The following is a 105,267-nucleotide window of genomic DNA, read 5'->3' as shown; positions in this document are numbered from 1 at the left end:
CTCACCATAGGTATAATAACACAATAGATTAGGCCAGGTCCGAAAAATAGCGTAACGCGGAGCAGTTCGGGTCGGTGGTCTATCTATCTCTCTTTACCGGCGCTTAGCTTTCTCTCTCTAGCATATGATGGCTGCCGCCTCTGTGTCACTCAAGGTTCATAGATAGTATGCAATAATCCACCTTGTGTGTCACTATCGTTCCATTACTCCCACCTCTTGGTAGATACGCTCACACTGGCACGACAGACAAAGATAGCTAGACCACTGTACTTAACCCGCGAGTAGTCACGCCGTTAGATAGAATCTCACATTTTATCCTTTTTCGCGATAACTTGATGAAAAATTTTGAAATTTTGAAAAAATTTCGTAAGTGCCTCGAGGAAGGGTGTAGTAATACGTAGGATTTTTTTATTTATTTATTTCTTCTTCTTCTTCTTTTTGTGGAATTTATGGCTATGGGGACAGCCAATTAGCTTTAATAATTGTTAGAAATAATATAAAATAAAAATTTGTTGTAAATCCGTATTTAAATTCCAATTTTGAGATAGAATCTAACACGCGACTATTCACGTTACAGAAGTGAGCGCGACTACTTCCGGGTTAATATTGGCGTTACACCCAGAGATATGTCAAGAATAGATCTGGCTAGGGATATGCTAAATAATGCATCGGGGTGTAACGTCAATATCAAGTACGGTGGTCTAGCTATCTTTGTCTGTCGTGCGAGTGTGAGCGTATCTACCAAGAGGTGGGAGTAATGGAACGACAGTTAAGGCCGCGTCCCACCATCAAATAATTTGATCAAACTGGTTTGAGCAAACTGAAAGTGACAATTAGTGACGTCACATCCTGAGTGTTCATTGTGGATAATAATGAAAAATTTTAATTTTAAATAAAGTACAAACAAGTTAGACAACTCAATACACAAAATTTGATCAAACTAGACTGATAGTGAGAGCACAGATTTTTAGAATTTCAAAAAAACTGCAATTGTGACGTCACTTTGACGTACTTCCGGAGTTTGCTCAAACTGTTTGATCAAATTATTTGATGGTGAGACGCGGCCTTTACACAGAGGCGGCAGCCATCATATGCTAGAGAGAGAAAGCTAAGCGCCAGTAGATAGAGATAGATAGACCACCGACCCGAACTGCTCCGCGTTACGCTATTTTTCGGAGTTGACCAAATCTATGTGTATAATATCTTTGGTTACCCCCCGATGCCACAGTATAGGAGGCCGATGCATTGAGTAGCATATCCCTAGCCAGATCTATTGTTGACATATCTCTGGTTCTCACTATCAAATATGAACCGTGATAGTGCGACGTCAAAAGGTCCAAAAAGTTTCCAAACAAAGCAAAGGTTTGACGTCTGTGAATTGTTTATACACGTGATTTGTGTAATCCATTTTAATTTTATTTTATTTTAACAATAATCTGCACATTTTTTCTTAAGACACAATCCTTGTTAGTCATATCAATCATATTGCTTTTAATTTTATAAATGTCCTTACACAAAATCAAGGATTTACACACTACATAGTACTTACTGCTCTTCAGGTTCTTAACCAGTCCTATATGGAAATATGGTGGGAAATATACTATGAGCATTGATTACAATCACGGGTACCCACCACCCAACACATTACCATTTTGTAAAAATTAAACATCTTACAATAAGCAATATATTCCAATTATAAAAACCAAAACAAACACCACGTGTGAATTTTTTTTAAACTTTTCAGAGTAGCCAACATTGATTTGACGTCACGACTATCAAGGCCGCGTCTCACCATCAAATAATTTGATCAAACAGTTTGAGCAAACTTGACGTACTTGAGGAAGTACGTCAAAGTGACGTCACAATTGCAGTTTTTTTGAAATTCTAAAAATCTGTGCTCTCACTATCAGTCTAGTTTGATCAAATTTTTTGTATTGAGTTGTCTAACTTGTTTGTACTTTATTTAAAATTAAAATTTTTCATTATTATCCACAATGAACACTCAGGATGTGACGTCACTAACTGTCACTTTCAGTTTGCTCAAACCAGTTTGATCAAATTATTTGATGGTGGGACGCGGTCTTTACGGTCCACTTGATCAAACTGGTTTGAGCAAACTGAAAGTTAGTGACGTCACATTCTGAGTTTTCATTGTGGATAATAAGGATAATAATGAAAAGTTTTAATTTTAAGTAAAGTACAAACAAGTTAGACAACTCAATAAAAAAAATTTGATCAAACTAGACTGATAGTGAAAACACAGATTTTAAAAATTTTAACAAACTGCAATTGTGACGCCACTTTGACGTACTTCCGGAGTTCGCTCAAACTGTTTAATCAAATTATTTAATAGTGAGAACACGACTTAACGCTCGGTTTCATAATCAGATAAAGTGAACTTTAAATTTTAAGTTGGTGCCTTTATCAATAGCTAAGGCCATGATACTATAAATAAAGGCTAAGGCTAATAAATAAATGGCTAAGGCTACGCCGAGGCCGGCGTAGCTAAGCGGTAGTGTGCTTGGCTCGCGTGCCGGTGGTCCGGAGTTCAAATCCTACCGCCGGCAAGAACAACTAGACATTTTTAAAATTTTTATAGGCCCCAGGTCGACTCAGCCTGAATAAAATGAGTACCTTGGGTAAAACCAGGGGTAATAATAGGCGGTTGAAGCGTGGCACGCTGTTGAAGGTGGTTGAAGATGTTACCTTCCTTGTATACCGTAGGCCCTAGATATTCGCTCTGAGCGTTAACAAAGTGTCAAAACAAAATCGACCGACCTGCTCATGGTGGCGGTTTTTTGAAATTTTATCAGGACGCTTTGTGTATGTTTAAATGATACATTTAAAAAAAATTCCTTGTCACGCTAGTGATATTATGTATTAATATAAACAGAAAATAAAAACGCACTTAATCTGAAATAAATTCTTATATTTCCAATATTGATTATCAGTTTGATTTTGTATACATAACCTCACTATCGCAGTTTATGTCAATAAATCTTTATTAACAAAAAAGAAAATATTTTTGTTGCACTATAAATTACAGTATAAATTAATAACTAATGAATTCTAACAATTGTATTCGGTTATTATCACTACAAAATAAAATATTCAAGTTTAACAAAATAATCCCATAAGACTCAATGTTAAAACGTCCTGACAAAATCTGACAGTGTGTCACGTGACTGTAAGTAGAGGGGAGACGCACGGAGCCAATAGCAGACTACCCTGCTATACTCCCAAAGCCACGTGAGCGGTATAAAACGGGAGACTATTCATATTACCTTTATCAATGCAATAATTCATATGGGTAAATGTCAACGTTAAAGTGAACTTTAGTTGATGTTTAACACTTTAAAATTGACATTTACCCATAGGGCTTTTCATCGATTGGCATTTGTTTCGAGCTTCTGTCAGATGTTGTATAATCTGTGTACAATATTAATATACACGGATTATACAACATAAGACAGAAGCTCGAAACAAATGACTGTGAATGAAAAGCCCCATATGATAAGGTTACCAACTTAAAATTTAAAGTCCACTTTAACTGATTATGAAACCGCACGTAAGGAGGAAGATCTCTATACCTACTCTATACATTGAATCTCATCAGATATCAAATGCGTTATTAGTTGTATAGAAAGTGTCTAAATAATGTGCTCCTTGTTCAAGAATATCTCTATTTTTGACAATATCGAAAATTAATATACGGAAAATATGTTTATAAATAAAAATAAGTTTAAAATATTGTTTATTTATTAGGTATAATAAAAAGTGTTTTTCAACATTTACTCTGCGATAAAGTTTAAAATTCAAAACCCTCCAATGATTGACATACGCCTAAAAAGACTTTGGCCAGAAGCAGAAGACCAAGCTGCTAGGTCAATTCCAGAGAGTCGTCAATGGACGACACCTGCCACAAGCCAAGAATTTATAAAATATTCAGTGATGAGCGCGCTAATAACGGGCAAAATAACGTAAAAGAGAGAAAAGATAACACGTTGTGAAATAAAAAGAGATGACACTAGTAGAGATGTAAAATTATCAATAGGAAGCTATACTTAAATTTATATTACATAGTTTCTCACCTTTAGACGTCTGTGACAGGAGAATTTTATAAAATTGTGTAACAGTGGCACTTGTCATACTCCTTTCATACTAAAATTGTCTAAAGATGGTGAAGTATGTAATGTAATGTAAATTTATAGGTTCCTATCGATAGTTTAACACCTCTGCTAGTTTCAACTCTTTTTATTACACAACGTGTTATGTTTTCAATCTTTTGCGTTATCATGCGTAAGCAAGGTTTGATAATTGAATTGAGTTGAAGCTAGTTTCTATAATAAGAACATTCTTGCTGAATAGGTATACAGTATGATGAGTGCACTAAGAACAGGCAAAATAACGCAAAATACGGAAAACATAATACGTTGAGAGGTAAAAAGAGATGAAACTAGTAGAGGTGGAAAATTATCAATAGACATCTATAAATTTACATTATATTCATAGTTTCTCACCTTAAGACGTATCGGATGAGTTTGGCGACGTATAGGAGTCAAACTGTGGCAGGAAAATTTTATAAATTCTGTCATAATTTGACTCCGATACGTAGCCAAACTATCAATATAAGGTAAATTTCTAGGTTTTTATATATAATTTCCCACCTCTACTGGTTTCATATCTATTTATTTCACAACGTAATATGTTTTCCGTTATTTTGCCAGTTATTAATGTACTCATCACCGTATATTTTTACCACCAAACTCTGAACAATGTTATCTCGTTCAAATATTTTAATCTGTTTGTCCTTTGTCCAGTGTATGTTATTTGTATCGTTAATTTTAAGTAAATGTCTTCATTCTGGGAAGGTATACTTAGATCGAAAGTATGCTTGGGCAAGATAATATTAATAAATAACTATGCTCAATATTTGCATTTTATTTTTAAAAATAAAAAAATATACCTATATATAGGTGCATATTTGCCTTTAATCGGTTTAATAAATACATATATTATATATTCGATAGTTAATTTGTAAGTAAGGGGCTTATTGTTAAAATGTTAATAAATGGTGAACTTATATCTAATATGGAAAAAACATTAATCGAAGCCATCGAGATAAACTTCTAAATATTTACATTTATATGTAATATTTCAACCAAGTTCGTTGATTTAAATAAATATTGAAACTCAGGCAACACTGCTGATGGTAACAACAATTTGCATTAGAAGTAATTTTTTTCTCTCTCTGTTAATAGTTCTATCCCTTCTACTGGAGTATTATGAATGTACAAGTTGGCTAACTTGATAGACAGCTGATTATACAGTGTTGCCTTGTTGCCTAAGTTTCAGTATATATCGTTAAACCAATTATAATTTACTATTTTATTTGGCTATCAGCCACAATTTAAGTGTGAAATTAAATTTATTTGGCGTTTTATCCTAAGTTGCCATAAGAAAATAGCTTCAGAACAATACAGTATAAAATTGTTTGAAATAAGTTACGTTTTTAAGTAAATATTTATAAATAATATGTAATAATTCATCTCGATGGCTTCCATTAACGTTTTATTCACTTAGTAGGTATAACTTTCAGCATTTATTAACATTGTAATAATAAGCAGCTTACTTTGAAATTAACTATTGAACTTGTTATTTGAAAATTATCAATACAATTCTGATTGAAAACAAACATATTCTGTAACAAGTTGCTTATTTTGGAAGCTAGCTTATTTTCTGGGTTGCAAATTGCAATGCAATTATCAAACCTCGCTACCGTATCCGTATCAGCGATTTAAAGGACGAATCCTGCTTTGTTTTATTTCTTATATTCAATCTTTTATATTTTGAAACAAGGTGGATAACAGAAAACAAACGTAATTTTTAAAATGTGGTTGCATTAAAAAACAACGTGTACTACTTATATAGGTATTTATGGACAAACTAGGGATTCCAAAAAGGTAATTTGCATGATAATAATGACGATTGGGTACGTAGATCTTATCAAACAAGAAAATACAGAACGATATTAAATATATAGATCAGGGGTTCTCAATCTTTTTGAGTCATGTACCATCAAATACTTTTTATTACTTTTGGTACCACCTAACTGAAATACCTATCTAGCTAGGTGATCTAATTAACTATAATAGTGGTGATGATTTTGGCTGTTTCTGCGTTTTGCTGTACCACCTCAAATAATGATATGTACCACCAGTGGTACATGTACCTACCACAGATTGAGAACCGCTGATATAGATAGAGTGAGATCGTCAGACAGAATAAGTCTTCTTAACCAGTGTTCTCAGACCTCCTGAAATTTCAGGAGACCTACTGATGGCGACCCTCGCCTACTGATCTACTGATGGCGTCCTTAAACCTCCTGATGAAGTGATAAAATTCTGAAAATCATCTGGTTTTGTTCCAACTCGATACAAAACCGTTCTTGAATGATTACGAGGATGCGCAGTAACGAAAAATGTGTTACTGCGCAGCATTATTCGTCATTGCGCATGCGCGTAACGATTCAAGAACGGTTTTGTATGGAGTTTGAATTTTTCAGAATTTTATCCTATTTCATTTTTTTTTATTTTTATGCTTTAGCCGCCATCTAGCGTTGCCACAGCCGTCCCTTACAGATTTTATAGAGTTGCATGCCTACCTATAAACGTAAAAATACTCCACCAACTGATTCTACTGATTTTTCGTGGCGACATCTAGTTGCCTATCTATAAACGTAAAGACTGAAACTACAGAATTCTACCAATTTTTGAGGCGAGCGAGTCTCCTGAAATCTCCTGATCGTTCGTGGCGACACCTCCTGATCCTCAAAAAAGTCATCTGGGAACACTGTTCTTAACAGACCTTAAGCTGCGACAGAAACATCCTGTTATGGCTGTTACTCATCTCATACTAATGGCACCAGTGGCGCACCCAGGGGGTGGTTTGGGTGTTAAAACCCCTCCCACCGGCCACCAGTACATACAAAGAATAGTAGGAAAATGTAACTTGTCTTTAACAAACATACAAAAAAATTGCTGTGTAATATGTAAAAAAAGTAGAAAGAGGCTTTTCATCGATTGTCATTTGTTTCGAGCTTCTGTCATGTGTCACATAATATTAATATATCTACGTCATACGTCTTTGGTTTGTATCATTGGCAATACCAATAACGTATGACGTAGATATATTAATATTATGTGACACATGACAGAAGCTCGAAACAAATGACTGAATGAAAATCCCCATGAACGATCACATCAATCACTTATTTTGTATTTGCTGTCTTTTTCTATAAATAACAAACTTTTGTTATAGAAAAAGACAGCAAATACAAAATAAGTATTTAAGGTCAAATGTCTTCTTCTTTTTTTTTCTCAAAATGTCATTTTATGCGATTTTACATGATTTGGTGTTTATTTAAACAAATTTGCATTTTACATCGTAAAGTATCAATGAAAAAAAATATATTTTAGTAGAAGGGACTCAAAAATATCATTATATGGCATTATAACAAGTTATTTTGATGGAAAATCAGTTTTTGATCAAATTTTATAGTGTATAAAACGTTTAAATATCGTTTTTCTACAACCGTGTTAAAAATGCAATTTTTAGCACTCCATACGATCGTTATGCCACTTTAAGGCACTAGTGCTTTAAAATTTGTATGGCACTGCAGTTCGTATTGACCGTATAGGCAATTTTGATGTAATGTCAGAAAAATATAAAAATGGAATGTCAGTCAAGTTCAAGTAAAAGTTTTTGTGGATATTGCCCTGTAATTACGTTTGTAGAAAAAATATTGTATGATATGCGTGTTAAAAAGTACATTTTTAAGGCACTCATGTGAATTGCAGAACTCGCTTCGCTCATTCTGAAAACTTTCACATGCGTGCCTTAAACGTGTACTTTTAACACTGATATCATAAATAACTATTTTTACATTTTCCTCCATTCCCAAAATACATTATAATCGATTTGGCTGAAAATATGCCCACAGATAGACTTTAAGTGGTTAGAATGATTTGAATTAGAAAAGAAAGTAATCGTTTTCGTTTTGATTCAATTCGAGTCTCTTGCCATCCTCTGACACCGTGTTTCGGGGTCTCTACCCCTTATCAAAGAGGCTATGCAAGTAGACTGAACTGAATCAACTCGAAACGAAGAAGAACTGCATATATTAAAATATCTGCAGCAGAGTGTGGTTAGACTATCCTCTAACGGGGAATGACAAAATGAATAAAAATAAATTTCGACCAAGAGTCAGGATTCTGTTAACCGAGATACGATAGTACACTTCGCGTCAAAAAAAAACTGGTACAACTCTTATAACCGAAAATCGTGTTTTTCAAGTTGTGTAAGTTGATCTTGTCACAAGTGTCATTCCAATTTCTAGGGCAAAGTTGCCAGTTCAACGAAAATCTAGGTAAAAACGGGGCTGTGCAACAGACCGCATTTTTTAATACACTAAAAACTAAAACAATTGTAATTTTCCGTCATCTAAATTAAGTATCCATACATTGATTCGGTTTTTATTATAATTTATAAAAATATTTCAATTCAAAAATAATGATAGATAATAAATCTTGGCATGACTTTAAATTATTATGTTTAATGTCAAATCGAGAGGTGTGATTGGTTTCTCGTAAATTGTAGGACAAAACTGCATTAAGTTGTGTAGAATACATAAAACACACTGGAAAAATGAAAAATTTAATTTGAAATTAATACAAAATGAATAACTTTTACAGTGAACAAGTGTGTAATTTAAATATATGTATTACAATTATTCGAAATATACATTTTAAACGTTATTTTTTTGTATTTAGATTTAGTGCAATTGCGTTATCTGTGATGGCAACAACGAAGTGATTCACGAACAATAATTGTCAGTTTGAACACAGGTTTACATTGGGAAAAAAAGTGTACCAGTTTTATATGACGCGAAGTGTACCAAGCGGCGCCGCTAGGAGGAGCATTGAATTACATTACAATACAAAGTCAAAATACTCAAAAGTATAATTAGTCCAGTCGGGATAGCATTTGACCTTGCATTCCGAGCTGCTCAAAATTTTATTTTTCTTATCTTTAGGGGGGTCAAAAGTAGTCTAAATTTAAAATCGCGAATGAATTCCTCCGTTACGTTAGCCACCATCTTGATTTTAAAGGAGAACCGTTTTTGTACAATATCTCCGCCATTTTTAACTTTCCACAAAAATGGTAGAAACTGAAATTGTTAAAAATAAATCATATTTACAATTATTACAATTTCTTTTTAAAAATTTTTGTCGTGAGGTCGATATTTTCTGAGTTAATTATACTTACAGTAACCGCCTATATTTTTGACCATGATATTGCATGTAACTTTTTTATTATTGTAATATAATTCAAATCCTTCTAACCACTTAAAGTCCTATGTTTTGGCTATCTGTGGGCAAATTTTCAGCCAAATCGATTATGATGTACAGTCGAACCCGCTTATTAGAATACCTCTTAAAGGAATATCCCGGTTTAAGGAATAGAAATTTGAGGTCCCGAAACATTTATAGTAGCAACCAATGATCGGTTATTAGAATATCCCGGTTATAGGAATACTTTTACTTGGCACAAAGGCTATTCCAATAAGCGGGTTTGACTGTATTTTGGAAATGAAGGAAAATGACGGTATTTTAACGTTTTCTACACTATAAAATTTGATCAAAAACCTGTTTTGAATCCAAATAACTTGTTACCTATACCTATAATGCCATATAAATGACATTTTTGAGTCCCTTGTATTAAAATAGTATGTTTTCCATTGATACTTTACGATAGAAAATGCAAATTTGTTTAAATAAATACAAAATCACTATAAAATCGCTTAAAATAACAATTTGAGAAAAGAAGAAGAAGACAATTCGACCTTAAATGTTTTATTTCTACATCTCTCAGATGCTATATATATACAAATTTTCAGACAAATCGGAGATCCAAAAGTTTTTTTGATCCAAAATTGAGTGATTTGAAATGGAATCACCCGTAATTATATGGTATAAGTTCTTGGCTTGTGGCAGGTGTCGTCCATTGACGATTGACGACTCTCTGGAATTGACCTAGCAGCTTGGTCTTCTGGCCAAAGTCTTTTTAGGCTTAGGAGTCTGTCAATCACTGGAGGGTTTTGAATTTTAAACTTTATCGCAGAGTAAATGTTGAAAAATACTTTTTATTGTACCTATTATATTATATAAACCATGAAATATTATTCTGGTCCAGATAATAAAAATATTATTTATAACAATTATTAAAGCTAATTGGCTGTCCCCATAGCCATAATTTCCACAAAAAGAAGAAAAAAAATAAAAAAAGTCCTACGTATTACTACACCCTTCCTCGAGGCACTTACGAAATTTTTTCAAAATTGCAAAATTTTTCATCAAGTTAATTATCGCGAAAAAGGATATAATGTGAGATTCTATCTAACGGCGCGACTACTCGCGGGTTAAGTACAGTACATAGTCTAGCTAGTTATATTTGTCTGTCGTGCGAGTGTGAGCGTATCTACCAAGAGGTGGGTTTAATGGAACGACAGTGACACAGAGGCGGCAGCCATCATATGCTAGAGAGAGAAAGCTAAGCGCCGGTAAAGAGAGATAAATAGACCACCGACCCGAACTTCTCCGCGTTAGGCTATTTTTCGGACCTGGCCTAATCTATTGTGTTATTATATCTATGGTGAGAACACGACTTTTAAAAATATTTCAAAATCAAAATTAGCCAAATCAATCCAGTCTTTCTCATAGTTATAAAATAAAAAAAAAAGTACGAGTCAGAAAACGTTGGTTGTCAAATAAAATTAGAGGATGCCAGAAAAAAATTGAGTGCAGCGACTGTACAGGGCAATTGATTGTATCCCCCGTCGCATGGCGAAGGAAAAAATCACCAGTTTTATATAATAGTATCATTGCTTAAAAAAAGAAATTCCTTTTTAAAAAATGATAGTATAATTATTATAATATAATATAATATAATAATTATAATAGTATTATTAGGTAGGTATAAAAAACTCTACGAGAAAAAGTAACTTTTAGACCTGACAACAATGCATATAATAAGACATATGTTTTAAGATGCTCAGTTGCCAATAGTGTGATCTGACTTAGTCTCCTTGGATTATATTAGTCCTAATATCCACAACAAAGAAATATATTACAATTCTTATTATCACGAATAATCTTTACATTCTCTAGATAGCAACAAATTTAACTATAACCGCTTTGTGTGATTATAATGTAAAAATCAATTCTGAGTTTTCTAGGTCAGAACTTATAATTTATTACTTATTCAAAATCGCGCAACACTGTAAGAAAAAGATTCGTTCTAAGAGTAAAAAGCTTGCAAGAATTTTGATGAGATTGAAGAGTGACTGTCCTTGAAAATTTTTCAAATAATTAATACAAAATTATCTGCTAATGACTAAACCCTGGAAATGTGTGTCCTTTCGTGAGCAATTTGTTAACTTTCAGATGGTATAAATATATTTCAGAAATACTAGCCGTAACATAGTAATTTAGCAAAACTCGGGAAGGCACTGATTTCACAGTAGGTTTAAAATTTTTACCGCGCTAAAGAACTGGGCTCCTGTTAGATATAAAAATTTTAATGGACTGCGCGTGCGTGGTAATGTTATTGCAACTTTAATAATTATTTTCAGTGCAAAAAAAGCCTGATCAATGTTCAAAATAGGTGATCATTGCTCAGCGCTTTATTTCCTATCGAATACAGTCATTTGTTTTAAAGATTTCGATCAATGAGGTGCCAACATCTTCTTTTTCGTCCTTGAATTTTCAACCCTTAATAAAAAATAAACTACAGGTGATCAAAATCTGAAACCTAGTGATCATTGCTGTACAAACCGTGAGCAAAAGGATGGTATAATTATTTTTACGAAATTCGATCAATGAGGTGCTAACATCTCATAACCCGTGGGAGCCCCTGATCGGAAGCTCGCTCTGTCGGCCACTGCCACACGATTCGCAGAAGCGCTGACCTTGGCGCGACGTCTGTTTGTTTACGAGTTTACGTCCTGACTCACTACCATTCCCATATACCCCCTTCGTCACAGGTTTCAATTGCAATTTTCGGCAGTTCGAGTTTAAATAGGACGTTGAACACAGCTTTGGTGTTATTCTGTTGTTTACTTTCAGTTTTTAGTAGCTGTTATGTGATTAATTAAGAAGATTCTGAAGTTTTAACTATTTAGAATGGGAAATAAGCCACAATATTATAAAAAAATGATTTTTATTAACGTTTTGATGCCCAAATCGGGTGCCGTTGTCAAAATACAAAATACTATTAATATAAACAAAAATGTTGTTGCTTAGTAAAAAAAATTCTTCTAATAATTTATTTAATTTGACTCATTTATATCGGCAATTCAGATACATATGATACATTTTAAAGTAGAAGACTTTAAAATGATATTGCCAATATTTATGAGTTGCGTTCCTGGGACGACTTTACTGAAAGATAGTTCATTCGATTACATGAAATCAACCCCAACTCAAGAATATCCGTCACAAAAAAATCATAGCATGTGATCTGTCTTTAAAAAGACAACCACATGCAACGGTGACATTAAAATTCTCGCGTTAGTGACATTAAAATGTCACCGTTGCATGTGGTTGTCTTTTTAAAGACAGATCACATGCTATGATTTTTTTGTGACGGATATTCTTGAGTTGGGGTTGATTTCATGTAATCGAATGAACTATCTTTCAGTAAAGTCGTCCCAGGAACGCAACTCATAAATATTGGCAATATCATTTTAAAGTCTTCTACTTTAAAATGTATCATATGTATCTGAATTGCCGATATAAATGAGTCAAATTAAATAAATTATTAGAAGAATTTTTTTACTAAGCAACAACATTTTTGTTTATATTAATAGGAGTATTGCAGCCTTAAGTATTAAACCGCTGCAGCCATTGTGGCTCGTTAGGGGAGGAAGCAAAACATTCATTTTTGGCTTAGACATGTAGTAATTAATGAGCAAAAAATACGTACTTGGTTTTAGCCCTATAAACTGGTTATTTTCACTTTTTGTGGATTCCGGGGAATGATGATAACGGTAGGGGTTGAAGGGGGTGAGTTTGTAAATTCTTGTAAACTCAATCTTTCAGCAATTAATTAGCAATAAAATATGCCGCCGGAAGCTACCTTATATCTACTTTCGTTCCGGAAATATGAATGTTGGCTATTCTAGCTTAATATTAAGCTGAAATGGCCACCTGTTTCTCTGAAGGGGATGAAGCAATAAATTTTTGTTTTGCGTAATAAATTAGCAATTAATTAGCAATAAAATAGGCCACCGGAAGCAACTCTCTATCTACTTTCGTTCCGAATATATGAATGTTGGCCTTTCTAGCTTAATATTAAGCTGGAATGGCCACCTGTTTCTCTGAAGGGGATGAAGCAATAAATTTTTGTTTTGCGTAATAAATTAGCAATTAATTAGCAATGAAATAGGCCACCCGAAGCAACACTCTATCTACTTTCGTTCCGGATATATGAATGTTGGCCTTTCTAGCTTAATATTAAGCTGGAATGGCCACCTCTGAAGGGGATGAAGTAATAAATTTTTGTTTTGCGTAATAAATTAGCAATTAATTAGCAATAAAATAGGCCGCCGGAAGCAACTCTCTATCTACTTTCGTTCCGGATATATGAATGTTGGCCTTTCTAGCTTAATATTAAGCTGGAATGGCCACCAGTTTCTCTGAAGGGGATGAAGCAATAAATGTTTGTTTTGCGTAATAAATTAGCAATTAATTAGCAATAAAATAGACCACCGGAAGCAACTCTCTATCTACTTTCGTTCCGGATATATGAATGTTGGCCTTTCTAGCTTAATATTAAGCTGGAATGGCCACCTGTTTCTCTGAAGGGGATGAAGCAATACATTTTTGTTTTGCGTAATAAATTTGCAATTAATTAGCAATAAAATAGACCACCGGAAGCAACTCTCTATCTACTTTCGTTCCGGATATATGAATGTTGGCCTTTCTAGCTTAATATTAAGCTGGAATGGCCACCTGTTTCTCTGAAGGGGATGAAGCAATAAATTTTTAATTTGCGTAATAAATTAGCAATAAAATAGCAAAAAAATGTGGTGTGTCTCATGGCTCCCTTATGAAATGGTCTTTCTAGCTTAATAGACATTCTACATGAATTAAAAAAGTAGTCAGCTACCTGAATATTTCAGTTAGATATTATGAAAATGATGTAACAGTGTGAAGTAGCTTCAGTGAAATAACAGTTAAAAAATAACGGCTACTGCTATCGCAACACATTCCTATCTTATACTAGTGCAAATTGCAAATTATACATAATCATAATTTTTCATTTTCGGAGGTACCGCAGACGTTCGGAAACAATTAGCGTCTCTTTGCAAAGACAATGACGTCGACTTTGCAAAGTAACAAGACACTTACTCAACACACACACTACACATTACTCCCCTGACTTAGTGATAAGTTATACAATTACGTGGCTAAAGGTTCTAGTTCTAAACCAAAGCCAGAATCAGAGAGAAAAAAAAATTTTTTCATTTTTATGTAAAACATTCTGTGTTTATTTTCACCGGTCAAAAGTGAATTCATACCATACTGTGATCAGTGTGATTTTTGTTCTTCTCACTTGTGTAAAATATTATTTTTTATAAATTCTATGTTCCTCATTTTAATACATTTCCAAACAATACATTTCTTATTTAAGGGACCGTTCAAGTATTACGTAACGCAGGTTAGGGGGGGTCAAAAATCTTCAAAAATTGCGTTACGTAAGGGGGGAGGGGGGGTCAAAAATCTTCAAAAATCGCGTTACATAATGCTTGAACGCTCCCTAAATAAAAAATTCTGCTTGCATTTTTTTTTTCGCAAAAATGGTACATGTTTGAAGGGCGGCTACTAGAGAATTGCCTAGGGCGGTAATTGACCTAAACGCGGCCCTGCTAACAGTTAACAAACCTTTAAAAACAGAAAGGCACAGAACGTTAACAATTCTGGTCGATACTTTAAGAGTTATTTGTCAACCAAGTGGGCGGTATGCACAGCGCAACATAAGAGAGATGAGATTGTTTAATGGAGGCTTTGTGATGTTTGGGGGTGGAATTTCCTTGACAGTAAGTATGGCTTTGGTGTCTACGTGGAGGCTCTTTAAATAGCGAGAGGTCCATTGCACAGAGAGGTCTATTTCTTTGAACACTCTGTTCCTTTCGCACTAGATATAGGAAATAATTTCATCTTAGTGGTATGATAAGACATGCTCACGTATCGCATGTCGTCAGTTAAAACACATATTACAGAGTAAAACCGTCTAGGTTCTTTGTTATTAAAGATATCACAGAAATATAAAAAATAAAATGTTCACAAGATATATGAGACTACAACATAATTTCGATATATACCAACCTTTGTACCTTTTCCCCCCCATTTATGGTGTCTTAAACACTTAAACTTTTGTTTCAGTTAAAACACACGTTAAAGAATAAAACCTTTTTTTTGTTTTTAAAGATATCAGGGACATTCTTCTTCTTCTTCTCGTTGTCCTTATGCCCTATAAGAGCGTCGGACTTTGGTATCACCTATCCATCTTTTACCCATTTCTTCCACGCCTTCCAGTCTCCTGCCATTTCCTTCATCTATTGCACTGTTTTCCCTCTCTTTGTCCCGATTTCCTCGATCTGCTCCATCCACCCCTTTCTAGGTCTGCCCCTTCTTCTTTTCCCCTGTCTTTTGGCATCTGTCACCTTCTTTACTAGTCTGTTCTCATTCATCCTAGTTATATGTCCAAACCAATTCAGTTTTCTTTTTTTAATTTTTTTCTCTATTGGTTCCTGACTTAGCACGTTTCTGATGTTTTCGTTCCTTTCCCTGTCCATCTTCGTCTTTCCAGCTATTTTTCTCAGCTGCTTCATTTCTGCTGCATTTATGGCACTTTCATGTCTTTTATTTGTGACCCATGTCTCGCTTGCATATAGAAGAGTTGGTACTGTGATTGTATTATATACATGCATTTTTGTTTCCTGGCTGATTTCCCGTTTTCCCAGTATCGTGTATTATTAATCGCATAATATATTTTCGTAGCTTTCTTTGTCCTATTTGCAATTTCTAGATCTAGCTTCCCGTCATTAGATATTATCGTGCCCAGGTACTCGTAGGCCGTCACCCTCTCCAATTCTTGTCCTTTACAGAACACTCGTGTTTCGCCTTCAATCTCCTTCTCCTGCTGACCTATTTTCATCGTCTTGCATTTGCTGATGTTTATTTCTAAGTTCATTTTCTCTATTTCCTCAGTCCATACATCAGTTAGTCGCTGCATCTTTCTCGGGTTGTCTGCTAAAAGAACGACGTCGTCCGCATACAATAATCCTTCTATCATAACTGGTGTTAGGTGCGTGTAGCCTATTATTGTTTTTAAGTGGTTTGTTCTTCTTTTTACATTTTTAAATAATTTATCCATAATTATGACGAATAGGAGTGGGCTTAGGCTATCTCCCTGTTTTATACCCTTGTTCATCCTAAATTCTGGTGATCTGCTACCTCCCATTTGTATTTTTCCCACCACTCTGCTGTATGTACTTTTAATTATCTCTAATAGTTGTCTCGTTATTCCCAGCTCCTCCATAGTATTCCACAATACTTTCCGGTCTACTGAGTCGAACGCTGCTTTAAGGTCTGTGAAGGTCATATATATGTTTGTTCCCCGATCATTATTTTTTTCTATTATTTTTCGTAGTATGCTTATGTTGTCTACTGTTTGCCTTTTGGCTCTGAATGCTGTTTGTTCGTCTTCAAGTTTTTCTTCTACATCTGTTCTTAATCTTCTTTCTATTATTCTCGTATATAGCTTGAACACTACTGATGAGAGGCATATATCTCTATAGTTTCCACAGGTGGATTCTTCTCCTTTCTTGTGAATTGGGATCAGTAAGTTTTCTTCCCATTCTCTCGGCATTTTGTTTGTTCTCCACGCTTCTCTCAATATTTCCAGCAACCACTTCTTTCCCTATCCATTTTATCATTTCGGGATCAATTTTATCTGCTCCGCTCGCTTTTCCTATTTTTATTCTACTTATCGCTTCTTCCAATTCTTCTGTACTTATTTCTTCCATTTGGTATTCGTCTGCTGCTGTCTGTTCTATGGTTCCCTCTGTCTCTATTTCTTCACTTTCTTCGCCCATATATTTCTCTTCATAATATTCTCTCCATACCTCTAGTATCTCTGTTGTATTTGTCTGTAGTTTGTTGTGTTTGTTTTTTACTCCTCTGAGTTCTTTTCTTTTTTTTTCCTCTTAGGCTCCTTACTTTATTCCAGAAGCATCTGTTATTGTCTCTGTGATTTTGGTTTAGTGATTCACCGAACTTCTTCCAACTCTCTTTCTTTCCTTTTCTAACTAGTTCTTTCACTGTGTTTCTGTGTTTTTGGTATTCTTTTTATCTTGTTCCTCTCTTGTACTATTGTATTTTTTCCATGCCTTTTTCTTTTTCCTCACTTCTTCCTGTATATCTGCATTCCACCATTCCGTCTTTTTGTTTAATTTTTTGACTGTTAGATTTCCGCGTATCTCTTCTGCTTTCTTCATTATTATCTCTTTAAATTTTTTCCATTTTTCCTCCATATCCATTTCTATTTTCTTTCTCTCCTCCATTTTGAACCCCTTATCAGTTTCTTCTTGATATCTCCTTTTCTTTTGCTCATCTTTTAGCTTTTTTATGGCTATTCTGCTGTATTCTTTGTGTTCTGGTTGTACCGGTTTTCGCCATGTCATATCTGCCATTACCAGTCTGTGATCAGTTCCGATCTCTGCTCTCTGTTCTGTCCAGACTTGTTTTATATTTTGTTTCATTTCTTGCGTGTAGACTACGTAATCTATTATGCTTTTTTGCATCTCTGCTTTCTGCTATAAATGTATATTTATCTTGTAGTACTTGCTGTGTAAACGAGTTTCCTATTAATAGGTCATTTGTCTGGCCGAATCTGATCATTTTAATTCCATTTCTGTTTAGTATCTCTTCACCATGTCTTCCCATGCCCCCAAGTCCTTTGTTTTCATCTTTCCCTATCCTTGCGTTCCAGTCTCCCATTAACACTACTCTTTCACATTTTTCTCTTATCTCATCTTGGGTATTCTGTAGTTCATTGTAGAAATCTTCCATTTTTTCTTCTTCTGTTCTTTCCGTTGGTGCATATATTTGCACTATGTACCATTCCTCTTCCATTTCTATTTTTATATACATTATTATCGACGATATTGGTTTGAAATCTGATACTCTTTTTTCTATTGTCTCTGTGACTACTATGCCTACTCCTTCTTTCGCTCTAAGTTCTTTGTCTACCCCGGAGTAATACATCGTGTAATTTTCTGATATTTTTTCTTTTCCTCTTCCACATTTCTTTGTTTCGCTAATACCTATTATTTGCATTTTAAATTCTTTCATTTCTTGCTCTAATCAGGGATATTCAAAAACAAAATTTTTACAGAACATAAGACTATAATACGATTTTGATGCATACTCAACTCACACTTGTAACAGTTGTAACTTGTCCTCCCTACAGGGTGTCTCAAACTTAACATAAGAAAACCATTTCTTTTCTTCCACCCGGTATACCTACGTACAAAGAAGAAGTTTGAGTAAACCTTTGCCCAACTGTGTAAATACCAAAGAAATATATAAAATAATAAAAAAAATAGTGGAATCCGTTAATCTGTTCAGGAAAAAATCAACTATGAAAATGAGCATAATAGGGAACTTGCACTAAAAATTTTTTTGCATAAAATTGTTAATTTATGTTTTAAAATGGTATATTCAAAATATTACGTCTTAACAATGAATAGTGTACGTACAACATAATATGGTCAAAGTTCCGCGCCTAAAATTTCCGTTTCAAACAACTTCAAAAGCTAGACGTTTTGGGGCCTGACGTCACAGGCCACTCGTATCGTTTTCCCGTTCGGTGGGCTATTTATTGCATTTAATGCAGTTTGTTGCCCATAGATAAATAATATAGTTGAAATATCTTGTTTTACTCTCTGGCAAAAATGATTTTTTCTGTGACAGACAAAATATTAACATTTTATCTCTGTTGACATGTATCAAAAAGTTCTTTTTTATGAAATTACTTTTGTCGTTTCTTGTGTTGAAGAACAAAGAAGAAACAAGTAACTTAGAAATAAACCAAACTTTTAGTAATAAAAGTAAGAGTAACTAAAAAGTATTGGTGCTACTATAGTATGCGGTCTACAGTCGGGTTTCTACTATAGCTTGCGGTCTACCGAGGGATGCGGTGTAAGTATAAGCCGAGATGATAAATATATTAACTTGTAAAATTACAATAATGATTCTTCTTATTTATGCGTATTAATAACTTTGTAAAGAAGGATTTTGTTGGCTATGTACACGTTCTATCGGTCCGTCTGCTAATCACCATAATCTTTTCTCAGAAGGCTTTGAACACAATAATGAAAGGCTCCAGTAGGTACTAATAAACATTACAATAAAATATAATCTTTATTATAATGCAAATTACACCGTAATCTTTTCCAGGATATACGAAATCCTTCGATTAGAGGTAGGTAGATAAAACCCACGGGGTAAACCGTATACTACAATATAATGGTACCAAACTATTGTTATAAACGGTTTAAACATGCTTATTAATAACTCTTACTTATTTGCCTTGACACCTCGCATTTCTCCAATAGAATAGCTTTCACTACTTTTTATAAAAGTTGCCACCATGAAGACATCAATGGTAGGTAAGTTAGTCAGATTGACCTTTTGAAAAACCCTCGTCCGTTATATTATGCGTTTTAAACTCTTTACAAAGTAGCACTCAACTTTATCAATTTCAGTTTAAAACTAAGCTGATTGGGGAACTACTTATTACAATATATAAGATGAACATAAATAATACCTAGGAATTTTCCATTAAAGACGATTAAAATGTAATATACCCGTGATACCTACCCTAATCGCGTTGTTTCCGACTGCTAGGCCCGGTTGACCGTGGCCCGTGACGTCGAACCAATAGAAGGACGTTCAAGAGCCTCCTAAGATATTTGAATTTTACAGCATTTTCAAAGCGTCGTAATTAGCGTACGGGTTAAAAATATTTGTTTTTTTCGCATGCAAGCGTTTTAAGATCATGTTACCTTATGTTTTTTAATATCATTTTAATATTTAAAAATTTATGCAAGTTCCCTATTTTCTATATCCCTAACTTATGTCTCGCAGTAGCGCAGTACCTATACATCGTTTTATTTTGTGTCTTGTGCTTATTATTCAGAATTCTTATATGACCTTCTACTCCACTGATGTTGTTAGTCCATTGACATACCGCGAACAGGTAAGTGGAAGAAATATTCTCGAGCCGCGAGAACACCTTTAGTAGAAGTGAAAGGCCATCAGCTTTTAGATCGCAAAAGTTACCGCGGTGGTTTATTATCATTTCATTCGCGATCTACTTACCATACGGGACAGTATTTCGACGACAAAATATGTTTTCGGCTTGTGTTTCTGTGGTACTGTTTCTATTTTTCAACAACTGGATGTGTGATGCTTCTACAGGTAATATCTTTTGTGTAGTTACTAACATTAGTTTGTAACTAATGTTGTCCAGGTTACAAGTTTATATTGAAGTGAGAGTGTGCGAATTGGGTGACTTCAAGAGTTCGTCGCTATTGTCTTCTTTTTCAATCTCTTTTTTTCTAAGGCTGTTGTAGAATATTAAAAATATACTATAAGCTTGTGCAAAAACAAGATGTTACGTTTTATTGTAAATGAGCTCTAAATATTCACTTATAATATTTAACAGGACTGATTTGGGTGCTTTTGTCTACTAATATATTTCTTGTACTAACCTACTATTATACTAGGATTTAATAGGAATTAATAAGTAACTCCATTTGATGTACCTGTATTTAAAAAAAGTATTCAATAATACAGTTATATATTTATGATAGACAGTTATGTTTAAGGTGAATTCAAAGCATATCCATAATTCCACAACTTTCTAATCTATCCGCAGATAAGACGAAATTTAAACTAAGATGAGACAGGATGATTTGATAAGATAATACAGCCAAATAAAATAAGTACAAGTACATTCACATACTTATGTATAATGTTCATGTACGACATTTTTTTGTTGTTGTTTTAATAGGGAATTCCTGCTAATCATCAGAGTTCGAGCCATCATTTTTGCATCTACCTATCGTTTTTCAAGGGCATTGACGGGTTTTTTGAATTGACTATCGGTTTGCTGTCATTTTTCAGATCTCCTTTCTGTTGCTGTTTTAGTGTTGATATTTATCAAATCGCTATCTCTGCTATAGATTGCGCATTTTTGTCATATTTTGCGACTTATATTTTAACTTTTGTTGTGTTCTATCTACTCTACGTCTAGGGTTTCCAATCCCGCAGCCTGAGTTCAATCTCGGTATTTGCGGGACTAAGAATTTTCAATCCCGCGGGATCTCGGTATTTGCGGGATCCCGCATATTGAAAATAGTCATATTTATATAAGGCAAATAAATCAATAAATTAATCAACTAAGTCCACATTTATTTAAGTATTACTATTAGTATGAGATCAAAACTGTTTAAAACAGTAACAAATACAGGAAAAACAAAAAATCTAATATCAAAAACAAAAATCAAAAAATTAATATAGTTTACTAATTTAGTTGCTATATTACTTAGATATAAGTTACTATTACATTAATAAACGTCAAATACGGTTGCATCTAAAATAGCTCCAGAAAAAATTAATTTTTTAGTAGTTTAACTTAAATTAATTTTATAGTGGTTTTAATTATCATTGATAAGAAGTTTCAGTCCTATGGGTTAAACAGCCTAGGCTTCTTTTCACGGTGTTTAACTTTTGTGTGAACAGTTTAAAATTTGGCCATGGTTAAACGTACCTAAATATTGACATTCAGCTCGCAGTTTTTGTGACAATTAAAACATTTAAATTTCATCGTGGGTAAAAACATTTACATATTGTAGAATAGTGATACAAAAGTGAAAATATTCTCCCCAGATGGGGGAGAATATAAAAAAGACGCCAGTGTGCGAACTAAATACTGCTGAAGTTATTAGTGATAGTAATCAAGACATGGATACAGGAACTATCACCACAAATTCTTCTGCTACAAGGGAGGTAAAACTTTTTAATATTAATTGTAATAGTTACGACTTTCAAAATTGTTGTGTTTATGTTGAGAAGACCAATGATCAGAATATTTCCCGTTTGCATCCAATGGTTGTTGCAGATATTTTACATCAAAAATTAAAGATTAATAATATTAAGCAAATTAAAAGTATAGGAAGAAACCGTGTTAAAGTAATCCTCAAATCTATTTTGGATGCAAACAATTTAGTCAATAATAGTCACTTAAAGGACGATAATTTAAAAGCGTACATTCCAAATCACCTCTTGGAAATCAAAGGACTGATACGCGATGTTGATACCAAATATAATATTGACTATTTGAAAAAATATATGAGCTCTAGTTCACCAATTATTGATATTAAAAGAATGCACAGGAAAGTAGAAAAGGATGGAAATACAGAATACGTCCCTAGACGTAATGTTATAATTACTTTTGAAGGCAACTGTTTGCCAAACTATGTTGTGATAAATTATGTATTTTTCCAAGTGGAAAAATTGTTGGGTAAAGTGACGCAATGTTATAAATGCCTCAAATATGGACATATTTCTAGACAGTGTAAAGGTACACAGGAATACTGTATACAATGTGGACAAATTAAAAATGACATACATACATGTGATGAAACAAAAAAGTATTGCATACACTGTAAAACTGATAAGCATATATCGATCTCTAAAAACTGTCCTTTTTTCGAACATCAAAAAAAAATAAAAAATATCATGATTGAACATAAAATCTCATATTTGGAGGCAAAAAATTTGAGTGACTCATCATTTTCTGGTCTTATTTCTAATAACAGATTTGAAATATTGTCAAATTCAGACAAAGAATTTCCAAAATTAACTAACTCCTCTGAAGTTAGTACATCTCCTTATTTCAAGCCATTGAGGCCTCACCTACAGAAACCCAAAAGTTTTAGCCAACCAAGCTGTAGTACATCAAGCACTGAGTATAGTGCAAATAAAAAAAGAAAAGTATCATCTCCAACTTCCGAAGATCCTACACCATATCTCATCCCTTTCAGATTTGGACCGTCTCAACCTTTACCTCCCTTAAATAAGGAAAGTTTTCCTAATACAGACAATGATAAAAATAAGTTAGTAGATTCCTTAGTACTTCTTTTCTCAAGTTTTATTCAAAATATTAATTGTTTAGAAGAGGCAAAATCACTTGACATGAATTTGTTAGCCAAAGGTATTAATAATGTTCTAGATAATATTTTAAAAAATAACTCATCTAATGACGAACAAATCTAAACTCAAAATAATACAATGGAATGCTCGATCAGCTGTTGCTAACAAAAACAGCCTTATTAACTTTTTAATAACCGAAGATATTGACATAGCTTTAATAAGTGAAACTTGGTTTAAACGGGATGTTGTATATATTTATAGAGGTTATAATGTGATACGCGAAGATCGCGATGACGGCTATTCTGGAGTTGCTATTTTAATTAAAACTGGTATTCCTTTTGAGCGCATAACAATTAAAAAAAATTATATTCAAGACTTGCTTGCTTGTGGTATTAAAATCAACTATAAACAAAGTTATTTAAGTTTACTCTCTGTATATAGGTGCCCAAAAACTAAAACCAAAACCGAAGATTGGGATAAGTTATTTTCTCAACTAAAACACCCTTGTATCATTGGAGGAGATATGAATGCACATAATTCTTTGTGGGGCTCATATAAAAATGATAATATAGGCCATCAAATTGTGGAGACAATTCAGAATTTAGATTATGTAGTAATGAATAATGGACAACCAACTTGCCAAACGAGTCCAGGAAACTCAGATTCCATGATTGATGTCACGTTTTGCTCACCATCCCTTTTTGATAAAACTTCGTGGTCTGTAGATCTTGATACCTTGGGATCAAATCATTTCGTTATAAAGGTTGTGATCGATGTCTTGGGAACTAATGCTAATACCATTTATCCCAGTACTAAGTGGAACATTAAAAAAGCAAATTGGTCATTATACTCTCAGCTTGTTGATACCTTATTAAACGAAAAACCTCACACATCCTTAAATACCCAAGAAAAATATAATTTCCTTATTGACTGTATTAATGAAGCTTCTAAACAATCTATTTCTGAATATAAACCATTTAAATGCAAACGGACTCCCCCTCCGTGGTGGGATTCGGAATGTGATCAATCCGTTGCAGAAAGAAAGAAGGCATTAATAAACTATAAAAACAATTCTTCTCCTGAAAATTTTTGTAAATGCAAAGAAGTAAATGCTCGTGTCAAAAAATTCCTGAAATTAAAGGCCAAACAAAGTTGGGTTGCATGGTGTTCAAAATTAAATAAACAAACTCCATCTAGTCTTATTTGGAATCAAGCAAGAAAAATGAATAGGAAAAAAGTTAATTTTTCATTACCTCTAAGTAATTCATGGGTAGACGATTTTTTCGATAAAATAGCTCCACCTTACGTAAATAACCAGTTAGATGTTATTAATTCTAAAACGCTTCCATCTGATCAGAATCATTTTCTCCTTACACCTTTTTCGAGAACTGAATTAGAATTTGCCCTTGATAATCGCGTTAGTACCTCACCAGGATACGATGCAATCAAATATCCTATGATACAACATTTACCAGATAACGCAAAACAATTACTTTTAAATATATTTGACCAGATAATTATTGAAGGCAACAGCATAATAGATTTTAAGCGTATTATAGTCGTTCCTATTCCCAAACCGGGGAAAGACCCTAAATTAGCTGAAGCTTACCGACCGATATCATTATTATCATGTATATTGAAGACTCTCGAACGGATGGTTAAGATTAGGTTGGATTGGTGGCTAAGGGATCAAAATCCTTTACCCGCTAACCAACATGGTTTTAAAAAAGGTTATGGAACTTTAGATTCCTTAACAACTCTTGTTGTAGACATTCAGAACAGTTTTTCCAGGAACAGTTATGTGCCCGCTTTATTTTTAGACATCGAAGGTGCTTATGACTCTGTCTCTCTTTCAATTCTCCAAGAAAAAATGATTACATTTTTTAATATTCCATCACAGTTTGCTTCTAACATTGTAAACCTGTATAAAAATAGAATAATTTATTTAAAAAATAATCATACTCTTATAGGCCCTAGACTTAATAATAAAGGATTACCTCAGGGCTCCGTTTTGAGCCCTATTTTATTTAACATTTACACAGCAGATCTACACAACATCACTATTAACAATATTGCATTTAATGTTGTACAATATGCTGACGATTTCTGTTTGTACACAGAACACAAGAAATATCAGCAATCCATTGAAAACTTGAAGAGTGTCTATGGTCTCCATAAAAAATGGTTTATTGAAAATGGCTTTGAATTATCATGCAGTAAATCACAAGTTTGTTTATTTACCAGACATAACTTTCCTAATATTAGCACAATCACCTTAGGTGGGCATAAATTTTCTTTTAAAAATAAAATTAAATATCTTGGAATGATACTCGACCAAAAATTGACCTGGAAGTTACATATTGACGACATGTTGAACAGGTGTAATAAGGGAATAAACTTTCTTAAATCAATTAATAGAACTTGGTGGGGATCGGATGTTGAAGTAAGTTTATTATTTTATAAAGCTTACATACGATCTATTTTCGATTACGGCAGTGTTTTGTATGGATCAGCAAGTAATGCACTACTAAACAAAATCAACGTTTTACAGAATTCAGCCTTACGAATATGTCTAGGAGCTATGAGATCCACTCCAGTACAAGCTTTATATTTGGAAGCCTTGGAACCTCCTTTAAATCTAAGACGACGTTTTTTGTCCAAAAAATATTTAATGAAAGTATACTTAATTAACCCTCTTCTATACCAAAAAATAGTGACTTTAAGTTGCCATGATCTAACCAATAAATATTGGCAAAAAAAGAAATCTCCCTTACTGTGTGAAGCTTATAATCAAAATATAGTACTCTTAAAAAATATAGATAAAACGAACGACTTATTCAAAAACTACGCGTACTCTTCTTTCTTTTCTCCTACAGATATTATTGTACCAAATTATAGTGAAAACATATATTTAAATAAAAATATTCTTTTATCCATAACGAATAGTTACAATGAGTCAATAGCTCTATATACAGATGCGTCTAAATCTGCAGATGGAACTGGATGCGCCTTTTTTATACCATCGGGACATATAGAAAAGAAATTCAAACTGAAACCGGAGACTTCGATTTATACAGCAGAGGCTATTGCAATATATGAAGCTTTACTATATGTAGCTGAATTTGATTTCGCCCATATTATAAATTTGTCTGACTCCTTAGCAGTATTGAAATCTCTTGGTAAATATGGACCCCCAAACATCCAAGACTGCCCATACATTTATAAAATTAAACATATTAAACAAAATCTTTTAACCAAAGGAATCAATGTACATTTTATCTGGATTAAAGCACACGCAGGATTTGAACATAATGAGTATGTCGACTTATTAGCCAAAGAAAGCGTTTCATCCGATACCAGTATTCTACATAAAATAACACTGACTGATAGTATAATCTCTTTCAAGTCAACACTGCATCGGGAGTGGAGCTACCAGTGGACGGAATACTCTTTTGTGAATCAAAATAGATACTCGTTAATTCAGCCCGATATTCCCAAATTTCCTTGGTACAAGTCTTGTAGAGCTTCTAGAAAGTACATAACTTCTATTATTAGAGTACGATTCGGGCACGCATGTTATCCAAAGCATTTATTTAAAATACAGGTTTTGGATAATGATAAATGTGAGCATTGTGAAGAGGAAAGTGATTTAGATCATATATTTTTTGGTTGTTCTAAAAATACAATTTACTCATCTAAATTAATAAATGATTTATTAAAATGTAAAGTAGCAACTCCTTGGAATATACTATATTTATTATCACTTGGTTCTGTAGATGTATACAACTCTTTAATTAACTTTTTAAAAGACAGCAAATTATCATTATAATTCCCTTAAACATTTTTAATTAATACCTTTGGTAGTTAGTAGTTTTAGCTGTTAAGCTTAGTGTTACTTAATACCTTTTAGTTGTTATCTTTGTTTTAAACCTGTTTTGTATAACTTGATAACTTGTATTCCTTATGTGTCTGGCAGTATGACGGTAAGTCTAAGCCAAAATAAAAAATAAAAAAAAAAAAAAAAAAAAAAAAAAAAAAAAAGTTAGGTACTATTATTTAGCTTAGCTAAAGCTTTCAATTGAAAATGTTTGCAAAGGAAACGCAACATATTGGATGGTATGAATAAAAACGGAGTATAAACTCCAAGTACGTTCTCATGAGTATGAGCATAAAGTATAAGTTTATACTACATTTCATATGAATAAAAATATGTTAATGTGATGAGTTTCTACTCACCGTACATAAAAGTAGATACTACCGCGTGGAGTATGTACTCCAAAATTTGGAGTATATACTACATTTTTATTTTTATTCATACGAGCCAATATCTAAATCTAAACTGTCATCTGCCAAAATCCTGCGTATTTTAAAAACAATATAGCCAGCAGCAGGAAATGCCCATTCGGCTTCCATACGCCGACGGTATTCCTTTTTAGGCTTTATATGTAAATGTAAGATATTTTCCCACTGACTCACCAGATTCATAGAGTCATTTCTATTTTAATAATGGACTCAAGTGTATTAGCTCGAGATGGCGACGGGCAAAGTAAATACATTACATGCTGACGATATAGTTAACTCTAATTCCTGGTGCAATGTAAGATCAAGATCGGAACCCGATAATGGAACCTCTACATTGTTTCTCACGTGTTTCTTACTTGATCAGCCTCTTCGTCATCATTGCTCTCAGATGAATTTAAAGGGCTGAAGTTCATTCCCGTTACAAAATCATTAATTTCTTTTCGAAGTAAATTTTTCGGTGGGAGATGAACAGTTTCATCGTCACACGACACTTGGTAAGTACGAGTCTTTTGGAGATAAATCAGTAGTGCAGTCACATTTTTACGTCGTTGTAAAATACGGCGCAAAGACAGTTTTTTGATAATTTTGAGCGTAACTACAGCAGTAATGTACGCTTTTTTCAGTCCCGCAAATTCCGCGGATCGCACACCTGTAATCCCGCATCATGCGGGATTGGAAAATGACGCGGGATCCCGCAATACCGAGATCTCGGTATTGCGGGATTGGAAGCCCTAACGTCACCATAATAAATGAAGAATGGACCAACAACCGAGAGATAAGAGCGCGCATAGGAAAAGCTAGATCCATCTTCAACCGGATCAAGCCTTCTTTAAAAGCCACAACTTCTGTCTTGGCTTAAAAGTAAGAATACTGCGATGCTATGTCTTATCTGTGCTTTTTTATGGTGTTGAATCGTGGACCTTGAACGAAGATGTGTGCAAAAAATTTGAAGCATTTGAGATGTGGCTATACCGTAGAATTATTAAAATGCCGTGGACTGACCGGGTCACAAATGAGGAGATCCTCAGAAGAATGAAGAAGAACCGAGAGGTACTGACAACCATCAAATCTCGAAAGTTACAATACTTCGGAAACATTTTGCGAATTGACTCCAGATAGTATGAGCTCCTACAAGCCATTCTGTAAGAAAAAATATTTGGAAAGCGAGGTCCAGGAAGAAGAAGAACGTCCAGGTTAAACAACCTTCAACACAACAGCTGTGCAGCTTTCCCGCGTCGCTGCAGATAAGATAAAGATGGCCATGATGATCGCCAATATTCTTCACGGATAGGCACACCAAGAAGAAGTGTTCTATCTTTGGTAAAGCTAATCTTTGTTATGTTATAATCGCCCACAATTTTTATCAAATGGTTAACGAACATATCTACAGCCATTTCTGAGCCAAGATCTTCAATCCTACGCGAATTGGCGCCCAACCCTAGACATGAACTGGCTCCCATTCATTACGAAATTCCCAGAAATTGAATCTTCTTCTGAAACTTAGATTTTGAGCAAAACAGTTAGATATAATATAAACCAGAAATTAGAATTGTAGTCGTAAACAAATTATTAAAGAAATTGCAACTTACGACTATACAGGGTGTTTGGTAAAAAATGGGCCATAGGTTAACCGTAAATCCCTGAAGTTAAATAGGTGGATTTGAGCTAACTTACCTTTACCTTAGTACGAAAGTTGATAGTAACCAAAATACAGGGTGCCAAAGTTAAACTTTTATTTTATTTATTCTTCAATAGTTCCTGACAGGCATGGGACAACAACACGAAATTTGGTACGTGGTGCTGATACTGTACACCCTACTAAATTATGTCAAACAAACGTTTGTGGCTACTACCAGAGGCGTACGACGGGGAAACGTGAATGGTTAACCCTTCTCAAATTCTACGCCACTGGCGGAATTGCTATTATAGTGCAATTTTTGGATTCTCCAATACTTTCTAAGGAAATAACATACCCCTCATTGGTAACGATAAGACGATTAGTTTTCGAGATATTTGAAGCTAAAAACGAAGGAGCATAATACATTAATCAAAATAACTGTGCCTTTTCTTTTTAACTTCAAATATCTCGAAAACTAATGACTTTATCGTTACGAATGAGAGTATATTAATTGCATAAAAAGCATTGGAGAATCTAAAAATTATACTAAAATAGCAGTTACGTCAGTGGCGTAGGATTTGGGAAGGGCCAACCCTTCACTTTCCCCTGTAGTGCGCCTCTGGTATTAACCAGAAACGATTATTTAACATAATTTAGTAGGGTCTACAGTACCTACACTTTCTGCCAAATATGACACGTATATGTCAAATTGTTTGAAAGTATTATTTTTTTTAAATAATTTATTTTTTATTTAAACCTTTAAGAACAACTATCTGTGCCCGGTACTTTAAAACTATTTGACATATCCTTATGATACTTGGCAGAAAGTGTAGGTGCTGTACACCCTACTAAATTGTGTTAAATACTCGTTTCTGGTTAATACCAGAGGCGTACGAGAGGAGAAAGTGAAAGGTTGACCCTTCCCAAATTCTACGCCACTGACGTAACTGCTATTTTAGCATAATTTTTAGGTTCTCAAATACTTTCTATGTAATTAATACACTCTTCATTCGTAACGATAAAGTCAATAGTTTTCGAGATATTTGAAGTTAAATTTTTTTTTTGTAAGCATTTATTAACAATCAGAATTACATATTCTATGAGTTAATTTGATAACAAGTACAATAACTTATATTAATGTAGTATTGCACACTAAAATGGCGTTATGAGGTACATCACCCAGCGGTTTCACCTCAGTTTCAGCGAAGATCTATGGGCCATAATCTTCGCAATCTTCTGTTGTTTAGTGGCTGCAGTAATGGTACTATTAATTGGTTGGGGTGGCCTTCCAATTTCTCGTGGTGTCTGTTGGCTCTTTCTTGAATTACTGTGCTGACTAACGGGATGTTCAGGTCTGTATGAAGGGTTTGGTTGGAAATGTACCACGGGGCATTTGCGATGGTGCGTAGAATTTTTGATTGAGTTCTTTGGATAATTTTTGTGTTTGATTTGCTGGCACAACTCCATAGTTCTATACCGTACGTCCATATAGGTTTGATGACTGTTTTATAAATTAGCAGTTTGTTCTCAATTGAGAGTCGAGATTTTCTACCTATAAGCCAATTAATTTCTTTCACTCTCAACTCAATTTGTTTCTTCTTCTTTAAAATGTGTTGTTTCCAGTTTAATTTAAAAATTAAATAAAAGAAGTTAAAAATGAAAAAGCACAGTTATTTTGATTAATGTATTGTGCTTCTTCGTTTTTAGCTTCAAATATCTCGAAAACTAATCGCTTTATCGTTACAAATAGAGAGTATGTTATTTACATATAAAGTATTGGAGAATCCAAAAATTGCACTAAAATAGACATTCCGCAAGTGGCGTAGAATTTGGGAAGGGTAAACCATTCACTTTCCTCCGTCGTACGCCTCTGGTAGTATCCAGAAACGTTTGTTTAACATAATTTAGTAGGGTGTAAAGTACAAGCACCACGTACCAAATTTCGTGTTGTTGTTCCACGTCTGTCAGGAAATATTCAAAAATAAATAAAATAAAAGTTTAACGTTAACACCCTGTATTTCGGTTATTATCAACTTTCGTACCAAGGTAAGTTCTAACTATTTTAACTTCAGGAATTTACGGTTAACCTATGGCCCATTCTTTACCAAACACCCTGTATAAGTTGATGCCTTCTTGACATTTTTTTCCAAACGCAAAAGTAGTTACTTATATCTACGTTTTTCCTGTAAAGGACGTATTTGATGTTCAATGAAAGACATACATAATACATATATTACTTTTCGGTATACACTTTTAGGGACACTGACACTACTTCTTACTTTAGAATAGGTAGGTATATATTTGAACATTTTTCAGAACTTTCAGAAATTGGTAACTGTTCGGATGCAAGTATCAAACAAATAATTGAATGGAAGCTCTCGCATACATTCGTCGTTCTTTGTAGATACCATTCTCAGCTCACTTGGTCGGTGGAAAGGACCCCGCAGAAACCTTATGGGAAATGGCACTCTGTCAAATGCTCTGAAACTTTCGGTTCTGGTAGTCCTTGATGTGTAGAACAAAAGAGTCAATGGGAGCGTAGCTCCAAAAAATCATGGTTTTAAGATACAAGTCTCTGAAGTTATAGGTACAGTGAGGGCGTTTGAGTTGGAATAAATTCATTTTCTCGAGATTGGGCGACTCTGGAGACAAATTACGAATCAAGTCGATTTTTACATTTACATTTACATTTACATTTACGATTATTATAATTTTTTGGCATATATATCATACTAGTGACGACATCCATCTGGGTGTGATGACGTAATCGATGATTTTTTTTAAATAAGAATAGGGGTCGTGTGATAGCTCATCTGAAAGGTTATTCAATTCTCTATTCAATAATATAAACATTAACATAATTATTTATACAGAGTGCCCAAAAAAATTTTTTGAATTAAATTAGCTGAGACAAAAGAGGAATGTATATAATTTACTTAATTCGAAATACATTTTACTGTTGTCCGAAAACAGGAAAAAATGTTTCTTCTTCTTCATGTGCCGTGTTCGATTATCGAACGTTGGCTATCAAATTGGCTATAGCAATTTTGTTAACGGCAGCTCGGAAAAGGGATGCAGAGGATCTGTTATACCATTCTCTCAGGTTTTTAAGCCATGACGTTCTTTTTCGACCTGGCCCACTTCTTCCGTCTACCTTGCCTTGTATTATTAAATGGAGTATATTATATCTCTCTGGCTGTCTCATAACATGGCCAAAATATTCAAGTTTTCGATTTTTCACTGTTCTGACGACTTCCGTGACTTTTCCCATCCGGTGCAAAACAACTTCGTTACGAACCCTATCCACCCAACTTATTCGTAGGATTCTTCGGTATATCCAGAGTCCAAAGGCTTCCAATTTCTTGAGAAGAGTATATGTTAAAGTCCAACCTTCGACACCGTACAAAAGAGTAGAGAACACATAACATCTCACATCTCACTAATCTAATTTTAAGATTCAAAGTAATGGTGTTTCCACATAAAAGTTTTTTTATCTTAAAGAATGCAGCTCTGGCCTTCTCTATACGTATTCTAATTTCTTTGCTCATGTCCCAGTTCTCATTTAGATTACAACCAAGGTAGGTGATACTGTTAGTTCTCTCTAATTGTTCACCATAAGCTGTTACTACTTCCGGTTGTATTGGCGTCTTACTGACAACCATCACCTTGGTCTTTGCGGTGTTTAGCTTGAGTCCATATTCATCACACATTGTGGTAATCCTATTAATCAGATGTTGAAGTTCTTCATAATTGCTCGCAATTAACACCGTGTCATCCGCGTATCTCAAATTATTAATATTGACGCCATTCATTTTGATACCACATTGAGTATTATCCACTGCTTTATTGAAAACAAACTCAGAATATATGTTAAATATTAGTGGGGACAAAATGCAGCCCTGCCTTAATCCTCTTCGTATTTGAAGTTCTTCAGACGTGTCCCGGCCAATCCTGATGTTTGCACGTTGATGCCATTAAAGATTTTTGATAATGCGTAGGTCTTTATCATCAATACCCACTTTCTAAAGAATAGCAATCATTTCAGTATGTTTTACCCTATCAAAGGCCTTCTCAAAGTCAATGAAACACATATAAACCGGATGTTTGACATCTCTGCATCTCTGTACCATAACCTGAATACTAAACAGTGCTTCTCTGGTCCCAAGGTTATTGCGGAATCCAAACTGTGTATCACCAAGCTGTTCTATTTTTTGCTACATCCTAGAGTGCAAAATTCGTAGAAATATCTTTAAAACATGACTCATCAAGCTAATGGTTCGGTGCTTTTTTAGGTATCGTCACAAAAGTCGACAGCAGCCAATCCGTTGATATATAGCCAGTTTGATAAACTTTATTAAAAAGATGAAGGAGAGATCTTTTACCTGAACTTTCGAAGAGCTTTATTATTTCACTCGGTATTTCGTCTGGTCCCGTCGCTTTTCTGGTCTTTGCTAATCTTATTGCTTGTTCAATTTCGTCCATACTTATGCCAGGTCCTGTAACTACTTCGTTAATTTCAAGCTCGGGCCTTTCATCATTAAACAGTTCCTCAATGTAGTTTTTCCATCTGTCTTTTTTATCCAAATCAGTGATAATCAGTTTTCCGTCTCTATCAACGATGTTATTTGCATGTTTTTTGTTCTGACCGGTGATTTCTTTTATTTTTTTTATACATATTAAATGAATTATGTTTTCTCTGCAACTCTTCAATTTCTAAACATTTGTTTTCAAAGTACGTTTTTTTGCCGCTCGTATTTTAGTCCTTATCTCTTTATTAATGCGTTTATACATTTCGATGTTTTGGTTCTTAAATTTGCGTCTTTTCTCCATCAAATTCAAAATCTCATCGTTCATCCACTGTTGCTGCTTTTGATTTTTCTCTTTGAAGTTTGGAGTTGAGTTGCTTATAATCGTTTTGATTTGGTTCCAATGATCCTCGATAGATTCTTGTTGTTCGCTATTCTCAAAATTGCTCTCTAAATTGTTTGCAATCCCCTGACTGTTGTTTCTAATAAAATCGGTATCCAGTTTGTTAGAGGACCGTTGTTGTTTTATTCGTTTAAGTTTTAATTTTATTTCGGCCAACAATACATTGTGATCAGATGGCACATCGGCGCCAGGATAGGATTTTACAGACTTTACTGCATTTCTATGACGCTCACTGATGGTTATGTAGTCAATTTGGTTTCTTACGATATACGATATTATGGGGGGTATCTGCTGGAGATTTCCACGTATAAAGTATCCGTTTAGGTAATTTGAAAAAGGTATTCATTATACATAGATTATGTTCTTTGCAAAAATCTGCGAAATAGTCTCCCCTTTCATTTATATCGCCCAGTCCATAACATCCAAAAATGTTACTTTGTCTGCCTTTTCCTATCTTAGCATTAAGGTCACCCATCAGAATGGTGAGATCTCTAGTCTTGAGTTGGTCTCCACTGGCAACCACTTAAACCACTGTTTAAGTGGTTGCCACCGCACCGAGTACTATTATGTATTGACAGTTCTGGCCTACATGACTTCCGCTCAATACAGATACTGAAAAACCAACTGCCGATTTCCAGGTTCGATTTTATACAAGCCCTAAAACCTGGGGGCTGCCACCTCCGTCCTCCAGACCGCTGTGAAGACCTTCTTCTCCGCCCTGGATGCCGTTGTGGGCTTCATCCGTGACCCTGGACAGGGGACCCTTGTCCCCTGTCCAGGGTCACAGATTACTAGTGACAGGTACTAGTTTCCCGGGTCAGGAAACACCTGGAATCTTCAGAAGGCAGGGATTGATTCAATTTCCCTGATAGGACTTTCCAAAAGGAGTTCCTACCTGCTACCGGTTGTTTATATCAAATAAACATTTTGTAAAAAATGTTTTTTTGATAAATAAATAAATTTTTTTGGCTTAAATTCAATATTAAAGCTGCCACCCACCTGCCTCTTAGCAGTTTGAACATTTAATTTAAGCGAAAAGCAATATTTATTTATCAAATAAACATTTTTTCCTGTTTTCGGACAACAGTAAAATGTATTTCGAATTAAATAAATTATATACATACATTTTTCTTTTTGGCTCAGTTAATTTAATTCAAAATTTTTTTTTGGGCACCCTGTATAAATAAATATGTTAATTTTTATATTATTGAATAGGGAATTGAATAACCTTTCAAATAAGCGATCACACAACCCCTATTCTTATTTAAAAAATCATCGATTACGTCATCACGCCCAGGTGGATGAGAGACTAGTATGATATATATGATATATATGCCAAAAAATTAAAATTTAAAAATAAAAATCGACCTGATTCGTAATTTATCTCCAGAGTCGCCCATTCTCGAGAAAATGAATTAATTTCAACTCAAACGTCCCCACAGTACCTATAAATTCCGAGGCTTATAGCTTAAAAACCATGATTTTTTGGAGCTACGTGCCCATTGAGTCTTTTGTTCTACAGATCAAGGACTACTAGAACCCAAAGTTTTAGAGTATTTGACAGAGAGCCATTTTCCATAAGGTTTCTGCGGGGTCATTTGACGTCTTTTGGATGTACCTAGTTGTCCATGTCCACCAAAAAATCTGCAAATTTTCGAACTGCCAGATGTCTGGGTAAGATTGCTCCAAAAACAATGGCAAAAAACGCCTTCGTGGACCAGAAAAGAAAGACCAAACACGTATTTTAAGTAACACGAAATATCTGATTCTTTCGAATTTTCTGTTGCCAAGCCCAGTTTCTCAGTCTTTTACATATACTAAGAATCGTTTAATAAACTTATTAACCCTGTCCAGCGTGAAAACGCATCCTTTCAAATCAGAATTTGGAAAAACTTGGCGAACTGCTTTGTGAAAATGCTATCTCTAAATCCACATACATAACAGCCGGATCAAAAATTATGCTTCTACTCGTCCACTCCTCTTTCACGAACTGGAACACCTATACGTTGGAAACGGTTTCCTTGTTGGGAAGCAATCAATGAAAAATCCATAGTGACCTGTCAATGGAAGTGATATATTTAATTGATCTCACGAAAATCATAAAATGGCAAAAATCGCGCAACGATTATTTATTTAACAGTTTTATAGAAACTGGCTTGATTTGAACATATCTAATTTTTATCATGGAGTTGATACTTAAAAAATTGATACCGTGCGCGTAACTGACATTCAAAATAGCCAGTCGCTTCAAGCGTTATTTCTGAGAGAACTTTTCATTACTCAGCTACATTTCTGGTTTGAAACATTTTTCTGAAGCTATTTCTTTGTGGCATCTTATGCATAGGTATATTATCTTTTCTGCAGCGTACAAATTTTTAATAAATCGATGTTTTCCCGATGCCCGGGGGTAGAAGTAGAAAACTTTGTTGCATCTTTTTTTGGGGTCTTAAAATTGACAATCTCAGCAAAATTCAGCTTGTTCGTATGAAGTGGCATTTTCGTCTCTGATGATTTCAGTATCTTAATCTTCCTCTTGAGTTGCTTTACAACTCGGGATGAGTCTTGGTCGCATCCACTATAGCCCTCCATCTTCCATTTCTCATTGTTGTACCCGTGTACCCGAATCCTAGACAAATCGCCTTCAACATCATCCTTCCATCTATTTCTGGGACGGCCTACTGATCTTCTTTCGTCTGGTCTCTCAAAAAATACTGCCTTTAACACTCTGTCTTCCTCTGATCGTACCACATGACCTGCCCGTCTTATTCGGTTAGCTTTTATATGTCTGACGATGTTTTCAGTACCATAAAGAGTCACCAATACCAATTCAGTATTACGGCACCTTCTCCACTCTCCTGTCACTTCATATCTTTGAGGGCTATATATCATTCTGAGAACCTTCCTTTCAAATACCAGCACCTTATTATTTATTTCCCGCTGATGTAGATAATTGACACGTACAGTCTTAATTTAGATGTTCTTTTTAGCAGCTTAGATCTTAATAATGATGATAGGGAGTATAATGCTCTATTTCCCGCAGCTATTCTTGCTGAGACCTCTTTTTTATGTGGTTGTCGTCTGTGATTACCGCCCCCAGATATTTAAACTCTTTAATCACTTCGAAGTTGTGGTCGTTAATAGTTATGTTCAGCCTAACTTTTATTCTTGGATTTTTGGTTACGAGGATGTATTTTGTCTTCTCTTCATTTAATCGAAGCCCCTGAGTACCTGTTTCTTCCTCGAGTTCCGAAAACACCGATTGGAGTATGGCACATAATATTTAAAGTAAACGTTATACAGGGTGTAACAAAAATGCAGGTCATAAAGTAAATCACATATTCTGAGACCAAAAATAGTTCTATTGAACCTAACTTACGTTAGTACAAATGTGCACAGAAAAAAAGTTATAGCCCTTTGAAGTTACAAAATGAAAATTGATTTTTTCCAATACATATATCGAAAACTGTTATAGATTTTTTATTAAAAATTGGCCTTTGGCATTCTTATGGCAGCAACATCTTTAAAAAAAATTATAGTGAAATTTGTGCACCCCATAAAAATTTTATGGGGGTTTTGTTTCCTTAAACCCCCCCAAACTTTTGTGTACGTTCCAGTTAAGTTATTATTGTGGTGCCATTAATTAAACACACTCTTTTTAAAACTGTTTTGCCTCTTAGTACTTTTTCGATAAGTCAGTGTTTATCGAGATATTTTGAATATTTGTCGAATCCGCCACATATTTGTTAATGGCTAAGTACGATTATGGAGACCTGTTGTTAATAACCTGAAAGTTTATTTATAATTTACATTTTTAGGTATATTTTGAAAAATATTAAAAAATAAGCTACATCTTGATAAAAACTGACTTATCTATCAAAAAAATACTAAGAGGCAAAAAAGTTTTAGAAACCCTGTGTTTAACTAATGGTATCACAATAATGGTTTAATTGTAACGTACACAAACATTTGGGGGGTTTAAAGGAACAAAACCTCCATACAATTCTTATGTAATCATATTAAAAAAGAAGCCGCATCTTGATAAAAACTGGCTTATCGAAAAAATACTAAGAGGCAAAAAAGTTTTAAAAATTTTGTGTTTAACTAACGGTACCACAATAATAACTTAATTGGAACGTACACAAAAGTTTGGGGAGGTTTAAGAGAACAAACCCCCATAAAATTTTTATGGGGTGTACAAATTTCACTGTTATTTTTTGTTAACATGTTTCTGCCATAAGAATGCCACATGTCCATTTTCGATAAAAAATCTCCAATAGTTTTCGATATACTGAAAAAAAAAATCGATTTCAATTTTGTAACTTCGCAGCAACTTTGTACTTCCATTGCTTACTCTCTATTTGAGGCATTATTGTTTGTCATTTGTCATTCATATACAATAACATATGCTGTCTTCTAAATATAGTTGTGGTACTTCACTAATATTTTTCGTTTGCTTTTGAAAAATGCAATAAAAGAATAGAACCAGTCTTTATAAATGGCGTTGTTGAGGTCATCAACGATAACTATAGAAATACCTGTCCCATAAATGTTAGAATATTTTAGAAAATGTTTTGTTTTAATTTAAATATTATGCAAAGAGAATAATTGGAATAACAACATAACTTTGTAAGTGTAAGTAAGATTCGAAACAATTTTACTAAATATAATTGATAAAAATTTATGTAGATTAAAAATTTATGTAAATTGTTAAGAATTGTGTATTTATTTATGTACCTAACCTAACGTCTCAAAAGTGATATTTTACGGGATAAGTAGGAAGTTTCCAGAAAGATCTGAAGGCGAGTCCCCAAATCCTGCGAATCCCATAGAATTACTTTTGGATTGTCTAAAGGTGCGTACTGACTTGAGCAGTTTTCTCCAAACGAACCGAACGAGCAGGGCGCGATGTAACAAATTGCTCTAATCATTACGTGTTCGCGAGCAAAATTCTGCCGAACCGGACGAGCCAATCAGTTTCGGAGGAGTGTCGCTAACCTTCGGAAGATCAAAAGCGAGCATTGGTAGTACAGGCGTTTAGTGTATTCGTTGTGTTCGCGCAAATATTTAATTAAAAAAGAACTTTGATACGTTCTACACTTAAAAAATGGAATGGAACAGAGAAAAATGTTAAGATCTGATTGATTTATATGAACGCCCTGATGCATTGATATTGGTAACTGAAGAAGTAGGATATACCTCCGAAGAAGCAAAGAAAAAGATTGATAATAGTTATGCTTGCCAGTTTCCGAAGAGGAACGGTAAAAAGTACTAAGTACAGGAAAATGTAGTTTTTAACCTTTAGTAGAATATCGTGGCTGCGCAGCCGTCTCCAAAGTCCGAATAGCTATGATGGTTGCCGACCTCCGTCGCGCAGATGGCACTTGAAGAAGAAGAAGAAATTTAAAAACCTACTAGACGTATTAATTTTTCAAAAGTCTTCTACAGACATTCGAGTGAAATTTTTAAAATGAAAACTGTCCACATCTTTCAACAGATTTATTTTGTTACGACTTATAGTCTAGGCGCCAGAGTGGTCACCGTGTCCTTTTCAATTCTGATGGACAAACTCAACGGTTTCTTATGGATTTTTGGCTGCTGATTACGAATTTCAAGGGTGGATTTCGATCCGAGTGGTCAAAAAATTGCTATAAACAATTTAATTGTTTATAAATTGTTTATAAGGATCTGGCTCATAAACTAAAAGAGATAAAAAAGAATGTTTCAAATAATATTTGTTGGTTAATAAAAAACGAAGAAAAAAACATTTACTAAACTTAAATCCAACAATTATAACTGAAGATATTGTAAAATTAGTGCACAATGCAAATTGCAAAATAAGTATTTTTCGAAGCTTTATCGATCGTAACTCGGCTTCTACGCATGAAAATGAGCCTTGGAAGGTCTCATTTTAAAGCCTCATTAATAGGCTTCCAAACAAAGTTTGTTAAATTACATTGTCCTCATTTGTTTTAAAATTATACCCGTTTGAAGTTATAATTTTCTTTAAAAAATTGTACATTAATTTGTTTATAACGGTTTCAAGTAAATTTAAGCTATAAACATTTATACTTTAATTAACAATAATGATAGAAGAACTCAAAGGGAATAATTTGACCTTAAGAAAATGTTCGTAAGTTGATTTTTGGTCAAGATATCGATATTTTAATGGCGCGCTATGAGGCGCAACATCGGATCACAGTCAAGTATTTTTCGACGCTTTATCGATCGTAACTCGGCTTCTAGGCATGCAAATGAGCCAATATGTGATATCCATATAAAATTGGATCGAGTTATATTGCAGCATCATCATTGCATATAAAACGAGCATTTATGTTGTGGCGGCATACACACAATTGACGTGCCTTGATGATGCTGCAAAAGAACTAGATCCACTTTATATGGATACTATCCACTATCCACTGGATATCTATATGATATAGATTATATCTATAAATATATATCTATAGATCAAATAGATAATTAGACTCTGAAGCCCCAGAAAGTTTTAGTTTTACTGCGTACAATAACGGACTTAGTACCACCATGTAACTGTAAAAATTGCTCTAAGAACTTATGCAGATGTAAAAAAGCTGAGATTCCCTGTATATCTCGATTCAGATGCATGAAACAAAAAGTTTGTAAAAATAGTACTAATAAATAATATCAACTTACTTTTTAGTTCTATTTCTGAAATATTAGTTTTTAATGTTTTTTCTCATTTAGTACAAAAAATATAAGACAAAGTAAATAGAATGAAAGGTGATACGAGGTTACAGTATGATGATTTAATTATAAGAATTATAGGATACAATTTTATTAGGATCTTCAAAAATGAAAAATGAAGATAACGTATATATACATAGAAATTATAATTTGCATCGAGAAGTTAGCGCGTGAACCTTTACGCGGTGAGCCGATCTTGCGCCTCAGAGCGCACTATTAAAATATCGATATCTTGGCCAAAAATAAACTTACAAACAGTTTCGTAAGCTCAAAATGTTTCTTTTTAGTTCTTCTATCATTATTGCTAATTAAAGTATAAATGTTTATAGCTTAAATTTGCTTGAAACCCTTATAAACAAATTAATGTACAATTTTGTTAAGAAAATTATTACTTCAAATGGGTATAACTTTAAAACAAATAAATATCAAGTAATCTAACACAACTCTGTTTGGAAGCCTGTTAATGAAGCTTTAAAATGAGACCTTCTAAGGTTGATTTGCATGCGTAGAAGCCGAGTTAAGATCGATAACGCTTCGAAAAATACTTATTTTGCAATTTGCATTGTGCACTAATTTTACAATATCTTGAGTTCTAATAAGTTAAGTAAACGTTTTTTCTTCGTTTTTTATTAACGAACAAATTTTATTTGAAACATTATTTTTTATCACTTTTCGTTTATGAGCCAGAGACCTCATAAACAATTTATAAACAATTAAATTGTTTATAACAATTTTTGACCACTCGAATCGAAATCCACCCTCCAAATTTGTAATCAGCAGCCAAAAATCCATAAGAAACCGTTGAGTTTGTCCATCAGAATTGAAAAGGACACGGTGACCTCTATTTAGCGCCTAGACTATTAAAAACAACCTTCATATCCAATGTCTTCTTAAGAGGCTACATCAGCGCCTCATCAAGACGGAAAACGCGTTCCAAGATTGCAGCTTTAATTATAAATATTTTGTCGAGTTATTTGGCACACATATATTTGTGTGTAAATTACTCTATAATTAAATAAAATATTACAAAACGAGTCTGTACCGTCATTAAGAAGAACAAAAAATACAGTGTCTTCAAATAAACTTTTTTTATCCCATGCCTAGATTTTGTGTCACATTGGAACTACTAAAATCGATTATCTATAATCTATAACAAAAATCGAACTTAACTGACCGTTTTGGCAACATTTAGCGTGCCTATGAGTATATTATTATCACAATATTGTGCCTTCGTGTTTGATAGTGTCACGTCCTGCCGATGTGACGCACTATTGCCAAAAGTTCGCAGAACTTTCCAAAAATCTCTCGAATTAATATTGATGACGAGCTGATGTAGCCTCTTATGGTTTTTTAATTTTTTTTTGTTTGTAATAAATTTAATAAGAGAAAAGCTCTAATAGCAACTATAACCAGATTATTTGCTTCTATCGTAGTAAAGCAAATAGATGCTGACATTTCAGATTAAGTAGCCTAATGAGCCATTTTCTGAAAATTTTACGCAAAATTGTGCATCAACGTATATACAGAAAATGTGAGAGAAACCTAAGCGACAATCAATTTGGATTTCGTATGGGCTTTGGTACGAGGGAGGCATTACTTGGCTTTCAGATATTACTACAAATTTCACTATTTTATCGAATGCGAAAAAGCGTTTGATCGAGTAAAACACACAGAACTCATACAAACCCTAACTCAACATGGTATAGTATAAAGCAGTGTTTTTCAATCTGTGGGTCGCGACCCCTAGGGGGACGCTAAGCCTTACTCGGGGGGTCACCGACTGAAAGAAAAAGTTGAGGTTTTTACACAAAAAAAAAAATCACAATTTTAGTAGGAAGGATGTGCTTGTTAATTTTTTAAAAAATTATCAAATTGTGGTGCTATTTTTGAAACGTTAATAATCAAATAATTTTCGGATTGCAGTCTATTTCTCTTTGTAGTTTTAATATCTACCATTGAAGACCATCCCAAGTAGGACAATAAAAACATTTTAGTTTTATTTAAGGTTTATAAAGGTTTTATCGTGGTAACTAAGAAGATAATGGTTTTAAAGTTACCTTGTAGATATACTGCCAGAACTTTAAAACTGTTAAGCTTTTGTCACTAGTTTTGAAGTATCTAATAAGAGTATCAAATAAGACTAATTAACCTTAATAGATAATTTGTCTTATTGCAGTTTTAAAATGGTTTATTCTCAGTTCACTTTAAAACTAATCAGTTTTATGAAGAACTTCCGGACTGTTTGGTTTTATTAGATTCTAGTTTGTTACCTTTTAGTTTTATTGCAGTTTTAAAGATTCTCCTAATATGACTAATAAAACCTATTATTAAAACTACTTGAACTCAAGACTATTATGTCAGTAAAACATATGCCTTAAAACTATTTTTTTAGTTTTCTTTAAAGTTGCTTTCTTAAAAGCAATTAGTAGGCTATATTAAAACCAAACGCTCTTAACTGAATCAATGTAGTTATCGTAAAGACTAAACTATGCTTCTTGTTAGAAACAATAAAACTAAACTCGTTTCCTCTTCTTTTATGTCCAAAATGGTGGGTCAATTTTTGGAGAAAACAGTGGTGTAGTGTGTTGTAAAAAGTGGAAGTACATTTAGTATGGAAGAAATAAGTCGCAAGTACTTAAAATGTAAACGAACTGGTAATTTTAAAATAAAAATACAACACACACAGCACTATGACAGCACCTTGATTTTAGGTTAGATTCACGTTAAAACCGAGTGGCATTATTAACAGCAGCATTAAAACTAAACGGTTTTAATTCCAAGGCAACCTTGCTTTTATGTAGGATATAAGCTCCTGGAAAGGTATAAAATAAAACCATTTGATCTTAACAATTCTCTGTCGATAGATCAAATAGTTTTATTTGGATTTCGGCCATATTGCTTTCTGGAGATGCTGAAAGCCATGATAGGTTACAATATAAGGCTTAGGTACATAAAAATTATAAATAAGCGACTTAGAGACATAAATTCCATTTATTTTAACATTAAAACATTAAAATTGTAGATAAAATTATTTTTCTTTCAAATTAATATTTTCCGGATTTAAATTTTTTTTTATTATTTTTATTTTTTAATCGCCAAAAGTCAGAAATGTTAGGGCGCGTGAGTTATTTAGACCTATTTTTGTTAACATTATCAATAAAGTTGGGCGCGCAAGTGTTTTTCTACCTTGACAGTCCGAAATAACCAAGTACTTTTTATTATTTTATGGTTACAGATACGTATCTACCTATCATAACACATGTAAAAATTTGTTGGCCTATATGGAGTATATGGGTTTAAAGAATCATTTAATATGGTAAATTGTCTTTAAAAGTCTCCATTTGAAAAACCTTTTTAAGTTTGTTATAAAACTGCCTGCACTTAAAGTGTCTCTAAACATGGTTTTAAAAGCACCTTTACAGCAGCTTTAAAACCAGTTGCTTAACAAAACAAAGTTTTAAGAAGGTTTTTATTTGTGGTTTTATTGACCTCTTTCAGAGTGGGCCCTTTTATGCTGAAAGCGGTTTTATTGCAACCTTAATTTTTACTTAAAAACCAAATGGTTTTAATTTTAGTTTTATTCTACAGTTTTAAAGCATCCTTAAAAGATTTAATTAACCCGTTCGGTGCTACTTGGGATGTCAGTTCACACATGACAAGTATGAAGTGCAAATTGCAGTAATAATTTAAGAACTTCCCTTTCCAGCTTTGGAGATTGGTGTTTTCTTTTCATCCAAAATACGTCGACAGTTTGCAAATAAAATTCCATTTAAGCATGCCATCGGCAGCTAAATCTAGAAGACATTCTTTGATCATTGATTTCTTGTCAAATTTATTGATTTGTCCAAAAAAAGTTTTAAAATCCATCTACGCCCATTGTCAGCTTTAGAGTGCAAGTCTGGAAAGAATTTCAAAAGTTGCTCTTGTAAATAATTGTGCAAGCTCTTTAACATGCAAGGAATGTGAGACGATACTGCAAAACTTTGGTCTGTTACATTATCTTCAAAAGTCTTCTGAACATATGGAAAAGACTCAAACATTTTGTTTTGCAGAAATGTTGACCACAAACGAAGTTTGGCGTGAAATGCTTTTACTTTTTCTTTAGCTACTAAAATATTTTCTTCTCTTCCTTAAAGGTTCTTGTTCAAATTGTTAAGATCTGTTAGAAATGCTAATTTCAAGAGCCAATAGGATCAGATAAACGATCTGAATATTTAGATTTTGCATCTTGTAAGAACATTAACAATTCATCTCTCAGTTCCACAACTCTTGTCAATACCTTTCTTTTGGATAGCCACCTGACCTCTGTGTGTTCAGTAACTTCACGATTCTGAATAGCTGGGTTTGCAAAGCTTTACCTTTGATAGAATTCACAATTTTTATTACCTCCTTAAGGACGTCATTTAAATTAGAAGGTACTACCTTAGCACCTAGAGCCTGTTGATGAATAAAACAGTGTGTCCATTATCAGTGACCATTATCTTTACCAGTGTTTGGCATTAGCGATTTTATTTTGCAATGAGTCCGCTACTTTTGCCAGTCATAACTTTAGCTCCATCGATACAATTGGCGATACATTTTCTCCAATCAATATTGTAGTGGCAACTGCTTTCTAAAACATATCGTACAAACACTGGCCAGTAGGGTTTGCAGGAAGTACTTTACAAAATAAGATTTCTTCCGTGATACTGACAAACTGACATCTGCCTCGTAGCGCACATATACTACAAACTGTGTACAGTCGGAAACATCTGAAGATTCGTCAAACTGCAAAACAAAATGTTGGCTGTTTTTGTACCCCGGTTTTTTATAGCGTTCTCCGCCTTCCGGTTCCCAGTTTCCAGCTTCGTCGGTCGTTCCATTCGCCAGGGTGAAGGTTCCTTTCCGACATTGCCTTCTGAATGCCGTTTAGCCAGGATTGTTTTGGTCTTCCTTTCTTCCTTTTTTCCCTTGGCGTCCATTGTAAAATTTGTTTTGGCAGCCCATTGTCGTGCACTGTTTCTACATGACCATACTAGATCAGTTGCCTCCTTTGAATTTCGTCCTATGATGGTTGACTTTACTCCCATTATATTTGATGTACCAAAATAGTTATTTTGTTATTTGTTTGGTTCCCTATCACACCAGGGGGTCGCCAGAATATTTCAACCTGTAAAGGGGTCGCGAAATCAAAAAGATTGAAAAACACTGGTATAGAGTATTGAGTATAGATCATAACAATGTGGCCCTTATTAACCCGGGAGCAGTCGCGCTCACTTCTGTCACGTAAGTAATCGCGCGTAGAGAAAAACTCTCACAATACAAATTTAAATACGAATTTAAAACAAATTTCTATTTTATAATATTTTTATTTACTTGTTATGTTAAAAATATCTAGTATTTCTAACAATTTTAAAGCTAATTGGTTCTCACCAAAGCCATAAATTCCACAAAAAAAAAAAATAAAAAAAATTTCCACGCATTACTACGATCCTCTTCGAGGCACTTCCGAGTGGAAAACAATGTTGCAAAATTTTTCGTCGCGTTATCACGGAAAAGGATAAAATGTGAGATTTTTTCTAACGGCGCGACTGCTCCCGGGTTAAAAACCTATATTGGGATCAAATGGCGTCAATCAAAATAAATAATCGTCTAACAACAGAAATGTCAATAAAAGAGGAGTTCGTCAGGGCCAAAGAAAATAGTCCACCTCGATATTTGGCAGTAGTTATTAGATTTTAAGGAAATGCCGAAACAGGTCGATTTTTATTTTTATATTGCAATTTTTTGGCTTATATTTCATGCTAGTGACGTCATCCATCTGAGCGTAATGCAGTAAACATTAATATCATTATTTATACAGGGTGACCAAAAAATAATTTTTGAATTAAATTAATTGACGCAAAAAGAAGAATGTATGTAATTTATTTAACTCACAATACATTGTAATGCTGTCATAAAATATAGAAAAACGTTTATTTCACAAATAAACATTCCTTATCGCTTAAATTATATCACAAACAGCCCTCCCACCTACCTTCTGGTAGTTTGAACATTTAAATTACGCTGAAAGCAATGTTTATTTACCAAATAAACATATTTTTTCTATTTTCTGACAGCAATAGAATATATTTTGAGTTAAATAAATCACATACATTCTTCTTTTTGCGTGAATTAATTTAATTCAAAAATTATTTTTTTGGCCACCCTGTATAAATAAAGATATTAATGTTTATATTACTCAATAGAGAATTGAACACCCTTTCAAATGAGCTACCACACGAAACCTATTCCCATTTAAAAAAAATCATCGATTACGTCATCACGTCCAGATGGATGACGTCACTAGTATGACATATATATCAAAATATTGTAATTTAAAAATAAAAATCGACCTGTTTCGGCATTTCTGTAGACTCTTTTCGTTCGCCCACCCTGTATATTTCGAAAAGATCTTTCAAAACGCCCTCGAAAATATTGAAGAAGCAAGTAAACAACTTAAGATACGCAATACGCAGACGACACCGTTATTCTTGCGGACAGTGCTGAGGGTTTGCAACGACTTTTGAATGTCATCACCAGAGAGGGAGATAGCTTGGGGCTGAATATGAACACAAATAAAACAAAAGTAATGGCTGTTACACGTGTACCAAATGTCGACATTAATATTCGTATCTATAAAAAACAGATAGAACCCGTACAAAGATTCCAGTATCTTGGTTGCTGGATAACAAACGATCTAGAATACGAGGTCGAAATACGTGCTCGTATAGAATAAGCTAGGTCCGCTTTTCAAAGAATGAAAAAATTCCTTATAAACTGTACCTTATCGTTTGATATCCGATACCAATTTGTAAAAACATTCATTTATTCCATATTGTTATACGGAGTGGAAACATTGTCTCGCGGAATTACAAGTATGAGGAGTATAGGCCTTTGAGATGTGGGTTTTTAGAAGGATGCTGAAGATCTCTTGGACAAAGCACGTGACCAACAACGAGGTGCTGAGAAGAATAGGGACTGAGAGAGAACTCCTAAATATTGTAACAAAAACAAAAACGAGTTATTGTATCTAGGTCATATTTACAGAGGAGAAACATACAACTTTTTACGACTCATAATGGAAGGAAGAAGGGGTCCAGGAAGAAGAAAATGCTCCTGGCTGAAGAACGTAAGAGACTGGACACCTGGACAGGACAGGCATGGATACACATTCGATACTAAGAACCGTTCAAGATAGAGAGCAATTTGCTGTAGTTATAGCCAACCTTTAGTAATGGAGAAGGCACCTTAAGAAGAAGGTCGGACGAACACTGAAAAAAAAAATGAACAGAACATGGGAACGCGACGAATACAACGAACACTTCGAATAACCTTTTGCAAGCATTTGCTCGTTTGTGCGCACTCGGCTCGTTGGGTTCGGTTGGTTCGTTCGTAAGAAAATCTTCTAGTTAGTACGCACCTTTACGTACAATATTGTTCCTGCATTTTATGTTAAAAAGAATCTGAATGGATACATTACTTATGAACTTTTTGTTATAAATTACATATAACATCAATAGTAGGGGAGGCAAGTATGCTAAATTTGCAGTTACTCGAGCGTTATGGGGACCTATTGGGTTGTGAAGATTAGTTCCTAAAACTAAAAAAGGTAAGTTAAGTTTTCCATTTCAGTGGGGACTTTCCATTTTTTAAAATTTAATTTTCCATTTCAAACAAACGTTTTTTCCGATTGTAGCGCCATCTATTCATAATTCGAAAAAATGTCTCGAATAAAACTTACATATTTTTGCGCAAGGAATCCAAATCTGCAATAAAAAAATTAAGGCTTCTATTTGAGATTTTAAAGTAACCCCCTGGGGGATCGTGTTTGATGTCATTAGATAGATTTTTTGATCTGATGTTCATTTCTGGAAATATCGCCGGGTTCCTATTTAAAATTTTAAAGTTACCCCCCATCATTCTCCGCGTGAGGTCTTGTTTGGTATCATTCGATAGATTTTTGAAAAATATTGAACACGTATTTTTCAGTTTTTCGATCTGACGTTCATTTCACGAAATATTCGCTTTTTTTGTGAAACTTTGTGACTCGCCCATTTCCTTAGGCCCGGCTCAAATCGTCAGATTTTTTAAATATACACTGTTCTGCATGTATTAACTTTATCTTAATCTGACAATTTCGAGTTTTCCTAAGGATAGATATTTTTCGGACCCCTCTTAACGAACTCCTCTGTATTAAGAGTCCATATATGGTAGGGGTGCATTTACAGGGTACAAGGTTTCTCCCCATGTAATTTTCTGACGCACTCGAGTAATTGCAAAAATCCTCACTTAGGCTCCCCTACCATAACAATTATTGCTCACATTTTTGTAAGTTTTGATTGACAGCACAATTTTCGTAACTTATTTAACCGATTTTATAAATAAAATACCATTGACAAAAACAGAAATCGTTAAAATGAAATTAAAATAATTGGCGGAACAAATTGAATTCACTGTCATAATTGGTGTCTAATTTCTTAATTGGGTTTAAATTCTTTTCATCCGAAAAAATATTAGACTAAGAGCCGCTATACGTGAAATTTCTTAATCATTTTAGGCACGACAGGACCCTATAACTTAAATAGTAGAACCTAAAAGAAAACGTTTGAACACTGTGCCGTCACTTTTCAGTGGCACATGCGTCGACAGTGGCGCATCAAACTTTCCACTTACGGACGGGATAAATAAATTAAAAATTACCCTCCCTTACTAACAGAATTAAATTTTTTTTATTTTTTTAAGTTCTATGTGATTAACACATAGGATTCAGCGTAATTTTAACCCACCACCCCCTTCCCCCTGCCTCCGCCATCAAAAACTTCATTTTTGGTTTTTATTTTTTTTGGTTGGATGCAATCAATTTTAAAATTTCAAAAAATTCACACGCATAGCTGAGGCTTTTATAAAACATGCCTGTTTTTATAGACCCGTAGGTAGACTGTACATAACCTCAAAAAATTAAAAATTTTTTTTTTTCAAAAAAGCGTATAACTTTTTTTAAGGAATTTTTTCAGGTCTAATTTTTTCTTAATTTTATGTGTTTTATCAAACACTATATTCTTAATTTTTTTCAGATTTTTCCGTAAGGCTCCCCACCTTCAAAAATCCGAAAAACGGTTTTTTGGGGGGTTTTGGGGGATTTTCCCTATTTTATAGACTTCATAATATATCAAATCAATTTTGTTTTTATAGGTTATATGTAACTTGAAGTAACTGAGTCCTTTAGAATATTTAAAAATCAGAAAAACACGTTCAAACCCCCCAAAACCCCCTTAAAAAACAGTTTTTTGGATATTTGAAGGAGACCAGCGTTACAGAAAAATCTGAAAAAAATTAGAAATATAGTGTTTGATAAAATACACAAGACTAAGAAAAAATTAAATCTGCAGCTATCCCCAACAAAAAGTTATATACTTTTTTCCAAAAAAATTTTTTTTTAAATTTATTGAGGATATGTACACTCAACCTATAGGTCTATAAAAAATAGACGTGTTTTATAAAATCCTTAACTTTGCGTGTGAATTTTTTGAAATTTTAAAATTGGTTGCATCTCACCAAAAAAAAATAAAATCGAAAAATAAAGTTTTTGGTGGTGGGGGCAGGGAGAAGGGGGTGGTGGGTTAAAATTACGATGAATCTTATGTCTTAATCACATAGAACTTAAAAAAATGAAAAAAATGAAATTCTGGTAATGAAGGAGGGTATTTTTTAATTTATGTATCCCGTCCATAAGTGGAAAGTTTGATGCGCCACTGTAGACGCATGTGCCACTGAAAAGTGACGGCACAGTGCTCAAACGTTTTCTTTTAGGTTCTAATATTTAAGTTATATGGTCCCGTCGTGCCTAAAATGATTAAGAAATTTCACCTACAGCGGCTCTTAGTCTATATTGCCCGTTCAAATTAGTGGAAAATTGCATCCATCCGAGCTATTATTTTTAAAAATGAACTAAAATAAATAAAATGCAAAGAAGTAAACGGAAATCAATGATCAAAAAGTATTTTTAACAAGAATGGGACTATGTTATTTTCGTTTTGGTTTTATAAATTATACGTTTGTAATATCTATAAACGACTAGAAATAAATTCAGCAAAATTAAACTTATATGTCAAACAGGGATGACAAAGGAGTAAGAATTAAGGTGCGTCTCCACCAAAGCAACATACTTCAACTTTTGTGTTTTACAATGTTGAAGTAAGTTGAATTAGGTTTCACATTTTAGTAACAAAGTGTCTTCACACAAGCAACTTTGTTGTAGCGGAGTTTGTTGCACGTATTTACGATAGGTGCATCATTATGAATCCACTGAAACAGCAGTTGTTTATTATGTGCGACGAAAGAGGCACCTGCTCCGGATTTCTTCATAGCCTTGTATTTCTTCCTCTATCTGTAGAACTGGGCTTACAAATTTCTTATTTTTCGTTTTACCTTTTCTAAATTTTTTTACAGTTTATACATAGTCCAGGCTGTATCGTAGCCCCCGTTAGGTAAATTAATACGATTCGATTTTTTTGCACAAACTTACTCAAAAAGAGGTCCTTATAACAAATCCACAGGGTGCCAGGCGGTATCGTGGTCGGAAAATTGTTTAAACAATTTTTTTTTAACCAAATTCACAAAAACAATTTTTTCACAAAAACAAGGGGTCTTGTGATTTTTCTCTAAAATTGATTGTTGTTGAGTTATACGCGATTTAAAATTTGAAAAATGCGAAAATGATCATAAAGAAATTTTTGTCATTATTTTATTACTAAGCTGTTATTTTTAATTATCTACATTTTTAATTATCTAAGTGCATATTGAGGCGGCCGTCAATGTGCGAGTGAGATGCACCATTGGACGGCCGGAATGGTGCATCTCTTTCGCACTCACCATTGACGGCCGCCTAATACGTTAGAGCTCATTGTTGATGATTAAAAATAACCGCTTAGTAATACAATAATGACACAAATTTCTTCAGAATATTGTAGGGGGACTTTAACTTTAATTTGGTCACTTCCTGACTTTCATAATAATAATTTTTAACCGAGTTATTAAGCCTAGAAAATGGCTATTTTCGCGTTTTTCAAATTTTAAATCGCGTATAACTCGACAACAATCAATTTTAGAGAAAAATCACAAGAGACCTTATTTGCTCAGAATGAACCAAATGATCTAAAAAATTATTCGAAGTGAGAAAAATATTTTTGTGAACTTGTTTAAATTTTTCGACCACAGTACCGCCTGGCACCCTGTGGATTTGTTATAAGCACCTCTTTCTGAATAAGTTTGTGCGAAAAAATCGAATCGGAATAATTTACATAACGGGGGCGACGATACAGTCTGGACTAACTGCTACAAGTCTTGGACCGGGCATCATGTTTAGCTTTTCTGCATTTATAATTTTTGTCAGTTGCATTTCAAAGACATGCATATTGTAAAAATTGTCTATTAAATTAATGCAGGCTTCCACAATCCAATTAAATACCATATTAATAACCAAATTCAGAAAGCAATATAAACACTTCAAACCTGTCCAGTGACGTAACAAACTCCGTCTCTTACACTGAAAAAAAGTGAATCTCTTACAAAAAAATCGTGAAAATCTCCCCCTATATAGCACCCCAAATGAACTAATCATTACCGCTTTACGATTTACTTAACTTTTTTTATATGACCTGCAAGCTTCATGCTGCGGGGGCCTCTGTTACTCCCCTGAACTACAAGCCGTCCATACTAACGAACGAGTAGACCAAAATGCATATCTTGGAACCATGATTAACTCCAGAGGTGATTACTTCCAGCAAATCAAAATCAGAGTAGAAAAGGATAGAGCAAATTTTAACAAAATGAGGAAAGTGCTCTGCACAAGAGATTTGAAGTTAGAGCTAAGAGTTAGGTTGGCTAGGTACTACGTTTTCTCGACTCTGTTTTATGAAATGGTAGCTTGGACCTTGAATGCAGCATCAATGAAAAAACTAGAATCATTCGAGCTGTGGGTGTACAGAAGAATTCTGAAAATATCGTGGGCAGAACACGTCACAAACAAAGAGGTTCTGAGAAAGATTAATAAAGAAATGGAAATCTTAAATACTAGGAAAACAATAAAATTAGAATATCTCGGACATATTATTACACGTGGAGAGAGATACAATTTGCTCAAATTGATTATGCAGGGAAAGATTCAAGGAAAAAGAAGCATAAGGAGATGCAGAATATCGTGACTGCGCAACCTGAGAGAATGGTACGGATGTACATCAAATGAACTTTTCAGAGCAGCCGCCTCTAAAATCCGAATAGCTGTGATGATTGCCGAACTCCGTCGTGGATATTGCACTTGAAAAGAAGAAGAAGATGGAAATAGGGAACTATGGTGACCTCATCGAGCGGGAAAATCACGAGCGAGGCCTAAAGTTTATTGGAGTGCCGACATTAAAACATTTTCAGGACCAATATGGAAACGACTGACACACAATAGATGAATGAACTAGCAGTGGCCGATATTCGACAAAACGAATATAAAAAGGCCAAAAACGTTTTCATTGTTTTCTAAGGTTTTACAATAATCCATCATTTCCTTCATTTAGAATGAATATATTCTAAAAATCAATTATATAAATTACCAAATAATTGATAAAATTATATGTAATGCTTGAAATAAACAATTCAATTTTTTTTAATTTATGTTTTATGACTATATTTTCCGGCCCACTACGTTTATTAAACATAATAATTATCCTAATCATATTTTCTAGATTAAAAATTTATGGTACGATATAGATTAGAAAGTAATTAGTAAGGAAAGTGTGACGATGTTTATTATTAAAGTAATAGTTACCATAACCACTAAATCGGATCGTTATCATAAGGTTATAAAGCTTCGTAAATCACAGCATTCGATGTAAGAAATGTACCATTTTTTACTCTATTGATCCCAGATAAATTTTACATACCTAAATATAAAAAGTACCTACTCTGTATTTGGTGCTAATAATTATTATACTGTTAGACAGTAAATGCAGCTGACATAAATATAGGGGCTACTACTAGAAATGTACGTGATAAAGAAGTTCTATGATCAATGCAAGTAAATGAGGAGAAAACTAAGATGATGGCATCAACACCCAACAAGTGAGCCAGAAACATCGGTCACCAATTCACGGTTGATAACTCTATCTTTGAAGTGGTAGACAAATTCACATACTTACATAGGCTCCCTGATCACCTAACGGAAGAAATCAAGCAAAGGATAATCCTAGCAAACAAATGCTATTTTGGACCGAGTAAACATATGATAAGCAGAAACTTAAGCCAAAAAACAGTAATAACCATATACAAAACCATTATACAACCAGTGCAGTGTTGACATATGGATCGGAGACATGGACCATCTCCAAGGCAGATAAAAACCTTCTGCTTATATTTGAACGAAGTATCCTGAGAGGAATATTCGGTGGCATCTGTGAAAATGATATTTGGAGGAGGAGGTACAGCTACCTGATATACCAAAGATATAAACATAATATATTATATTTGGTGGTAAAGACGTAGTATATGTTATAAAAATAGGAAGACTAAGATGGGCAGGACATCTAGCAATATTACAGCAGAACAACCCTCCTAGAAGAATCCTTAGGTCACAACCTGTGGGAAGTAGAAATAGGGGTAGGCCAAAAATCAGATGGAAGGATGGTGCAGATGAGGATGGTACACAAATAGGCGCAGCAAACTGGCAACAGTTGCAATGGATAGAACTGACTGGCGTAATAGAGTTGGGAAGGTAGAGGCTCTTTTATAGGGCTGTAGCACCATTGATGATGATGACGATAAGAAATTAGGAGACATTCTGGTCTCAAGATTAGACTTTGGAACTAAATCAGAATTAGCAACAGTATTAGATTAAGAAAGAAAATCCCGGACAACTCGAATGAATCAATAACAATAATTATCCTTCATAAAAATGGCGATAGATCAGACCTGAAAAATTATCGTCTAATAATACTTCTAAATGTTCTGTACAAATTATTCGCTAAAATACTGACAACGAGACTCGCAACAAAGTTTGATGGATACCAGTCAAGAGAACAAGCGGGTTTCAGAAAAGGATTTAGCACTCCTGATCATCTACTAACGATGAAAATCTTAATCGAGAAAGCCAACGAATATCGCATACCATTATTCATGGCATTCATCGAAAAAGCGTTTGATTGTGTAGAACATTGGGCCATAATAAACTCCTTACAAAACAGCCGATTTGATTACAGATATGATGGAGAACATATAGGAATGCCTCAACTAGAATAAAAGTATATGAAGGAACAGAACCAGTTCAACTAAAACGAGGAGTTAGACGGGGAGATACAATCTCTTCAAAAATGTTTAGTCAAGAGCTGGAGGATGTCTTCAAAAAATTCACTGGGAGGAACGAGGTATTAAAATCAATGGACAATATCCGAACCATCTACGATATGCGGACAATGCGGACGATACAATCTAATGACGCGTCCGATACAATCTAATGACGCGTCCGCATTGGCAAAAATTTGCGTCGAACAAGCTTCGTCGCAAATATTTGCGTGCTTGAAGTAAATTGTGCTAGTGTGGACGTGTTCGTTGCATAAATCGGACGCAAGAATTTTCGACGCACACAACGCACACGCTCCATCGGTTATCGTTTTCGAGTGAAGATAAAATAATGATTTGAGCACCGCGTCCTCACTGGTAAAAACTTGCCACGCAAATTCTTGCGACGAACCATTAGTTCAATCAAAGAATACATATCTCTCTTGGTTCAATACGCACGAAAAATTTACCAATGCGAACGCGCCATTAATCGTGGCCTTAAAAACCATGCTAGAAGAATTAAACGATGAAGCCGAAAAATAGGACTAAGGATGAATTACAATAAAACAAAGATTATGACAAACACGGACGAAAACTCCTCGATCACGTTAAGGCGGGTATACATATGCGCTCTGCTCGGTGTGCGAGCCGCTCGCGCGCAGCATATTTGTTAGATTAGTACGTGTTTTCAAGTGGCACACAAACGGCTCGCATACGGCGCACCACGATCTAACTTCTGTCGGCTTTTTAACAAATGCTTTGATGGTTCGCAATACGTATTTGGACGGGTTTGCGAGTGGTTTGTTGGTTTTGGGGCGCCTGAGTTGAATATTTGTTATTAATGGAGTGTTAGGAAGGAAATATCAAACTTATTGATGTTTACCGTGGAAAGTGAAATTGAGATGATGACATTGAATATATTTAAACATGTTAGCTTGCAACCCTCAACTTGTAACCAACTTGCAACCATCTTGCAACCAATTTGCAACCAATTTGCAACCAACTTGCAACCAACTTGCAACCAACTTGCAACCAACTTGCAACCAACTTGCAACCAACTTGCAACCAATTTGCAACCAACTTGCAACTTGCTTTACGATTTACTTAACTTTTTTTATATGACCTGCAAGCTTCATGCTGCGGGGGCCTCTGTTACTCCCCTGAACTACAAGCCGTCCATACTAACGAACGAGTAGACCAAAATGCATATCTTGGAACCATGATTAACTCCAGAGGTGATTACTTCCAGCAAATCAAAATCAGAGTAGAAAAGGATAGAGCAAATTTTAACAAAATGAGGAAAGTGCTCTGCACAAGAGATTTGAAGTTAGAGCTAAGAGTTAGGTTGGCTAGGTACTACGTTTTCTCGACTCTGTTTTATGAAATGGTAGCTTGGACCTTGAATGCAGCATCAATGAAAAAACTAGAATCATTCGAGCTGTGGGTGTACAGAAGAATTCTGAAAATATCGTGGGCAGAACACGTCACAAACAAAGAGGTTCTGAGAAAGATTAATAAAGAAATGGAAATCTTAAATACTAGGAAAACAATAAAATTAGAATATCTCGGACATATTATTACACGTGGAGAGAGATACAATTTGCTCAAATTGATTATGCAGGGAAAGATTCAAGGAAAAAGAAGCATAAGGAGATGCAGAATATCGTGACTGCGCAACCTGAGAGAATGGTACGGATGTACATCAAATGAACTTTTCAGAGCAGCCGCCTCTAAAATCCGAATAGCTGTGATGATTGCCGAACTCCGTCGTGGATATTGCACTTGAAAAGAAGAAGAAGATGGAAATAGGGAACTATGGTGACCTCATCGAGCGGGAAAATCACGAGCGAGGCCTAAAGTTTATTGGAGTGCCGACATTAAAACATTTTCAGGACCAATATGGAAACGACTGACACACAATAGATGAATGAACTAGCAGTGGCCGATATTCGACAAAACGAATATAAAAAGGCCAAAAACGTTTTCATTGTTTTCTAAGGTTTTACAATAATCCATCATTTCCTTCATTTAGAATGAATATATTCTAAAAATCAATTATATAAATTACCAAATAATTGATAAAATTATATGTAATGCTTGAAATAAACAATTCAATTTTTTTTAATTTATGTTTTATGACTATATTTTCCGGCCCACTACGTTTATTAAACATAATAATTATCCTAATCATATTTTCTAGATTAAAAATTTATGGTACGATATAGATTAGAAAGTAATTAGTAAGGAAAGTGTGACGATGTTTATTATTAAAGTAATAGTTACCATAACCACTAAATCGGATCGTTATCATAAGGTTATAAAGCTTCGTAAATCACAGCATTCGATGTAAGAAATGTACCATTTTTTACTCTATTGATCCCAGATAAATTTTACATACCTAAATATAAAAAGTACCTACTCTGTATTTGGTGCTAATAATTATTATACTGTTAGACAGTAAATGCAGCTGACATAAATATAGGGGCTACTACTAGAAATGTACGTGATAAAGAAGTTCTATGATCAATGCAAGTAAATGAGGAGAAAACTAAGATGATGGCATCAACACCCAACAAGTGAGCCAGAAACATCGGTCACCAATTCACGGTTGATAACTCTATCTTTGAAGTGGTAGACAAATTCACATACTTACATAGGCTCCCTGATCACCTAACGGAAGAAATCAAGCAAAGGATAATCCTAGCAAACAAATGCTATTTTGGACCGAGTAAACATATGATAAGCAGAAACTTAAGCCAAAAAACAGTAATAACCATATACAAAACCATTATACAACCAGTGCAGTGTTGACATATGGATCGGAGACATGGACCATCTCCAAGGCAGATAAAAACCTTCTGCTTATATTTGAACGAAGTATCCTGAGAGGAATATTCGGTGGCATCTGTGAAAATGATATTTGGAGGAGGAGGTACAGCTACCTGATATACCAAAGATATAAACATAATATATTATATTTGGTGGTAAAGACGTAGTATATGTTATAAAAATAGGAAGACTAAGATGGGCAGGACATCTAGCAATATTACAGCAGAACAACCCTCCTAGAAGAATCCTTAGGTCACAACCTGTGGGAAGTAGAAATAGGGGTAGGCCAAAAATCAGATGGAAGGATGGTGCAGATGAGGATGGTACACAAATAGGCGCAGCAAACTGGCAACAGTTGCAATGGATAGAACTGACTGGCGTAATAGAGTTGGGAAGGTAGAGGCTCTTTTATAGGGCTGTAGCACCATTGATGATGATGACGATAAGAAATTAGGAGACATTCTGGTCTCAAGATTAGACTTTGGAACTAAATCAGAATTAGCAACAGTATTAGATTAAGAAAGAAAATCCCGGACAACTCGAATGAATCAATAACAATAATTATCCTTCATAAAAATGGCGATAGATCAGACCTGAAAAATTATCGTCTAATAATACTTCTAAATGTTCTGTACAAATTATTCGCTAAAATACTGACAACGAGACTCGCAACAAAGTTTGATGGATACCAGTCAAGAGAACAAGCGGGTTTCAGAAAAGGATTTAGCACTCCTGATCATCTACTAACGATGAAAATCTTAATCGAGAAAGCCAACGAATATCGCATACCATTATTCATGGCATTCATCGAAAAAGCGTTTGATTGTGTAGAACATTGGGCCATAATAAACTCCTTACAAAACAGCCGATTTGATTACAGATATGATGGAGAACATATAGGAATGCCTCAACTAGAATAAAAGTATATGAAGGAACAGAACCAGTTCAACTAAAACGAGGAGTTAGACGGGGAGATACAATCTCTTCAAAAATGTTTAGTCAAGAGCTGGAGGATGTCTTCAAAAAATTCACTGGGAGGAACGAGGTATTAAAATCAATGGACAATATCCGAACCATCTACGATATGCGGACAATGCGGACGATACAATCTAATGACGCGTCCGATACAATCTAATGACGCGTCCGCATTGGCAAAAATTTGCGTCGAACAAGCTTCGTCGCAAATATTTGCGTGCTTGAAGTAAATTGTGCTAGTGTGGACGTGTTCGTTGCATAAATCGGACGCAAGAATTTTCGACGCACACAACGCACACGCTCCATCGGTTATCGTTTTCGAGTGAAGATAAAATAATGATTTGAGCACCGCGTCCTCACTGGTAAAAACTTGCCACGCAAATTCTTGCGACGAACCATTAGTTCAATCAAAGAATACATATCTCTCTTGGTTCAATACGCACGAAAAATTTACCAATGCGAACGCGCCATTAATCGTGGCCTTAAAAACCATGCTAGAAGAATTAAACGATGAAGCCGAAAAATAGGACTAAGGATGAATTACAATAAAACAAAGATTATGACAAACACGGACGAAAACTCCTCGATCACGTTAAGGCGGGTATACATATGCGCTCTGCTCGGTGTGCGAGCCGCTCGCGCGCAGCATATTTGTTAGATTAGTACGTGTTTTCAAGTGGCACACAAACGGCTCGCATACGGCGCACCACGATCTAACTTCTGTCGGCTTTTTAACAAATGCTTTGATGGTTCGCAATACGTATTTGGACGGGTTTGCGAGTGGTTTGTTGGTTTTGGGGCGCCTGAGTTGAATATTTGTTATTAATGGAGTGTTAGGAAGGAAATATCAAACTTATTGATGTTTACCGTGGAAAGTGAAATTGAGATGATGACATTGAATATATTTAAACATGTTAGCTTGCAACCCTCAACTTGTAACCAACTTGCAACCATCTTGCAACCAATTTGCAACCAATTTGCAACCAACTTGCAACCAACTTGCAACCAACTTGCAACCAACTTGCAACCAACTTGCAACCAACTTGCAACCAATTTGCAACCAACTTGCAACCAACTTGCAACCAACTTGCAACCAACTTGCAACTCAACTTGCAACCAATCGGAATGAAACCAAACACTTCTCGATGAGAATCGGAGAAGCTACTCCCGACGTCGGCCGATATCGGATCTGATCTGATCGGAGAAAAACGGATCCAATAGGGTTTTTCATCGATTGTCATTTGTTTCGAGCTTCTGTCATGTGTCACATAATATTAATATATCTACGTCATACGTCTTTGGTTTCTATCATTGTTATTACCAATAACGTATGACGTAGCGTAGATATATTAATATTATGTGACACATGACAGAAGCTCGAAACAAATGACTGTGAATGAAAAGCCCTATGTAGGCACCCACAATTACTAATTATCTACAATTACTAAATGTTCGTAAGTTTCCTCTTGATCGCGGAAGGTTCGTCAAAATGAAAAATTTTAACGAACATTAACCGCGCCACGAACGCGTGGCGCTCACACGGCGCGGAGTTCGCGGCGCGGATATGTATTTCCGCCTTTAGGTCAAAATATAATAGGACAAGTTAAGGAATATATACAGAGTGAGTTTAATGTATCAATTATCTCGGAAACGGCTAGCACGATTTTTATAGATTTTGGTGGGTAAGGGTTTTCTAATGCGGCCGATATTATAGTGGTAATTACATTGTTGTCAGATGTACCGTTTTTCTGGAAATATAATGAACTTTCTTATTTCAAATACAACACCCTGTATAATTTTTGCGTTTGGAAGTCCTTAAGAAATACTGATTATTGTTCATGTTTCCATATTGAAGCGAGTTTTTAACCAGTGTACCTATATGTTACAGTTCAAGTTGATCCTCACTTAGAGTTGACTATTCCTAGTTCGAGTCAACTCCAACTAAAACAAGCAGTAAGAGTTGATTTGAAAAATTTAATTCAACTTTTACTAGTTTGAGTTGACTATTCCTGGCTCGATTCAGTCAGTAAAAGTTGATTATACGAGTATAATCTCACGTGCTTTTTTGATGAGTGTGCGTCTCTTTGTTTTGACCGTTTCAACTACTTATTATCATGATTTGAACATATAGGCCAGGAAATGAAGCTAAAAAAATGGCAAAACCTCGCAATTTTTTCATCCAGCATCGATTTTTACAAAAAATTTGGGATTAGGCTCATTTTACCCTCTATCTAGTTCATTTTCTATATTGAGCCGTTGTACGCTTTTGGTTTTTCAAGGGTGATAACTACCCCTAATTGTAAAAAATTATAAAATAACATTTTAAACTTTAATATGGTCAACATTTTGTTTTTATTTGGTAATAGTATATTATTCAACGAGCATGTAATGATGGCTATTACTCACGATGATGAAGTTTGTGACACTCGTCGTAATTCATTAGAGTGAGTAATAGCCATTGCGTGCGAGTAGAATACTATACTTTTTCTACGACCTTTTTTTTATTTTAATTAGTAAAAAATTTAATTATCAACTACTCGAGATTTAAATTATGATAATCTACAAAAATACCTAAATGCTATTTACCCCCAGTACGTGGCTGAATAATTGGTTGCCTACTATTACTATATTTTTATTTATTGTAAAAATACAACTAAAAATAATCAATATAAGTTCTATTCGTTTCCGAAAAATTATAAGCTTAAATTTGTACCTACTGTCAGTGAATCTAATAAATAGGAAATGGCTGTGGTCGGTGGACTGTGGACGTATTTCATATAATATATAGTTATAATGTATATTTAAATTTAACTATGTATAATATAATAATATAACTATACATAATATGTTATAACATATTTAACACAATATAACTTGAAAAACAAACACAATATTAGTTATAAATTCCAATTAACATAAACAAAATGCGCTAATGTAACTGTCACTAAATACAATGATTAACGTCAAAATTTTTAGTACACAAGATATAAACGTAAAAAATATACTGACATTGTTACAGTTAAACTTCCTTTAAAAATTTTTCGAAGTTAATTATTGGTATAAATTACAATAATTATTGTATCAAATAAACAAGTTTAAGTAATTTTATTTGCAGTTTATATACGATTAATATTAAAAGTGGCATGCGCCACTTGAATCTAACTTCAGCCCGTGAGTAATGACCCGTGAGTAACTTCAGCCCGTGAGTAATGAATTGTTACTCACGGGTACAGTAATGGGTGCTATTCTTCTTTATGTGCCGTCTTCTACCGAAGGTTGGCGACCATCAAACGATAGGTTTCTCTGTTTTGTGCCGCATGTATTATGTTCGCAGCTTCTGGTATTTGAAACCATTCTCTCAAGTTTCTCAGCCAGGATTTCTTCTTCCTGCCCAAACCTCTTCTACCTTCAATCTTGCCTTCGACGATAAGCTGTAGCAGACTGTACTTATCATTACGGAACACATGGCCCAGGTATGACGCTTTCCTCCTTTTAACAGTTGTTAACAATTCCAACTCTTTACCCATTCGTCTCAATACCTCTGTGTTGGTCACTCTGTCTGTCCAAGGAATTCTCAGTATGCGTCGATACAGCCACATTTCTAGAGCCGCTAACTTCTTTATAGTTGCTGCTGTTAACGTCCACCCTTCTACTCCGTAAAGTAGCGTCGAGAGTACATAGCATTTTGTGGCGCGCCATCGGAGGTTAACGCTTAGGTTGCGGTTGCTTAAGAGCTTTCTCATTTTTATGAATTTGGATCTTACTATTTCAATTCGGATCCTAATCTCTACGTCTGAGTCCCACTTATCATTTACTGTATATCCCAGATATTTAAATCGGTGTACTCTTTCAATACGTTCGGCTTCAATATTCAGGTCGATATGTTGAATGTTCTTTTTACTGATCACCATAAATTTAGTTTTCTTTCTATTGATCTTCAGTCCAAATTGGTTGCCAGTTGTATTTACTCTATTTAGCATCATCTGTAAATCTTCGATGTTATCGGCTAGTATAACAGTATCATCTGCATATCGAAAATTACTTATTGGTACGCCATTAATCTTGATGCCCTCATTGTACTCTTCTAGTGCCGCTAGAAATATTTGTTCCGTGTACACGTTGAAAAGCAGTGGCGAAAGAATACAGCCCTGTCTAACCCCTCTAGAAATGGTTATGTTTCAATGGGTGCTATTATCTATGAAAAAATAGCGAATAATGAGCATGTTACTAAACGGTCGTAGAAAAATAATGATTGTTTTATGCTATAGGATATTATATCATAATGTTGTTCTGAAGCTATTTATTTGTGGTATTTTTGTAAATAACTATTCTAAATGGGAAATAAGCCACAATTTAACTAAAAAAATGATTTTATTAACGTTTCGATGTCCAGATCGGACGTCGTTGTCAAAATACAAAATATTAATAAATTAAACAAAAATGTTGTGGCTTAGTAAAAAATTCTTCTAATAATTTAATTTAATCTGACTCATTTATATCGGCAATTCAGACATATATTATACATTTTAAAGTAGAAGACTTTAAAATATTTCCAATATTTATGAGTTGCGTAACAACATTTTTGTTTAATATTTTGACAACGACGTCCGATCTGGACATCGAATATTTATGAGTTGCGTAACAACATTTTTGTTTAATATTTTGACAACGACGTCCGGTCTGGACATCGAAACGTTAATAAAATCATTTTTTTAGTTGAATTGTGGCTTATTTCCCATTTAGAATAGTTAATTATATCATAATATTTCAACCCTTAAAAATCATCCTTAATAACATTGCAAGTTTTATAAGCAATTTAATAGATCTATTCAGAAAAAAAGTAGAATTACGTATAAGAACATTTATTTACACAAAAATACTAATTTACAAATACAAATAGTTTTTTAGTCATCTTCATCGAGATTGATCTCTCAATCGAGATGAGATCTTCGTCTCTTTCTATAACTGGTGGGCTATTGTTGCAATCATCCCCCGAGCACCCAGAACAAGTGGGATTGCAGTATAACCTCAATTTTCAAAGAAACTAACCGATTCATTTACTATAATAAACACAATTGAATATTTCTACAAAAATTGTCAGAGCACATGTTATTTCCTTCGAACTGTAGAACACACTGGCGAGGAATCAACGAAATATACACACATAGGTACGCAAACACATGAGCAGATGTTTCTTCTTTTCTGTCTTTCGATTTAAATACAGAAATTGGAATAATCTAAATATTACAATGGTGTTACTGCCAAAAAGACGGTTCTGTGGTGTTATATTATACATTGAAAATGCTCTGTTACACTTCCAAGACGACTATTCGAATTTTTCGAAAAATTCGTTATATAAACATAGCTCCTTCATTTTTTATGATAAAATTTTTTTCAAAAATGATTTTATATGGCTTAGCCATAAAACTATGTAAATTAAATTCCGTAAGATCCCTTAGTTTTTAAGTAAGGTGAGTTTAAAGGGCTCGAATTAGAAGGTGTTTGCTTGTAAATAGAGGTTTTAAACAGCTATACCTCGCTAAATATTCACTGTAAATAAAATCTGTGTACAGGTTAATTTTAGTTATTAAGAAAGATTCAATTTAGTACTGTATCATTTTTTTCGTGTCTTTAATATTTTCGGAGATATCTTAAAGAAAAGGGTGAAAATTACGCATCATAAAAAGGATTACAGAAGGGCGAAGATCAATTTTAATTAGGAGGGTAGTTAGGGGGTTGTTTTCATTGATTTTTTTCGTAGAAAAAAATAGGTACCGATCTTATTTTGATCATAAGTCGATCAATTTTTATGTTAGAACCTTTTTTTTGAAAGGTCTAATTACTGAAAAATGCAAAGTTATTCAGTTATTTGGCTAATTTCAAATTATGCATTTGACGAAAAAAGCTAACCTTTAACATGTATCTCAGTTTGTATTGGTCGTAGAAAAATTATAAAAAAAGGATTTTGTTTGTGTTTTTAAAAGATACAATTTTTAAAACTATAGTATTTTATTAAATGTATATTTTTTTAGTTATTCTATTGAATTATTCTATTATATTGAAGTACCTAAGTCGATTTTTTCGTCGAAAAACTATTAAGTACTTTCAACCGCGAATAACTCGAAGAATATTAGTTTAACAAAGAAAACGGAAATACATTTTTATCTTAGAATTACATTTTTCATTGGGTTAAAATGTAATGAAAAAAGTTCGCCCCCGAGATGGGGTGGCAACCACCCCTAAGGTTTTAGCGTACAGCGGCATGATCCTTGGGTTATTCCCTACCTTCTGTGAAAATTTCAAGTAAATCCATGCTGGACGAAAAAATTGCGAGCCAAAATGCTTCATTTCCTTGCCTAATACCCAGTAACATTTAATTTCTAGAATCGGTTGTTTGTGTGAATCAACTCTTACTAAATGGCGTTGGGAAGAATATACTTTTTCTAGTTGGAGTCTACTTTTACTAGTGAATGTTGAATAAAAATCTTCATTTTATATTTTTATGATCAATTTTTACTAAAACCAGCCGTTTGAGTTGACTCGAACTATGAATAGGAATAGCCAACTCCAACTCGATAATCAACTTGAACTGTAACATATACACTACTCCAATAAATTAACGCACCACCTTAAAAATGGATCGTTTTTGATGTCTCGAGTTTCCTAAACCTGTCGTCCGATTTAAGTTATTTTTTTAATATGTTATAGCCTTATTCTTTAGTAAAATCGCTGTAATAATATTGTTGCAATACAGGTAAAGTTTCATTGTATACCGGGTGTATCAATCAAACTGTGTTATTTACTCAAAGTTCACCAGACCCGGTGGAATATTCTAGGATTTATAAAATACTAAAATTAAAACCCAACTATAGCCTCAGATTTTCTTAACATTTTGTTTTTTTTATGCAATCCCTTATGTTGGATAATAAAAAAGTTAGGTACTTTAACAACTAGCCATGTTTTTCACCAATCTTCTTCTTTACGTGCCATCTCCGCGACGGAGGTTGGCAATCACCAAGGCTATTCTGATCTTAGATGCTGTTGCTCTGAATAGTTCGGTTGATGTGCATCCGTACCATTCCTTCCTACACTTATATTGCCCTGGATTTTCCCTTGTATAATTAATTGACATGTTGTATCTCTTATTACGCATAACATGCCCCAGGTATTGCAGCTTTCTTGTCTTATGGTTTCCAATATTTCCATTCTTCTGTTGACTCTTCTCATGACTTCGTTGTTTGTTACATGCTCGGTCCATGATATCTTCAGGATTCTTCTATACACCCACAGTTCAAATGCTTCCAACTTTTTAGTAGTCGACGCGTTAAGTGTCCATGCTTCTATCCCGTAAAGCAGAGTCAAGACAATATAACACCTTGCCAGCCTAACTCAAGTCTAATTTCAGTTCTTTTGCCCAAAGTACCTTTCTCATTTTATTGAAGTTTGTTCGTGTTTTCTCTATTCGAACTTTGATTTCTTTGGAGTAATCGTTTGTGTGATTAATTATTGTGCCAAGGTAGCTGTAGTTTTGAACTTGTTCTAAAGTTTTACCGTTAATTGTCAGGCTTTCAGCATTATTTTGGGATTTTGATATCCTCATAAATTTAGTTTTCTTGATGTTTATTGATACATACTTGTTTTCATCAATATTTTGCGACAAACTTTAAAGGATAATTCTACATGAAAAAGAAATGACAGTTTGCTTTATAAACTAATATCCGCAATTGCTTCGTTTCCAAGATACGGGGTGTTAAAATTTTTCTTACAAACTTTCTTACACAGTAACAGCTGTTCACGTTACAATGTGGTAACCATATTGTCTATAAGCACATCAAAGTAATTTTTAATATGTTTAATAGACCTGGATCCCGCGTACCAAAAAAAAGTTGATTAATAACAAGCTGAAAGTTTGTTAATATCTTAACGGTGTCTAGTCGGACAAACTTTAATGTACGGGAACACTGGAACAGGGAAAGTTTTAATTGTGGAACAGTTTAAAAATTTGGAAGGTCAGATTACGAAAACGTCCCATGTATTTTGTCGGACAGAACATCCAATTGATTTGTTACCCTTTCATTAAACTCTCATGCAAAAATCAGACTGCTATCACTAACCAACATGATTCCTGTCATTTGATATGTTCTTCTTGTTCCAATCATTAAAATGCCCAGTTGGTGATAAACACCAGTCTGATTTTTGCATGAGAGTTTAATGAAATGGTAACAAATCAATTGGAAGTTCTGTCCGACAAAATACACAAAACATTTTCGTAGTCTGACGTTCCAAATTTTTAACCTGTTCCACAATTAAAACTTTCCGTGTTCCAGTGTTCCCATACATCAACGTTTGTCCGACTTGACACCGTTAAGCTATTAACAAATTTTCAGCTTGCTCTTAATCAACTTTTTTTTGGTACGCGGGATCCAGGACTATAAGGGTTTTTACCCTAGATCAGAGGCCTAGCCCTGCATCAATTTTAAATTTATTATGTTGTTTGTCAACAATTACTTTTCTATCATGTTTTTATACCTATAAGACGAAGCATTTGCTATGCCGAATGTACTTAGCTGATTTTAATAAAACTTATAGCAAAGAAAGCAAAAGATTTTAGTCAAATTATATGTAACCGACATGAAAATAATAAAATACTAGTTCCCGAAAAATAAAGCGATGTACGAAAAGAAGTACTTTGTGATAACGGGGTATAAGATAGGGGGTGGGAGGGGGTAGTTTTTCTGAGGCCACGTACGTCTGTTCCGGGATATACTTTCACGGCTTTAACAGGCATTATGGTATCTTTCATTTATCATCAATTTTTAATCTATCTGGTTCCTGATCACCGTGTATACAGACGTTTCTTTGATAGCTTGAAAAATATGTTTGTACTAAATAGGTACCTAATGTAGTAAAGTTCTGTTCTTGGTAAAACAGACGGTCCCCTCTCTCGTTGCGATTTCTCAAATCATAGTTTCCTACATACATATAGAGATGTTGATGTATATGCCTGCTTTATCGTATACGAGAAAGAATTTGACACTGTTAAACACGAGAAGTTAATTGCTGTTTTGAATGACATAGGTCTGGATGGATGGGATATTCGGATAATATTTAGCCACATGTGGAATGTGGAGGACCTAATCAATCGCTATTATTTAGTTGAGTTTTTGACAAAAAGAGGCAGCCACTTGTTAATTGTTATAAACAACTTATCAAAAGTCCCGTCCTTACTTATCTTAGGATTATTATTATATGAGATTTATTTTAAGATTTATATTTTCGTGACAAAAATCAGAATTCTATTGTCAGCATACCGTAGATAATAATTGAGGTATTGTTCAGTTATTGTAATACCTCGTTCCTCTCAACTAGGAGCAGCCTACTTGTAATCTTAATCTTATTATCGTCCGCATAATTACCATCATGTTTGCTAAAACAAACTCATTAACTGGAAATAATCTGTAACCCATCATTAGTTTCGTGCAATACTTCTTAAATTAAACAAAAAGTGTTGTTTTTTGGTTTCTGCTCTAATAGAGCGTTATACCGTTAACAGGTTTTTAGTAAAAGCATCATCTTGTTTACGCTAATCGTAAAAAGTAAATCAAAGTTGTACTATTTTTTATTAACAAAATGCAACTGTGGTTTGGCACCAGACGTTATATAATTATCAAAGTCGAGTTAATTAAGCAGAAAGTAGGTGGAAATATTTGCACATTGACTAATCACTTTTTTAAATAACAGTTAGTAGTACTTTGTAGTCAATTATCTAAAAACATAATTAATATTGGTTCAACGGCCAATCTGTAATTTGTGTCACACTTAAAGACCTTCTTCTATCAGTTCTACAAATTTAATTGTTCATTTCTTTGTTTCTGAACAATATCTAATCGTTTTCTTATGTTATTGGTCATTGTTAGTTCTTGATGTTTGCAATTTTCGTTGGATTTTGTGAAAATGCTAAAACAAGTTGATTGTTCTTCCAAATGGGACATGCATTAACGATATGTATAGATATCTGTCATTTGTCAACTCCCCCATCCCAGTAGCACAAATATTTAATTTTAGATAATGAATACACCAAACGTGGCATATCATTAGACAGGTATTCCGCTCTTTTCATTTGGTTTTTTCTCTCCGAGATCTAGATCATAGATAAGGTATATATAAGTAGGATCCCATGATCTAGATTCTGTAGTCTAGTGGGTGGGGCCGTCACATTGACACAAGACGTGTTGAGCGCTTTCCTCTTTTTCTAGACAGAATCAGCAAGTATCCTCTTCCGTCCAGTTCATACGACTCAAATGCTTAATGAGCCTACAGTATCCAGTTAGCAGCCCCACTATAACCCTGAAAATCCTTCGATTATAGGTTAGTAAGTTGGTTGTGCATTTGGCTGAATGTCCTTTAATGCACTCTTTAGTCTGTCTTCGTTCTGGTACATTTCTCCACTATTCTAAAGACTTACTTATCTTATACAAGCGCCCCTTGTACCAATTTATATGAAAAGTTAAACGTCCTTTAAAAGATCGACAAGTTTGGCAAATATAACAAGCAAGACAATCGCCACATGGTATGAAATACACACCATTAATACACAACAACGTTTTAAAGCAGAAACAGACTGGTTGACTGCATTTAAATCGTACTACTTGTACTTTTGGATATTCCCTTTTGTCCATGATTTTTACAAAGCTGTCTGACGTTGTCACAGGCCTTTTAGTAATGAATGAAGCAATTGAAAAGATCTTTTATTTGCTCATAATATTTCTGTACCAGCAACTTCTTGCAAAAAATGTGTCTTTTGTTGCCTAGTCATTTTTGAAACCAAATTAAGTTCTTTAAATTTGTTATAAATTCTCTTATGTATTATTTTTAGGAGCGCCTTTAATGCGTGGCTCATTAATATAATTAAATGTTCTTCGCTGTGACTGGCATTATACTTCTTTTTGGTATTGCCACGGAGGACGGAGGTTGATTTTAGCCTGTTGGTATTTGCCCCTTGTATATGTTGTTAAACAGTTTGTATACCTAACAGTGGCGACGCGTGACTTTTTCTAAAGTGTTACCAAAACCAGATATTAAATATATACCAGATATATTATATATTATCTATATATATATAATGTATTTTATAAATATTTTTGTGTTCCCATACATCAAAGTTTGTTCGACTAGACACCGTGAATTTTCAGCTTGCTATTAATCAACTTTTTTTTTTGGAACGCGCGATCCAGGTCTATTATAAAAATAGATGAAATACAGAAATAAAATTAAAAAATTAAAAATTTAAGAAATTATATAAAGTATCTACAAACTAAAAATATATTTGTTGTTTTTAGGTAAAATATGTATTATATCACCTTTATACTTTATTAAAAAATCCAAATTGTATAATTAGTATACTAATCAGTACATTCATTTGTCATTTTTAGCCTAAAATATTAAATAATTTTTATTTTATTGATTATACACTACAATGTACTGTATAATCAATATTATTATATGTCATATTATAATAATGTTGTTGTTAATTAATATATTTCGACAAGTAATTAAAATCGATTAATATGATTTATATAGGATAAAAAGGTATAGATATGCTATCTGTATAATAAGCAAGTACAGTTACAAGTTATAAACTAATAATTAATAATGCATATTATGCAATAATCCAATCCAAAGGGCCAGTACGGTTAACTAACCGGAGTTTAATCGAGAAAATACCGGCCCTAAGAATAACAGACTTCATAAATGGAATTATAATTATTACCTATAATTATAATAATAATTAAAATTGCATTTATTAAGTCTGATATTCTTACGGTCGGTATTTTCTGTCCCGATAGACACCGGCCCTACCTAGCGTCACCAAATTAAAATTTGGTAACACCAATACTAATCCACAGCGGTTTCAGAGCCATCGTGCCCGCAAAATTTTCAGAGACCATCCAGTCAAAGATCCTACTATCGTTGCCACTCACAGAAATGGTAAACGGCGCGGCGCACGGTAAGGGCACAGTATAAATATGGAACCTCTTTATACTGTGGTAAGGGCGTATTATAATAACGTGCAACCGATTTTACATAAACTCGCTGATATTTTCGTGCGTCTAGTTGGCTATTTTACTGAATTAGGTAGATACTATTAACAAATATTTCTATTTTTAAAAAATATGAATGGAATTATTTCATAGTAGTCATAAAATATTTATTTACAAATTTTAACTGTTACCAATGGTAACAATGGTTACATGGACGCTTCGCCAGTGATGCCTAAGCGTTTAATGTCAAATAGCTTAAGCATTTATACCATCTGGTTCAGTCGCCTTATGGTTTTTTAAATCGTAGGTACTACTTGTACTTCTAGATATCCCCTTTTGTCCATAATTTCAAATAGTTTATGTGTACTAACCTCAAGAGCTTTTTCAAAGCTGTCTGACGTTCTCACAGCCCTTGTAGTAATGAATGAAGCAATTGAAAAGATCTTTTATTTGCTCGTAACATTTCTGTACCAGCAACTTCTTGCAAAAAATGTGTCTCTTATTGCCTAGCCATTTTTGAAACCAAATTGAGTTCTTTAAATTTGTTATAAATTCTCTTATGTATTATTTTTAGGAGCGCCTTTAATACGTGGCTCATTAATCTAATTAAATGTTGTTCTTCGCAGTGACTGGCATTGTGCTTCTTTTTGGTATTGCCACGGAGGTTTTATTTTAGCCTGTTGGTATTCGCCCCGTGTTGTATATGTTGTTAAACAGTTTGTATACCTAAGCGTTTATTATCAAATAGCTTAAGCGTTTATACCATCTTAAGGTCCAGTTGCCTTATGGTTTTTTAAACTAGAGGTTGCATAATCTACATGATTCTAATATTAGTGGTGCAGTTAATTATGTTTCTATCATAAGCATTTACGTTACGATTGTCAGAGAAAATATCTAATATGTATGTACAATTGCCACATTTCACAATAGTTCCTTTTTAGACAAGTCGAAAACGGCGGGTTCGTTGGAAAAAATATTCCCATGAGATTTTTTTGCACAATCACATTCGTAAGACACCCCAGAATAAGGTTCAAGAAGCCGCCCACGCGAAAAGTGGTCCAAATTTTTTTTAACAATTTTTTTTAACAATTTTTTTTAATCAAATTGCAAAAATCAATATTTTTGTCCGGAACAAATCTATTTTTAGGTTTTTTGGACCATTCTGAACAAAAAAAGTCTTATAATTTTTCTCTAAAGTTAATCATTTTCGAGGTAAAAGCATTTTAAAATTAAAGATAACGAAAAATGGCGATTATTGGTTATATGGTTATTACTATGAAAGTCAGAAAATAACTAAATCAAAGTCTAAAGCCCCTACAAGATCCTGAAGAAATTTTTGTCATTATTTGATTACTAAGCTGTTATTTTTAAGTAAAAATAATGAGCGCTATGCAAGTAAGTGTACGTTCAAAGTGGACGAGCAAAGAGCAAAGCGTAGAAATCAAACTACTACTTCTTCTCATTGTTTGATTTGCGTGTATAGAATAAATTGCTATGTAGAAATGCTATCAATGAGTGTCCCCGTGTAGGATTTAGTCCTCTTCAGGGTTTGTAGTGAATGTAAAAAGTGGCCGCAAAAGCAAACAGTCCGAAAAACACACTGGGGCATGTGTCGTGTTCGGTGTTTCTGGTGTTCTTGGGTTATGCCGGACGGTGGTGTCCAGATGTCCAGAAGGCTAAAAAGACAACAGAGAAGAAAGTTTGATGGAGTTGTTGTTGGTTCCATAGACATTTACGTGTACTGTCCGTGCTTTGCTCTCGACCAGTCTCCCTAGAAACCCTTGTACAACGACAGGCGAACCTGCGTCCCTCGTCGGCGGTCAGGAGGTGGCTTTCGAGCGCAGCGTGGACAGTGAGCGTTCGAGTGATGAAAATAGTTGCGGCTATTTTCTTGGGACGAACAGGTATAATTGTGCAATGAAGTTGGGAATCCGCAAAAAACCAACTTCTCCCTGTTCGGGGTAGGGAAGAGGATGTGTTATAGGTGGGTACGGAAGGCTAACGGGGTAGCCTCGAGGATGTTTTCGTATTCTACTGGGAGTTCGTCAATGCATGTTTGCATTAGAGCAGACGGTAGATGAATCTTTTTGCGTTTGGACTTTCGGTAGAATACGTGGCCGGAAGATGAACAGGAACATTTGAGAGATTCTTGTGTGTCGGAGGGGGGACCGTTGATTACTTTGACTGTGAAGTTCCTGTTCAGAGAGTTTATTCTCTCACTGATTTTGGGGATGTTTGAGATGTTATGGATTTCGTTTGAGGGATATCTCCAGTGCTCGTAGTTGCATCTACGCAAGATTCTACGTTCCACTCGCAACAACCTCTCTTTTTTTGCTCTAGCGCAAAGAGAGTAGAGGCATGATTTGTACTCAATGACGGGTCGAATAAAGGTCTTGTAAGTGTGTATGAGAGTCTTCTTGTGTGTCTTGCCAATTCTTCCAGAGAGAGGGTTGAGAAGTCTGGCCCTGTTCCTCACCCTATCTAAAGTTGCCTTTAGATCTGCGTCCCAGTTAAGAGTCCTGGTGAACAGTACTCCCAAGTAGGTCGCAGTCGGGCTAAGAACAAGCCTTTCTCCCAACAATCTCAGTGGATATTGGTCGTCTTCATTTTTTATGATTCTTTGTGACACAGAAGGGGCGCGAAACACAATTGTTGTTGTTTTGTTCGCGTTCAGCGTGACTCTCCACTTACAACACAGATGTCCAGAAGTTTCCGAACAAGTCCGTCGTGCCAGACCTGATCGAAAGCCTTCTGCACATCCAGGAATGTGGCTATGGCGAATGAACCATCGTTGATGGTTTGAGTAACTTTAGTTGTGAAATCTATTAATGCATGTTGAGTAGATTTACCTGACTGGAATCCGTATTGGAATTTTGGTATGATGTTGTGGTTTTCGAGAAAGTTATTGAGCCTTTCTTTTAGGATTAGCTCAAGAACTTTACCCAGAGTGTTTATTAAAGAGATTGGTCTGTAGGATTCCACGTCGGTTGGGGGTTTGCCTTTTTTTCAAAAGCATGATGGTATTGGCCACTTTCCAAGGAGTAGGGAAGTGGCTGTTTTTGAGACATGCATTGAATATTTTAGTTAGAAGAGGGATGATACTCTCTGGAAGTTTTTTGAGGCACCTTCGGTTGATGCCATCAGGTCCGGGAGCGCTGTTTTTACCTATTTGGCAAAAGCTCTCCGTTTCCCTGTTTGTGAGGGTGTCCATGATAGGATCATAGACTGGAACGTGGTAGTTGAGAGTAACATTTACTATGTATTCTGTGTGGAGTTTAAATAAGCGATCAAAGTTCGGGTTGTCTGGAGTTTGAAAGTTGTTTTGAAGCGAATTTCTGAATGCTTCAGCTTTCCCATCTGGGGAATTGACTATGTGATTGTTGACCAACAGATGAGATGGTTGAGATAGTTTTTGTTTTGTTAGGACTTTGAATTTGTGCCAGAATTTACTTCCGTCTCTGTAGTCCAGTTTTGAGGTAGCATCTTCCCACCGGCGAGCCGTTAGGTCAAATATCTCTCTCTTTATCCTGGCGCAGATTCGGTTGTATTCTGTTTTGATTAGTGGATTTCTGTTGGCCTTGTATTGACGTAGAAGACATCTTTTTTGTTGGATTTTGGCTATGATGTATTGTGGAAGTGCCGGAGATGTATGGGTTATTTGTTTAAGTGGGATTGCATGCGTGATCGCCTCGGTGATGAGGTTCTCAATTTCTGTTGCACTGGTGTCGATACTATCGTTAGTATCGAATTCGCCTAACATAGGGAGATTTTGCGTGATGAAATTTTGGAATTCAGTCCAGTTAGCGTGACGATAGTCTCTTATAGTTTTTGGAGGGTTGGGTTGTTTTGGAATTAGTATGTCGGTATTGACAAGAATTGGTACGTGGTCTGACGTTATTGAGTCACCTATGTGGCATCTATCCCCGAACCGATCCAGAATGTTACTGGTAACTAGGATGTGGTCGACAATAGAGGCCCCAGCGGCGTTCAGAAACGTGTATTCAGTGTTGGTGATTCGTGAGATAGGAAGGTCTAGTAGAAAATCCGTGAGGCGGATGCCTTCTGGGTTTTGTCGGTGATCACCAAACTGTGTATGTCTACAATTCAGATCGCCCATCAACACGGCCTTGCCGAGCGTTGAAAAATACTCTAGCAAATGCCTGTTGAGTGGTTGATCCGGGTGTTTGTAGTAAGAGACTATCGTGAGGGTTTCGTTGTTGGGGATGTGCACGTCAACTGCCAGGAAGTGCACATCAGGTGGACGAAAATTTGGTGGATATGTATGTGCGCTGTGTGGTATTCCGTGTTTCACGAGAATACCATTCCCACGTGAAACCTGACAGCGGTTTCGATGAATGATCGAATATCCTGCGAAATGTGGATGGCTTTTCGACAGAGTATCTGTGAGTGCAAGGATTTGAATGTTATGTTTCGACAGGATATTCTTGATGAGGGGTCTCTTTTTGGAGAGACCCTGACAGTTAACAGCACCTAGGGTGAAATCCATAAGGGGGTGCGCTTAGTGGTTGGGGTGGAATATCAGTTTGACATTGCTTCCATGTCCATGTACCACTGTGGAGTGGTCATGGACTTAGCTAATTAGATTAGCCGTGATGGTCGCGATGTGCTCACGGAGTTTCGGCAGCAGATTCAGCAACAAAGCGGTCTGGATTGACAGGATGTTCTTAGTTTCTGTGGGTAGATCGAAGGGAGGGAATGATCTTTCGATCGAAAGTGGCTGTACCTCCTGTGGTATGGTTGGAATTGTGTGCCTCTGTGGACACTTGTTGGAGTAAGCAAGTTGTTGGACACTTGTTGGAGTAAACTACTACTGGGAAACGGAGGTACACTGAGTGCTAGCAAAGAGCAAAGCGGCGAAACCAAACAAGTTTGATTTCTCTGCTCGCACTCTTTGGTCCATGTTGTGAGACCGCTCCCGTCTGAAAAAATTTTTGATTCGGTTTCTTTGTCAATTCCTATTCAAAAATGTCCCCTTTAAACAAATCTGAAGAGCACCGGGCGGAATTTTTGGGCAGAAATTGTTTAAACAATTTTATCTACTCTATGTCATATATTATTATGTATAAGGTTTTAGTTTGTGAAAACTATCATTATAGATAGCAGTGCGTGAAGGGTTTAAAGTGTGCGTGAAGTAACAATGTATTTTAAATGGGATTTACGTTTTAGCACTGTTTTTGACACACTTTCATATAGTCAAATATCCTTAACTTTCGCGTTGTCATGGTGATGACATAATGAGCAATAAATTACAACAAAAATTTTGACAGTTTTGTGGTTTGAAGGAAATTAAAATTTTTAAATGTCAAAGTTCTAAAAATTGTAGAATAGAAATGAATTGCAGTGACGAAGAGTTACAGTTTTTTTATTTGTTTATCGTAGATAAAATATTGTATGAAACTGTACTTGCATAGGAATCCACAAAGAAACCGAATCAGAAATTTTTCCAGACGGGATCGGTCTCATTACATGGACTATTTTGGTATTTTTCCGAAAAATGAATCTCGGTAACCTGATAGCTGAAGTGTTATGAAACAAGTATTATGATTCAAAGAAACCTATTATGGGATCGAAAGATTCCCTATTCAAAGGACGACGATGACTTTTTAAATTTATAACTTTATGCAATTTTATAATTAAATAAATATTATGTAACTTAATAATTATTATTAGTTCTAAAGTGTGGCAAAACCAAATGGAATAAATTCATTATTTCGTTAACCGACGATTTTAAGAAAAAATCCGGAAACAGGTCGATTTTTATTTTAAAATTATAATTTTTTGGCATTTACATACTAGTGACGTCATCCATCTCGAAGCTGAAATATAAAATATATATGCGGACCAATGTAAAATAAGGTCATTTCATTGTTGTCTTCTTACCGGCGCGGCGTGAGAAATACAAAATAAGATTTACTATTTTATTTGGGCATAAGCCACAATTCGGGTTTGAAATCAAGTTTACTTGACGTTTCGACTTTCACTTCGGAAATCGTTATCAATATAAAAAAAAACATTCATAAATTAAAAATTTAACTTTGTTTCTGGTGAAGCAACGCAGTTGGAACAAGCTGAATATTATAATTGTCACCGGAAAGTGAAAAAGGTAACGCACAACTTGAAAGAACCTATAGATTTCGAACATCGTTTCTGGTGAAGCGACGCAGTTGGAACAAGCAGATATATTATAATTGTGTCACCGGAAAGCGAAAATGGTAACGAACAACTTTGAAGAGCCTATAGTTTTCTAACTTCGTTTCTGGTGAAGCAACGGAGTTGAGACAAGCAGATATATTATAATTGTGCCACCGGAAAGCGAAAAAGGTAACGCACAACTTGGAAGAGCCTATAGCTTTCTAACTTCGTTTCTGGTGAAGCAACGGAGTTGGAACAAACAGAAATATTATAATTGTGTCACCGGAAATCGAAAAAGGTAACGCACAACTTGGAAGAACCTATAGTTTTCTAACTTCGTTTCCGGTGAAGCAACGGAGTTGGAACAAGTAGATATATTATAATTGTGCCACCGGAAAGCAAAAAAGGTAACGCACAACTTGGAAGAGCCTATAGTTATCTAACTTCGTTTCTGGTGAAGCAATGGAGTTGGAACAAGCAGATATAGGGCCGGTACTTTATGTCCCGGTTAAACCTCAGTTAGCTAACCGGGGTTTAATCGGGACAGAAAAGTACCTCATAGGGCCTCTTGCGTTGTAATAAAAGCAATTGTAATTATTATTATAATTATTTATGAATATAATAATAAGTATAATTGCGTGTATGTCTATTTTATGCATATATTTCTGTCCCGATTAAACCCCGGTTAACTAACCGGCTGTTAACGGAGACATAAAGTACCGGCCCATATTATAATAGTGCCACCGGAAAGCGAAAAAGGTAACGCACAACTATATACTATAAGTGTGTCACCGAAAAGCGAAATAGGTAGTCCTTGAAAACTATAGGTTCTTCCAAGTTGTACGTTACCTTTTTCGCTTACCGGTGACATAATTATAATATATCTGCTTGTTCCAACTCCGTTGCTTCACCAGAAACTAAGTTAGAAAACTATAGGTTCTTCCAAGTTGTGCGTTACCTTTTTTGCTTCTCGGTGACACAATTATAATATATCTGCTTGTTCCAACTCAGTTGCTTCACCAGAAGCAAAGTTAGAAAACTATAGGCTTTTCCAAGTTGTGAGTTACCTTTTTCGCTTTCCGGTGACACAATTATAATATATCTGCTTGTTCCAACTGCGTTGCTTCACCAGAAACGAAGCTAGAAATCTATAGGTTCTTTCAAGTTGTGCGTTACCTTTTTCGCGTTCCGGTGACAATTATAATATTATATCTGCTTTTTCCAACTCTGTTGCTTCACCAGAAACAAAGTTAAATTTTTAATTTATGAATGTGTTTTTTGATATTTGATATTTTCAACTCAGGCGCGCCAAAACCAACAAACCACTCGCAAACTCGTCCAAATACGTATTGCGAACCATCAAGGCTTTTGTTGAAAAACCGACAGAAATTAGATTGTGGTACGCCGTGTGCGTGCTGTTTGTGCGCCACTTGAAAATACGTACTAATCTGACGAACATGCTGCGCGCGAGCGGCTCGCACACCGAGCAGAGCGCATATGTATACCTGCCTTTACGATGAATTCTCTAACACAGGGGCTCTCAAACTTTTTGAGTCATAGTCATGTACCACCTACAGTTCTTTTTAATATTTTTGGTACCACCTCTATTTTTAGATTGTATTATCAAGACTTACTAAGCACTACTATTTTAATTTTTTTTGTGTCTTGTGTACCACCGCAAATAATGAGATGTACCACCAGTGGTACATGTACCACAGATTGAGAACCGCTGCTCTAACATTTTCCGCGAGTTAGGAAGTACCACGTTTTCAATGAGGAGTTTTCGAAAAAAAAAAAAAGAAAATAACTTTCAGTGGGAAAGAACTAAACTCTAGTCTCGCGTAACTACCAGCTCCCACTCTGGTTTAGCACTTCTTTGCTCTTTGCTCGTACTCTTTCTTCGCTCCACTCTGAACGTGCACTTTTTGCTCTTTGCTCTTTGCTCGTCCACTCTGAACGTACGCTAAGGCGGCCGTCCATGATGAGTGCGAAAGAGATGCCATTCAGGCAGTCCAATGGCGAATCTCACTCGCACTCACATTTACAGCCGCGTCAATACGATCTTACCACTCATTATTAATAATTAAAAATAACAGCTAAGTAATAAATTAATGACACAAATTTCTTCAGGATCATGAAGGGGGGCTTTAAATTTGATTTAGTCACTTTCTGATTTTCATAATAATCATTTTTAACCGTGTTATTAAGTCTTAAAAATGGCGATTTTCGCGGTTTTCAAATTTTAAATTGCTTATAACTCGAACACCATCAACTTTAGAGAAAAATTATAAGAGACCTTTTCTGTCCGGAATGGTCCGAAAAATCTAAAAAATATTACTCCAGGCCGAAAATATTGATTTTTGCAATTTGATTAAAAAAAATTGGACCACTTTTCGCGTGGGCGACTTCTTGAACCTTATTCTGGGGTGTCTCACGAATGTGATTATGCAAAAAAATCTCATGGAAATATTTTTTCCAACTAACCCGCCGTTTTCGCCTTGTCTACTTGGTTTGGTTCAATAGAATATGTTGTTTTTTTTTGTTATTTTTGAAAAGTTGTTTTTCAAATTTTGCTGGTTTATTATATTCAATGAATTTTTATTTTTCTGTCGCATTTTATGACCGTTATATTCACGGCATGTTAAATAAATAATTAGCAAATAAATTATAGCATTAAAAATATAATATAATCCAAATTATATAACATAATTATTTTAAGAAGTGTCTAAAAAGTCTCTGAAATAAGAAATAGATAATCAATTATGACCTTCGATGCATTCCTAATCGGTCACGTTATTTCTAAGAAAAAGTGTGAAACACAATTTTGAACGCCTATCCTATACGGTATTGGAAAACACTTTTACTTTTATTAATTTATACAGCATTAAGATGTATCATTTGGTTTATTTATAGATGGATACCGTATGACATAGGAAAAAGAACATACGGTAAACATCTCATGTAATCGCAATTTTTCTTTATACGTCCATGGGTTTTTCTCTATTTCTCTATCTCTCATTTCCCGATTTATGCTTTCTCTCCAACTGAGGCGAGAACTTCCCCTTTTCCTTCAACCATGAGGTTGTCATGTTAGGATTTGCTTTAGAAGTCGATCTCTGGTCATTCTTTGGACATGTCCATTCCATCTTAATTGTTGGGTACCAATATCTTTTACTATTGTACTTCCTTTTCTCTTGTCTTCCTTTGTCTGCCATACCCTCTTTTGTTATAGGGTCAACTACAAGATGTGATGCGGTAGATAAGACTGCAAGCCAAAATATCTTCTTTCTTCTTGTTTTGGCATCATAACCCTGGATGGGTCTTTGCCTGTCTGGCTATGTCCTTCCATTCGAATCTCTCTTGTACCCTTCTTCTCCATTGTCTTATGTTCATGGTTTTCAGGTCGTCTTCCACGTCATCCAACCATCTCATTCTGGGCCTTCCTTTTTTCGCCTTTCTATCGGCTTCCATTGTAATATTTTCTTTGTTGTTTTTTCATAGACTTGTCTCTGCACATGTCCCAGGCATATGAGTCTTTGTCTTTTTACAAATCGTACAATATCGAAACCTTCATTCAATTCATTAACCTCGTTTTTTCTCCTGATTCTCCATGTGCCGACTTTCTCTTGCACCAGGCCATATACTTTTCTCTCGAATGTGTTGAGTTGAGCTTCATCCCTTTTCGTCATTACCCAGGTTTTACCTTATAGGGCAGTCAATGAGGGTATTTGGCTCCGAATTTCATCCTACTACATCGATTTACTTGATATTTTCACAGTAAGTAGGGAATAGCTCAAGAAACAAAGTCGCTCTTATCTTGGGGGGTGCTTCCCACCCCTTCTGGGGGTGAAAAATGTTTTTGGTTAAATTAGCCACGGAAAAGTCTAGAGAACCTAATTTTAAGCAAAAACTGTTCTATGATTATTTTTTGAAAACTCAATACTTTTTGAGTTATTCGTGGTTGAGAATTGGCCATTTTCATTGAAAAATGCATCTAACAAAAAAACTATATAAAATATTTCTGTACTTTATAAAAAAACAAGTAATTGGACTTCGTAAGTCCTAGGTTTTCACCCAAAGTAATAGAAAGTAGAACTGGAAGACGTTATTTGAATTCTGCGTGTAACTTTGCGTGGATTGATATACGAATTTACTAATTTTGAGTCATTTTTGCTAAAATTAAAATTAAACATTAAGTAGTTAAAATTTCTCATTTGTAGTATCATCTTGGATTATAAGCTTTCATTTGACACCTCATTTGTCATTCTACCTTTCATAACGACGGAGGAGTTATATTCGCGGTCGGGCGGACCGACGGACAGACACCTTAGGTCAAATATCTCACTTTTAGTACCATCCTTGGATTATAAGCTTTCATTTGACACCTCATTTGTCATTCTACCTGGTATAATGACGGAGGAGTTATATTTGCGGTCGGACGGACCGACGGACAGACAGCCTCGGTCAAATATCTTACCTTTAGTACAATCCTTGGATTATAAGCTTTCATTTGACACCTCATTTGTAATTCTACCTGGTATAATGACGGAGGAGTTAGATTCGCGGTCGGACGGACCGACGGATAGACAGCCTACGTTAAATATCTTACCTTTAGTAACATCCTTGGATTATAAGCTTTCATTTGACACCTCATTTGTAATTCTACCTGGTATAATGACGAAGGAGTTATATTCGCGGACGGACGACAGCCTAGGTCAAATATCTCACCTTTAGTACCATCCTTGGATTATAAGCTTTCAGTTGACACCTCATTTGTAATTCTACCTGGTATAATGACGGAGGAGCTATATTCGCGGTCGGATGGACCGACGGACAGACAGCCTACGTCAAATGTTTCACCTTTAGTACCATCCTTGGATTATAAGCTTTCATTTGACACCTCATTTGTCATTCTAGCTGGTATATTGACGGAGTAGTTGTGATTACAGACGGACATACAGACGGACGTGGATAAATCAAAGTTTTCACATTTTTTCAAAATTGGGTGAAAACAATAAAGAGATTCGTCACTTCATAAATCTTCTAGTTAAATAAAATACAAAGAGGGATATGGTAGGTAAGAAGAGTTTGTTTTTTTTTGCTGCATGCTCATGCTCAAATATATTTATCCACTCATCCATCAGAATTTAAATGCATCGTTCTCCTTCTATAATACTTTTTATTATGGTGTTATTTCTATGTTCAGAAAGTTGGGCTGGATTAAAATAAATGGTTTTTGAAAAAAATAAGATCAAATTATAGAGCGCATTTTTAAATTTTCTTAAAAATCTTCCTTTTCCTCCATGTAACTCGAAAAAGATAAGAGATAAGAAAAAAGATACCACACAAAAATGTAGGATTTTTTCAGATAAAAATTTGCTTTTTATTTTTCATTACTGTATCTCTTATCATTTTCAAGTTACATGGAGAAAAAGGAAGATTTTTAAGAAAATTTAAAAATGCGCTCTATAATTTGACCTTTTTTTTCAAAAACCATTCATTTTAAACCCGTCCAACATTTTGAACATAAAAATAACACTATAATAAAAGTTATTGTAGAAGAAAAACCATGCATTTACATTTTGGTGGATGGGGGTTAAAATTACTTCTCATTTTTTCTTAAAATACATTAGTTATCAATTCTGTTTGCAGCATATCTCGCTTAGTTTTAATGTAATGGACCTTTAATATAGCTCATTTTAAAGGAATTTTCAAGCACTACAAAAGATATTAGTAGCATTATAGACCTAAAATCGACCGTTTCTCTGTTATTTCAAGTTGAATACACCAATTTGAGAATGTACCAAAAAACAAACTATTTTCACCTACCATATCTCGTTTTGCATTATAACTAGAAGATTTATGAAGGCAAGTGTTTCTTTGTTTTTTTATAACCTACGAAAATGTTTAATAAGTATAGTTTTTTTAGTTAGACGCATAGTTTTTAAGGTTTTCGCAAAAAACCGTTCGAAAAGGTATTATGTTTCAATGAAAATGGCCAATTTTCAACCACGAATATCTCAAAAAGTATTGAGTTTTAAAAAATATATATAGAACAGTTTTTGCTTAGAATTAAGTTCTCTAGCGAATTCCGTGGTAATTTTAACCAAAAATTTTTCCACCCCTAAGAAGGGATGGGAACCACCCCCAAGATAAAAGCACACATCCGCATAGGGTAGATTTTGAATAAAGAGATAAGTAGAGGCTATTCTCAAAATTTCATTAAAATCCATGCAGTAGGATAGAATTCGGAGGTAATATCCTATTCTTGCTCCCATTGACTGGCGTATTATAGGTTACTACGGGTCTTATCAATGTTCTGTAGACAGTCATTTTGGTTCTTTTGTCTAATAATTTCGATGTCATCGATCTTTTACTAGCATAGTATGTACAATTCCCGCTGGAAATACGTGCATTCATTTTGCTACTTACGGAGTTCTGATTCATTTCTGTGACCAGATATGTGAAGGCATCTACACGTTCAATAGTATAGTTATCTATTGTGATATAATTTTCATTGTCACGTGTTCTTTTGACAGTCATGTACTTCGTTTTTGCTTCGTTTATTTTAAGCCCCCTTTTTTCGTGCTTCAGAATCAAATTTCTTTGAACGCTTCCATTAGGCGTAGCTTGTTCCTACTGATAGCTACATCGTCTGCATATGCAGTAATTTGTACTGTCTTGGTGTTTATATGGCCAGTTACATTGGTTTTTCTGATGACTGACCCACTCTGACTCACTCACTGACTGAAGCCAAAATATCTAATGAGATTAATTTTAGGGAAAAGATAAGAAATTAAGCTTTACAAAGAAGAATAAAGTATACTGATTCTGGCAATAAAAGCGTTTGAATCGAAATGAAAGTAGATCATTCATCTGTAACCAAAATATAAGGAATGTAAAACGAATTAAGCAGCGACTGTGACAGATACAAAAAATACCGAGAAGAACCAAAGAATGGTTAAATAATTTATATATTTTATGCTAGGGCGTCATTAGACATTAAAAAATGCGTTCGATAGGGGTGCGTGTTGTCTCCATTGTTATTCAAGCTTTATTAAGAGGAATAAACGGAAAAAATAAACAAATGGAAAGAATAAACAAACAAAACGTTATAGCAATAAACGGAAAAATCTTGAACAACAGAATATAGTATATTCATAGAGGATTAGAAACTAACGTGAAGAAAGCCAATCTATAAAACTTTAATTCGACCAATAACATGCTATGGCAGTGAAGCCTGGGTCCTGAAAGAAACATCCAAAAACAAACTCGACACATTCGAAAGGAAAGTACTGAGGAGAATACTAGGACCTGTGAGGGAAAACGGAATCTTCAGAAGTCGATACAACAACGAACTTTATCAACTTTATAAGGAAGCACCCCTGTCAGAAAGAGACCGGTTGGAAAGCCAAGAAAGCGCTGGGAAGACACAGTAAACAGCGACGCATAAGCCGTTTTAGGAGTCCGTGTATGGAGAAGAGCAACCACAGACAAGCAAGAGTGGAGGCAAAAAATTAAGGAGGCCAAGGCTCAATTTGGGCTGTAATGCCGTAGAAGAAGAAGAAGAAGTGAAGAAAGCCAAGTTCATGATTGTTATAAGGTGACATATACAAGGGGCGCTAGCCATCGATGAAAAACAGATATGAAGGGTTAGTAACTACAAAAATCGAGAAACTTGGATAAATAGGAAAAACTTCTTCTTTTTCTTCCTCTTTATAAGCAATTCTGCTTGTTCATTGGCGAATTGATACCTCTATAGAAGATTGTCACTCCATCTTTTGCGCGGTCGGCCGATACTTCTTCTACCGATTGGTGACTATTTAGACCATGCGTTGTCTCCTCCATTCTGCTTATGTGGTTATTCCATTCTTTTTTTCTATTTAGTGTCCATTCGTTTATACACTGTTCGTTACATTTTCTTCTAATTTCTTCACTCCTCTTTTGATCTCTCAGCGTATTTCCTGTAATTATTCTCAGTACCTACTTCATCTCTGCCGTTTCCAGTAGTCTTTGTGTTGTGGCCGTATCGGGTCTTGTTTCTGATGCATATGTCAAAGAATAATGAACAAAATGAAATAAGAACATACATTGAAATTGCAGGCAAGCTTTTGTTCAGAAAGACGAAAAGGTTCTTACTGATCATAAATCTTAAGACAAAATTATAACAACAATTATACAGTATTATAAAATAAGCGTTACAATTTTACGTTTTATCTACTTTGTTAGGGCCACCGCAAGGCTGAGCGGCGCCCGCGTGCTGGATATATTTTGGCGCCCTTTAAATCCACCTATATCCAATTAAGGTGAAACAGTAGCGATCAACAGGTAGCGAAAACGCGTTCCAAGATTGCGGCTGTAATTTTGAATATTTTTTCGAGATATTTGGCACACGTATTCTTAATATAATAAAGAATGGCGGTACAGGGCCCAATTTGAAAAATATATTAATATGTGGAAATTACTCTGTAATTAAATACAATATTAAAAAAACGAGCCTGTACCGCCATTAAGAAGAACAAAAAAATACACTTTCTTCAAATAAACTTTTTTGTCCGATGCCTAGATTTTGTGTCATTTTGGAACTACTAATGAAATAAAAAATTTTAGTAGTTCCAAAATGACACAAAATCTAGGCATCGGATAAAAAAGTTTATTTGAAGAAAGTGTATTTTTTTGTTCTTCTTAATGGCGGTACAGGCTCGTTTTTTTAATATTGTATTTAATTACACAATATTTTAATTAAATTTAATTAAATACAATATTAAAAAAACGAGCCTGTACCGCCATTAAGAAGAACAAAAAAATACACTTTCTTCAAATAAACTTTTTTGTCCGATGCCTAGATTTTGTGTCATTTTGGAACTACTAATGAAATAAAAAATTTTAGTAGTTCCAAAATGACACAAAATCTAGGCAGCGGATAAAAAAGTTTATTTGAAGAAAGTGTATTTTTTTGTTCTTCTTAATGGCGGTACAGGCTCGTTTTTTTAATATTGTATTTAATTACAGAGTAATTTCCACATATTAATATATTTTTCAAATTGGGCTCTGTACCGCCATTCTTTATTATATTACGAATACGTGTACCAAATATCTCGAAAAAATATTCAAAATTACAGCCGCAATCTTGGAACGCGTTTTTGCTACCTGTTGATCACTACTGTTTCCTCTTATGAAATAAATCTATAATTTTTTATTCTTTACTCCTTTTACAACAGAAATTGCAAGAATTCAATTTTTTTTGTAACTAATTTACTGATAATGGCAAAAAAACAAATAAAACTTTAATATGTATATTAGTTAAGGGCGTAGGCGTAAAATTTCGGGTCAATGTGTTTTAAATGCATTCATTTTTTTCGAATCCTGAGAAAACTAATATGTAAGAAATTTTGAAAAATTTTAACGCAGAATGATAGATTATATTATTACCGAGGACCGAAGTCCCTTAGAATGACCAAAAAGTTCTTTTGAATGAGATATTTGAAATTAAAAATTACGCTAAATTTTCTTTTTTTTTTGACCCCTGTAATTTATTAAAATAAACATTATAGAAGTTTTCAAGGACTTTCGGCCCTCAGTAAAAATGCAATCTTTCATTCTGCGTATAAATTTTTCAAAAATTCTTACATACATATTATTTTTCTCAGGATTCGAAAAAAATGAATGCATTTAAAACACATTGGCGCCAAATTTTGCGCCTACGCCTTTAAATCTAGAAATCGATATCTTAAATCTAAATTGAATTAAATAGGTGTTTTTCTAAATTTGACGGCAGCAAATTCGTTTATAATATCTTTTAAGTCAATTCTATTGACGAGCTCTTGCTCGATGGTTAATACATCTTTCCTGTACCATAGTACAGCTCCAACAATTTTTAATTAAATTTAATTTTGAAAATGATCGCTCGCCAGAAGCAACAGACACCGGTAAAGTGAGGATGATTCTTCGTGAAACAGTGATATTTGGTAAAGATGAAGTTAGATTATTTTCAAATATATATTGAAGAATATAAGTGGATCTGATGAGTTGGGTAATTGAAGTACCTAATTATAAAGCTTTTATCTCGCTAAATAAATCAGTTGCATCAATCTTTACTTTTGCCTCCGTCTTTACTGGATCAGTTATTTTTTGTTGAAAAGCAAGACAATGTTTTAAAATATCATGGTCACTTAATGTAAAAATATCACTGAAAAAACCAAAAACATTATCATAATAAGACATCGTATCAAATCTACTATTCAATGAATTTGATCAATTATTCTAAAAAAAATAATATTTTAAACGCGGTTTTTGGATCTTGAAATGTCTCGTTTCTATTTTCATAATCGAAAAATTTTAGTTTATATTTTCGTTTCACGATATTTAACGAAGGAAAACCTTGTTCATCAGCTGCCAATTTTCCCACTTGGGCAATTATTTCCTCAACAACATTTTCACATCTGTATTTTTTTGGCCATTGGCATGATAAAGTTGATTTCACATTCAGATTATAGTGTAATGTGTAGTGTGTGTGTTAAGTAAATGTCTTGTTATATAGTAAAGTCTATTTCATTGTCTTTACAAAGAGACGCTAATTGTATCCAAACGTCTCTCTTCACCGATCCCACAAGGATAGAAATTATTTCTATTAACTGATTTTTAATAAAGAAAAATTTGGTAATCAGCTGGGATTCATAACTCACAACCCTTTGATCCAAAGGTCGGCTCTCTTACCATTGAGCCACACAGGGCCGGCGACAACGGGCCTGCAAGTGATGCTGCACTGCAGGCGGGCGCCCCTATTTGGTGGGCGCCAAAATGAGCTTTTTGCTGCTGGTGTTATACAAAATACATACTAATTTTAAAAACCTAAGGGGAATTATGCTACGTTTGCAGGCGGGCACCTTATACCTTAGCGCCGGGGACCACAGAAGGGGGAGACTGTAATTTTTAAAATGATCAACTAGATTCTTTAAATAGTTTTGACATACTTTAATGTCAATTATTGTATCATTTTGCTTATAATATTTATCTGGAATAAACATGATACCAAATAATCATTATGATCTCTATAAATAAATCTAAATGATTGGACATTTAATAGTAAAGCACTTGCTTTATGTCTACTTGCTATCAGAATTTCAAAAACGGTAGTTTATAAATAAATATAATGGTACATATTATTTTTATATTACTATCTATGCCTTTTTATAGCATGCATTATTTATCAAATTGGGTGTTTCTATTAAATTATTAAAAAATCTATTTAACCCAAAACCCAAGCTTCCACCGTTAAAATTTATTTTTCAAAATTTGAATTCCTCGTCTCAAAAAAACCCTAATGCCAAATTTTTATGAAATTATTTTATTTTCAAAAATCCACGAAAGTTTCAAATCTGGACAGAATATTACAACACAACAACTTTTGACATCTAAACAAATTTACGATTTACGGATAAGTACTGTAAAATAGGTATTCCCATATTATATAGTTTTAAAAAAATACAATAATATATAGTAGTAAATTATTAACACCAAATATAAAATAAGATCTTAATTATTTTTTCATTTATAAACAATTTTTTTTATTTTTGAAATTTCTCGAAATGTTCGTTAAAAATGTAAAATTAAAATTGTATAAAAAATGAATATCTCGTTAAAATAAATATTTCTTATTTGCCAAACCTTCGGTTTGGCGCCCTTTTCGGGCTGCGCCCGCGTGCGTCGCACGCGTTGCACGCCCGGTTACGGGGGCCCTGTTGTTGTATGAAATGTAAAATTGGACATTAAAGAGATAAAACAAATAAAGAAGTTAGAAGCACTGGAGATGTGGTTCTGTAGACGAATGCTCAAAATACCGTGGATTCAGTCAGAGAGTTATGATACCAATGCCGAAGTGCTGATAAGACTTATCATGGAAGAAAATATCAAAAGTAACATCAGTGGCGGCTCGTCAGAGGAGGCAAGGGAGGCTCAGCCTCCCCATAAATTTTTTACACACTCTACACTGTTTTGTTTATCATGAATCGCGAAAACAACAAGTACAACTCTCACTATTATACAACGTGTAAATTCCATATTATCACTAATTATCCATACGTACGGAGCATTAGCATTAGAACGCTGATCGCGTCTCAGTTTTATTACATATTATTGTAGGCAGGACCCTGGGTTATCCCGAGATGCATGAACGGAGCACGGAGCCGAGAAGCCCAACAGTCTCCGTTGCTAATGCTCCGTGCAGCGCAGCAGGCGTTTAAGGAGACCCGGTCTCCTAACAGTGGCATCTACGGTGCCATCACACGCTGCCCGGAGATATACCAAGGGAGGCAGAATAGCTTCTCGGCTCCGTTGCGTGGTTGCGTGCGTCTCGGGACAACGAATTTTAGGGTCCTGACTAAAAATAATGAAAAATCTAAAAGTGCGAATTTTGTTATGAAATTTGGTATGTGGGGTTATAATAATATTTGGAACAACTTGCTCAAATAACTTTTTCCGATATCTCTAACTCAAAGTAAAATATCGGTAATTTATGGTGTTTTTGAATTCGCAGTAGGCCGCGTTTAGAATTAAAAAAATTCAGTTGAGTATCTTAAAAAAATTGAAGCTTCATTACAGTCGGAAAAATGAAAGAATACCCATGAACGAACATATAAAACACGCTATATTTTCCTGTCACCGTGTCACAAAGAAAATTGCCCAGCGCAAGTACATGTAATAATAATTATTACATGTACTTGCGCTGGCCAATTCTTTGTGTGACACGGTGACAGGAAACTACAGCGTGTTTTATATGTTCGTTCATGGGTATTCTTTCATTTTTCCTACTGTATGTATGGACTGCAAAACTTCAAATCTGTATTTATTTTGATATGCGAGGTATCTATTTAGGTACAAATAGATGGAATTATTAACAAATAAACGACACAAACTTTGGTATTAAACTTTTACAATTAGACTAACTATTTTTAAAATGATATGATATCATGAAATTATGAATTAGGATTATATTATGAAATGTAAATAAAAAATGGTCAAAAAATGGGGCCTTAAATTACATTTTTTGGCGCATTTTTTTGCTAGTGCAAATTTGTCTAGATATTTTACAGTTAGGTATAGCCTCCCCTATTGTAAAAATCACGAGCCGCCACTTGTAACAGAAAGGTTGGCCGAAGGAGGATTTCCTGGCTGAGAAACCTTCGAGATTGGTATAATTGCGCCCAGTAGACTTCCTCAGCGCAGCTGCAAATTAAGTACTGATAGTTGTTATGATAACAAACCTTCGATAGAAGAAGTAACCACAACAAGAAGAAGGTCAGCAACCAATAAGGAATACATATGCCCAGTCGGAGATTTATAAAGTCTTCTTCTTCTTCAGCCTGTTTGCATCCACTCCTGGACAAAGGCATCCCCGCGAGTTCTCCATTCTTCTCTGTGCTATTTGGTGCCAATTTCTTTCCATTTTTGCTTTGATGTCGTCTAGTCATCGTTTTTGTGGTCTTTCTCTACTACAACTATGCTCGCGTGGTCTCCAATGTACAATGCTTCTCGTCCACCTTTCGATGTTTTGTCGTGCCACGCGTTCTACCCAGTTCCATTTATTTTTTATCCAACATAGCACATAGCTCGCTCGATCGCCCTCTGTGTCGTTCTCAATCTATTGGCTAATACCTCTGTAAGTGTATTTATAAAGTAATGCTGAAATAAAACATAACTGATATGGTTCCATGACATCTCGTAACGCGACAGTTCGTAACCGGACAACTGGTAACGGGCAATTCGTAACAGCGACAGTTCGTAACGGCGACACTTCGTAAAGGCGACAGTTCGTAACTATACACATTCGTAACGGACAATTCGTAACGTCTAAATTGAATTATTCTGTTTATTTCTGTTAACGTGGAAACTCAGCAATGTTATTACAATTGTAAATGAAATTATGTATATCAATTTAACGAATCAGTATCAGAATAAACATTTTTAAGGCATTTATATTTCGTGTTTTAGAATATAATAAAAGTATTTAAACCAAGTATTGAAGTATTAAAAGCCATCCCTTGTATCAACTATAACCGTTGATTGAATACCCCAACACTATAACCAATCACAAGGTTTATTATAATAACAAATGTTTTAATCTTTCCTTTACAAAATGTTTACTAGAAAATTGGGAATGTCTAAAGACGGTTGTTGACTTAAATATTTCACGAATTACTTCATTATTCCTTTGCCTAGGTATAAAGATGGATAAACTTTTAAAAATATTGTTAAAAGTTTGTATGTATTTATAGTCTAAGAGCTAGTGACGGTCGTCCTGTAAGGCTAGAAATTTTTCTAGTGATAATTCATAGCACACCAAGGCTAAAAACCATGACCTGGCAGGCCTCAGTGGTGCACGTGTATCTACCAGGTGAATCGAAAAGTGCAAATTTAGGGGGTAAAATAAACTTTCTCCTGTAAGGTTTAAATTTAAGTATGTGTTTGAGTAAGTCATTCAGAAGAAATGTGTACAATGACAGGCGATTCTAAAGAGCATAAGACCTTGCCAGGCGAGGGGAAATATTAGGGGTTTTTCCTAAAATTATGCTTTTTGCATCGAACAAAGTTTTTTTCGGTTTTTTGAATCATTCCAAACAGAAAACGTCTTTAGTAATTTTTCTCTTAAGTTAATAGTTTTTGTTATATAAGCGATTGAAAATTTTGAAAATTGCGAAATCGGCCATTTTTAACCCTAAATCGGACATTTATCTAAAAATTTCAATCTTGCCAAGATACGTAGATATTCTTTAAACATTGATTGATGAAATCCCGATGAGTTTTTTGCAATACAATATCGAAAATCCCTTTGTTTTTTTAATAGCTAATCAAGCAGGTGCGACACCGTAGTATAAGTGAGGACGTTTGAGTTTGCATAAATTCATTATCTCGAGAATGGGTTTAATTTCAAGAGAAATCCTCAGAGAGGTCGATTTTTATTTTTAAATTAGGACTTTTTGGCATATATATATTACTAGTGACGGCATCCATCTGAGCGTGATGACGTAATCGATGATTTTTTTAAATGAGAGTAGTGATTGTGTGATAGCTTATTTGAAAGGTTATTGAATTTTCTATTCACTAATATAAACATTAACATAATTATTTATACAGGGTGTACAAAATTTTTTTTTTATTAAATTAACTTTGATTAAATTTGACAAATAGAAGAAAAAAAATTTTTTGTACACCCTGTATAAATAATTATGTTAATGTTTATATTACTGCATAGAGAATTAAATAACCTTATTTAAAAAAATCATCGATTACGTCATCACGCCCAGATGGATGACGTCACTAGTATTATATATATGCCAAAAAGTCCTAATTCAAAAATAAAAATCGACCTGTCTGAGGATTTCTCTTGAAATTTGCCCATTCTTGAGATAATGAATTTATGCAAACTCAAACGTCCTCACTTATACTACAGTGTCGCACACGCTTGATTAGCAATTAAAAAAACAAAGGGGTTTTCGATATTTTATTGCAAAAAACTCTTCGGGATTTCATCAATCAATGTTTAAAGAATATCTACGTACCTTGGCAACATTGAAATTTTTAGATAAATGTCCGATTTAGGGTTAAAAATGGCCGATTTCTCAATTTTCAAAATTTTCAATCGCTCATATAACAAAAACTATTAACTTAAGAGAAAAATCACAAAAGACGTTTTCTGTTTGAAATGATTCAAAAAACCTAAAACAAATTTGTTCGATGCAAAAAGAATAATTTTAGGAAAAACCCATAATCTTTCCCCTCGCCTGGCAAGGTCTTATGCTCTTCAGAATCGCCTGTCATTGTACACATTTCTTCTAAATGACTTACTCAAACACATACTTAAATTTAAACCTTACAGGAGAAAGTTTATTTTACCCCCTAAATTTGCACTTTTCGATTCACCTGGTATATACACGTGCACCGCTGAGCCCTGCCAGGTCATGGTTTTTAGCCTTGGTGTGCTATGAATTATCACTAGAAAAATTTTTAGCCTTACAGGACGACCGTTAGTCGGAGGGTTCACTAGCTCTTAGACTATTAAATATTTGTTTGTGTTTAAAGACTTTTAATATATGTATTCTGAAACACGAAACATAAAATATGTTAAACATGGTTATCCCGGTACTGATTCGTTAAATTAATAAACATAATTTTAATTATAACTGTAAAAACAGTTAGTTTCCACGTTAACAAAAATAAACAGAATAATTATTCAATTTGGACGTTACGAATTTGTATAGTTACGAACTGTCGCCGTTACGAAGTGTCGCCATTACGAACTGTCGCTGTTACGAATTGTCCGTTACCAGTTGTCCGGTTACGAACTGTCGCGTTACGAGATGTCTGGTCACGAACTGATATAGGTATATTATTCTGAAGCTATTTCCTTGTGGCACCTTATGCAATTTACAGTTTTATTTGGCCACAATTTAAGTTTGAAATTAAATTTATTTGACGTTTCGACTTCCACTTCGGAAATCTTTATCAAAATACGAATATAACGATTTTCGAAGTGGAAGTCGAATCGTCAAATAAACTTAATTTCAAACTTAAATTGTGGCTTATTCGCAAATCAGATAGTAAATTGCATAACTGATATATAGGGTGTCCAGAAACTCTACCGACAAACGAATACAGGAGATTCCTCAGATAATTTTAAGACAAATTAACCCAATTCACTTAGTCCGAAAACGCTTTCTAAGGGAGCTAGAGCTATTTGAAGATGGCGTCTGGTAATTAGTTTTTCTTAAATACCTCCGGAACGCTTCTATTTAGAAAAACAAAAATTGGTATGCGTATTTACCTTCCAGAGATAAATCGATTACATCCATTGCAATTTCTAGTACCGGTCATAGGCGTCCGTTTTGGGTAGGGCAACGGTTACTTTATCGCATAACTTTTTTGTCTTTATGTTTTAAGCATTTTTGACTCTGGATTATTAAATTGTGAGGTATTCTTGTACTAAAAGGTACTCTTGTTTTAAGTAGATAGAATATACCGTTTTCTAGAAAAATCGATTTGAAAATGTTTCGTTTTTTAAATTTCAAAGAAAAATCAAAAGAAAAACTATATAGAAAACGAAAACTTGCACGTTTAATTATATTTCAGAGATGAATCGATTTCATTAATTGCGAATTTCTAGTATCGGTCATATGCGTCGGTTTTGGGTAGGTCAACGGTTATTTTATCGCATAACTTTTTTGTCTTTAATTTTTAAGCATTTTTGACAATAGATTATTAAATTATAAGGTATTCTAGTAGTAAAAGTTTCTCTTGCTTTAAGTTGGTAAAATACAACGTTCTTTTTTTAATTATTTTTCAATTTTTTTCAAATTTAAGAGACTAAAAATTTTCAAATCGATTTTTCTAGAAATCGGTGTGTCCTACCGACTTAAATCAAGAGTAGGTACCTTTTAGTGCTACCATACCTCACAATTTAATAATCCAAATTGAAAAATGCTTAAAATTTAAAGACAAAAAAGTTATGCGATAAAATAACCGTTACCCTACCCAAAACGGACGCCTAAGACCGGTACTATAAATTCGCAATGGATGGAATCGATTTATCTCTGGAAGATAAATATGCGTACCAATTTTTGTTTTTCTGACTAGAAGCGTTCTTGAGGTATTTAACAATTACAAGACGCCATTTTCAAAGAGCTCTAGCTCCCTTAGGAAGCATTTTCGGACTAGGTGAATTTGGTTAAATTGTCCTAAAATTACCTGTAGACCATCTGTAGCGCATCTGTAAAAATATTAGTACATTTGGATGTTGAGAGGTGACTCAAATTTTTTTGCAGAAATTGCTTGAAAATAAATCAAATAATAATATTTGAGTTATCCTCCCTCTCAAAAAAGTCCGGAACATTGTTTAAAAAATCAAAATGTCAAAAAATTAAGGAAAAATTCGGTTTTTTTCTTGGTTTTTTGATTATAACTTTAAAAGTATTCATTTCCGAGAAAAGTTGTACTGACATCAAAGTTGCATAATTAAATTTCTTACAATATAGAATTAGTTAAAAATTTAAAAAATAGTCACCCTTGTTGCAAAATAGCAATAATTGCGAAAAAACCATACAAAAACAGGTATTCGCATTTTACGTTTTTCAATCATTTATGCTACACTTAGAACCTTCATATTTCACCCACAAAAACTTTATGATACGGTAAAATATTACTGCAAATTTCATTAAGATCGGTTCAATAGAATTTGCAAAATAAATTTGGCAATCCAGCTTCCGTAAAAAGAATTCATTTTTTGAAAATGTTACAGGACTGAAAGTAAAGCAGATAGCAAGTTGAATTTTTTTTTGCGTGTGAAAGTCTACTGTACCTTTCATTTGCAATTTTGCAAAATTAAAATCGATTAACACCACGGCGTCAGGAATTTTTTTAAATAAACATTAATTATTGGTGCTACGCGCAGGACAGCGGATAGTTTCCTCTGATTGGGCATTCCAATAACCTTTGATAATAATTGATACATTTTAATTTTTATTAAATTTTGATATAAATAAATAAATTTGTTTATTGCAAAATAAAAACACATACTCTATCCTTGGAAATAACACTTTTATTAGCAAAAACTTTATTTGTTCATATATTTTAACTTAAAAAATAAAAGTTTATTATTTTTAAATATATGCAATTGTTTAAATAATATTTCACAAACTATAATAAAATTAGTTTGATTTTTGTGGAATTAAAATATTAAAATACAACAAAATATAGATTAAGAAAATAATATATTAGATAAAGATTGGAAGAAATTTTGGTGGAAATCAACTTGTGTGAATCGAATACTGCTGTCCTGCGCGTAGCACTAAAAATTATTGTTTATTTAAAAAATTTCCTGACGCCGTGATAATTAATCGATTTTAATTTTGCAAATTGGAAATTAAAGGTACAGTACACTTCTATAAGCAAAAAAAAAATTTCAACTTGCTACCTGCTTTAATTTCAGTCCTGTAACATTTTGAAAAAATGAATTTTTTTTGCGAAAGCTGGATTGCAAAATTTATTTTGCAAACTGTATTAAACCGATCTTAATAAAATTTAGAGTATTGTTTTAGTGTATCATAAAGTTTTTCTGGGTAAAATATGAAGGTCCTAAGTGTAGCATAAATGGTTGAAAAACGTAAAATGCGAATACTTGTTTTTGTATGTTTTTTCGCATTTATTGCTATTTTGCAACTAGGGTGACTAGTTTTTAAATTTTTAATTAATTCCATATTGTAGAAAATTTAATTATGCAACTTTTATGTCAGTACAACTTTTCTCGGAAATGAATATTTTTAAAGTTATAATCAAAAAACGAAGAAAAAAATCGAATTTTTCCTTAATTTTTTGACATTTTGATTATTTAAACAATGTTCCGGACCTTTTTGAGAGGGAGGATAACTCAAATATTATTATTTGATTTATTTTCAAGCAATTTCTGCAAAAAAATTTGAGTCACCTCTCAACGTCCATCTCAAAACAGATGCGCCCTGGACTACTGAGGAATTTCCTGTCTTCGTTTTCGGTAGAGTTTCCACATACCCTGTATATTGAGTCAGATTCAACACTTTAGTTTATAGAATACTTACTTTATAATTTTGATGAAAACATCTGAATTCATTTCATTTTCCATTTGTAAAAATACATGTATATTTTGACTTTCGTCATTATCTAATTTAATTTTTTTTTTCAGGTCCAACCCACGGAAAGCTTGTAGTGTGTTATGTGGGCAGTTGGGCAGTTTATAGACCAGATAGGGGATCTTTCACCATTGAACATCTAGATCCAAGTCTCTGCACACACATAATATATTCGTTTAGTGGATTAGATATTACACAAGATTCGTTAAGATCATTAGGTAAATATGCAGTACAATATTCGCATATCTTTGTAAATTGGCCATATTTATGCAAAACGTTTGAATGCCAACTTTTAAGTTGAAAAACAAGATCGGAAATATTATGATGGTACAATTACTACAATTTAAAAATATAGTTGCGACTTCAAATATTTCACCATGGAAATCAAAGTAGATGGCGCCTGCGTACGCTAACCACCTAACCACTTGAGTGGGAAACAATTAAGAGACATTCGTTGGCATTCCGTGTTTGATTTTGTGGTCAGCCCCAGCGTCTGATGAGGCCATGGGAGGCCGAAATGATGTCATGTCGCTGTGTTGATTACCAATTCAAACACAAGAAATTGACAAATTTTACTCCTACGCTAAATAGTAACATTTGTGATTATTTATCTACATTATTTATATTTTGTTAAAGATGCATTTCAAGATTTAACGGATGATTATGGAAGAGGAGGTTTTAAGAGAGTGACTGGTCTAAAACACAAATACCCCCACCTCAAAGTAACGTTAGCTGTAGGAGGATGGAACGAAGGTTCTGCAAATTACTCAAAACTTGTAGCTGATCCTCACAGACGAAGCAGATTCGTTGCAAACTCATTAGATTTTATTAAGTAAGTATTATAGATTCTTATAAACAAATTCAACAAATTCAAATTCAAAATTCAAATTCAAAACAAATTCAAATTATTTAATTTGAAATCGGTAGTGTTATAGATTAATATGTGGCAAAGGAGAGTTATCTTTATCGTAGTAGAAAACTGCTAGAAAACATTCATTGGAGTGGTTTCTCCAGATGACGAACAGTTGATGCATATACCCTTAGTATGGAGACAAGCTGAAATTGCTTTGCAAATTTTGTAAAGTTCCTAAAAGCGGGCGGCCGATATATTTGCTCTATTCAAACTACTGAAAGTATGAAGCCCTTTAAAGTTTTATTGAGAATAGACAAAAAACTCTAATATGCTGGGAAATAGTGGCACCATTAGGGTAGTGGGATATAATTCAGAAGATTAGGAATTTAGCCAATTCTGAGCATTGGTTATATATTCCTGGCTCTCTCTGCCCTGTCGATCTTCCATCAAAAGGCTGTGGTGTTCGGCGATTGTTCGAATCTCGATGGTGGGAAGGCCCGGGATGGTTGTACAGAAACGAAAATGAGTTGCCTCAACAAAAAGTAGAGATTGACGAAGAAGAAATCTGTACCGAGAAAAAGAAAAAGAGTTTGTCACTATTCAATATGACGTCCTACTATTGGCATCTGTTACTTTTCTCAGTACACAAAACTTTTAATAAAGACAACTTTATTTAGCTAAGATTTCTTTGTATCACGATATATCATGATACAAAGTCATAAATCTTTGTGATAGGTCTTTGTTCAATTACTTCTTTATGTGCCGTTTCCGCTTCGAAGGTTAGCAATCATCAGAGCGATTTTTACTTTTGAGACCGCGGCTCTAAATAATTCATTGTTACTACATCCAAACCGTTCCCTAAGGTTCTTCAGCCATGAGTTACGTCTCCTTCCTTTGGATATTATTCCCTGGATTTTTCCTTACATAATGACCTGGAGTATTAGATATTTATCTCCTCTCATCGTATGTCCCATATATCTCAGTTTTCTTCTCTTAATTGTTAGAAATACTTCTCTTTCCTTATGCATACGTCTCATTACCTCTACGTTGGTTATTCTATCGACCCATGAGTTCTTCAGTATTCTTCGGTACATACACATCTCGAATGCCTCGAGTCTCCTCACGTCAATTTTCTTCAGTGTCCACGCTTCCATCCCGTCGTATAATACGGATAGCACATAACATCTTAACAGTCGTATTTTTTAACTCGAGGTTTAAGTCCCGGGAGCAGAGGAGCCTCTTCATTCTTGTAAATATGCTTCTGGCCTGTTCGATTCTGATTCGTATTTTTTGAGAGCTGTCATTGTTTTCATTAATGGTTGTACGTAGGTATTTGAATTCTCTTACTCTTTCAATAGGTTGATTCTGTACATACATATATCTCACGAATTTCCTGAGTTGTCTTTGTATTCTCATATATTTCGTCTTGCTTATATTGAACGATAGTCCATATTCCTCATTTACCGCGGTCACTTTATTAAGCGCAGTATCTGTAGGTCATCATGTGATTCGGCTAAAAGAACTGCATCATCAGCGTATCTCAGGTTATTTATGATCATGCCATAATTCTAATGCCTACGTTTAGTTCATCCATTGCCATTGCCTTACTTAATATGTCTTCCAAGTATATATTAAATAATATTGGTAAAAGTATACACCCTTGTAGAGCGCCTCTTTGTATTTCTATTTCTTCTGATGTTATGTCTTCTATTCTCCTCCTGCTTTTTGGCCATAGTATAAGTTCAATTACTAATATGTGCGATTTTCAGGAAGTATAATTTTGATGGGCTTGACCTGGATTGGGAGTTTCCCGGTAAGAGAGGCGGAAGTAAAGAAGACAAAAACAATTTCCTCCTGCTTGTTAAGGTATGTATTTAGAAAAGATATTCTTGTGGTAAATAGACATTGTTGCATACAAAAATATATTGATTAACTCCGAAAAGAAGGTTTTTAAAAGCTAAATTCGACAGGTTATGTTCTACGAGTATAATCTACATAAATAATATCTCTTTTGCGGTTTTTAGGAATTAAGAGCAGCTTATAGAAAGGACAAGCTGCTCCTTACAGCTGCTTTTGGTGCTGGAAAAGATACTATAGATGTCGCTTATGACGTTGAGGCGTTGTCAGTATATTTGGATTATATTCACATGATGTGCTACGATTATCATGGCGCATGGGACAAAAGAACCGGGGCAAACTCACCTTTGAAAGGACCAGATGTTCTAAATGTGGTAGGTTTTTGTTTATGGTGTTTCTTTTTTGTTATTAATTTGCTTTCTCATTTAAAATGGTCGTTATTTGACAATGCTTGAGCTATTCTTTTTAAAATTGGTGCATTTATTATAAATATGATCAATACAGGAGAAAATATTTTTCTGTCACATCTCTTAATATCTATTGGCTTCGACTCTATGTAGAAGTAAATTTATTTCAATCTTAATATATGATTGAAATCAGAGCATCTTTTCCTTTGTGTGACGAGTAAAAGTTCTTACTCGCAACACTACATTTTGATATCTTTTATCGATATTATTATAAACCCTATAAACTCTCTCTCTCCCTCTTTCTTCCACTGTCTCCAATTTGAAAGTTTTTCTTTTAAGGTGTCTTTTGCTGGCCTTGTAAATAAACAGATTTTACGGAAGTAATAGTAATAAAAGTCATTTTACGAAACAGTTCTTCATCATAAAGTCAACTTTATTCTATTATAGTCCAGGGCGGATCTGTTTTGAGATGGACGTTGAGAGGTGACTCGTATTTTTTTGCAGAAATTGCTTGGAATTAACTCATATAATAATAATTGAGTTATCCTCCCACTAAAAGAGGCCCGGAACATTGTTTAAATAATCAAAATACCAAAAAATGAAGAAAAATTAGATTTTTTCTATTCGTTTTTTGATTATAACTAAAAGTATTTACTTCAGAGAAAAGTTGCACTGACATAAAAGCTGCGTAATTAAATTTTCTACAATATAGGATTGGTTAAAAATTTTAAAAGTTGTCACCTTTATTGCAAAATAGCAATAATTGCGAAAAAAACCATAAAAAACAAGGATTCGCATTTTACGGTTTTCAACCATTTATGCTATACCTAGGACCTTCATATTTTACCCAAAAAGACTTTATGACATATTAAAACAATACTGTAAATTTTATTAAGATTGGTTCAATAGATTTTGCAAAATAAATTTTAAAATCCAGGTTTCGCAAAAAAAATCATGTTTTCAAAATGTTGCAGGACTGAAAATAAGGCAGATAGCAAGTTGAAATTTTTTTTTCATATAGAAGAATACTGCACCTTTCATTTGCAATTTGTAAAATTAAAATCGGGTAACTACCGCGGCGTCAGGAATTTTTTTTAAATAAACATTAATTTTTGGTGCTACGCGCAGGACAGCGATGTTCGATTCACACAAGTTGATTTCCACCAAAATTTCTTTAAATTGTTATTTAATATATTATTTTCTAAGTATATTTTGTTGTATTTTAATATTTTAATTCCACAAAAATCAAACTAATTGATTATTGTTTGTGAAATATTGTTTAAACAATTGCATATGTTTAAAAATAATAAACTTTTGTTGTCTAAGTTAAAATATATGAACAAACAAAGTTTTTGCTAAAAAAAGTGTAATTTCAAAGGACAAAGTATGTGTTTTTATTTTGCAATAAACAAATTCATTTATTTACATCGAAATGTACTAAAAATTAAAATTTATCAATCATTATCACAGGTCATTAGAATGCCCAATCAGAGCAAACGTATCCGCTGTCCTGCGCGTAGCACCAAAAATTAATGTTTATTTAAAAAAACTCCTGACGCTGTAGTAGTTAACCGATTTTAATTTTGAAAATTGCAAATGAAAGGTACAGTATTATTCTATACCTAAAAAAAATTCAACTTTCTGTCTACTTTATTTTCAGGCCTGCAACATTTTGAAAAAATGAATTTTTTTTGCGAAAGCTGGATTGCAAAATTTATTTTGCAAAATCTGTTAAACCGATCTTACTGAAATTTACAGTGTTCTTTTAATATATCATAAAGTTTTTATGGGTAAAATATGAAGGTCCTAAGTGTAGCATAAATGGTTGAAAGACGTAAAATGCGAATACTTGTTTTTTTATGTTTTTTTCGCAATTATCGCTATTTTGCAGCAAGGGTGACAATTTTTAAAATGTTTAACTAATCATATATTGTAGAAAATTTAATTACGCAACTTTTATGTCTGTGCAACTTTTCTCGGAAATGAATACTTTTAAAGTTATAATCAAAAAACCAAGAGAAAAATTGAATTTTTCCTTCATTTTTCGATATTTTAATTATTTAAACAATGTTCCGGATCTTTTTGAGTGGGAGGATAAATCAAATATTATTATATGAGTTATTTCCAAGCATTTTCTGCAAAAAATATGAGTCACCTCTCAACATCCAAATGTACTAATATTTTTACAGATGCTTCCTGGTCTATTAGCTCTTTCATTAAAGCTAGACGAATTAAATACATAGCATACATTTTATTTTTAGGAATATACTATTAACTACATGTTAAGTTTGGGAGCTCCTGCAAATAAGCTAGTGCTGGGAATACCTGTATATGGCAGAACTTTTCTTCTGGAGGAACCTCTTCAGAGTAGAAGAAAACCAAGACTAGGTTCAGTTGCTTCAAACCTTGGATTCGCAGGTCCTTACACTAGGGAAGGAGGATTTTTGGGTTATAATGAGGTAAGTTTTATATTGTTGTTTATTTAGGATCTAAGAGTCGAAGTTCCTATAATAGGGGAGCCTTGGATCCTAAATTTGCAGTTACTAGCGTCATTGGGACCTATTGGGTTGTGAAGATTAGGTCTTAAAACGAAGTTAAGTTTTCCATTTTAGTGGGAATTTTCCATTTTTTAATGTAATTTTCAATTTCCAAAAATCGTTTTTTCCGGTAATAGCGCCATCTATCCAAAATTCCAAAAAATGCCTCGAAAACATTTTTACGTAAGGAATTCAAATCTGCAATAAAAGTTGGGGTTCCTATTTAGGTTTTTAAAGTAACCACCCACCCCACCTCCGTGGGGGTCGTGTTTGGTATCATTCGATAGATTTTTGAAAAATACTGAACACGTATTTTTCAAATTTTCGATCTAATGTTTATTTTGCGAAATATTCGCTGTTTTGTGAAATTTTGTGACTCACCCATTTCCTCCCTGAAATCGTCAGATTTTTGAAATATACAGTATTCTTCATGTACTTAACTTACCTTGTCTTAATCTGATGTTTTCGAATTTTTCTAACGATAGATTTTTTTACGGACTGTCCCCACCGCACGCCCCTGTATTAAGAGTCCATATATGGTAGGGTTACATTTACAGGGTACAAGGTTTCTCCTTGTGTGATTTTCTGACGCGTTCGAATAACGCGCAAAATCCCCGCTCGGGCTCCCCTACCAATATGATCTTTTTAAGACAGAATTGGAGCCGGCTAGAGAGCGCTATTTTTTGGCGGAAAAAAATAAGGAGGCATTTAATTTGAACATTAAACTTGTCTTGAGTATAAGAAATTTTTTAAAAGATCCCGCTTATGTTATTTTTATTTATGATTTTTATCATGGAATAATGAAGTTTGGAATTTGCTTTATGAAATTGAACTTCTAACCAAGCAAAATAATTATGCCAAAATAATTACAAAAAAGATACTTATCCTCGGGTTTAATATTACACTTAGGTCTAGATGGGTTATGTTTTTTAGGAACTTATCTTCTCTATTTTTTCTCACGAGGGAAAGTGTTTTAATATTTATGCCGCCATTTTTACAGGGCGATAGGATGTTATTTCAATTATTATATGTAAATATCTCGGAAAACAAGTGAAATTTAAACATTTTTTTACATTTTTTGCGGCCTTATTTGTTTCACCTAAAGGACAACACGCGCACTAAATTAAAAAAAATTTCTCCCCTAATTATATATCTAGTTTAATATTACTACATACATCTATGGGTTTAACAGAAAAACACTTTTTGCGGATTGGTTCTTTTCTACACAAAGCCGTCCACTTACAGTAATGTTTCTTTTTTTTGTAGATCTGCAAAGAACTGAAGAATACAACGTCAGACTGGAAAATCTACTGGGACGATGAATCCCGCACTCCATTTGCAGTATCCGAGAACAAAGTAATATCTTACGACAACGAACAATCCATAGCCGAAAAAGTTCATTTTGCCATGGAAAAAGACTTGGCTGGAACCATGGTTTGGTCCGTCGATACTGATGATTTTCATGGGGATTGCTCGGAAGAAGACAACGAGGACTTTGTCAATTTTCCTATTATGAGGTGTATTAATAAGTCGATAGTGAAGAGCCTTAATGATTTGAAGAATACCATTAGACATGATAGAAAAAATAAAGATGGTGGAAGTGATAAAGTTAGAGTTAGTTTGTTAGGATTAGTCGTTGTTTTAGTCTCTACCTATTTTATAATCTAGTCAAATAAATATTCTATTTTTTGATATAATTTATTTTTTTGTACTTTCCTCTTGAGCGAAATTCATATTTTTTGACATACCTCGTATACTGTTGATAAAATTTGAAATCTGATGATTGAATCTTAGGTTTTAGACCATGCAGAGCGTACTTTATGAAGATTACCTTTTTTTCGTAAAATTGATAATAAAAAAATTTCCCATAAGGCTCCAAGTTACGCAGACAGACTGGATACATTATCATAGACAGAGTGTCATGTTAAGCGAAGTGACGACACAATCTTTTTTTTTGTGGCTCAGTGCTGTTTCACTCTTACGCATAGTAAAGTAAAGAGGACAGTAGTCCTCCCTTTCCGTAAGTTTCTCGATACAATGTGCTAGAAAGAGATACTGCAAACCTGTCCAAGAGTTCTTGTCGTCAGGAAGCGCGGAGTTCCGTCTATGATAATATATGTCTATGATTTTGATACAAAATTTGAAGTTGGTAACCGATTTCAATCAATTTTTTTTTCAAAAGTCATTTAATTAAGTTTTTTTTGTTTTCGTGTAGTATACCTATTTGATGTAGCGTTCTCATACAGTGCGCTGGAATAAGTGTTACCCCCCTTAATAACTTATTTATTTCTAGCATTGAAGCAAAACGCTCGGACAGGTCGATTTTTAAAATAATCAAAGTATATTATAACATCAATGTTTCGAACTTTACGCGATCCCTCTTCAGGTGACAGGCAAAACTTTTATTTTTTTAAATGGGAAAGTACATCATGTGATAGCTCGTTTAAAAGCGTTTGAAATACTGATTACAAAAATGTATAATACTTTAATCCTTTTTAAGAGCGTAGGCGCAAAATTTTGATAGAATTGTTTTTAAACGTAGGGCCGGATCTAAGGGGGGCAGGCTGGGCAGCTGCCCGGGGCCCCCACATTTCGGGGGCCCCCACAAAGCCCCAAACATAAGAGGTTCATTTAAATAGATATTGGATATTGGCAGGAGATACAGGAACTCAACAATGTATGACAAGTATACGATGA

At 34.3% G+C, this 105,267-nt stretch overlaps 1 protein-coding gene across 1 annotated transcript; it reads left to right on the top strand.

Annotated features, from left to right (window-relative positions):
* The first annotated feature begins 20,360 nt into the window (after nucleotides 1-20,360).
* LOC114338583 (probable chitinase 2) lies at nucleotides 20,361-104,267 on the top strand. Its single transcript, XM_028289184.2, has 7 exons — nucleotides 20,361-20,609; nucleotides 96,970-97,134; nucleotides 97,553-97,748; nucleotides 99,539-99,635; nucleotides 99,794-100,000; nucleotides 102,295-102,492; nucleotides 103,837-104,267. Exons 1-7 carry the CDS (start codon nucleotides 20,540-20,542, stop codon nucleotides 104,236-104,238), a joined length of 1,335 nt encoding a protein of 444 aa, XP_028144985.1. The 5' UTR covers nucleotides 20,361-20,539; the 3' UTR covers nucleotides 104,239-104,267.
* The last annotated feature ends 1,000 nt before the right edge of the window (nucleotides 104,268-105,267 follow it).

The sequence above is a fragment of the Diabrotica virgifera genome, chromosome 4 (assembly GCF_917563875.1).
Source record: "Diabrotica virgifera virgifera chromosome 4, PGI_DIABVI_V3a".
Taxonomy (NCBI): Eukaryota; Metazoa; Arthropoda; class Insecta; order Coleoptera; family Chrysomelidae; genus Diabrotica; species Diabrotica virgifera.
The sequence above is the reverse complement of the archived record's forward strand: the minus strand, read 5'-3'. Positions and strand labels throughout refer to the sequence as shown.

Excerpts from the sequence above, each read along its gene's own strand:
- LOC114338583 (XM_028289184.2), top strand. The coding sequence starts at position 20,540 with ATGTTTTCGGCTTGTGTTTCTGTGGTACTGTTTCTATTTTTCAACAAC. Across the intron at positions 97,749-99,538 it reads AACTCATTAGATTTTATTAA|GAAGTATAATTTTGATGGGC; the intron begins GTAAGTATTATA and ends TGCGATTTTCAG. Across the intron at positions 99,636-99,793 it reads ATTTCCTCCTGCTTGTTAAG|GAATTAAGAGCAGCTTATAG; the intron begins GTATGTATTTAG and ends TGCGGTTTTTAG.